We start from the raw sequence: 144,179 nt of genomic DNA, 5'->3' as shown, positions 1-144,179 counted from the left end.
CGGTACCAGCCCCGCTTCGTTTGAGATCTTCCACTTTTTTCAATTCTTTCCGAAACGAGCCACGGAAACTCTGAATTCGTTTCACAACGTAATCTCTATTGGCTTCAGGATTTATTGACTTACAAAAGTCCGCCAGTTTTTCGTAAGCCAAATTTTTCAAATTTCTGTTGGTATATTCTTTGGATTTTATTTTCCATAAACAAGGAAATGATCTATATAAATCGATGAATTTTGTCATAAAGTCCCTGCTCCATAAGCGCGAATCTCCCATGTTCCTTATAAATCAAAAACTTGTATGAATAATTAATCATTACTTAATACATAGGGTTGGCGGAGTGTCGTCTTACCTGTGGTTTCGGTTGGCCACTTGCACTCGCAAACTCCCAGAAAACAGAAAAAATATCCCCCAATAAAACAAAATTATACTCCGAATTGAAAAATGAAGAAAAAGAAAAGCAACTCTAAAGAAATCTCCCAAAAGGTTTTTACGGCAGACGGCACTAATTAATCGCAAATCGTGAAGTACGTGAACAGCCGGTAAATTAATCGTAAGTGAAGTGGCCTGCGGGGGGAACATCTGATTTTATACCCACAGGGGGGGTGCGGAAATCAGATGTGCCCCGACTGTCAAAATTCGGTAAAATTTGCGTCGATAAAGACGACTTAATTTCGACTTATCTGTGCTAGCGAACAAAAAACACGGTTATCTTCCAATTCAAGATGTTTTATACAGTGCCAAATTGTTTTTCAGAACTGAAAACGGAATAAAAACGGTGCGGTATGTTTACAATTCCGAACGATGTCGGAATCCTGAATTGGAAACTGAAAATATTTCTCTTCAAAATTAATTTAAAAAAAAACCCGCGCGAATACACAAACGCCCCGAATCCACACAAACTCAGTCAATCGGGCTAGTCGCTCGCGAATTTTTACACGTCCAAAAACCGAGTGAATGATTTGCCTTTACACTAGCATTCTTTCGCAAGCGATTGGCACGGGGCGTTCTAGTCGCGCGCGAAAGATCGTTAGTGTAAAGGTACCTAATGACAAATTACGTATAGGGGCAATGGCATGAGTTGAAAGGGAGAGGTCAGAATAGGATAAGGTTGTCTCACCTCTGAGACGGTTCCTCGGCGAAGTGCTCTAGAAAGTGTCCGTGAAGTTAGCACCCACTTTTTCGAAAATGAAGAAAATTTTTTTTCCATTCGTTAGTAACTCGATAGTAACTATTTGTAACAACAAAATTTTCGTTACCTCAAAGATACTGGTGAAAAAACACCGCATTCCGCTGGGTGCTAACTTCACGGGCACCCACTGTTCGATTTTTCGCGAAAAATGAAGTACAGTTAGCAAGTTCATCGTTAGTAACGACTCGTAACACACAAATTTTTGTTTGCAACCTCACCTATAACGGGAAAATGACACCCTCAAAATGCGAAGTTAGCACCCACATTTTCGAAAATAAAGATAATTTTTTTTGCATTCGTTTGTAATTCGTTAGTAACTATTTGTAACACAAAAATTTTCATTTGTAACCTAACCTACGATGGGAGAATGACAACTCCGAAATGCGAAGTTAACACCCACTTTTTCGAAAATTAAGAAAATTCGTTCTGCTTTCGTTCGTAACTCGTTAGTAACTATTTGTAACAAAAAAATTTGCGTTTGTACCTCAAAGATACTGGTAGGAAAACACCGCATTTCGCTAGGTGCTAACTTCAAGGCCATCCACTGTTCGATTTTTCACGAAAAATAAAGTACGATTTTTCACGAAAAATAAAGTACGGTTGAAAAGTTCATCGTAAGTTACTATAAATTTTTTTTGCATTCGTTTGTAACTCGTTAGTACCCTGTTACTAAATGTTCGACACATAATTTTTCATTAGTAACATACTCTTCAATTGACAACACCCCTAAAGTGGAAAATAGGCATATACACATTTTGGAGAATTCTGAATTAATGTATTGCTTCCGTAAAATGAGTACTTTCTCTGTAACTACTTATATATTTATTGAGAAATTCTGAAAGTTTTGAGAAACTGAATGTGTGATTTAACCTATGAATGAAATGATTATACCCGAAAGTTATATCTAAGATACATTACTTTAAAATTTGTTTCACGAATATTAACAGATGAAGTATTATCGAAAGCAATAAAGTAATTCAGTATTTTCCAAAATGTGTATGTGCTAACTTTGCATGTTATTGGTGCTTTTTTGTTTATTGCATATAAGGTTACAAATAAAATATTCTGTTTTACAAACAAGCTCCCAGCGGAATGCGTTGTTTTTCTAGCACTATCTTTGAGTTATAATACGAACATTTTTTTTTACAAATAGTTACTAACGAGTTACTAACGAATGTAAAAAAAAACATTATCTTCATTTTCGAAAGAGTGGGCGCTAACTTCGAATATTGGGGGGGTGTCAATTTCTCATCATAGGTGAGGTTACAAACGAAATTGTACAAATAAAAAAAGTTACTAACGACGTTCATCTATTGGAAACAAAGAGCAAATGGAGATTTTCCTAAAAATGTGTATTTGCTAACTTCGTATTTTGAGGGTGTCATTTTACCAATATATGTTAGGTTACAAACCTTGTTACAAATAGTTACTAACGATGGACTTCCAACTATATTCTAATAATTAAGTAAGCACCCAGTGGAATGCGATGTTTTTCTGGCATTATCTTTGAGGTACAAATGAAAATTTTCGTGTTACTAACGAGCTACGAAAGAATGCAAAAAAAATTGTCTTCATTTTCGAAAAAGTGGGTGCTAACTTCGCATTTTGGGGGTGTAATTTTTTCTTCATAGATTAGGTTACAAACTGAAATTTTCGTGTTACAAATAGTTACTAACGAGTTACAAACGAATGCAAAAAAAAATTATCTTCATTTTCAAAAATGTGGGTGCTAACTTCGCATTTTGGGGGTGTCATTCTTCATCATAGGTTAGGTTACAAACGAAAATTTTCCTGTTACAAATAGTTACTAAAGAGTTACAAACGAATGCAAAAAAAATTATCTTCATTTTCGAAAATGTGGGTGCTAACTTCGCATTTTGAGGGTGTCATTTTCCCGTTATAGGAGAGGTTACAAACAAAAATTTGTGTGTTACGAGTCGTTACTAACGATAAACTTTCCAACTGTACTTTATTTTTCGCAAAATTTTCGTCATTTTCGAAAAGTGGGTGCTAACTTCGCTTTTGGGGGTATCATTCTCTAATCATAGGTTAGGTTACAAATAGTTACTAACGAATGCAAAAAAAAATATCTTCATTTTCGAAAATGTGGGTGCTAACTTCGCATTTTGGAGGTGTCATTTTTCCCATCATAGGTTAGGTTACAAACGAAAATTTTCATGTTACAAATAGTTACTAACGATGGACTTCCCAAATGCATTTTATTTTTCGCGAAAAATCGAACAGTGGGTGCCCGTGAAGTTAGTACCCAGCGGAATGCGGTGTTTTTCCACCAGTATCTTTAAGGTACAAGCGGAAATTTTGGTGTTACAAATAGTTACTAACGAATGCAAAAAAAATTTTCTTCATTTTCGAAAAAGTGGGTGCTAAGTTTACGGACACCTCTAGAAAGTTTGGCGAAGTTCGAAGTGCGAACTTCACCACTTTTTTTTCAATTACATTACGCTGATGTTCTACAAATTCCTCGATACAATGGAGTATGGATGTAATGGAGGTGATTTCTAATGAACATGATGCTGGGAGCATCGAATCGTGGCTTCTGAAATTCTAATCTTTTTGTATTAGTCATCACGAGAAATGGCCAATTTGAAGAAAAATAGTTAACGATTTTAGTTTAGCCTTTTAAATGCCAAATCTGTATCTTATCTTTTAATAGTATGGATTTCAAAGACTAGGTACATCAATATGACCTTCGATTGTGTATATAATAAACAAATTCCTGTGAATAAAATTCAGTTACATATATTATGTTGATTCCATATGTTCAAATTAATGGCGGCTGATGTGGATAATTTTTATGATTACTTTGAGGTGAAAAGACATATAAAAGAAATTTTAGGCGCGGCGTATAATATTAATAATTGGGCGCATGGAAAGTTTTTACATCATTACAAACTCAAGTAGAAAAAGTGCGATTTGATTTAGTGAATTTAACTTATTATTAAAATTATGTTGTTATTAAAAGTTGGATGAGTGTCGGAATATGAAACACGACATCGAGTATCAAGCGAATTCAATCGGGACACACGAGTCTACTTCTTATTGTAAGTTCTTCAAACAATTTTGTTCAACCTTAAAAGCCCATTTGATATCTGAAGTAGGGGAAATGAATGAATATAGAAATGCTCAATTTTTCGAAAAGTTCCTTGAAGCATATATACCTTTTGTTTCCTTATGGAGTGGTATTTTATCAACGAATGAAGAACGTTTTAGTAATGCGCCTGTCGAAAAATGGTTGGATAGGAATAGTGAAGAACATTCTAGCAAAAAAAATTTTGCGCCAAAGGTGTTCCCACATTAGGAAACTGAGAAAACGTGTTCTTTTCGTTTTGGAAGAATTTACTCAGGATATTCATAGGAAACGATGTTGTAAGATTCAGCCTGAGGATAAAACCGGCAAAAGGCTTGCATACCAAGAAATTTGGGATAAAAAAAAGTTCATCATACCTATCAATCCATTGGAGGATCGCTCGATGGTGTAGTTGCTGATGACGGTCTAGTGGAAGTTAAATGTCCATACACCTGTCAAAATTTAAATCCGAATATTGCGTCCAAAAAAAGTTCGATACATTTTTTTAAGAAAACAACAGGAAATCTATCAAAGACGCATAATTATTATTATTATCAAATCCAGGGTCTTCTTGGAATCATAGATAGGGATTGGTGCGATCTCGTTATTTTCACTTTTAACTGGTTTGAAGTAGAATGAATTTATAGGGATATACTTTTCTGGAGAAAAATGCTACCTAAAATTGAAAATTTTTTCAGTTTTGTCCTTCTGTCAATCCTTGCTGGTGCCGTGACTGAGCCAACAAATCTTACATGGAAATCGGGAGGTCAATTACAAATTTCACCCAACGGATTAGTGTCGAATACCTCTTATTATGAAGATATCGGAAGTAGATATCACATAGCATATTTTTCTTTTTTCGATTGCGATGTCACCGAAAAAACTTCTTGTGATTTCAAAATTTTGTCAAGTAATGATTGGTTAACTAATTTTATAGTAGACATTTGTTCGAATATTTTCGAAGGTCGAACAAATTTATATCAGATTATAGGTTGCATATTGGCAACAAGAATTTTTTTATATGCTGACGAGAAGCACATCCTTCATTAAAGTCATTCAATATTCAAGATGATGTATTAGTTTTTCCCATTATTCAAAATTATTCCGAGAGAATACTCCTTAGTTACACCACTTTTGTTTCACTTGAGCTGATTCAAGAAATGGAAAATTCACATTTTTGAATCCATCTAGAAGTTCGTTATCAGAAACATAAAAGGACCTGTCAAAATTTTTAAAATTTGCGAAAAACTATTGTTTTGAAACTAACGGAAATTATATTGATTATTGATACCAGCAACTGGACCGTTGACGTAATTCTACATGATGATCAGGATGACACTTTCAACTTATTATTTATTATTTCGAAAAAACAGCTAGTGGTCAATCTTTAAGTAATGGAGTGAATAAATAATGCAGTACAGAAATAGCCTGAAAAAGACTATTATAAGATCATCAGATGACATGTCTCAAGAATGTTTATTTTGCGGAAATTGCAGTAGCGATAATAAGAATTACCGTTTTATTAGATGTACCTAATAATTGTTGGAGTTGTCACGTTAAGTGCATTTTAACCAACGGAAAAAATTCGCGTATTTTAGATTCGTTCGAATATCAATTTGGTATCTGCAAGTTATGCGAAAAAAACTAACATCAAAAAAATACGGGCGTAAGAAGACACTTTTTGTGTTGATTTTTCTAGATTCTCTGTGGACAGTATCATTCACAATTATTGCTGTCTATTAAAAACTATGTTTTTCTTAATGCTTGTTGTAATTATTCTGAATTTTTTGTTTTTGTTTTGTCATTATGCACAGCTATTTTCAGTCTTGTTTTGATTATCAAGGATAATTATAGTTTTTGTTTTTTTATTCTGAATTATTTTCATTATCGTTTCCATCATTCACAATATATTTTATTTTGTTGTTATTATCCAGAAATATTTCTAGCTTTGTTATTTTTCTGAAATATTTCATTCTGTTGTTATTCACTCTACTATTAGTAGTTATAATCAGAACTCCTTTGCGGCATTTCTGACGCAAAGGTGCATGACGTTCTGGAAAGATGGCAGAGCCGCAATGTGGGACAATGCGGCTCTTGGCGAACACCCACCATAAAAAAAGTAACGAACCTATGAAATAACTACTGAATGGTGTGGAAAATTTTAACTATCAATCAATTTTGGAAACAACTGATGAAACAGAAATTCAGAAATTTCAGAATATTTCTGAAAATCGGAAATGAATTAGAATTTATAATAATGGCTTTCACAGTCCTATAGAAATAGATAGATAAATTCTTTAATTGAGATTAATTAAATTTCATGATACAAAAAAATAACAAAATGAATGGTAGTTTTTCTCGTGCTTCTCGATATGTGGGTAGAGAAATCATAAACACGAGACCCCCTCCTCGATACAGCCTGAAATGTAAAAAGTTCCGATAATTTGGTTGCTCCTGACCCCCCTACGGTGGTACAAATTACGAAAGACCCAGAGCGCCATCCAACATGAAACGCTATCCGATTCAATCCCCTCCAGATAGAAACCAAGACGAAGACAATATAGCATATGTCCCATATTTTCCCTAATTCAGTACGCCGATTCTGCCGCGACCTGAGCGCGTCTCAGGCTTCTCATTTCATCATGCGTCCGACGTTCGCAAAAGCGAATCGGCGTACTGAATTAGGGAAAATATGGGACATAGGCTATTGTCTTCGTCTTGGTTTCTATCTGGAGGGGATTGAATCGGATACCGTTTCATGTTGGATGGCGCTCTGGGTAAATAATACCCAATAGAACATGATAACATTGAATAAAGTTCCATCAATTCCAAACGTTCTCCACCGTGGAAAAATGCTATGTTGCTCTGATGAGGCCGAAACCATGATCAGCATCTGCTTTTCTTCGGTGGAACATACTCCATTTGGGGCCTTGACGATGGCAAATTGGCTAGCTCAATTCAGATCGTAACACTTGTCGATATTCATATCGTCGGGTGGTAGGTATGCATCTGAATTTATCCTCAATAATTTATTCAGTGCCGTAAAGGCGATATCACTCTTCATTAATGTAAACAATGTCGATCAAGAGTAGCAAGTTTGAGGTTAGCTTTATGAATTTGTTGTTATTTCTTCAAATATTTCCATCCGATTTTCTCTATCCTGTTGAAAACACAAGCCGTTAACTATAGTGAATTGAACACATAAAAAATGAGTGGCAGAAAGTGTAATAAAAACTTTCACGAACTTAAGTTTGATTTAGTGAAATTGAACGGCAAACACGCTGCAAAATGCAGGCTTTGTGGAAGTGTTCTAAAGAATACTGGTGCAGGAAGATTGCAAGGCCACATGTGAGTGCCTAGAGTAAAATTCGGACCAAAGAAGGGAAGTAGGTGCATACAAGAAATATTCAAAATGTGAACGTCTTGCGCACTTATTCAAATTACATTCCGTATTATTCAACTTCCGCATCTGCGCGGTTAGTTCAGCGGTATTCAATTGAATTCAAAACGTTTATTTTCCTTTTTTTAGTTACAATTATGCATACAATACATTTATAATATTGGGTCGTGTTCATGATTCCTACTTTTTAAGTATTATCCACGTTTGTGGTTCTATATGTCTAGAAGTTATAAATAATTGGTAATTTCATTTTGCTTTGATATTTTACATTTTGTTTAGGCTCACAGGAAAAATAAAAAGAAAAAATCCTGTTTTTGTTAATGGGGGGGCGTTGGGGGCTATGTACAGTTATTTACATTATATACAGTATATACATTATTTACAGTCCGTATTTGTAAATTTTAATATTGGTTCAGCGATCCTAGTCCGCCCGGCCGCCATTGGCTAGACGCGCTTGACCCCTCCCTCCTCGCAATCCTGCTCTGGGTCTGATACCTTGTGGTTGGTCTGGTTTCGCTGGGGGAGTGGCCAGCGCGCGCCGTCTGTCATGGCGGTACCGTCGTTCCAGTTTCGTTGCCCAATGGTACAGTTCTTGTTTTGTAATTTGAAAGATATTATTTGAGAGATATTTTCAGGAAGGGGTTGGGGGAGGTGATTGGGCTGGGGGGTGGGGTTTGAGGAAGATGGGAAGGTTCTGATAGGGTAGGGGGTGTGAGCTGTTGGTATGGATGTTATTAACTCTTATTTTTGTTATGTTTTTTACGAGATCGCTCGAACGACAATGGAATTCGTAGAAATTATTTGATATCCGATCGAAATGGTCTCTGATTGTTGGGAGATCTGTAATTTCGTGGAGGTCAGAAATTCTCAGCCCTATTCGGGTTCGGCTTTCTAGGACTGCGCAAAACTGTTGCGCCCTAGTATTAAATCCTCTGCGCAGTTCTAGAACCATTCTCGGACCGTCCGAAAGCCGAACCCGAATACAGCTCATGTGTAGCTGTCCCTGTTCGAGATGAGACGAAGCATTTTGTTCTGGAAATTTTGAATGGGCCTGAGGGGAAACGGCCGGAGATGGCAAAATGCTGGGGCGGCGTACGTGACTAGGGGTCTAATTAGGGATGTGTAGAGGATTTTTTTATTCTTTTGATTTAATTTGCTGTTTTTGTTGAGCAGGGGGTAGAGGTTTTTCTTCGCCGTGTATGCTTTGTTAAGCGATTTTTGGATGTAGCTATGAAAGTTCAGCCTGCTATCCAGTTCGATGCCTAGATATCTAACGGAGTTTTTGGGGGTGATTGTGTGATTGTTGATTTTAAGTGGGGGGTTGATGATTTTGTCGTTGACCCTTCTGCTAAACACGATCTGTTCTGTCTTGCTTTCGTTGAGTTTAATTATCCATCTTTCAAAATATTTAAGTAGTATTTTGAGATGGGAATCGATATCATTGTTTGCTTCAGTTGCGCAGCGCGAATGTGCATATATTGCAGTATCGTCTGCGAACAGTGCAATTTTTGTGTTAGGATGTGTGGGAATGTCTTGGACATAGGTATTGAAGAGCCTAGGTCCAAGGACTGACCCTTGTACTATCCCTGCGGTGATGTTTTCTATGCTGGAGTTTTCTGTACCTATTCTAACTCTAAATTTTCTGTTAGTTAGGTACGCGTGAATGAGTTCGATCAAAAATGGTGGGTAGTTGAGCTTGATCATTTTATAGATTAAGCCCCCTATCCAGACTTTGTCGAAAGCTTATCGGTCGGTAGTTGTTAGGGGATGTTTTATCTTTCCCTGGTTTGGGGAAAGGTACTACTGTTGCCATTTTCCACTGTTTCGGCCAGTGCTGTAATGCAATGATGGCGTTAGTTATGTAGTTGAGTTGCACTATGGCTATGGTTCGTTGAGTTGCACTATGGGTTCGACTCTCGTCGGGGTTCTTATTTTGAAATTTTTATATGATATTCCTGTTTCTATTTTCAGTTCTTTCTGAGTTGGACAAAACTCAATTTATATTTACATAAGGGAGATTTAAATTTTGGTACCAGTGGAGCTATTGTTAGGACAAAGATCAATAATCTATCGTCTTATTCATGTATATATGTATGTTGTCTTCAGGATGGTAACTGATTAAAAAGTATATTACTGTTTAAATTAACGAGGAAAGCATTGAAAAAGCCTCTCACTCAGGATGACATCCATACTTTCTTTTAGTTTAGGCTTGTTTTTTGGTTTCGGAGAGAGGTCACTATTCTCTAAGTAGCAATTTGATTTCAGAAATATTTGCAAGCAACATCGTAATATAATGAGCAATGATGAAACAGTACTAACTCAAGAATGGGTTTCACACCATCAGTACCAGAATGTTCAGAGGCTAAGGTTGAATAATGTTATACTTCATGATAATCAGGGTGCAAAGTCGAAGAATACTGAATACCAAGGTGAAGACATCAATGACTACTTAGTTCTACAAGACGGTCATCTCGTTCCATTTCGTGCACACAGTATGAATAAGCAACATGAAAGCTTTTCTGCGTCAGAAAATATTTCAAATGGTTTGGAAAATAAAAATGAAACTAGATCAAGCACTATTCTGAATTCTCAAAAAAGGAGCTTGTTTTCGACTTTAATGTCTAATAAAAATACCTAATCTAGATAATCCTCAAACAGAATCTTTAAATTCATACGTAAATCATGCCAGGAATCTAGTCTTTCGTTTAAAAAATCTCGGAAAATTACGGATTACGTTGATATTTTAAAAGAGAAGGAAGAAGACAAAATTGATTTAGCACTGTCTAAATTTATATTTGGATGCAACCTACCATTCAGAGCAGTGGAATCACCCCTATTCAGAAATTTTATCAAAACAATACGTCCTGCGTATGTGGATAAAATACCTGGACGTAAAAAACTAAGCACAACACTTTTAGAAAAATGCTATCAAGAATGTATTGATGGTGCCCGCAGAAGGGTAAACTCAGATGCGGTTATTTTGTGTGATGGTTGGAAGAATTCATCAAGCAACACCAAGACCGTGGTTACTATGTTGCACTCAACAGATGGTGAAAGCGGTTTTATTGATGCGTGGGATTTAACGACTGAACCAGAAACTGCAGAAAAACTTGCAGAAATTATTATGGAATCTACAACAATTGTCAAAGAAAAATACAACGTTGACGTGTACGCTGTAGTTTCCGATAATGCTAGTGCAATGGTTAAAATGGGTTCTCTAATAAAACATCGTATGTGGCACAGTACATGCAATAGTCACACAGGTAATCTTTTAGCAAAGAACATCCTAGATAAAAAGTTAGTGGACAACGTTGTTCTTGTACTCAAGGAATTCAAACAATCTGATTTTGAAAAGATAATTGTATCCAAAGGAGGGCGTAGAATTAAGCTTCCTGTCGAGACGCGTTGGTGCTCTTATCGTGATTCATTTAAAAGTCTCATAGAGAACCTGCCTTATATAAAACAAATTCCAGCAGCTACAAGGAAAACAAATTAACACAAAAAAGAATTTTCTACTGTTAAAAATCGACAAAAACGTCAACTCACAAATTTAAAACTGTCTCAACTTCCTAATGACAAGGTAGATGATATTGGAAAACCTAACATAAATACAGGGTGGATCAGAAACCTCTCTGAAGTTCAAATTCCAGTTAATGTACAATATCTTTTGAGTCTTGGTGAGAAATTTAACTTACCTTATAATAAATATAAACCACCCCCATTACAACAACTGTTGATTGATACAGACACTACAGAAAAACGAAATAAATTCATTAATATCACCACGAATTATCTCAACCATTTACTAGTTAATCATAATTTTTGTAAGAAAATTAGACCTTCCCGTTTTTTCAATAAGTGCATAATAGAAACTAAGCAATTTTTGCGAGAACACAGTGAGTTGTTAATCCTCAAGGCCGATAAAGGTAATATAACAGTTATTATGCCTGTGGATCTATATAATGAAAAGGCTCAGACTCAACTCAATGAACAAGATACATATAAGAAATTATCGAAAGACCCAACCACCAGCTTACAAAACAAGCTAAACAAACTTGTTACTCTCCTACATAATATCGATGACGCAACGCTAAAGTTTTTGAATTGTAACAACGGTACTTGCCCCAAACTTTATTTCTTACCTAAGGTTCACAAAACCGACTGTCCCTTACGACCAATAGTAAGTTACGTGGGTTCTCCCCTTTATAATTTGAGCAAATTTTTGGCAGAACTTTTGACTAATGTGTTTGAGAAGGATGAAAAGTACGTTAAGGATTCTTTTCAGTTTGTTGAGGACTTGGCCAATGTCAGCATTCCGGAGAACTTTATTTTAGTCTCATTAGATGTCTTTTCATTGTTGTTCGCGCCACAGCGCTACCGTGATGAGCTGGACCTGCCATCTACCGCATCTTTTGCTTTCTTAGAGCTATGTAACATTTGCGCGGAAGGAATCTTCTCTTTACTTTAGTCTTAGTCATTTACGAACTTAATCACGAGTCAGTGTTTACATTTAATACATATACATTCACTCACTTACTCTCTCGATGTTAAAAGAGCAAGTCCAGATTGTAAAAAGCGTTCAGTTCGAAAAACAATAAAGTTACCCTTTAAGTGAAAAGAGTTGTTTTGTTTTTCATAATCGTCAAGTTAATACAGTCCACGAACACCAACAATTGTTCACTAACATCCCGATTGAACTTGCGGTTGAATTAATTAGGAGGCACTGGTCTAAAGTCGAACCACACACTCGTTTGACAATGGATGAATTCGTACAATTATTCGAATTTTGCGTTGACAACAGTTATTTCGTTTTCAACGATCAGTACTTTTGCCAGGTTTTTGGGCTTGGCATGGGTAACTGTTTGGCACCCATTGTATCGGACATAGTCATGTCAGATTTACAGAATTCCGCTTTATCTGCATTACCTTTCAGAGTACCGATTTATAAAAGGTACGTTGATGACATTTTCACCTCAATACCTTCAGACGGTGTTGGTGTCATTCCCAAACAACACACTTCCGTTTAAATGACATCTCATTTATGTCAAAAGGGATCTAAAATGATCTTGCTCTGAATTATGATCAAAATTAGATTATCTAAATGAGACGTTTTCTATGAATGATGTTTTTGAAACATCTCTTAGATGTCTAGTCTTATGCCTGGCAAAATTTTTATGTCCGTAGGATATCTGAAAATAGATTACTCTCCAAATATACATCTGAAAAACGTTTATCTAATATCTAATTGTATTAATCGCGAAAGAATCACTGGGCAGACGACTAATAGATATGATATACCATACCGATATTAGACATCAATATCTGACTTTATTTAGACATCTAGATTACATATAGAGAACATCTAACTAAAATGGTCGAAAACCAGTGACCAGATGAATTTCTTTCAGATATGTCATTTTTGTATCGTCTATGAACATTAGAATTCAAATTGTACCAAATATGTCGATAAATATATTCAAAGAAGACCATACATTGAAAAAACGTTTATTGGATATCTTAATTTTATAATCATGATGAAATTAATTTTCAGACGGGAAATAGATATCACACACTATATCAATATGACACATCAATATCTGACTCTGTTTAGACGCCTAGATTACATATATAAAACATCTAAGTAAAATGGTCGAAAAACAGTGAACAAATGAATTTCTTCTAGATTTGTCATTGCTAGATCGTCTTTTAACTTAACGATTCCAAGTGTCCCAAATATGTCGGATAAATATATGCAAAAAAAACACACATTGAAAAAACGTTAATTGGATATATTGAAGTTATAATCGTGATAATAAAAATTTCAGACGATTAATACATATGATATGCTATATCCTATATCGATATTAAACGTCAATACCCGACATCTAGATTGCATTTATAAAACATCTACTATCTGAAATGTTTTTTTTTTTCTATAAGCGTGCGCGTTCAACTCTTTTCCCGCACGCATTTCAAGTTGCAAAAGGAGTCACATTCCCAAAAGATGCGGAAAAAACTGCTTCTATTTCTTTTTCGCACGCGTTTGCGTGCTTGAACGGATTAGCAGGGGTTTTTTCCGCACGCAAATATTATAGAGTAAATTAAATTCTATCATGTCTCTATGCACCGAACGCCAACGATGAGAAACCCATGGTAACGACATGCAGAATTACGTCTGTCATTATAATAATATATGAAATAATCAAATGAGATATGATCGGTTTCGTGAAATGGATATATTTATATATATCAAGCGCATGTGGAAAAAATATTGTTCCTAACTCTGGCGGAAAGTGTCTTGCCCTCAGGAAACAGCCGCACTTTCCGCACTTGATAGGAAAATGACTATTTTTTAATGATTAATGAGTGATGAGTGACTCAACCTGAGATTATTTTGAGTGTCCCAAAGATGTACATAAATATTTTCCAAAAGGACCATATACATTCAAAAACGTTCATTAAAGAGAAGAAATTTTCGAATGACAAGAAGTTATGATATGCTGAAGTGAATAAGACGTCAATATCCGCCAATATTAAGTCGTCTAGATTACATAATATAAAACGTATCATTACAACGGTCAACAAAAAGTGATTTGGTGAATATATATTTTATATACCAGATTCCGAAAATTTTAACGCCGAACATAGGAAATGAAATGAATTGAAGTGATTAGACTTCTGAAATTAATTATTCATAAACCATATTTCTACGATAGTCAAAAAATTGTGGATCAATCAACATCTTCCTAGTGTATTTTTCAAATTCATATTGTGTTTTATCATCTAAGTATCAATGTTAAAAAGCACATGTAAGTATTCGTATTCTTACTGATTGGGATGTTTTTTTAGGAGACTTAGTATCAGGATATTGAAATTCGTGAAAATTATCATATGATAGAACTGATTGGACAATTTTTTTAATATAAATCGAGTATAATTATAGGTACCCTGTTTCAAAAACAATAATGGCGAAGAATGATTGACCCCTAAATTAAATATGTTAAATATGAACTTTCGAACGAAACTATTGATTATTGATTAACCAAGATACTCTTGAGAGTCTTGAGGAAAAAGGATATTTTTCCCAGTTTGCAGAAAATAGGTGTTTGGTTGAAGTTAATGAAGGTATCCGATCGAGAGATATGCGATGAGAAGGGCTAGACCGTTACCTCCGATATGAAAAGGCCTGGGCGCTGTCGTGTGACGTCAGCATAGCGAGGCCTAAGACGTGGAACGTTTTTGGCGCGGCATTCACGTCTACTGTCCAATTTTTTCGGTTTTCTGGGATGTTTATCATTCGGAAATTATTGTCAATAATTCTGCAATGGAAGGGCTTTCGGATTAAAGAGGATGCCAGTCGTTCTTTGTCTCCCATTCGATTTTATCATGGGAAAACGAATTTTCGAAACAAAAACCATTTTCTTATCAGTCTAAAGAATACTGCGGAAAAAAACGACAAGAATTTCATCATACAGTATCTGAGAATAGAATCATAGGTGAATGACAAAACTCATTGGAAACAAAATTTCGAATGTACCTAATCAAGCTACAAATTTTTTCAATTTTCTGCTGTTATATGTTTTACTTGAAGAGTCGTTTGTCTTTCCGCAATAATTTTTTAATAGTATGTTGGTGGTTCAGGTTATCACTATATTAGCAATGCGTTCACCAGTATGGATTTCACACTTATTATCCGGCAAAAGTTCGTGTTCAAAAAAGAATTTTAAAATGAATTGCGTTAAACATGCACGCTTATTATGAAGGCTCAGGAATGTTTCTTCAAATTCGAGAAGAATTTTGTTGAATATTATATAGGCATATAAAACTATTTGAACAATAGAATCTTTTGGATAGAGCAATTTTCCTCGACTCAAACTTTTTATAAAGGTGTAATTATCTTCGACAACTAACTCGTCATTATAAATTTAATCTAACCGATGAGGTCTCACCACTTTTCGAGTCCGTTGCTGAAGAAAACTTGACTATGTTTTCTTCTGAAAAATGCAACTCACAGAATCTGCTATGTACAGATGGGTTGAAATTTTTTCTAGGAATAGCAAGCATCCTCTTGCTTTGCTACACATTTTGGTGTCTGTAGGAAAACGGAATGCATGCACTTTTGGTCCATTTTTGTAGTTTCCTCTACAACTAGGAAAACAACAGGAGTACGGCATTATAAATTATGTCCTAATATCACTCACAACACAAATAGTATTGAAAAGTACTTTTCACTATTCATTAACTGAATTATTCGAAAAAGATTTAAACTTTCACCGTCACGCGCAATTCAGACTCGCCAAACTGAGTTGTCTATAAACGGCAGGCGGCAGGCCATTTTTTGGCGGGTTCTTGCATAGACCAATTAAGAGCATAGACGCTCTCACGTGATTTTCGCGTTCGAAGCTTTGATTCGATCCGCGTAAGGTGAGAGGGTTAAACGTTAGACCTCGCAGTGCTTACGTCACAGCGCTATACGTCACAAGCTCCTAGGCCTTTTCTTCTCGGAGGTAACGGCTAGACACGAACTACGATCGGGTTGGATCGCTTGGTGGCGAACTCTTATCGCAATTCGCAAGAAGGCGCGAACCGGCCAAGGGCCAATAGAGTTAAAGTTCATAGTGCATAGCCATTTGAACTTGAATTGAACATTCCGTTAGTATACAACCCTTCTTTGTGAGGTCAAGTCGGCTAGTGATTCTGTTAGTGATTTGATAAGTGATTGGTGCTGTAATAATTAAACAAGGTGAGTGCAATTTCTACTTAGGGTAGTTACAGCAGGTAATCCCTTCACACATTAATAAAATTGCTTGAACGTAGGAAAATACTATTTTTTCGATATTCTATTAGTTTGGATTTGTGCTCTCTGTTGAAAATGGTATCCAGTTATCGTTTCCAAATACTTACCGAATTTTTGGCTAAAATAAATTGAAATATAGGGAGATTTAAAATAGAAATATCTTTCATAGATCAATCGTCTAATAAAATCTATTGAATGATATTTTTTAGATAACCATTGACAAGTCAATACTATTTTGTTAGATAGGTACTATTAATGGTATAAATTATATCTAAAATGCGCTCCTCTGAGGAATATCAATCTGAAATTACATAATTGAATATACGCAGTTTGAAATCTTCGAGGAAATGTTTAGATGGTTTTTAGATCATTTAAGAATTCGGATGTTTTTTCGTATTTCGATGTTCGAATTGAAAATTTTGTATCAATTAATCCATAGGAGTTCATTATACAGCAGCGTTTTCTATTTCTATGTAGAATTTACTTGGTGAAGAGGGTTATCTGAAAAAGTCTATTGATAGACATCTTCTAGACATTGATTCAAAAGTGAATTTTGAATCACTTCACTCAGAAAACTCTTGCTGAATAATATGTAACCCTTATTATAAGTAGGTACTTACAAAACATGATTCAATCTGAAATTTGACGAATAATTGAATATACGGAGTTTGAAATCTTCGAGGAAATGTTTAGATGTTTTTAAGATCAAATTTGAGCAATTTTGAAATTACCAGATTTTTAACTCATCAAACTCATAGGTGCTTCGAGATTTGTAGACTGTTTCGAATATACATTATTATTCATCAGCTTCCCTTACCGGCTTCGCACGAGTGGCGTAGCTAATGAAAAAAAAAATTGACAACCCTTCCTCGATTTCTTTTTGACGGAATCTTTTTTTTCCCTTATCAAATTCCGTGAAACCTGGACAGACATGTCTTCTCACAATTGTCAAAATCCTCATAAAATATACTCTATGATTGCTCGATTTGTCGGAGGCAAAAAGGAAAGCCCTTTTCCTGTTTCTTTGCGACTTTTTCTCAAATATTCCGTTAGCTTAAGCTTGTCCTGACAATAGAGAACACAACAAAAAAAAATCCAATTTGGTGTAGTCCTTTGGACGTGATGCGATTACATAATATCGAGCATAATATCCATAGATTCCCTTTTATTTATAAAGATTTTGCTGTTGAATTGACTATTTTGGATAAGTCGTACAGCCTCACAAATTGAATTAAGTTTTCATAACAAGCAGAATTTTTAACCTTGAAAAAATACTACAGGGTATCAAAAGAGTACGGAAATTGAATCCTATTGATTTATAATTTGTATCTCCAGGTTTTGGTTCATCGCTTGACTGAAATGTCATCGCGGACTACGTCGAAACGACATATTCGAAGGAAAGCTCGAAGTAAAGTTGTTCGAATGATGAATGATTGTATCTATCAGACCCATTTACAATTATCTAATTCCATTACTGAAACTGAAAGTTCTTGCAGTTTCTCTAAATCTTCAGATCCACCAGAAAGCACAGCATCAATAATTCTTTCTGATACCAGAAAGCAGTCTGAAATCGATGAAAAAGTACAGAACACTGCACCTGCAAATTTAGGCTCTTTTTTTTCTGGAATATCGAATACTCGATATCCTGACACGGCGACTACTGAGAACAATTCTTCCAAGGCAAATTTAGGCTCTTTTTTTTCTGGAATATCGAATACTCGATATCCTGACACGGCGACTACTGAGAACAATTCTTCCAAGGCAAATTTAGGCTCTTTATTATCTGGAATATCGAATACTCGATATCCTGACACGGTGACTACTGAGCACAATAATTCTTCCAATGGCGGGATCAGTGAATCTGTTCTGTCATCTGTTGAAAGAAAAGAAACTGAAGACAAGCAGTTTTTGTCCGATTTAAAGAGTTGGGCATGTAAACATAAGGTGACTCGACACTGCCTCAAGGATCTTATTCATCTTATAAAGCCCAGATATAATTTCTTACCGTCAGATCCTCGAACAATTCTAGAAACTCCAAGAAGAATAGATACTATTTGTTTGAGTAATGGACAAATGATTTATTTCGGTATTAAAAGAGAGCTACTGAATCTTTTGAAAGATAGTAATCAAATGAACAGTATGAGTCTTCAATTCAATATCGATGGATTTTCTCCATTTAATTGCAGTACCCAGGAATTCTGGCCAATATTAGGTAAAGTGGATAGCTGTAACAGGAAACAAAAACCGTTCGTTGTAGCGCTTTTCTATGGCAGAGGCAAACCTGATCCCTTGGAAACTTATCTTTCCGAATTCCTAGATGAAATGGCAGATCTATTAAAAAATGGTCTGCAATTCGAGAATAAAAGAATTGGTGTGAAAATATCGTGTTTCACATGCGATGCTCCGGCGAGATCATATCTCAAAATGGTCAAGGGGCATACTAGCAAAAATGGCTGTGAAAGGTGTTTCGCCGTAGCAGAGTATGAAGATAAAAAACACTTCTATCCTGTAAATATAGTTTATGAAAAAAGAAAAAATCAAGATTTCATTACACAATCTGGTAGGGACAGTCACATCAAAGCGAAATCACCGTTGTTACTTCTTAATTTGGACTTAGTTGCAGATTTCGTATTGGATCCAATGCATCTAGTATACTTAGGTGTTGTTAAACGATTATTGAAATTATATCTTTTAGAAGGAAAAAAGAAACATAGATTAGGTAACTTAGTACTTCTAGATACAAAGATGAAAAGAATTAAGCTAACAAATGATTTTGGCAGGAAAATGAGTCCCTTCAGTAATGTTAAGCGGTGGAAAGCTGTGGAATTCAAAAATTTTATGTTATATTGCCCCTTTATTATAAAGAACCATGTTAAGACAGAGCAGTTCGATCACCTTCTAAAATTACACGTTGCGATAAGCATACTGAACTGCGACCATTTTGCTGAAAAATATTTTGCATTTGCGGAAGAATTATTGGGGGAATTTGTCAATGACAGTCCTCAAGTTTATGATAAGTATTTTGTAACTTACAATGTCCACAGTTTAAGCCATTTATGTGATGATGTTAGGAAATTTGGAATTTTGCCGAATTTCAGTTGTTTCCCTTATGAAAATTATTTGGGTCTGTTGGAAAGAACAATAAAAGGAACTAGAAATCCATTACAACAACTTCACAATAGAATAGAGGAAGCAAAAAAATGTTCTTCCTCAGATAATATTGAGCAGAGTGATTTCATTCCGAAAAATAAAACTTTATGTTCTTCATTTTACTTCGAATGTGAGTACCTTGAAATAAAAGGAATATTCAATATTTCAATCAAAAGTCCGAATGATATAGTCATAGTAAAAAAAAGGGTTTTTAGAATCAAAAAGATTTATTTTCTCCACAACCGGTACCTTTGCATGGGTACTCCATTTCGAAATATAGATGATTTGTATAAACGTCCGATTCCCTCATCTCATCTGAACATTTATTATGTCAGAGGGGAAGGCAATGTGGAAAATTTTGATGTAACTTGTAAATGTATTTGTCATAATTACAAAGATGGTTTTTCAGTGTTTCCAATATTGCATACCTACATATCTCTTCAATGAAGAAAAATTCAATAGAAAGTAATGTTACAATTTCTGCGAAATAAAACTCGAAAAAAAGGCTTCCTTTTAATTTCATCTTAGGTTCACCTTCCTCATATTCATAATAATAATAATAATAATAATAATTTATTGAATCCTTTGAGACATTGTACATGTATAGGAAGAGTCAACATAAATAGCTTTAGACATTAATTAATTATCCTCAGAGGAGACAGAAAAAGGAAATCAAAAAATTAAAGGAAAAAAAAAAAACAAAAATAACAATGATAACGGTTTACACCCAAGATACTACCTAGTGTGATATCACTCTACCACTGAATTTAAATATTCGCTTTTACTATAAAAGCACTGTTCTAAAAGAATTTTTTTTATTTCTTTCTTGAAGCTCGAAAACTTCAACGTTTTAAGTCTATCAGGCAGATGATTGTAGAATTTTATGCCACTATACATAGGAGAATACTAAAATTTGCTCGTCCTATGAGCTGGAATGCAAATGGTTTCTTTTTGCCTAGTATTATATTCATGAAATTGGCAACACTTTTTTGGAGAATGAATATTCTTCCTCGTGTAAAGCAGGCAGTTTAGAATATAAATACATGGAAAACTTAATATTTTATGTTTTATAAAAGATGGTCTACAGGACTCCAGGGGTTTCAGACCGAAGATAAGGCGAATTATTCTTTTCTGGGCAACAAAAACAGAACCACTCCCAGACGACGCACCCCACAAGACCGTGTTATAATTTAAATGAGAGTAGACAAGTGAATAGTATACACCCAGTATTGACTCGAGGGGGAGCAATGCTCTAAGTCGCTTCAAGGCATAAAATGCACTACTCAAACGCCTACAAACATAATCAATATGATTCATCCAGTTTAAATTTTTATCAACTTGTAGACCTAAAAATTTTACACAATCTGAGGGCTTTAGGCTTCCACGAGGAAGCTCGAGCATGAGCCGGTCGTTGGTGTCACGCAAGTGGAAGTGTACGAGATCAGTTTTATTCACGTTGAGTATGAGACCATTCCTGTAACACCAGTCCGAAAAATATTCAACCAGTATCTCGCATCGCGACTTAAGCTCTGACAAATTGGATGCTGTCACCAAGAATGACACATCGTCAGCAAAAAATACCATCATAATATCGATGAAAAAAATTATAAGATACGACCTAATATAATCCGGCAAATCATTAATAAACAGTAAAAACAACAGCGGACCCAATACCGATCCCTGAGGTACACCCATCTCCAAAGGATATTCTTCTGAGTCCCGCTGACTCACACTGACGTAAATATGACGATCAACCAGAAAACTGCGCACCCAGTCGAGGAACACTCCCCTGAAGCCAATATTATAGAGCTTGTCGAATAAAAAGTTGATATTAAGGCAGTCAAATGCACGCGACAGATCGAAAAACATCCCTGCCACACATACGCCGTCATCCAAGCGTCCATAAACGAATTCCCCAAACTGACACGCCGCAGTCTCCGTCGACCTGCCCACCCGAAATCCGTGTTGGCAATTCGTAATTGTTGAATATTTGTTAAAGTATCCCAACATTCTTTGATACACCAATTTCTCTATAACTTTCGAGAGAGAACTCAATATAGATATTGGTCGATAACTAGCCACCAACCGCACATCAGGTGCGCCTTTCTTTTTGGGAACTGGAATTATCTTAGCTGTCTTCAGAATAAGAGGAAACCTACCAGAAGTGACCGAGGCATTGATCAGATGTGCCAAAATATCTGATATTTGAGGGGCAATAGCTTTCAAGATTTTTACCGAGATCATATCTTTACCACAACTCTTCACATTCTTCAGATTTTTAATAATGTGTACGACTTCATCAGCAACAACTGGCAGAAAAAAAAAATTATTGTTGGAGAGGGGCTGCACCGTGCATGAAGAAGATCGCTTAACACCAAAATGTTCGGTAATGCTGGAAGCAGCGATGCTTGAGAAGTACCTTCCGAAAGTTTCAGCTACCTCTTCAGGATCAGAAAAAACCCGGCTGTCTACATTCAGAACAATTTTATTAGAGGAGACGCCACCTATTTCTCCCTTGACTAAATCCCAAATTGTTTTATTTTTATTGGTGGATCGAACAAGAGCAGATGCATAAAAATCATATTTACAAGCCTTTAAGAGTGCAGAATATTCCTTTTTAGCTGTTAAGTAACGAGTTCTCGATTCCTCGGTTTTCAGATTTCGAAATACCCAGTGGAGTTTTTTCAATTCTCCACTAGCCTGTCTAATCTCATTCGTGATCCAACCAGGACGTTGGCTTTTGGTAGAACGGATTCGCCTAACAGGGCATGTTGAATCAAGTAATGATGTTAATATACTAAAAAATGTATCAAAAGCTATGTCAACATCGGCGATGTCGTAGATGGTATCAAATTTCCTCCGGTCTAGACCAGTGTTCTGCTATACTTAAGATATCTGGATTTTCTTGTTGAGTGAAAACTTCAAGTTGATGGATTTTGTTAGACAATCCTTGGGCATTTACTTGTACTATCTTCAACATTTCATCCCTGCTAACTAATTTTCTAGGAACAACAAGCTTACCGTTCATTTCTTGTTGATCGTCTGGCCACGTTTTATAAAAAACCTATTTACAGCTACTCCTTCTGGCCAAAAGGAGGGATTCATTGCCTCTTCTAAAAACTCTGTGGGAATGCAGACTCTGAATGAGGAATATATGTCGGGTTTTCTTGATGTTAGTTTCTCATATGAAATAACAGGAATCCGCTGATCAAAGAAGTCCTGGAGCTCTTTAACTGTAGTTTCAGGGCTCAGCCTGGAGATATGTAAGTGTGAAAGTGGCTTCTTAGGAACCACATGAAGCGAATTTGATTTTAAAGTACCAACTATGGGTTTGAGTTTGGAGATTTTCCTGGTCGTGACAGTCTTCTTCGAAGGTGTATTGATCACTACTTCCGGATTTTCGTGACTAGTTATGCTTTTTAATTTATGTTTTTTTTTCGATGTAACGACAGTCCATTCAGATAACTCATTTTTAGTACCAATGTCTCTCTTCTGTTCGTCATTTGTTGCAACAATTTCCATTTCTGTATTTCCCGATTCAGAGTTAAATGAAACATCTGAACGAATTGGTATGCTTGATTTATCTGAGTCAGAGAGGGAATTCCGTACAGGTGGCATTCCGGAAATATTCATATCAGCTGGTGTCTTGATAACTTTCTTTAAATTATTGTTGGCACATATTTCATTTGATAGAATTTCAATTTGTTTACTTTGTGCTGTTATAATGTTTTTCAATGATTCGATTTCCTTAGTGAAATATAAGGTAATTTCATCAACAATTTCCTGTTTTAGAGCTAGGAAATCTTCCCTAGTAACTGGAAATTCAGCAGATCGGGATGTTATAATCATACTTTTGTCACTTATTTTGGCTGAAAAACATTTTTCACAGTTCCACTTAATTTTACCAGCATCTTCTCTAATTTTGTTGAATTCTTCAATGGATATATCAACACACTTGATATGAAAACTACTATCACAATTAGAACAATTTATCGAATCGTCATATCGATTAATCTTGTTTGAACATCGCGAGCAACAAATACCTCGTCCGCTCGACATGATGAAACAATTAAGAAATTCATAGTATTCAGTACTGAATTTCCTCAGAAATCTTTGATGTTTTCTTTTTATTTAATCCAAAATCGTTGTGAAGAAAGGTACTGACATCTAGGAAATATTAACTTCATTTTCAAATTCTTATACCAACTGCTGTAATTTTTTTAATGTGAAAAATGCTTACTAAGCCAAAAATTCGTTTTCATTTTAATGTTTGTTCACAAGGGAATCAGGAAGTAATCAATTATATTATGGCCGAATTAAGTAACAGTTCCTCTCTATTTCCTAAATAACTTAACCAAAAAAATGTTTTAGTTCTTCAAGACTGAAATGTTCGCAGTAGTGGAATTCACCACGAAGGAGGTATTTGTTGTACCCCTAATATGGATAAAGGACAGCGAGAACTGCCTGTGGCCACCAAAATGTACAAATCTATCAATAAATAAAATGGTGCAAGCTTTAGAAATACCAAAGCCAGAGTGGACACCACACCCAATCCGAAAAATTCATTTCACATCTGGTTAGTATTTTGTCATAATATATTGAATATATTTCTCATAATAGATTAAAGAGTTGAAGACAAGGAATATTCCTTGTCTTCGACTGGTCAATCTGACTTCGAGAGTCTCTTCAATTCATTTTTTATGTAATGATTTTATATTATAGAAAATATCACCGATGCAAGAAGGAAAATGGATATAATCGGTACAGTTTCCACAGATAGCGGGGCTGTTGAAAATATCAAGGAATCAGCGCAAATATTTGCGACTGAGTAAGATGATGACCCTGGAAATATGGAAGTTATAGCTTATAATGTTTCAATCTATTCCAGAAATGAAGGTGCTGATGAAACGTTTCAAAATACAATTCTTGTAGATATGACATCGTGAGTTGATTGATATATGTTTTAAATTATTTACTGCTTGCCATCAATACATCAATCTCAAATAATCTAAGCTGAATTTAATGAATTCAACTTCTTCACAAACCTTCCAAACAATTAAAAAAAAAAAACTTTCAAATTATATAATAGGAAACATGAAAAATAGTTCATCGACGGTATAGATATAAATAATTTCTTCTCTTACTTGAGCAATTTTTCATTTTTTCAGTTTATCGAACACTGGATCGAGATCGTCCAGCGTTATAAGCTGTTCGAGTCCAAGAGCATTTGGACCATCGAGATTTTACGAGAAAATCATGATCCGATTAGAAAGTATTTCTGAAGAAGTAGCGCAGAATACTTATCGCACTCAAGAAATTCTCAGAATCTTGAGCAATAATCAGATTAATCAAATGGCGAAGCCCCCGGAGTTTCCCAATATGCCTCTTAAGAAGACTCGTGATCTGAAGGCTTTGGAAGAAAAGCTCGATGAACCACTTTATGCCGATTATTTAGTAAGTACTAACTTATCGTCTCCTCAAATAGTTTTCTTTCTCACACAGAGATGTTCTTTAGAGAAAAAGACTGGCGACATTGGGTGGCAATACTATAAAACACGCCACAACGAATATGATAAGATACCTCCTGACAAATAGATGTGCCAGAAAATTCAGTTGGGCTGGCCAAAAATCGAAACAATCGTTTCAATCTTTAAAATGCTGCAGAATATTGATTGGTAATATTAATAGTATTTGCATCCATGTTCATCAAACTGAAGAAAGATAGCAGGAATTTGGACACTTATTATTCAAAAATTTTTATTCAAAATTTGCCGACGTTTCGGAGAAGCATTTCTCCTTTCTCAAGGGGATGGCACAGCGATGGGCGCACCGGAGAGCCCATCATTTGCTGATATAATCATGCACGCTCTATTCCGTTATGTATTATCTAGGTTGAATTTCGTAATTCCGTTAATAAAGTTGTATGTGGACGATACACTTCTTCTTGTACCGAAATCACAGATAGAGACAACATTAAGTGTGTTCAATTCCTATCATCAGAAAATAAGATTCACCCTTGAAATGGAAAAAGATTGCAGCATTCCGTTTTTGGACCTACTTATTGTTAGGGAAAACAATAAACTCATCACCAACTGGTATACTAAGCCCACACATTCGGGCAGATGTATTAACTACTTGTCCAACCACAGTTATAGCCAAAAGAGAAATGTGGCGTTCAATCTGGTCAACAGGGCTGTATCACTCAGCAATGAGAGGTTCATACCACAAAATTTAGATAAGGTCACGAAAATATTACGGAGGAACAACTTTCCACTTCACTACATCAAGACCATAATTAACGAGTACAAAAGAAAACAACAACGGGAGTATGTCACACCGGGATTGGAAGAGCCTTCAGCCAGTAATGATAACAGTGTTAGGAGATTCACTAGACTGGTTATGTATCCAGGGCTGTCATACCAGATAAACAGGGTGTTTCGTGAGTACAATGTGACAGCTGCCTTTTACAATAAGATCAATGTAAAGAAGAGATTCTTCACTAGGCTCAAAGACGACACCCCCATCCTGAAACAATCAGAGGTGGTATATAGGATTCCGTGTGGTGACTGCGAGAGATGTTATGTGGGCCAGACCAAGCAGTTGCTCCAGGACAGGATCAGACAACACCAAAATGACGTAAATAAGAGGAATAAAAGTACACAGAGGACGGCACTGGCCACACATGCAATAGTGAATTCACATAGTTTTGACTTCTCAAATGTTTCCATATTGGACAAAGAATCAGGCTATAATAGAAGACTGATTAGTGAAATGATACACATACAAAGACAGTGCACGGTGAATGTTAGAGAGGACACGCAAGACTTAAGCTCGGTATACCATAGCCTTATAGCTAACATGTAGTTTTGCTCGGTTTGTTAACATCTTTGTGTAATGTACTGTTTGTTTCATCTTAGTGTAGATGGCGTTGACAGCTGTGACACACCACTAACCCGGAAAAAAGAAAAAGAAAATGTATTCTGTGTTAGTCCCCCTTTTTAACCTCAACTCTTATGATAGTCTTCCAATTTACCCATGCAGACAGAACTCAACAAAAAATCTTTCTAGAACAACAATTTTGCGATAATATCTGGCGAATGTCCAACTTATTTTTCTCATGTTTGACGATTCGAAAATTTCTTCTTTAAAGTAGAAAAAAATAAGGTGAGTGCTTTGTCATGGCTTTCGTCTCCTATGTTAACGTTAATTTTTACTTTTTTCCCACAGCCTTGAGAAAGGAGAAATGCTTCTCCGAAACGTCGGCAAATTTTGAATAATAAGTGTCCAAATTCCTGCTATCTTTCTTCAGATTGATTGGTAAGTTGAAAATTGCAATAACCTTCGGAACTATTCGTACACTGAGCTCTTTTCCTGAAAAATGCCAGATTCGAATATCCACAAAAACGGACGAATATTTTTTCCTTCATACAGTTTCAAATTCTTTTAAATATAGAAAAAAAAACTCAATCTTAAAATGTATATATCGTTTTAAAGATTATGCATTATTTTCTATAGAATTTTGAAATTATTCTTTTCCTGAAAAGATTATTTTTTATGCATATTTTCTCGACTTGTAATTGATATTGAATCAAAAAACATTTAGCTAATTGTACTTTGTGTTGCTTCCAGAGGCTGTATATGTTCTTTTTGAACGCGAAGCGCAAGCAGACTTGAATGATGCCGTCATAAAACGGACCATTCAAGACTGGTTGAGACTAGCAAATCAACGCTATGAATATGAAAGGAATAAAACCAAATAAGTGATAATTCCACCTATTTTTATTATGTTTTTTTTTTAATTTTATGAATTTTTGTTATGTTTTTGAATTATATTTATTTTTGTTTTTTTTTATTATAAATATATTTATTCATCAGAACCTGTTTTTTCTCTTCCAACTCCCATACGATCTGTCAACCATTCCGTATAAATATAAACTCACCCATCACTAATCTATTGATTTTCAAGTGGTCAGATTTTATAGATATGATAGAAGATGTGGATCTTGAATCTATGGAACGTCCATTTTCTTTCAAATGTGAAATGAATATGTCTAGTTAAGAGGTCATTAATATCACGTTTTTTAAATTATATATATATATTTGGAATATAATTCCAAAGTTGACAACAATTAGAGGACAAAAACTATATATACAATACAAGGTTATTCTAGAAATATCTAACAAACGTTCATCTTTGATCATCTAAAATAGGTGAATACTCAAACCATCTTTTTCAATAAATAATAATCTTTCCTCTAATAGAAATCCGATTTCTTCAACGATAAAGACAATGCTCCAAAGTCTAAAGAAGATCTTTGGTGCTACATGATTTAGATGTCCTGATTGTCCATGTTTTTCAGATCATCTATATATTATCAGATTGTTGATCAAAGAAAAATGTCAAAAATCTAATGATATATAAACGTTATCGAATGATTTTAATGAAGTACATCCTCAGACGTCTATTATATATCAAACAAAATACCAAATCAGGATAATCTCGAGAATATCAGAAAACGTACTTGTTATAACAAGATATGATAATTAGAATTACGTCGAATAGACGTCTAAAGAAGTGATACTTTTCAACGTAAATCTCGCGGACATTTTTCCGTCGAATCTAGGTTAAAAGTTCGATACTTTCTGATGTTTTATAGATCATCTAAAAATCTATAAGCTATGGTCTATAAGATGTTTTAAATATGTGTGTGTGTTGTTTGGGTTCTTGATGCCTTCAATTCCTTCCATCCACGTTTACAGTTTACTTTGGAGACGGAAAGGAATAATTCATTGCCTTTTCTTGATGTTCGTGTCCTCAGGTCATCGTGTTGTTTAAGAACTGATTGGTACCATAAACCAACCTTCTCTGAGAGATTTTTGAATTTCAACTCTCAGCATCCTTTCACTCAAAAGATTGATCTCATAGAAAATCTGAAGTTTAGAGCTACTCATTTAGCCAGCACAGAGTTTCACGTTGATAATATGAACAAAATTAAAAGTTTTTTGATTAAGAATAATTATCCGGTATCATTGATTCGAAGAATCCTAAACAAAAATGATTCAACACACCTAAAACCACTACTAACCACAGCTAAAGATATTTTAAGATTCCCTATATACAGGGTTTATCTGAAAGGGTGAGTCAACTCTTAAGAGATCAAATCGTTGAAATTGCCTTCAAACCAGCCAATACCGTCGGGGGATTTTATTCCAAGTTGAAGTCGAAAACTGCTCTTGACTTAAAATCTGGTGTTATCTATAGTAGCCCTTGCAGAGAGTGTAACAAAGTATATATAGGACAAACTAACAGGTATCTGAGAACAAGATTGACTGAACACAAAAGATACTGTGTTAATATACACAATCCAGCTAAAATGAAAGATAACAACACTGCATTAGCTGAACATTCTTTCAATGAATTACACTCGTTCGATTTCGATAGTGTTAAGATACTTGATTGCCAAACTAATTTGAGTAAAAGGTTGTTTTGTGAAATGCTGGAAATAAAAATGAAGTAAATTCTCTCAATAAGAGGAGTGACATTGAGAATTTGAACACGGCCTATTTCAATATAATGCAAAGAATAAGAAATCTCACATCTTAACGTAACATTAGTCATATTCATGTGTCTACATATTGTTTCCTTCCCTTCTTGACATATGATTATTCACGTTGAATATATTTCATTTTCATTTCTGATTCGAGTCAAATTCCGTAGTATGCCTGTTATCATAACATCCCTCAATTATTTATTACTGAAGACAATAGAGACCAACTGACAATGTGAGTAGCTTCAATTTATTTCATTGAAGGGACAATAATAAATACTCTTTTTATATTTGTTTATATGTAACCAAGTCGTTAATTTGTTCGATCTTTTTTTTTCCCTAACCCTTCATTAATGTTTGCTTGCTTTAGTTGTTTGTTCGTATACAAAACTTTCTATATATGTTTCCTTCCTAATTGTTCTGATATTTTTCTTGTTGATTTGTAATGCTACCTTCTTTAAATAGCGACTTAATGTGTACCATCTATTGTAGAGCCCTGAAGACGATTTTAAATAAATCGAAACGTCGGCATTTTGTTAAATTGAGTCTCTTTAACCCAGACCAACAAGGACCCTCTCAACAGTTATCAAATTAAAATAAGGTCTTTAAAAATACGTCAAAAAAAAAAATTAAGCCTAAAGTAATCGAATTGATATTCAATGACGACTTTATTGATGAAGTCCAAAAAAATTTTGATATACAAAATCCAATTTGCAATCTCATCAATACCTGTCAGAGCGCTGAAACGTCCCTAGCAGATGCTGTGAATCTTTGGTTGACATTGAAGGTACCAGAAATTTTCGTAGAAAAACTGAAAAACAGGCAAGAGATGGCGCTTAACGTGTATGCATTAACAGCGTACTTTCTTCATCCGACATATGACAATTCGAAGCTAACATCTGCTTATACTATAAAAATAAACGCTTTCCTATTCAAACAACTCGACCAAAAAGGCATAGAAGAATGGGACAAATTTAACACAAGATCAGGTATGTTGCATAAGTAATCAAAACTATTTTTAGGTTCATTAGAAGCTATATGGAAAAATTGTTGAAATAAAGTACTTAGCACTCCTAATCAGTAGTGCTACTTAAACTTCTTCATTTTCCCTTCTTATATTATATTTTTTCAGGCATATTCGGAATTCTTTTTGAAAAAAAGGTAAACAAGCCTTTAGTATTTTGGAGGATGGCCCAAATGGAATGCCCGGTCCTGGGCAGCTTGGCGCTCAAGTTGCTCAAAATTCCTGCTTCTTCTGCTCAAAAAAACGATTGTTCTCTAACTGGGGATACTTACACACCCCTCTACGAAATAGATTATTTATCATTCGAACATTCTGAAATGTTGGTTCACTTATATTTCACCCTGCAGCGTGATAATACTGAAGAAAATTTGGATCCTGATTCAGCATCCAGTTTAAACAGTGACGTAGAAGATTAAATAAACATTATATTTTATGTTCATAGCTGTGAATATTAATTTTTTGTTCGTGTTGAATTTTTTTTTTCAAAGTTTTATTAAAATATTAATAACGTTCGACTTTGAATGCAGCAATAGTTTTTGTGCTGAACTGCTGTCTACTTTGTTGACATTGTCGACGTCACTTTGGAAGTCGACGTCGACACCGTTGTTGACGCGTCAACAATTAATTGTCGACATGACATTCTCGACGTCGCCCAACCCTGCCCCGACCTCACTTTCAATTTTAGAAGTGGTACAACGTATATCATCTTGTTGTTCGCTGTAATGCTGGTGCGAGGTCTGTGGTCATGGCTCTCATTTTCAACACGATCACGACCCTCCACGAATTGTTTATGCCATGCAAACACTCTGGCTCGCGACAGTGTCTCTTCCTCGAACTGGGCAGTCAATCTCCCCAAGATTTCGGCCATATTTAACCTCTCTTTTCCTTCCGACCTCTTTATATTGTTTGTTTGTGTTTAAGTGTCTGTACCAAAGATTGAGTAACTGAGTTTTCCCATTTTGAAAAATTGAAGAATTAATTGAAATAAACCAAAATGGCAAAAGAGTTGGCTCTTCAAATTTTTCTAAAGAAGAGGAACTCTTGCTAGCAAAAGAAGTGCTCAAGTAAAAGAACATAATTGAATGCAAGACAACGAATAAAACTTCGAAGTAAGAATTAAATATCCTATATAAAATCGAATTCGAGCAATGATTTTTCCTTCGGGAAGAAGCATGGAAGAAAGTCGAAGATGGCTTCAATACTAAAAATTTCCACTTTAGAAGTTTACAGCAGTTGAAGGCCAAATTCGACAATTTGAAGACAAGGGCCCGAAAAGAGGTGGCTCAGCAAAAAAGTTATTTATATGGGACTGGTGGAGGCCATTCCGTTAAAGTTTTAGACCCTATAACCGAAATTATATTAGAAATAATAAATTTCAAAACTGTTGTGGGCTTCCCAGCCCTAACAAACAGTGACGCAGCAATATGCGAGCCAATATGGGTAAAGCATCCCTTAATAATGACATTACTTATTTGTAATGCCATTACTTGCTTTGTTCCCATAATTTTAGATCATCGTAACATTCAAAATCTTATACAAATGTTTTTATTTTCATTACTTGTATAGGTACATATGTTATGGACAAGATTGAATTTGACCACAAATTCTTCATCAGTGAGTCCAACTCAACCGTTTGAGGCCATTTTTGGTCAATATGGAAGAATCCGTTGGGCATTAGAGTGGCACTCAGTTCAAAATTTTAATTTCTATATAATTTACATTTCAGATACCAATTTCAGACAAGGAGGAGAATCAATTGCTGGATTCAAAAGACATAGTAATTTGTACATAACAATCATTTCTTCCTTATATATTTACATGTTATTTCAGAACCAGACAGAGGAAATCAAAATTCTAAGCGTATGCATTAAGCAAGCTTCCTCACATGTAAGGATAACATGGACCTGAAAATATATATCACCACGTCTATGAGGGATAATGACTTGTAAGTATGTAATATTGAAGTAACAAATATGCATGATATTTGCGGAATGAACGAATAGCAGAAAAGTAGTGCCACCTATGAATCCCCTTCTCCCGATATAGTGGTAAGCTCAATACTCTTGATTTTATGCATACCTAACAAATTTTTTTCCACCAGTTGAATGAGCCAGAAAAAAGAAAATGGACTTCATATACACCAAAAAATTTAAGAGACAAAACCTGTTCAAAATTAAAGGAAGGTAAGAGTAACCAAAACAGGAATGAGGAGAGTGCTGGGGAGAAATATTATGAGAAAAAGTTGGAACTTCTCATCGAGGCAGAGGAAAGGGCAATGAAGAACATCGGCGCAAGTTGCTTAAACAGTTCACTCTGGCTTTGTAGGAAAATAACACACTTCAACACATATATCTATTGCTGTCAACGTCAATATTTTATTTCTTCTGAAAACACCTCTGCAAGTCTCACTGTATTTCATTCTACACATAACTCTGATTGCACACTTTTGTGTTTGAAATATTTTGTTCAAAGATGTACAATTTCGCCAGTAAACAATGCCATATGATAGGGTTGACTGAAAGTTGGAATTGTATAGGAGCTTCAGTGTATCTTGATGAATGTGGTATTTCATTACATTGAGGGTATATATTATGGTGTTGAGTTTTCTATTTGGACGTTCCACTTCCTATTTGAGTCCAGCCAGATTCCTAGAAATTTCACTTTTTCTGTAGTGTTTACGGTAGCGTTATTCAGGGATATGTGTTCAGGTATAGTATATCTACTTCTGTCAGTATGGAATATGGCAAACTCCGTTTTGTTGATATTAAGTTTGAGTTTGTTTGAGATGCACCATTTCTCCACTTCTTTCATAATGGATTCACAATTATGTGTCACGCTTTTAAGGCTTCTTGCGATTGTAATAGCACTTATATCATCAGCATAAATAGTAGTGTTAAAATTGATGTGGTGGTTATTTGTTTTTATCTCATCTGGTAGATCGTTGATATAGGCAATGAAGAGCAATGGACCCAATATGCTTCCCTGTATAACTCCCATTACGATTTGTTCCTCTTCAGATAAGTATGTGTGATTCTCAGTTGATATAATTACTTTCTGTGCTCTATTTTTCAGGTAGCTCTCTATCAATTTCAATTGGTTGTTGCGAATTCCACATTGTTCTAGCTTTTTGAGCAGTTTGGTATGGTCTACACAGTCGAAAGCTTTTGACATGTCCAGAAACAGTGCAGCTGGTATATTTCCACGATCTAGTCCATCAAATATCATTTGCGTCAGTTCGTACATTGCTGTTTCAGTACCTACTTTTACCGTTTACAAAACCGTGTTGATGCCTTAAATGATGCTTCTTAAAGAACGAGATTAATCGATTTGCTAATACTTTCTCGAATAGTTTTGCCGAGGATGACAGCATGCTTATCGGACGATAGTTATTTAGATCTTCTTTGCAACCTTTTTTGTATATAGGTTTCACCACTGCCATCTTGAGTGTCTCTGGGAAAATTCCTTCTGTAAAAGCTTTATTCATGATGTTTGCTATTATGGGTGCAATTGGAGATATAGTTCTTCTTATTATACTCATCGGGATGTCATCGTAGCCTCTAGAGGATTGGTTTTTTATTTGTTTAATAGTTTTCACTATTTCTTCTGGAGTCACATCAAAGATGAACAATGATTTCTCGACTCTCTTCGTGTTAATGTTACTATCACTATTGGGGTACTTATTGTTTATGCTTGGAGCCTCACTGAGAAAATGTTTATTGAAATCGTTTGCAAGCTGTTTGGGATTAATCGATGATGAGGTGAGAGAGAGTTGAGGCATTATTTGTGTCTTTGCTGAGTTCCTTGATAAGTTGCCAGGTTGTTTTGGATTTATTATGAGATTTTTCGATTCTGGCTGCAAAATGCTTGTGTTTGAACTTGGAGATGGTTTCATCATATTCCTCCTTAACTTTCTTGTACTCTCTCAGTAGTTCTGGTCGATTTAAGGAAGCTGTGTACAGAATGTCCAACTTCCTTTTTATACTCTGAATACTGGGATCAAATGCATATATTTTACGTGATTTATTAATTTTTTCTTCAACATAGGAAAAGTGCTTTTCGAATAGTTCAGAGTATATTTCTGAGAACAAATTCCACATACCGTTGATATCCTTGTCGTCAAATTCAAATATTGCATTCCAGTCTACACAGTTTAGATCTTCAATGAATTTCACAATTTTGTTTTCGCTGAATTTCCGCATCTTCTTGATCTTACGCCTTTGTACTTGATTGTCTTGATGTTTAAATTCATACTGTATTGCACGGTGGTCATATAAGTGTATGTGTGATAAGTTTGTCCTACATTGATGTTGGTAAGGATGTTGTCTATACATGATTCGGAAAATGATGTTATTCTTGTTGGTTCTTGCACTAGTGGGTTTATGTTGTATGTTAGCAATATAGACGTTAAAGTGTGTGTATTCTTATCTGATTCATTTAGTGTATCTATATTGTAATCACCTACCATAAGGAAATCCGTACTATTATCCTTATTCAGAAATTCAAGAATCTTCGTAAGCTGTTCAAATAAAATTTCAAAATTCTCATAAGGTGGTGTATTCGATCTGTATATGCATATAATGATCAATTTTTTGTAGAGACATTTCATATTCTGGAGCTGAGCATTCAATTACACGGGGAACACTCAGTGCATTGATGTCTTTTCTTTTCTTGCATTGATTTCTGAGGTTATTTTTTACATATATGGCACTCCCTCCAAGCTCATTTATATTTCTGCAGAAACTTAAGACTAGTTGATATCCGTATAGTTTTTAAGCTGCTAGTTGCTCATATGTTTGCCAGTGCTCAGTTAGTAGGGGAGAGTTCCTTTGAATCGGACGGCCCATGAGCCGGACGCTACAGTTTTCTACTACACTCGATGGTAATTTAGCACCCTTTACGTAAATCCCATTTTTGCAACAAGGCGCGAGCCACAGGGGCGGCCATTTTTCAAGAGATATCGATCGATGTTGCAAAAATAGGATTTACGTAAAGGATGCTAAATTACTATCGAGTGTAGTAGAAAACTGTAGCGTCCGGTTCATGGGCCGTCCGATTCGAAGGAACTCTCCCCTACAATAAGATCGAATGCTGTGTTGTTTACAAGTTCTTCTAGACCGTTGTAGGATGTGGATAATGATTGAATATTTAAGTACAATTGTTGAATTTTGCGTTTTGTGTATTTTGCAACTGTTTACTCGTTGATTCTTTTTGTAGTGCTTCTGATTTTTCGAAATAAGTTTCGGAAGGAGAATTCCCTTATAACAACTCCCTCTGGCCAGATTTCAGGACTACAGATCGAGTTATACGATTCCTCTGTGCTTTTTCATTTTCATTTACTTCACCAAGGTATTCTTCGATTCGTTGTTCCGTTATGTCCTTTCCTTATATTTATTCTGCCCACGTATATCCATCTACGTTTGGCTGCTCCTTTTATCATTGAGTTATTTGTTTTATTTGTACCCGTGCAGATTACGCTATTTTTCGTTTTGTTCTTATTCTTGTATTGGATTGATTTCTATCCCATGTTAACCTGTGTTGATGTTCGTTCCTTGTTTTGAATGATTTGACGTTCGACGTCTGCGTGACCTATTTGACTGTTAGCTGATTTATGACTTGTGTAGTCAACTTAAGATGTTGGTAGTTCCAATGTTCCTAGGGCTGTCATTTCTGCGTACGATATTTTACTGTCAGCTCTATGTTCTATCCTTGTGTTCTGTCCTTGTTTAGGTTGTTTATTATCTTCTCTTTGTTCTTGACCTCTGCTTCTTTCTCCTTTGTTTACGTTTTTACCTTAGCTTAAATTTTCGATTTCGACATCCTGACTTTTTATTTTATCCATCAGTAGAGCGTTATTTTCCATCATCATTTTGTTCTTTTCTTGGGATTCTTTGAGCAACTCTTTGAGGTATGTTATTTCGATGTTAATGATTTTATTCTCGTTTTGGAGTTCACTAATTTCTTTCGCCATTTTGATTACATTGGCTTCTTCATGTCTGCAAATTGGAGATTTTTGATTTGCAGCCTGTTCCATACACTTTCGGTGGAAAATATCCCAACACCTATAGCACTTCACAGGTTCCACGTCTTTTTTCTTGCATTGGGTCCATTTATATTCAGTTCCTCTGTAATTTTTAACAGACTCGTTTTCACTCGCGTCTTCTTCGCCCGCCATCTTTTCCGAATAACCCTGATTATTATAGCAGCCTTCCGAATTGACGAGTCTATGTCTTTTCGAGACAAATAGATATTGATTTCTCTATTCGCGAATTACTTTTCTTAGATTTCAGCAGCTTAGAGGTACCAAATTACATGAGTAGCTCTGTTATCGACCATTGTCTCTCGATTTGTACAATAAATTGGCTGGAAATAAATTCCAAATCATATCAGTAGAGAAGTCATCCGTAATTATATTCATAGATTAAACTTCAATGAACAATATTGGACTATTGAAGGAAGAAATAATACTTCCAGTTTTCATAGATACGATGGGGAAATGATAAAACATTTCGTCGAGAATGTCGAGGGACTGAAAATTGGTTTTAATAATCAACTGAAGGAATGTGAGAATATGAAATCAGTTATTCCCAAACATATCATTCAGAGAGATACTTTCAACTGTGGAGTGTATTTGTTAAAAATTGTATTAATTTTTAACCCGTCTCAACTCGGTGCCCAACTCTATCAACTCTGTGCACAACTCTATCAACTCGGTGACTGCGTTTATCGTTACATGCTTCTGTGAACGTAACCTTAGAATCGCTGTCAATCAGCTGTTCATAAAAAACCAGTGAAATCTGTTGAATCTGTTCAATTCATTCTCATTCTATTCTAGATTCTTCGTTCGCTCAAGTGTATTGTAACTTGGTGTGAATTGTTAACGTAGTTTTTAGTGCACTCTCAACTTTCTCAGTCAACTCTGTAACGAGAGGGTAGTTTTCAAACCTACCCCCTCATTTTAGAATAATTATTTTAGTTTTCATTTTTAAATAATTTTGTTTTGAATTAATTTTCCGAGAAATATTTTCAATTTCCAATTCAGGATTCCGACATCGTTCGGAATTGTAAACATACCGTACCGTTTTTATTCCGTTTTTATTTCCTAAAAACGATGTCGCACCGTATAAAACATCCTGAATTGGAAGATAACCGAGTTTTTTTGTTCGCTAGCACAGAAAAGTCGAAATTAAAACGTCTTCGTCGACGCAAATTTACCGAATTTCGACTGTCGGGCACATCTGATTTCCGCACCCCCCCCTCCCTGTGGGTATAAAATCAGATGTCCCCCCGCAGTTCACTCACTTCCAAATTAATTGCCGTCTGAAATTCCGAGTGACTATCCGCCGTGATCATTTGCTGTCAATTTGATTTTTTGGGCCTCTTGAGAATTGCTTTTTTTTTTGTTTTACTTTGGGGAATTTTAGAATACGCGTTAGTTTTTTTTTATTATTATTGCCGTTGTGAGTGAACTACCCATTAGAACCAGAGGTAAGACGACACTCCGTCCTTTTTTTTTATAATATTGGAACTTCAGCCTCCATTTCTAACCTTTTTATACCAGAGTTTGAGTTCCACCCCTACTGTCAATAACGTACCCAGCTGGTGTGGATACCCGGGGGGTACCGAAGGCACTTTGGGGTGGCTCACGCTTTCCTGAAATTTCTCGTCTTACTTAGTTCCACCCCTACTGTCGTTAAAGTCCCTGCTGGTGTGGATACCCGGGGGGTACCGAGGACACTTTGGGGTGGCGCACCCTTTCCTCAGGTCCCGTTTTTTAACACGTTCCTGTGTTCACCTCTACGGTTAGGGAGGCATTCTGCTGGTGTGGATACCCGGGGAGTGCCGAACGAGCCTAAGGGTGAGCCGTCGTAGTTCTGTGGTTTCATCCCCTAACCTGGCTGAAGTCCGATATCTGTCCGTCAAGTGTACGTCTCAGGTTCTGGCTGGCGAACTAGTCCGTATACCCCCGTATAACTGTTGAGATCGGATCCCGTGTCATTCCGTCCGTTTTGCCCTGTGAATCTCACTGATTTCGAGTCACTGTAAGAATTTTGTAATAGTGCCATTTGTGTCCCCCTTTTACGAGTCGACAAATAAAAGTTGTATACGTTGATTTTGACTATCATTGGGCGTCGCTAACACCCTAGACACCAGGGAACCCTGTCTCCGGCTAGTAGCTGCCAGGGTAGATTTGCTATTCTCCCTTAAAGAATAGCTGGCGCTCGAGTACACCGAGGAAAACCCGTTTCAACTCAAATTCAATAATATCATTTTATAAGAATCACTCGATTAACATCTCGAAGGTACAATACTTTAGCCATTGTTCTTTCAGTTTAGGAGTGTTTTCCTTCCCTCTTTCCATTTACTTTCCGCTACCTAAGAAAACAACAATATTTAGGAGTCCAATTTTAATATTTCCTTTTATTAAATATATAAAAGGTGGTCCTTCAAATACACACATAAACACAATCTCCAATAGAAGAAACATTTCGCAAACTACCATTCCCGTCGTTCCATCGTCGTCTTCTTCTCCAATTTCCAATGCACAATAAGTGTCAATGTAGAAAGGTTTCCTTTAGTGAAACAAACAACGGTTTTACTTAACAATGAAGAAACACCATTACCATGGAGCGAAAGAATTATGAGTGATATTACGAAATAATTTTTGAGATGTTTTGGTACAAAGAAGAGAAAACACTAACAGAGCAGATATACCCACTGTTTCAAATGTAACCGTTACCAATGATCAATGATGAACGAACAATTTCACCATTATCTGAAGAAATTAAAGAATCAACAGTTCGTTTGGAATATAATATATTTCTCCAGATATAGCGATATTCTCAAAAATTAAATCGACAGTTATGAGAAATGCAAGTGTTCGGAATCCCTGAAGGTTCTCGAATATTTGATGAAATTTTAGTTTTCCTTTTAATTCGTTTCATTTAGAATATTTAAATTGTATCATCGACCCCTTGTAGCTAGTTTATACAAGTGCGCATTTATTCATTCTCGCAGAGAAAACACATGGAAAATGACATGAGAATTCCATTCCTGAGTTTGAAGCTTCTGTGTGCATATAATATATCGACATAAGATATACCATTGCCCTCGTCACATTAATTTCGGCTTTAATCGCCAACCATAGTGGTTTCACCCCCTTTGTCGGGAGTAAACTATATTGTTCGTCTTCTGCGAGTGATAAGACACTTCTTAGACACTTTTCGACTGATTACGTTCTGGTGAACGGAATAGGCCGCCGAAGAATTACCCCGTGCTGGATAACGGCAAAGAGCCCTTTGACCATCTTCGACGACACCATCAATATCAGAAAGACCTTTGGTAAGTCGTTGATGCAATTTCGCGGTTTTTCATTTCTACTACGCATTACGCTCTACCTTTGGAAAACTAAAAGAGAACTCACATCATTTTACAACCAATTCTAGAGCTATCGCACACATAACATTTGGTCCTTCGGAGTGCCGAATAGACGGAGTTTGACTTTGTGTTTAATTGGGGTGGTTTTTTTGTATTAAGTACGAAAAACCGACTGAAAAGATCTCGAAATCTTCACTGCCTCATATTTGCTGCCAGACAGCATCAGATTCAATCAATATACATCAGTTCGGTCAGTTTCATAACATTTCCGCAAAAATTTATGTGAAATTGACCCGATTTCCAACTTGAAAATTCATATCATATTGTTCCGGAAATTCATTGCTCCATTTCACCATTTTGAAAATTTAATACGCAGAAAATCGTTACGACTGTAGGTGCGCAGATTGGTTTTCTGTCAGTTTCAAATAAATCTCGTTAGTCATCTGTTGAATTTCAATGTCGGATTGTTTAGACTTGGTTGGAACGTTTAAATAGTTTTTATCTGTCATACAATGGACAAACTTAAGAAATATTAAACTCTCAGAAAGGCCTGTTTATCTGATATAAGTATAATCCACTCTCAAGCAGTTAGCGCCAAAACTGATACAACGATTTGCACTTTGTTCGAAGTACGTTGTTCAGAATTGGATAGTATTCGTGGGGAGTTTTTGAAACTACACAATAATATCATCGGAACACTTTTAACAGAAGCAAATTCCGATTTAGAAGCACAAAATGCCATCCGTGAAGGAGTTTTGAACGAATTCTTTTTCATTAAAAGTGTTTATAGCGATATTTTCGAAGGTCATTCCAATAATACGTCGTAGGTTGGAATGAACTCCACTATGAATGTTTCAAATCTCTCGACGTCGCATATACAACCCCCAAAAATTGAATTGACTAAATTTCATGAGGATTATAAATCGTTTCCTTCTTATATGGATTTGTTCAATGCTTTGGTTCATAATAATCCTGCTCTTGCTGAAATAGAAAAGTTCAATTATTTGATTTCCTCATTGCATGGTGCACCGCTGTCTTTAGTACGAACCCTCTCTTTAAGTTCTGATAATTACATAATTGCATATGAGAGCTTGTTGAAACGATATTAGAATACTCGATTACGTGCTCAAGCTCTCTGGCACGAATTAGATAATTCACCTAAAGTAAATTCTGATAATGTAATGCAACTTAGAAAATTGCTTGATACATTTTCCGAAAACGGCATTGAAACAATTGAAATTTCTCACCGAAAGTTGGGATTTTTTACTATTTATGATGCTACCTACTTAAACGTTCAGATCATGCCATTGTAACTCGATTTGAACTGGAGAACCCAACTACGGACATACCTAAATTTGAAGAATTGGTAACTTTTTTACATCGTCATTGTTCAACTCTAGAGACTCTCAGGTTCTCTGCGACCTTGATCAAAATGAATATAATTTGAATGACAACAATAAAGTTACAAAATCTCATGCAACTTATAACAATTCTCGGTCTAGAACCACGAAAACATCGGCAATCCTAGCCAGCAGATCAGATCCTAAAATTTGTTTATATTGCAAAATAACTCATTCAATTTACCGTTGTAATTCTTTTATTTCCAAATCACCCTTCGAAAAATATAATTTTTGCCATTCGTCGCATCTTTGTTTTGATTGTTTGAGTACTTCGCACGATGTTCGCTCTTGCAATTCTCCCTATAAATGTAAAAAATGAAGCTGAATAACTCGCTCATTTGAACTCGTATTCGAAATCTGTTGTTACATTCTACAGGCACTTTTTAAAGAGGAATTCGAAAATGATATTATTAAATTTTTTGATACAGCGATTTTCGAGATACGACAGGGGTTTCTGATTCTTCAAATGTAAACTATTGTTGAAAGTTCTTTCATCTTGCTGCAATTTTTTCGCTGATTTCAAAAATGTATTATATGTCGCTATTCACATGAATGTTACACGAGAAAAAAATTCAATATTTTTCCTACTTTCCGATTCTCTGTTGAGAGAATCTGGCTCTGGCTTACCATAGCAACCGTTAAATATGCATTATATTTTGTGAATCGGAGCCTACAGGATTGCTTATCTTACGATGGTTCACAATTCGAATACTACCGTTCACAGAAGTACCTATTTTTTATCATCTTACTTTTGTAAAAATTATAATTATAGATAGCTATCGTATTTCATTTATATAACTTACTCTTTAAGTTTCTTTCATGAATAGAAAAACGATAATTGAATAAATTTTCTTCTTTAATAATCAGACGAAACTCTTTTACTCTCTTTCAAAGGATATCGATCTCGATATCGATATATAAAAGAAATAATTATTTGTCAGTCGGTGATTCCTATCACAGCAGGTTGAGTTCACATAGGATTATGTAGAGTTCACGAACCATAATGCATTTTCATCGGTCGCTATGGTTACGCCAGTTTACTGAAAATTCAAAAGTGAATCGAAAAGTAGGAAAAAGTATTGAATTTTTTTCTTATGTTATATTCATGTGAATAGCGACATATGATACATTTTTGAAATCAGCAAAAAAATTGTAGTAAGATTAAAGAACTTCCAACTATAGTTTACATTTGTAAAATCCGAAATACCTGTCGTATCTCAAAAATGACTGGATCAAAAAATTTACTAATACAGTGGAACTCTCCTAACTCGAACTTCCCTATGTCGAAAAATTCTACAAGTCGAATTTTCTACAGAAACAAAAACGTTTTTGCAACATCACCACGTATTTTTTTCTCTATAAGTCGAATTTCCATAACTCGAATATTTCTAAAACTCGAACTGAAATTTGGCAGTAAACGAGGCGGCAACCAAGCATAACTCGAACTCCTGAGAATTACCGAGCGGAAAACCGTGGACAGGTCCAAACTTGTTTTTATGTTTTTCTTAGTTTCCTTACATACGTCGCACGGCGCACGCGCTCTATCAGTTCTAATTCGCCAACTTTTTGAAATTTGAGAAAGGCTTTGTATTGGGTGATATCAGTGGTGAACAAAAATAGCATTGAAGCCGAAATTTACTGTTTAACGCTAAAGGAAACCTCGAAATTGTAATACATCTTCAATACATATACATTTATGTATACGTACGTATTATGTTTAATTCAAAAACCAATTCAATGAATTTTTCCGTAATTCGAATTTTCCATAACTCGAAGTCAAAGTACTGGCCCTTGGAGATCGAGTTAGGGAAGTTCCACTGTATCATATTCGAATTCCTCATAAAAAAGTGCCTGTAGAATGTAACAACGTTTTTCGAATACGAGTTCAAACAAGCGAGTTAGTTATTCAGGTTAATTGAAAATGACAATTTCACAATTTTCGTTCATAACTCAAAATCTATAAACGTTAGGCTGGATCTGGTTTCAGTTTTGGATTAGTCAAGAAAAAAGAGCTCAAGGATGTGTCGTCCGTTTTCTTCTAGCTGCTTTAGTTCTCGAGATCCCTTCAGTAGACAACGAATTTTGCCTACCCTGTACAGGGTGTTTCATCATAAACCGGACAAACATATATGGTCGGTAAATGACATCGGGAGAATCATTTTTGCCTTATGACATATACCCCGTTTTCGACGCATAAGCGGGATACAGGGTGTTCAAAGTCGTATGTGAGCAATATTCTAATGAGTGTGGTTAGTTATGTATAAACCTCAAAGTAACGGTTTCTGGTCACATCGGAGTATTTTTGAGTACTCAATTAAAAATAGACGAAGAACTTAATATGTATTTTTCAAAATGGCTAAAAACCTTCAAAGTTCGTGATTTTTTTTTCGGTTCCCGAATTGAATTTCATTTTCTGAATGAAGATTATTTTCGAACATTTTCCGTGAAGAAATTTTTTCATAAATCGAACAAAACTGCTTTTTTACATGTCTACAGCGAAAAAAAAATAACTGACCACACTCATTTGAATATTGCTCAAATACCACGTTGAACACCATTTCGCTTCTGCGTCGAAAACGGGTTATATGTCATAAGGCAAAAGTGATTCTCCCGGTATCATTTACCCACCATATATGTTTGTCCAGTTTATGATGAAACACCATGTATAGTTTAACTGCACCGTCTGGTAATCCAGCAAAAAAATTGGTTTAGCCATTTGAAAATAGTTATTTGTGCAACCAGTTGGAAAAAACAATATTTTTCGAAATGTTTCTGCGCAACGAGCGAAGAGAGTTGTGCAAAAGAACGCGAAATACGAAAAATAGTGTTTCCCAACGTGTTTCACACAATATATGTTTTATTTGCGAATAGGATTATGAAATCAAATTAAACGTACCAAAAACGTCTTCAAAAGCTTCTCTAGGAGATTTTTTCTAAATCGTCTAGTGACGGAAATTATGTAATGTTTTACTACGTTACTAAGAAAGCAAGTATCGTTTCATCATCAGTTGCAAAATATTTTACTTTGCGTAATTGGTTGCGAAAAAATGTACAATTTTATGCCATAAGATGGTTAATTAAAAACTGAAATTGACATGTCGGAGCATTCCGCTTGAAATAACGCAGTTATTGATTTTATCCTTGTTTAACCACACACTATATACAACTACTGCAAGGAGCTATAAAGATAAAAGACAAGAGGCCTAGCTCTCTTATGGGTCTTCTTAGTATTATTCTTCTTCTTCTTTCTCCCGATACTAAATTCTGTTAATTAGCGATGTCGAGATTGAAATATAGCCTAGCTCTCTGTTTTCGTGCAAGCAGTAAAATTCAAGAAGCTGAAAAATCTAGAATACTGTTTTATACCCACAAACTTCATGGCTTATTGACAGGAAATTAAACTGAATGTTTCAGACACAGAAATACAAGCTTCTCCATCAGAAAGAAGAGACAGTTCAGAAGGAACCACATTACCAGATGATCATGTTACTGATCATAACTCAGAAGTATCGAGAAAAGAGGATGCTGATGAGCAAAAGAATTCAGCAATTACTGGTAGGCTACAAATATATTTTCATAGTGGAATTTTGAATAAGGCTTACATTGCTCTGAATTCTTACTCTACTTCTATCTTTTTCTAGAAATATCTGGTTCAGATGAGAATAGGAATGGTCAAGTAACCGAATCTTCAGATGATTCATTTGACAATTCATCATTCACTGGTATAATATTATTTATTGTTCTTATCGTAAATCTTCGAATAAGGAATACTTAGCCGAGTTTCTAATTAGTGGAGCAAACTTTATGTTTCAGAAACAGAAGTGTATGGAAAAAAAAGTCCTGAAATTACTGGTTTTTTAGACGATTCAGTCGAAGATCCAAACTTTGAATTCGCCAATTTCTGGTAAGATATGATTATTTTTCAAAGAATTTCTTTGAGCAATGGTGTTATTGAATAAGTGCGAAAGTTTTAGAGGGCGATTCCTTGGCTGAAATTCAAGCTCTTAGACCCAGTCTTAAGTAGTTACATGCTGTCATGTTCTATTCTGAATTTGTACAAACATGACTTCATGTTTCAGAATTTGAACTGTTGGTTTCACGTTCAACAATTACAGAAGATAATCCGAAGCCCCAGCAAACAGGATACACTAGTTCAACACAAGAAGTAGAGGAATCCCAAGCATTACCTGGTAAAATACGGCTTGATGTTATAATGCCCATTCAAGAATGATTGACATCCCAGTAAGCCAGCTTAATATCTGGTCACAAGAAATAATAATTTCTGTAGTTTCAATTACAACAGAAATACATAAATATAACCTAAAAAAGTATTTGAAAAAAAAAAAGAAATATCTCAATTCAGTGCTTATTAGTCAACATTCGAAATTGATACAATTATATATTTTCAGTTTGTTCAATCAAATTAAGAACATGAAAAGCAGTACAAAATTCAAATCATCTTCGGTCAGTGCAAAGATTCACATACAATCCGTCTATAGATCACTGCTGATTGTCAAAACCATTTTGAATTCCGCAACAAAAAATCCTTACTTATGGGCTATTACCAACTTGAATTAGATTTTTCATAGCAACCCGAGATGTCAATCATCCTTGAATGGATTATTCTAAGACTTAAATTATCCATATACTGAATTTCGGCTCTTACTGTTGCGTAAGGGAAAGCGCCCACCAAAGTAGCGTAACACTGATATGGCACATACCTGACAAAAGTGATGCATAATAATAACTGGCACTTCACTCAGATATGCGATATCTAAAAATCATGAATCATCTGTATGTACCATGTCAATGCTATGCTACTTTGATGGGCGCTCCCACTAAGACACAAAACTTTAGTTCACATAAAAGACAACATGGAATCACTTTCTCAATCTTTTGCACGTATTTGGCAACACCCTGTACATTGCTCTTTTCTGAATTCGTAAATAATTAACAAAACTTTATGTTTTAGAGATTGAAATGCTGTTTTCACGTTCAACAATTGCAGAAGATAATCCTAAGTCCCAGCAAACTGGATGTACTGATGATTCAATGATCAGCATGAAAACTGGTCCAACAAAAGTGATAGAAGATGCCAAACACCTGGTAAAATGAATTTTATATTAAGGCTTATAAAATTTTAGCTCTTTTTGTTGTGTGAAGCCCACTCCTAACAGCCGAAAATTCTCTCAAGAATTATCTACAGAATTTAGGCAAGAAAACGGCAGAAATCATTTTGTATGCAACTTAACCCATTCAGTCCTAGTGGTTTCACTATGAAACCACCTCTAATAATATATATTCCATGCGTCCCTATGGTTACATCTCAAAACAGCTGCAACAGTGGTAAGTCAAAGGCTTCCTCTCGGATTGGGTTGCAATAGTTCTGCAAACTGGCGCTGTACAGCGTGTAAAGTTGGTCTTTGGTGACAAAAAAAAACTGTTTTCTTGCCTTCCACAAGAAATAATAATATTACTTGTATTATTAGTTGAATCCTGGTCGTTACATGTAGAAAACACTATTTAAAAAAATTGCAAATAGATATTCAATGAAATATATTGAATTTCATGTATTCTCGACCTCAAAATATGAGTTTATTTTGAATGAGATTTTTTAATTTGGGCCTGAAAAGGGTTAACATTGAATTGTATGTACTGAAAGTACATATGTAACTTCATGTTGTATGAGAACATCTTCGGCTGTTGCAAACGGGCTTAAGATTCTGATTCATAAAAAGTATAAAAGTGACCTAAGAAAGAGGGTAGAGACCTTTCTATTATCCCTTATCAACTCTAACTTTGCTAGTGAGTATCTTGAATAAAAAAATAATCATGCAGGAAAATTTGGTTGCATTTTATATCATTATTTCTAAGAAACTGATTTGTAAAAGCCTTTTATCGTGTAATATCTGTAACGGTTTTATTTCCGTATTTAAATATATCTTTTAAATAACGAGACTGCTGGATGTATTAATTTAATTTATTATGGAACACAACTGGGTAACTTTATTACAGGCAGGTTCAACGATGACTGAACGTTGACTTCGATACAGAACAATCACATACATACAACATGTGTATAACAAGAAGTTTTATACTATAATCAAATGGCCTCAGCCTTAACAATATCCTTACATCCCCCCTTTTCAGTTCAAAAATATTAAATTCCTAAAATTAACAACACAAATTAATATCAACTACTAACAATTGAAAAAATTAACCAAAATTTTACAAATCAAATATCTAAACCTAATTTGGAAATCTATCTGGTTTTCTCAACAAATTTCTATCCCTCAAACAATAAGGTGAAACTTTATTACAATCAGTATTTGCATAATTATTACAGTCACTATTGTTTTCATCAGAGTCAGAATCACTTGAAATATTTCGATATATAAAGTGTTCCCTATTCCTTCTGAATAATCTATTATTTTCATCTGAAACCAAGAAAGACCTAGGTTCATTACACTTAGAGACAATTCTACCTTTATTCCATGAATTATTTTTTCTAAAAAAGATATTTTTATTCTTCTTTTCCTTCAAAGGTCGACTGTTACGATCATAATAAAATTTTTGTTTAGTTTGACGGTTAATGATATTTTGTCGAAAGTTTCTAGAATTAATCAATTTTGGTTTAAGTAAGGAATCTTTTGTTGGAATTGTATCCTTGAGACGTCTACTTAAAAACAACTGTGCAGGCGACAAACCAAGATCGGGTATAGGAGTGTTACGATATTTGAGCAAATATAAATTAATGTTACCATTATCAACACTTTATTTATTTAAAATACCTTTACATATATTTACAGCTTTCTCAGCCATTCCGTTGCTTCTGGGGTAATGTGGACTAGCAAAAATTAGTCTGACATTATAGTCTTCAGCAAACTTTTTAAAAATGAACGAATTAAAGGGATTATTATCAGACATTATTTTGTTTGGAAATCCAAAAATAGCAAACACTTCCATAAGGCAGTTTATTACGTCTCTAATATTTTTCGATTTTATAAATTTAAAGTCAATCCATTTGGAATAGTAATCGATAATCGCAAGGTAAGATTTATTTTTGAAATCGAAAATATCAATGCCTATTTTATCCCAAGGCCTATTTGGTAACTCATGGGGTAACAATGGCTGTTTTGCATTTTTATTTTGGAAATATTTACAAGTTTCACATTTAAGAATATATTCTTGAATTTCTTTTGACATACCCGGCCAAAATAAGCATTCACGAGCTCTAGCTCTACATTTATTAATACCAAGATGACCCTCATGTAGTTTCCTCAACATTTCAGTTCTCATGCATTTAGGTATAATTAATCTATCTCCATAAAATAACAAATCCTCACACTCAGAAATTTGATCTCTAATGCTTTGATAAATTCTCAATTCATCAGGTAATTTTCTATAATTCTTCCATCCATTCCTAAGACATTGCTTTAATTTAACAAGAGTTTCATCATTATTAGTCAATAACGTTAGTTCAGATAATTTTTTATCAGATATAGGCAATAACTCTTTCAAACTGTGAACATGAATTTCTTCATGATCTCTAAATGTAGGATCTACCAAACTAGCACGAGATAGAGCATCAGCAATGAACATCTGTTTTCCTGGTAAATATTCTACTTTTAAATCATATTTCATTAATCTATATAATAATCTCTGTAACCGAGAAGATACTTTATTAATATCTTTTCTGAAAATATTGACTAGCGGTTTCTGATCAGTATGAATTCTTACTTGCCGACCATATACAAAATAGTTGAACTTTTCAACAGCAAAGACAATAGAACTCAACTCCCGTTCAATATTTGCATATCTCTTTTCTGTATCAGACAAAGTTCTAGAGGCAAATGCCACTGGCTTTCCATCTTGCATAAGGCAAGCACCGAAACCATCCATAGACGCATCACACTGTATGATAACCTCTTTATTGACATCAAAATGTGCCAGAGTTGGAGCTTGTATAATCAAATTTTTAATTTTATTTACTGTTTCCGTGTGTGTTGGTTCCCATTGAAATAAGACATTCTCACATGTAAGCTGTCTCAAGGGCGCTGATACCGCTGATAAATTTGGACAAAACTTTCCTAAATATTTTATAATATCTAAAAATCTGAGCAATTCTTTCTTATTAGTGGGAATTTTCATTTTTTCTATAGCCTCAGTTCGCTGTGGGTCTACCTTAATGCCTTTCTCCGATATGATAAAGCCTAAAATTTTTAACTCTAACTTTTTATACTGAAATTTATCTTTATTGAAAGTTATACCATATTTTTTTGCAATCTCTAAAACTTTATGTAATTTTTCATCATGCTCCTCTTCTGTCGAACCTGAGATAATTAAATCATCTATATATATACCATCATCCAAAACATTACCGAATATTTCAACATTCTTGCGTTGGAAAATTTCCGCGGAAGTATTTATTCCGAAGGGCAAACGAAGAAACCTATATCTACCATATGGAGTAGCAAACGTACACAATTTTGACGATTCTTCATCTAACGGTATTTGGTAAAAAGAATCTCTTAAATCTAATACCGAAAAATATTTCTTATTATTCAAACTAGCCAATATTTGATCGGGAGATGGAATTTGATAATGCTCGCGTTTCAAACATTTATTCAAATCGGATGGATCAAGGCAAATCCTTAAATTTTTGTCTTTCTTTTCTGTGATAACTATATTGTTAACCCAATCAGTTGGCTCGATTTGCCGACATATAACACCGTTTTGTTCTAAATTATCCAATGACTCTTTTAATTTGGGCATTAGTTTTTGTGGAATTCTCCGAGAACTGTGTATAACAGGAATTGCTTTATCATCCAGAATTAATTTGCAAGGTTTTCCAGGAAAACATCCTAAATTATTAAAAACTCCATTATATTCCAATACTATATCATTTTTTGATTTTAAATTAGTCTTTGTTAATGAACTTATATGCTTAATCAAGTTAAAATCTAAGCAAGCCTTCAAACCCAATATTGGTTTATCTGCACCATCAACAATATAAAAAGATAAATCTGATTTTCTGTCTCTAATGATACAACTCAACCTTACCAATCCTCTTACTTGCACCATTTTTCTTCCAAATGCCATCAAGTTAACGTTAGCAGGGGCAATTCCATCCAGTGAGCAAATTTTTGTACAGTAGACCTTCGTGGGAAGTACATTACACTCTGCTCCAGTATCCAACTTAAAACATACAATTGCATTATTAATCATTATATTTTCAGCTAACATTTCTTCATTAGAACAATCGCTTAATTTGGATTTCAACTGATTAATATGTATTGTATCAATAAACAAATTGTCAACCTCTTCACATAATGAAATAGTTTCCACTGGAGATGTTTCTGGTTTCTTTTTCTTTTTATTTTTATCATTTGAATTTTTTAATAAGCAACATGCAGAAAAATGATTGTGTTTTTTACAATATGAGCAAGTTTTACCAAAAGCAGGACATTTACGATTGTCATGTTTATATCCACATCTTTGACATTTTATGAATGATTTATTGTAACTATTTCTATTACTTAACTTATTTAATCTCTTCTGAGTAACAGCATCAACGGCATAATCCGGCTTTGGCTGATTACCAGTGATCACACTTGCTTGCTGCCGGCTAATCTCCATGATGTTGCAAATTTCCTCAGTTTTCTTCAGTGACAAGCTCTCATTCTGCAGCAGCTTCTCTCGCAGGTTATCGTCCTTCATTCCCATTATTATGGAGAGTAGAGAGAAGGAGAACGATCGCCGTACTAAAAATGTGTCTCCAAAAACGGGGAAAATAGGTGTCGCTGCGATTACAGCGGGTATCGATAAGGAGTGGGGATTCAAGCGTCAATTTGAAATGAACAGCCTTCATTTTATTTAAGGTTATGTGTCATCGTGGTTTTTCTCATGATTTTTCAAATACCTTTCTTCAAATCTATATTGAATATGAGTTCTCTGAATTATATGCAATAAAATGCAAGTCGAAATCAATGAAATTCGAAAGAAATCACTGATCAAAAAAATTGTACCTACTTTTGTTTATCATTGTTTATTGAAAGCAGCTATGTTAGTTGGTTTACTAATCTTCAAAATTATATAAATCCGTAGTGAGGAGCAGTACACATCAAGACAACAAAAGGTAGCAGTCTCAGATTTATCACTTAGGTATTAGAGTAGATTCTTTTGCCAATACTCAGCTGAGAACCGATATAAACCATATATTATGTTATGCCAACAAAATTCTTCAAGAATATTTACTTCTGAACCATGTAGTTTTATTGGTTAAATATTCTTATTCAGAAGAGTCAACGTCTCACGAGGGATGACAATTTCGATTTCGTTTATAATGAATCCATCATCTTTTTGATATCTTCATCGCAAAAGTGCTCTTGACACACAAATTGATTGGGAGTTGATTCTTGAGATAAGGTTTTTTCCAATTTTCTCTCAAAAATGCTCTCGGAAATTTTATCTCTTCTCCTTTTCTTTCCGATGCCAAAACACTCTTATACTTGCGCACGCTTCAACATTTCACCATGGTCATATGTTGTTCTCTTATCAAAAATCGACAATAATAATATTCCTATCATCTGTCACCAGGGAAACAGTTCACTCAGCCAACGAGCCAACTACAATTTGATTTGTGTAAACAAAATTTCGCACTCTCGTGATGGCCAGCGCGACTGTTGGCAAAAACATGAACTACTACTATTGGTACATATTTTAGGGGACAAAAAATCTGTGGTCTCAAAGCAGCGATCGTTCTCCTTCTCTCTACTCTCCATACCCATTATGATCTTGTCCCTGACCATCTCATCTTCATTGGTGTACTCGCAGTTTTTCACCAGAGTTTTTATTTCCGTAATGAAACTCGTTATCGACTGGCCATCCTTCTGAGTGCAGCTCAAAAATTTAAAACGGTCGAACACCACATTCTTCTTTGGTTCGCAATACTTCTTGAATGCCGCCTTTACATCCTCCAGTTTTGTAGAAGAAATTTTTAACTTCAAGGTATTAAAAATTTCCAAACCTGCATCTCCGATTAAATTCAGGAATATTGCCACCTTTTTTTCTTCAGAAGCATTCGTATCCACGGCAGCTAACATATATAATTCGAATTTTTGAATCCATGTGGCCCAATTTTGTCCCATGTTTCCCGAAAATTCCATAGCAGGTGGGATTCTGAATCCTTCCATATTTATATAATCCTTGAATAATTATCGGAAAAATCACAACACCTGACACCATGTAACGGTTTTATTTCCGTATTTAAATATATCTTTTAAATAACGAGACTGCTGGATGTATTAATTTAATTTATTATGGAACACAACTGGGTAACTTTATTACAGGCAGGTTCAACGATGACTGAACGTTGACTTCGATACAGAACAATCACATACATACAACATGTGTATAACAAGAAGTTTTATACTATAATCAAATGGCCTCAGCCTTAACAATATCCTTACAATATCTAATTATATACAGGGTGTTACTAAAAGTTTTTCTCTTATAGTATTACTCACTTCCACAAGACATTCAACTGAAACTTGGTATAAATATTATAACTTATAGTTCACACCGAGTGACACTGTCCCCTGTTTTCTGTTTTCCTCCAGCATGTTAATCCATTGATTTCACGAATGAATACATTCAAGTATTCCATTTTCTGTACCTTCATTTCTTGTACGGATTCTTCCGCTTGTGCTCTGCCACAAATATCTGGTTTGTCTGAATCATCTTGCTTTCCACTCTTTTAAAGATATGTTCAAATTATGTGATTCCTTTAATAACAAATTTGTATTACCCTTAAGAACTTGAATTTGATCTTCTATATAATGCTCATGAAAGAATTACCTTCTTGGAATGGGAGGTAGTTCATAAAATTCTATCCAATTTCACAATCCAATCTCCTTGTTGAGGCTCCAGAAATTTGCAAATTAACGAATTTTGCCTGTAACTCGGATTTAATAAATTACGACGTTCAGTATGCCTTGTCTCTTTCTAGCTCTTCTTCTTACGAAGAATTCAGCTCTTTTTGCTCAATGTCCAGCTATGTTTATGGATGCATTTCATCATTCATTAAAGAGGTCATCTAATCTAATACTTCGATTTATGCCCCACCTCAGATCTTGATGATATTTTTTATAGATAGAATTTTTTATGCGGATTCGAATGGCCGTACTCTCAATAGCTATAATTTTTTGAAATGTTCGTTAAATGCTCTCAATTATGACATTTGTATTATTGTTCACTGTAATTCTGAATTAATTCGGGGACATTCCAAGGATTGTAAAATGATGAAAGCAACCGAAAGGCACAAATATAATTTAAAAAAATACGTTTCCATTGAAAGAGTTTTTTCTATTACTCACAAGGTTGGCAAACGTTCCTGAACTCGTCCAGGTACGGTAAATCTTCGGAAGCAATTTAACGTATGACAGCTAGTTTCATGCCTGTTTTAATATACCATAATATACTACTTGCCATTCTGAATTGAATGGTGTGTCTAATGGCCTTATGCACCGTCTGATCGAACGAAGCTCCAAAACGACGTTTAAGCATAGAATCTCTATGAAAAAAAAGGATGTTTAAGGAATAAATCTCGTTTAATGAAACGGCATATGGCCATAATTCATTTTCTGACAAATATTGACATTAATGGTTTTTTCCATAGATTAAATAGATGGAACATAAGCTATTTTCCAGACTGTTCATTTTTCCAATAATTCCCACTCCATGCAACCACCAATGAAATGAATTTTCGCTTGTATTCCCCTCCTGATCGCTTCAAAATTTCTAAGACGGCGTGTGTATTTGTAATTGTCAAAATATTATTTCAATCATTCACGTCGTAATATTTTGGAAAATATGCAACGATCTGCCGTAAAAAAGTGTGTTTGAAGTAAAAGTGCATTTATACATGGAAGAGGAAAGCGATTCACTTATTCCGGTAAGTTTTTGATATTTTATTCTTGTTTGCGTACACGACTTTATGAAATCAGGGGAGGGAGTTAGGGGACGCCAGGGTCGAATTCTGTTTGAATACGATCTAATGATTTGTGCTTACATTGAAATGTTGAGTTTGTACATTAAAATAATTGATTTAAATTTTAGTTTTCCAAGAAATAAAACCAGACGACCAGACCAGACTGGGTCTTGAAAACAATTTACACTTCTCTTGTAATTTACACTTCAGACTTCAGTATAATGAGAGAAATCGACTTTTACTGTTAATTTGATAAAGATGCCATCCCGAGTGAGGTAAGATAGGTACATTACCACTTTTTTAACTCGCTTTCTTGTCTGAATATCACTTTGTTTGGAATTTTGCAAGTGATTTCTGACAACTTCTAGTTTTGAGGTGAACTTGAAATTTGGTAGATTCTCTTTCTCCTATAATAAATCATGCTTTTTTATGTAAACATCCTTCCTGGTTTGAAGATGAACAATAGAACGAGATATTAATTGCTTTAACAATGCTTTAGTTATAGCCAATACTGTGCCTGTCGTCAGTACTTGAGTTTTTGAAGAAAATGGAAGGAAAATGGGATCAAAATCATCAAACATGAATGCCAGTTCAGGATTTGCAGAAATGAAAGTGTCTTGTAGTTCAAGAATAAAACAAGTAAGATACATACCCACCCAGGGTGGTACAAAAAATTCTCTAAACTACTATGGTTAATAGAACTTGTCTTAGGAATGAAAATCCATAAAAATGAGTAAAGGTCATGTTTTGAGGCACACGGCGTTGAATCTTTTTTGATAATCAAAAAAGTTTTCTTCATTTGTAACATGTATTTCAATGGCAATGTAAAAATTATGCTACTACTGTAATTATGAACACAATATTATGACCATTCAAATGGAGCTCGGATATTCCCATTATTTTTATGAGTTATTGAATGAAAATGTCTGTTATCAGGATATTTCGAAGTGAAATTTCAGTTGAAAAATTTTTGCAGGAATAAACACGCGGAGAACAGAAATTGAAAAACAGCTAATTGAAGTCGAAACCGATTTGAGACGACGACTGTGTCGTCAGTACTTCAAGAAATAATTTGCTACCCTACATACCGTTGACAATTCATTGGCAGGAAAAATTGAAGATGAAAGCTTGAAAAGCCGAGGCAAATACCTTAAGAAAAATTTCTTTGAAGAAAGTTGCATGCATAAAAAACATAAATGACCTCAAACAATTTGCTTTAAAGTAACATTATTATTCAGTTAAAGCTTACAGTTTCGTTAAAATTGCTCTTAATTATGATGCACTTCAACACCCAGAAGCACTTTTGAGGTGGTATGAAAATTTGAAGGGGGAAGCAGGTTGTTGAAGTATTTGAGTTGCTGAAAATGAAAGTTTGAAACACTGCTTATTAGTTGATATGCAATATAACTTAATTGAATTTATAACTGCCCATAAAAGAAAAAAAATGATGCTTTATCACGAATTTAGGGATTCTTTCATGGCTAACTCTATGCAGAAAGAAATAATTTCTTTTTGATTTCACAATCATTGGTAGATGTTTATAGTATAACATTACATTTTCATTCCGCCTAATCTGTTCAAAAGACTTGAGAATTTCTTCAATGAACAAACTCTTTCAGATTCTCATTATACAAATTCCATAAAATTCAGCTGCTTCCACTTCTATTGATCTGAGAATTAACCATTTTGAAGAGAATTAATTTGATGAAAGTAATTTTTAGTTTTTAGTATATACTTAGTGAATAAAATTTCAAATAATCTGTATGTAGGTTAAGGTCATATTGACCATTAGTGTATGGTAACATTGTATTCAAAATGAATTCTTTTTCACACAAAGTGTTTTGGTATTACTAGTTCTATATCCCTTTGAATAGTTGTCATAAAAAAAATACTCGAAATCTTTGCATTAAAACATACTTATTTTCCATTCGATATAAAATTATTGCCGACTATCTGAAATATTCAGTGCAAGTAGTTCTGAATCAGCCCCTGTCCAGTTCCCCCACCCAAAGAATCCAAATTCATATTTATGGCAGTATTTTGTGAATGCGTTTTTGTCGAAATGCTCTATCTCCTGTTTTATTAATCTATGGTTTTTTCCCTGTACCCTTCAGTTTAGGTTTCTAATAGCTATTTATGTAACAAGTACATAAATTAGGCCTTCATGGACCAGTCCAAAAGTTTATGGCAGAGCGAGCAAAGCGAGCGAGGCCAATAACTTGGGCAAGTACATAAAGCCCAATTATGTACGAATTGCATACAAAGCTTTATGTTCGACTGCAATGCAGAAATGTTAGTTTCTAAAATGGCTTATTACTGAAAAACTTTAAGTGTGCTTCTGATTTTCTTACCTTAGTAACCAGCGATCTTAGCAACCTTATTAAACACAGTTGTTTACTTCCTTAATTTTGTGACAAACGTCATAATAATCCAAAAAATAGATCGTGCTGGAGAAGAAAGCGTAGAAAATTTAGCTGTAAGCGCCAAAGAATCTCTCTTAACCACTAAATCTAAAAGTGCTTATGAAAATAGGTATGCGGCCTATAACGAATGGTGTAAAAGAAGAAAATTGGAAAATCGACTTCTGGCTTACTTCAATAGTGAATTGAAAGCTCACAAAAGTTTTTCGCTATGGACTACGTAGATGAATCGGAAAGTACTAAAATAAGTGTTGCCACCAGAATAATGGGCCAGGAAGTAGTTGATTCTAGCATTAACAGTATTGCAGATCGAAAACTGTGTTTCCACTTCGAGCTCGACCCTCAGGCATGCATTTTTATAATAACAAAGAATGTGTTTTTAATACTCACTACCACACTAATGCTGAGAATACTAATTCATAATTTTGTTTTTAAGTCGAAGTTCAATTCTTCTTCCTTAAATAAAGTTTTGTTTGCATCTAGTATATTTACTCGACAGAATGATAGTGACAGTTGAGTCCAATAAAGTGGTGTCCAATAAAGTAGTCAATTATGGACACTAAACAAATTCATAAATAAAGTGTTTATGATGCAGTCGAACATAAAGTTATGTTTGAACTACGACGCCCGTAAAGCAAACATTATGTTACGCATTATGAACATTTGAAAACATTCATTTTTGAAAATTGATTAGATGTCACTAGTAGGATTTCAGACACTTTTCCTAGAAAATTGAATTTTTTTTTTTTTTAGATAAGAATGTCCTGCTGGAAAAAATACAATCCTACCGTCCTCCATCGAATTCTTCAAGCTTAATAATGAAAGAAATAACTACAGCAAACTCCAGATCGAAAAAATATTTTTGTATCTATTGCAAGGAAATGTTTTCCAAATTGGTTGTCCACCTTGAGAGGAAGCATGGAGAAGAACCTGAAGTTCAAAAATTTTCTCTGCTACCTAAAAGTTGCGAGGAAAGGATAATAATTGATGTACTGAGGAAGGAAGGATCTTACCAGTAAAACACTGACGAGAATCTAAATTCGGGGGATCTTATCGTCACACGGAGGCCAATGAAAAATTTGAAAAAAACTATGAATTATTATAAAATATGCCCCTCTTGTAAGGGTTCTCCAACTATACGATACGGAAACACTACCCTAAATGCTTACCATCTTATAAAAAAGGGGACAGATTCCCGACAATATTAAGTAACAGGTTAAAATCTGATATACATAAAATCGCAAGCCCTGTATTGGGGGATATAGTTTTCCCGGTCCTCCGGGATGATGAGGTCACCCGAATAATAAAATATGATAAGTTGGCGATTGCATTTGGCAATTCTTTGTGCACAAAATATCGACTGCCACATCTCCATAAGATGATTAGATCAAAACTACGATAAATCGGGAGATTTTTAATCGAATTGAAAAAAATTGACCCCCAAATTCATGACTATTCAATAATTTACTGCCCCGATTATTTCGATAGTGTTGGAGGCAGTAAATAAAACTGCAAAATTGGACACTCTGCAGCAGGAATATAAGGCTCCTGCAACAGCCTCGGAATTGGGTACCACACTAAAAAAATGTGGAAAACTACTAGTGATCATGTCACTAGTGAGGATGCTGATCATCAATTCAATATAATATAAGTAATAATCTCCAATCTCCAATGAAGATACTGTATCTGGTCAGGCTAGCAATGCAACAATTGTCTATATATACTAAAAGAATTTCGGGTTATGTAGACTAAAATCAAGGAACAGTTTACTCGGCCGTGTTGGGTGCTAGAGATTTGGGGTTTTCGCGAGAAGAAAGTAGAGATTCCGAATTATTTTCTTTATACTATTTGCATTTCACAATACATTCAACTGAAAGTTAGCAATAGTTCATGAATTTCAGATGGTAATACTCAGATAACAGCTCAAATCTCTTGTTTCATTGTCTGCTTTTCCTAATTTTATTTTTCAGTACATAATTTTTTAGGAACCTCGCTCAATTTGAATTAAAAATCAGTGTATTGTAGATTTATGATGTGATTCTTCTGTTCAACAAGGGATTCCAGAGTGGAATATTATTTCAAATTTTCTATATTTTTAATTACAGTTTTATTTTCAGAATATTCTGATGCTGGATTGGATCATAATGAAGAAAACAGTACATATGAAAACGATGAAGAAATTGCACAAAGCGAAAATAATAATGATGACTCCAATGAAGATAATGTATCTGGTAAGGCTAGCAATGAAACAATTGTTCGCATTTCATAATACATTCAACTGAGAGTTCGCAATAGTTCATGAATTTCAGATGGTAATACTTAGATAACAGCTCAAGTCATTATGCCCAAAATCTCTTGTTTTATTGTGTGCTTTTCCTAATTTTATTTTTTCAGTACATAATATTTTAGAGGCCACGCTCAATTTGACCTAATAAAAATTAGTGTTTTGTAGAATTATCATGTGATTCTTCTGTTCAGCAAAGGATTCCAGAGTAGAATGTTATTTCAAATTCTCTATATTTTTGATTACAGTTTTATTTTCAGAATATTATGATGAAAATGTGAATAAGGCGAGAAGGAATGACACTTCTTTGGAAAGTGCGATATAAAAGAAATCCAAAATCCGAAAAATAAGAGTAAGAGATATTTCTGCATATATTGCAAGAAGTTGGTCACAAAGATCGCCAGACATATCGAGACGGTTCATAAAGATTGCATCGAAGTGAAGAAGTTGCTGCTTTTACCAAAAGGTAACTTTTTTTTAACATAGTTGTACTGGCATTAGTGTCAAGAAATGCTAAGACTTCCACATTGCACAATGTACATAAGCACATGTTGGGAGGGTGATGATGTAGTCAGGCTGAACTGACAGAACTGGGTTCATTGCCTAGCATTGTAGTACAATAGGATGTCAAGTTGCAATTATCGTAAAAATAACTATATTTACAGTACGGTTAGCAAAGTTGCTAGGCATATTGTAGTTCTCTCTTTGTCTACTATGTACCTTCACTACAAAGCCAATAATTTTAGTCTCGTTTCGTTCAATTACGTCGTTCCTCTACTGGTTTATACACTTGATCCAAGAACATATTGAAAATGTTCCTATTTTATTCATTACTCCTAATTTTAGGTTACAAAGAACGTCAGGAAGAAATTTCTTCACTTAGGAAGAAAGGCAACTTTGAGTTCAATACAAAAAACGCCTACAATAATGGCCCACTTCTTGTCACCAGAAGACCTCAAATTAAATTGAAAAAAAATTTCAACGATTATCAGGTTTGTCCGCATTGCAGGGGGTTTTATTATAGAACTGGCATCAGAAGACATTACCTGAAATGCAAAAAAGATGCAGTTGTAGGTGAAAAGACCTTGCCATCGACATCTCGTCGTGTTCATGGACAAGTGCACAAAAAAGCAGATACTGTTTTGAAAAACATCATCATTCTTAAACTGAGGGATGATGATGTATCGCCAATAATAAGGTATGATGAATTGGCCATAATTTAAGGTAATTCTTTATGCAGAAAATACCGAAAACTTCATCTAAATTACTTTATACGATCAAAATTGAGACTGATCGGTCGCCTTATGATTGAGGTAAAAAAAATCAATAGAGCCATCACGGATTTTGCATCCATTTATGAACCATTCTATTATAATGATGTAGTTAGAGGTGTGAATAAGGTAGCACTACTCGATGAAAGCCTCAACTACAAATCGCCTGCCACGGCTTTCAGCTATGGAAAATTATTGGAAAAATGTGGACAAATCCTGATAAATGAGCACATCAAAGGGGATAATGAAATAGCTCAGAGAAAAGTAAAGATTTTTTTTTGCTATGCGACCCAGAGTACATACCTGACAGAAGAAACATCGACTTCTCTTGGAAAAAAATGCAAGACGAGAATGAAAACATTGCTGTGGATCCAGCGGGGGAAAATAAGTCTCAACATATTATGAGAAATCATGATACAGTGCTGAACCAGAAAAGGAAAAGAAATAGAAATCCGGAAACATGGAAAAGAAACATAATGAAAAAAAATATAAATTTAGGACAATCCTTTGAAAATGCAAACAAAAAAGTCGTTCCAGCTCGAAAGAGCCATGTAAAGAAACTTGCTGCTTTTTACTGTAGTAAAAAGATATCTAAAGACCGACGAGTTGAAATTTACAAGGCTTTAGGAAATGTTGATCGTCAACCTGATTCCATTTCACGTTTTATGGACTTCAAAAATAAAAAACGACAGCGACTCCGCCATCAGAAAAAATCTCGAAACGAGTCCGATTATAACCTCGATGGAGATAATATAGAAAAAGAAAGCCGTAGAAGAATGTTCTCTTTTATCATCTCAGTTCAGAAGAAGGTGATAGAGAGAAAGTTTGTCAGACATTCTTTTTGAATACATTGGGTATAAGTCATCAAGTAGTGAAGACTGTTGCGAAAAAATTTGTTGAAAATAATAGATTGATAGTAGATGAAGATCAACGAGGTAGACAGATAGCAAAGAGTTGCATTGACGATAAACGAAAGGAGTTGGTAAACAATCATATCAACTCCTCTGATGCAGTGGAAAGTCATTACACCAGAAAAGATTCTTCGAAAAAATATTTGTCTGGTTCCTTGAACATTTCAAAAATGTACAGTTTATATATCGATTATTGCAAAGAAGAAGAAGGTGAACAACCTGTTCGTGAATCTATGTATCGCTGGATCCTTGTGAATGAATTCAATCTAGGATTTCATATTCCCAAAAAGGATCAGTGTGATTTGTGCATAAATTTTATCATAACGCGAATGCCACTGAGAAATATCAACTGCAAGAACAGATGAATTGTCATTTACAAAACAAGGAGTTCATGCGGAAGATAAAAGAAAACGAAAAATAAAAAGCATTAATGATGAAAGTTTCTGTTTGGCCATCTTTGATTTGCAGAATTTCTGCAGTGTCCAAAAGTAGAAGTTGGCCAAGCTTACTATGAATCCAAATTAGCAACATACAATTTAACAGTATATAAGGCTGGAAAAAAACAAGGATATCGTAAAAGAAATGAATCGAGTCGACTTTTTCGATTTGAAAGATCCATTGCTTAAAACTACAATGAAAATAGATAAAAATGATTGTGGAAATGCCGTAAAATGGTCTGGGATCAGTTGCGTTCAAGTTGATTACCAAAATCCAAATATTTTAAAACTCGAATACAGGCTTCAAGAGGAGTTTTTTGAAATTAACGTAACAGAACGCTCAAGGAAGAAGCTAATAAGCTTTTTACACATGAAGAACAATAATGATAACCAGAAAAATAGAAGTATAAACCTTTGGCGGCGATTTTCTAGACTTCCCGCGAAATTGACTCAGGATATTATTGCACCAAGCCAGCGATATTATATATTTTATATATACAGAGTGTTCCAAAACTAGTGATTCAAACGTCACACCACGATAGAGTAGATCAAATAGGTATTATCGAATGAAACCAAAATTAGTTCAGCGAAACTGTACCGTTTCTGAAAAAGCCTAATCTAAAATTGCCGATTGTCGAACTATTTTTTCAATCACAAGGCCAATTTGTGATTGAGGATAGCGTTTTTCACCGGGATAAGAAAATTCTCCATGAAAAAGACTGAAATACCCGGCCAAGGAAATAAACATATGTTACAGGTGCAGCTAGATCGGACACCTCCAGACAACATGTAAGAGAGAGAGATCAAATGCAGAAGATGCGGAGGAAAACACAATAGAAAAGACTGCAGGGGGAAACTCAACTGCCCCAACTGTCAGGCGGAAAGAATCAGGCCAAGGAAACACGAAGGTGACAGCAAGGAATGCCCGGTCCTACTAAGAGCCCGAAGGGAGAGTACTGAATGCACCAAGAAACTGCAGGAAATACCAGAAGCGCACGAAAGCGAAGACAGCGAAGAGGAAGAACAAACCGTAGAAAAGAGAATATCTGTCCTCCAGAATAATCTACAGAGATGCAAGAAAGCACACGACGTCCTGTGGGGTAAGATAACCATCCCACCGGGAGAGATTTAGCTCTGTTGCAGGAACCAAACGAAAGAATAGCCAAACAAAAGAAGATACTGACAGATGAGCAAGCCGTAAGTGCCATTGTAGCAGGGGGCGACCTGAGAAGAGGAAGAAATGGAAGAGGCCAGGGCTTCTGCTGGATCGAAGTTGAAGGAATTAGGATAATCATCTGCTACTTCTCCCCGAACGATAAGAGTAAGAAGAATCTGAAGAAATGGCTGAATGGCATGGAAGCAGCCATACAGGATGGGAAGACAGCCATCATCGCAGGAGATTTTAACGCGAAATCCGAACAATGGGGATCGGAGTACCAGAGGCAAGGCGGTAATGGAATGGATAGAGAGGCTCAGTCTGGTAATACACAATGAGGGAAAAGAACCGACCTTTATCAGAGGAACGCAGCGATGCAGAATAGATCTGACCCTATCCACGGATGACTTGGCAGACATAATTGAGAATTGGAGAGTCACATGGCAAGAGACGCTCTCCGACCACGCCGACATCCGATTCACCGTCCGTACCAAAGACACCTTCTTGATCAATTCTACTGTTGTCGAATTGACAAAAACTACTTTACTTCAATAAAGGCATTCTACATCACAAACATTTGCGTATTCGAATATTTACTAAGTTTCGAAGGGTGTATTTCTGAAAGTTCTTAATTCTGAAGCGAATCTTTTTCGTGTTGGTTAACTAATGCGAAATAGTTTCCATGAATAATCTTAAATTCGATTTTGGAGTTTTAGGAAACTTGCCTATTGCTCACCATTGGCTAACGAAAAAATTCTAAATTATGATATAATTTTTTCGATTGGGCCACCGTCTTACGAAGAAATATAGAGTTTTTGTTGATTTTTTTAATTAGGCCATGAGTAAACATGTGCCTGCAATTGCTATCATTGGCTAATGAAAAAAATATCAAATTATGATATAACTTTTTCAATTGGGCCACCGACTTCTGGAGAACATGTTTCTGCAATTGCTATCATTGGCTAACGAAAAATAATTTTTCGATTGGGCCATCGACTTACGGAAAAATATGAACTAATGTTCAAAACAATATAAATTAGCATAATTTTTCCGGTTGGGCTTAAAAAACTGCTTTATATATTACTGGCTAGCAGAAAATTATCGATTCATATAATAATATCATATAATCTATTCAAGAATTATTGATATCTGGGCCCGAGAAATATCCTATTATTTCTGTAATTTCAATCACGTAACTAAAATATAAAAAAGTTCAATATAACTTCGGTCAGTACATAAATTGTATGTGAGTGACCCATATGGGTGAGCTTACCTCATGGGTACTACTAATGCAAATTCCTGAGATGTTAATAATTCTTGAACGGATGAGTATATACTCGAAATTCGATAAATCGAATGAAATTCAACAATGTCATTAACAAAGCATTGTTTTTTATATTGAAAAATTGAAAATTTTTATAATTTTCTTTTTCTTCAAATTACAATTCAAATTATCATAGTTCCACATTTGATTTTATGACAAAATCATCTATACTGAATTTATTATTTTCAACCAGAACGAGAATTATAGGGTTCTTTCCATAACTTTTTTGATTATTTTGTATTTTTTACTGTTATAGATGATTTTGAAATAATCTCACTAATACAATTTTACGAAATCATGAAAAATTTATATGCAAAAATGTATACTTCTTTCTAATAATTTTTAATTTCATAAAATAGAAAAAATTAGTTTTGGCTATAAATTTTTTATAATTTCTACCTATATATAACCTTATCAATAATATTGTTTCCCTTAAATATAATATTTCGTCTTTTATTTCTTAGAAAGACACGTGTATGATTCCGAGAAAAATATTATTAAAAGAAATATGTAGGTACATAATTCTTATAACCGGACAACAATATTATTGAGTATTGCTTTACTAATAGAATAAATTAAAATGTAATTCAATTAAATCGATCTGATGAAAAATAACCAAATTATTCATCGCATGATGAATATGATCTTCTAAAATCTGAAATTACAACTTAAATTCATCAGTTCCATTTGAAACATTTATTTATACTTATATTGATCATTATCAATGAATACTCTACTTTACTTCATCAACATAATAAATTCAAATAAAAAATTTTTATTTTACATTCAAATTGGAGTGATAAAAAAAATTGTTCTTCTCAAAATTATGATTATAATTGAGAATTTAAATGCAGCTAGAATTCATCAGTTATATTTCACAAAAAAAAATTTATTGGGAAAAAATTATTATTTCCTTTCTTGAAGGTCATTTTCAATCCATTCAGGAAAACTTAAAGATAAAAATACATGTAAAAAATATCTTTATTCATTATTATGTATTATAAATAACAATTGTCCTTGAAAAATTTAAAAATCCATAAACTGAAAGAAGACGATTCCATTTTGGAAAGATATTTTTCACTCTCTGAATGTAGAAGTACAGAAGATATATATTACTCAAGAAATATGTGAAAAATGGTGAGCTTGAATATTTTCATTCAACTATTTTATTTATATTCAACTTTTTCCAGATCAGTTCGAATAATTATAATATTTTATAACTAAACATAAAAAAAGTGATTGAGCTGGAAGAAAAAAATAAAAAAAGATTACCAATTATTATCGTCAGTTCTTTTATGGACTAGGAAAGCTATATCAATATTGCTTATCACTTCAGTAAAGGCAGAATACAATCATATAACCTTGCAAAGAAGGACAAAGGATTAGAACTAAATTTCAGCTGGGATGACATCCATTTCGAAACGAATTCTTCGATAGATTGTTGTCAAGAATGAACCAGACCTACTACAAATCAAGGTGACTCAATTACATCAGTTACAGTCTCCGAAATACTTTGTTTTACATCAATTCTCATAATTTCGAATGAAAAAATAAAAACAGATCATTTTGCAGGTCAAATCTCTTGGATTCTTCTGTGGGATCCTATATTGATGAACAGAATCCTTTTTATTGGAAACTTCATATCATATCAGAGTTTCTCCACTCTGACAATCCAGATAGAAAACAGAGAAATCATCTACTGAATTGAAATCCACCTAGAAAATCTATTATACTTCAATGGAATGTTGTCACGAATAAATCACACCAACTACAAACCAAGGTGACTCAATTACATTAGTTACAGTTTCTGAAATACTTTGTTTTACATCAATTCTCATAATTTCGAATGAAAACATAAAAACAGATCATTTTGCAGGTCAAATCTCTTGGATTCTTCTGTGGGATCCTATATTGATGAACAGAATCCTTTTTATTGGAAAATTCATATCATATCAAAGTTTCTCCACTCTGACAATCCAGATAGAAAACAGAGAAATCCTCTACTGAATTGAAATCCACCTAGAAAATCTATTATACTTCAATGGAATGTTGTCAAGAATAAATCACACCCACTACAAACCAAGGTGACTCAATTACATTAGTTACAGTCTTCGAAATACTTTGTTTTACATCAATTCTCATAATTTCGAATGAAAAAATAAAAACAGATCATTTTGCAGGTCAAATCTCTTGAATTCTTCTGTGGGATCCTATATTGATGAACAGAATCCTTTTTATTGGAAACTTTATATCATATCAAAGTTTCTCCACTCTGACAATCCAGATAGAAAAAGAAGAAATCCTCTACTGAATTGAAATCCACCTAGAAAATCTATTATACTTCAATGGAATGTTGTCAAGAATAAATCACACCCACTACAAACAAAGGTGACTCAATTACATTAGTTACAGTCTCCGAAATACTTTGTTTTACATCAATTCTCATAATTTCGAATGAAAACATAAAAACAGATCACTTTGCAGGTCAAATCTCTTGGATTCCTCTGTGGGATCCTATATTGATGATCAGAATCCTTTTTATTGGAAACTTCATATCATATCAAAGTTTCTCCACTCTGACAATCCAGATAGAAAAAGAAGAAATCCTCTACTGAATTGAAATCCACCTAGAAAATCTATTATACTTCAATGGAATGTTGTCAAGAATAAATCATACCCACTACAAACCAAGGTGACTCAATTACATTAGTTACAGTCTCCGAAATACTTTGTTTTACATCAATTCTCATAATTTCGAATGAAAACATAAAAACAGATCATTTTACAGGTCAAATCTCTTGGATTCTTCTGTGGGATCCTATATTGATGAACAGAATCCTTTTTATTGGAAACTTCATATCATATCAAAGTTTCTCCACTCTGACAATCCAGATAGAAAAAAAAGAAATCCTCTACTGAATTGAAATCCACCTAGAAAATCTATTATATTTCAATGGAATGTTGTCAAGAATAAATCACACCCACTACAAACCAAGGTGACTTAATTACATTAGTTACAGTCTCAGAAATACTTTGTTTTACATCAATTCTCATAATTTCGAATGAAAACATAAAAACAGATCACTTTGCAGGTCAAATCTCTTGGATTCTTCTGTGGGATCCTATATTGATGAACAGAATCCTTTTTATTGGAAACTTCATATCATATCAAAGTTTCTCCACTCTGACAATCCAGATAGAAAAAGAAGAAATCCTCTATTGAATTGAAATCCACCTAGAAAATCTATTATACTTCAATGGAATGTTGTCAAGAATAAATCACACCCACTACAAACCAAGGTGACTCAATTACATTAGTTATAGTCTCCGAAATACTTTGTTTTACATCAATTCTCATAATTTCGAATGAAAAAATAAAAACAGATCACTTTGCAGGTCAAATCTCATGGATTCTTCTGTGGGATCCTATATTGATGAACAGAATCCTTTTTATTGGAAACTTCATATCATATCAAAGTTTCTCCACTCTGATAATCCAGATAGAAAACAGAGAAATCCTCTACTGAATTGAAATCCACCTAGAAAATCTATTATACTTCAATGGAATGTTGTCAAGAATAAATCACACCCACTACAAACCAAGGTGACTCAATTACATTAGTTACAGTCTCCGAAATACTTTGTTTTACATCAATACTCATAATTTCGAATAAAAAAATAAAAACAGATCATTTTGCAGGTCAAATCTCTTGGATTCTTCTGTGGGATCCTATATTGATGAACAGAATCCTTTTTATTGGAAACTTCATATCATATCAAAGTTTCTCCACTCTGACAATCCAGATAGAAAAAGAAGAAATCCTCTACTGAATTGAAATCCACCTAGAAAATCTATTATACTTCAATGGAATGTTGTCAAGAATAAATCACACCCACTACAAACCAAGGTGACTCAATTACATTAGTTACAGTCTCCGAAATACTTTGTTTTACATCAATTCTCATAATTTCGAATGAAAACATAAAAACAGACCCTTTTGTAGTATGTCTTTCCAAAGAGTCTCTGCAAGTTCACATGGTCACCGTGGCTATGGAAAGAGTTTTATCTATGGGTTTTCTCCAGTTGAGTTGGCTATCCAGAATAACATCTAGATATTTGCACTCACTGTAAAATTTCAGAGACTAGCCATTTAGGACCAGCGCTCTGAAGTCAATATTCCTCTTTCTTTTGAAAGGAATTAGTGTTGTCTTCGAAGGATTGACAGTTAGCCTTCCCTCCACGCATCATTTTTCCATAATCCTGAGAGCGGTTTGCATTAACCTGCTCAGTAGACCTTCAAGCTTGCCCCTAAAAAATCACCTCTTTGTCATCGGCGTACCTATGTCTATAATATATTGTCAGAAAACATTCATCGATTGGTTAAAAAACTTTAAATCAAACATCAACCCTGCGATTTATTCTTCTATAAATTTTCATTAAATGATAATCTGCACAAATTTTGAAAAAACATCTAAGGTATCATCAATCGTGGCCGATTCTGTATGGATCATAAGCATAAATAAATATCGTGCAAAAAATTCAAGTCAAAAAATTTATATGCATTTTTATTCGGAAAAGAAACTGTCGACTTAACTAATTCAGAATGTAGGAAGAAATACTCAATAAAGAAATCTAACTGAAACCAAAGAGGATACTTCTCACCCGATATTTCTTCCTACATTTTGTATTTTTATTCATTTGCATACACCATACAATTTGGTGTATGATACAAGAAATTAGGGAAAAACCTTAATAAAAAACACTTTCTATCCATAAATGTAGTGAATTGTAAAAAATGAAATTGTTTACGAAATAAGCTGAACTATTTTATATTAAAGGCCATATCACAAAGAGGACGCCCTAACAGAAGAGGACGAAACAAAAATTTCCGCAATAGGAAAAATAGGAGAGAAAAAAAAATGAAGGAAGAAAAAAAAAAAGAGGAAAAAAAACAGGAAAAAGAAATGGAAGAAGAGGAAAAAGGAATGGAAGAAGAGGAAAAAGGAATGGAAGAAGAGGAAAAAGGAATGGAAGAAGAGGAAAAAGGAATGGAAGAAGAGGAAAAAAGAATGGAAGAAGAGGAAAAAGGAATGGAAGAAGAGGAAAAAGAAAAAAAAAATAAATAAAGAAGATTAAATTAAAAAATGTATTTATTTAATTCCATTCATACAGAACAATGAAAAAGCTATGAAATAAGTTCGATCGTCAGAATAATATGCTAAGATTAATTTAAACTATTAAGTTAATTTATAACATGATGTTGAGTGTCCATTAGGAGGGCCGAGTCGGATCTCGGATTGCATCGCAACGGATAAATCCACCTGCTTGCCTGCTAACATTTGTAACTACGTCCAGTAGAAACGCATCGAGCAGCAACGGAATCCGTCAACGGATTGCCAGGCGAGCGTATTTTCTATTTTCCCGTCGATGCTATATTGATGAACAGAATCCTTTTTATTGGAAACTTCATATCATATCAAAGTTTCTCCACTCTGACAATCCAGATAGAAAACAGAGAAATCCTCTACTGAATTGAAATCCACCTAGAAAATCTATTATACTTCGATGGAATGTTGTTAAGAATAAATCACACCCACTACAAACCAAGGTGACTCAATTACATTAGTTACAGTCTCCGAAATACTTTGTTTTACATCAATTCTCATAATTTCGAATGAAAAAATAAAAACAGATCATTTGGCAGGTCAAATCTCTTGAATTCTTCTGTGGGATCCTATATTGATGAACAGAATCTTTTTTATTGGAAACTTCATATCATATCAAAGTTTCTCCACTCTGACAATCCAGATAGAAAACAGAGAAATCCTCTACTGAATTGAAATCCACCTAGAAAATCTATTATACTTCGATGGAATGTTGTTAAGAATAAATCACACCCACTACAAACCAAGGTGACTCAATTACATTAGTTACAGTCTCCGAAATACTTTGTTTTACATCAATTCTCATAATTTCGAATGAAAAAATAAAAACAGATCATTTTGCAGGTCAAATCTCTTGAATTCTTCTGTGGGATCCTATATTGATGAACAGAATCCTTTTTATTGGAAACTTCATATCATATCAGAGTTTCTCCACTCTGACAATCCAGATAGAAAAAGAAGAAATCCTCTACTGAATTGAAATCCACCTAGAAAATCTATTATTCTTCGATGGAATGTTATCAAGAATAAATCACACCCACTACAAACCAAGGTGACTCAATTACATTAGTTACAGTCTCCGAAATACTTTGTTTTACATCAATTCTCATAATTTCGAATGAAAACATAAAAACAGATCATTTTACAGGTCAAATCTCTTGGATTCTTCTGTGGGATCCTATATTGATGAACAGAATCCTTTTTATTGGAAACTTCATATCATATCAAAGTTTCTCCACTCTGACAATCCAGATAGAAAAAAAAGAAATCCTCTACTGAATTGAAATCCACCTAGAAAATCTATTATATTTCAATGGAATGTTGTCAAGAATAAATCACACCCACTACAAACCAAGGTGACTTAATTACATTAGTTACAGTCTCAGAAATACTTTGTTTTACATCAATTCTCATAATTTCGAATGAAAACATAAAAACAGATCACTTTGCAGGTCAAATCTCTTGGATTCTTCTGTGGGATCCTATATTGATGAACAGAATCCTTTTTATTGGAAACTTCATATCATATCAAAGTTTCTCCACTCTGACAATCCAGATAGAAAAAGAAGAAATCCTCTATTGAATTGAAATCCACCTAGAAAATCTATTATACTTCAATGGAATGTTGTCAAGAATAAATCACACCCACTACAAACCAAGGTGACTCAATTACATTAGTTATAGTCTCCGAAATACTTTGTTTTACATCAATTCTCATAATTTCGAATGAAAAAATAAAAACAGATCACTTTGCAGGTCAAATCTCATGGATTCTTCTGTGGGATCCTATATTGATGAACAGAATCCTTTTTATTGGAAACTTCATATCATATCAAAGTTTCTCCACTCTGACAATCCAGATAGAAAAAGAAGAAATCCTCTACTGAATTGAAATCCACCTAGAAAATCTATTATACTTCAATGGAATGTTGTCAAGAATAAATCACACCCACTACAAACCAAGGTGACTCAATTACATTAGTTACAGTCTCCGAAATACTTTGTTTTACATCAATTCTCATAATTTCGAATGAAAACATAAAAACAGATCCTTTTGTAGTATGTCTTTCCAAAGAGTCTCTGCAAGTTCACATGGTCACCGTGGCTATGGAAAGAGTTTTATCTATGGGTTTTCTCCAGTTGAGTTGGCTATCCAGAATAACATCTAGATATTTGCACTCACTGTAAAATTTCAGAGACTAGCCATTTAGGACCAGCGCTCTGAAGTCAATATTCCTCTTTCTTTTGAAAGGAATTAGTGTTGTCTTCGAAGGATTGACAGTTAGCCTTCCCTCCACGCATCATTTTTCCATAATCCTGAGAGCGGTTTGCATTAACCTGCTCAGTAGACCTTCAAGCTTGCCCCTAAAAAATCACCTCTTTGTCATCGGCGTACCTATGTCTATAATATATTGTCAGAAAACATTCATCGATTGGTTAAAAAACTTTAAATCAAACATCAACCCTGCGATTTATTCTTCTATAAATTTTCATTAAATGATAATCTGCACAAATTTTGAAAAAACATCTAAGGTATCATCAATCGTGGCCGATTCTGTATGGATCATAAGCATAAATAAATATCGTGCAAAAAATTCAAGTCAAAAAATTTATATGCATTTTTATTCGGAAAAGAAACTGTCGACTTAACTAATTCAGAATGTAGGAAGAAATACTCAATAAAGAAATCTAACTGAAACCAAAGAGGATACTTCTCACCCGATATTTCTTCCTACATTTTGTATTTTTATTCATTTGCATACACCATACAATTTGGTGTATGATACAAGAAATTAGGGAAAAACCTTAATAAAAAACACTTTCTATCCATAAATGTAGTGAATTGTAAAAAATGAAATTGTTTACGAAATAAGCTGAACTATTTTATATTAAAGGCCATATCACAAAGAGGACGCCCTAACAGAAGAGGACGAAACAAAAATTTCCGCAATAGGAAAAATAGGAGAGAAAAAAAAATGAAGGAAGAAAAAAAAAAAGAGGAAAAAAAACAGGAAAAAGAAATGGAAGAAGAGGAAAAAGGAATGGAAGAAGAGGAAAAAGGAATGGAAGAAGAGGAAAAAGGAATGGAAGAAGAGGAAAAAGGAATGGAAGAAGAGGAAAAAAGAATGGAAGAAGAGGAAAAAGGAATGGAAGAAGAGGAAAAAGAAAAAAAATAAATAAAGAAGATTAAATTAAAAAATGTATTTATTTAATTCCATTCATACAGAACAATGAAAAAGCTATGAAATAAGTTCGATCGTCAGAATAATATGCTAAGATTAATTTAAACTATTAAGTTAATTTATAACATGATGTTGAGTGTCCATTAGGAGGGCCGAGTCGGATCTCGGATTGCATCGCAACGGATAAATCCACCTGCTTGCCTGCTAACATTTGTAACTACGTCCAGTAGAAACGCATCGAGCAGCAACGGAATCCGTCAACGGATTGCCAGGCGAGCGTATTTTCTATTTTCCCGTCGATGCTATATTGATGAACAGAATCCTTTTTATTGGAAACTTCATATCATATCAAAGTTTCTCCACTCTGACAATCCAGATAGAAAACAGAGAAATCCTCTACTGAATTGAAATCCACCTAGAAAATCTATTATACTTCGATGGAATGTTGTTAAGAATAAATCACACCCACTACAAACCAAGGTGACTCAATTACATTAGTTACAGTCTCCGAAATACTTTGTTTTACATCAATTCTCATAATTTCGAATGAAAAAATAAAAACAGATCATTTGGCAGGTCAAATCTCTTGAATTCTTCTGTGGGATCCTATATTGATGAACAGAATCTTTTTTATTGGAAACTTCATATCATATCAAAGTTTCTCCACTCTGACAATCCAGATAGAAAACAGAGAAATCCTCTACTGAATTGAAATCCACCTAGAAAATCTATTATACTTCGATGGAATGTTGTTAAGAATAAATCACACCCACTACAAACCAAGGTGACTCAATTACATTAGTTACAGTCTCCGAAATACTTTGTTTTACATCAATTCTCATAATTTCGAATGAAAAAATAAAAACAGATCATTTGGCAGGTCAAATCTCTTGAATTCTTCTGTGGGATCCTATATTGATGAACAGAATCTTTTTTATTGGAAACTTCATATCATATCAAAGTTTCTCCACTCTGACAATCCAGATAGAAAACAGAGAAATCCTCTACTGAATTGAAATCCACCTAGAAAATCTATTATACTTCGATGGAATGTTGTTAAGAATAAATCACACCCACTACAAACCAAGGTGACTCAATTACATTAGTTACAGTCTCCGAAATACTTTGTTTTACATCAATTCTCATAATTTCGAATGAAAAAATAAAAACAGATCATTTTGCAGGTCAAATCTCTTGAATTCTTCTGTGGGATCCTATATTGATGAACAGAATCCTTTTTATTGGAAACTTCATATCATATCAGAGTTTCTCCACTCTGACAATCCAGATAGAAAAAGAAGAAATCCTCTACTGAATTGAAATCCACCTAGAAAATCTATTATTCTTCGATGGAATGTTATCAAGAATAAATCACACCCACTACAAACCAAGGTGACACAATTACATTAGTTACAGTATCCGAAATACTTTGTTTTACATCAATTCTCATAATTTCGAATGAAAAAATAAAAACAGATCATTTTGCAGGTCAAATCTCTTGGATTCTTCTGTGGGATCCTATATTGATGAACAGAATCCTTTTTATTGGAAACTTCATATCATATCAGAGTTTCTCCACTCTGACAATCCAGATAGAAAACAGAGAAATCCTCTACTGAATTGAAATCCACCTAGAAAATCTATTATACTTCAATGGAATGTTGTCAAGAATAAATCACACCCACTACAAACCAAGGTGACTCAATTACATTAGTTACAGTCTCCGAAATACTTTGTTTTACATCAATTCTCATAATTTCGAATGAAAACATAAAAACAGATCATTTTGCAGGTCAAATCTCTTGGATTCTTCTGTGGGATCCTATATTGATGAACAGAATCCTTTTTATTGGAAACTTCATATCATATCAAAGTTTCTCCACTCTGACAATCCAGATAGAAAACAGAGAAATCCTCTACTGAATTGAAATCCACCTAGAAAATCTATTATACTTCAATGGAATCCTTGAATTTGTCCGTTTTATAGGAAACTTCATATCATATCAAAGTTTCTCCATTCTGACAATCTAGATGAAAAAATAAGAAATCTTCGACTGAATTAACATGCACCTCAAAAAACCTATTATACTTCAATGAAATGTTGTCAACGATAAATCACACATCTCATTATTTTTTAATGGAATATTTCTAAAAATTTGAATTCATATGTGTTTTGATATTACCCATTAGTTACCTGATAAAGAGATCTGATTTTTTTAATAAATAAATGTAATCATCATTGAATTGATACTGTATTATCTTTTATTTTTATAAATAAAACAAATACAAAGTGCTTGATATTTATTATTATTAAATTTCAAATCGACATTTGAGATAGTACGGACTAAAGCTTCATATATCAAGATAATACCAACTTTATTTCAATTTCCCCAGAGATCAAGAATAAATAAAAAAAAAATAATAGGTTATAATTAATTCATTGTTTCTTACATCTTCAATCAACGCTTCGAATATAAAGAACATCGAAATAGAAATTGAACAGATAAATGAAAAATATTCTTTAATCACGGAAAAATGATCTACACGTTGTATATCATAATTCATTTACAACAGTAACAAAACACGAATTTAATTAATGTATATTGAATATTATGTGATATTATTCCCTAAAAAATACAAATTTAAAGCGCAATCTGTCAAATATCGTATGTTCAAACATGAAATAGGAATTTGGTTGTTGACCGAGGGGATTTCTGCGAATTTAAAACTTATATGGTAAGAATAAAAAATAATTGTTCAGCTTCGAAACCAAAGCTCACAACGAGCGCCCTAAGTTTAGCAATGTGAACACATATTAGTGTTATGTGGTGAACACTTTCATATAAAGCCCTACACTTCAACATTGTGAATAGGTCTTAATACTCTTAAGTGTAAACATGGCCTTACGAATAGAAATATTCTCTATGCGCCTTTTCCTACGCACCTAAAAGTAAATCCACTATGCTATTGGACATTTTACATGGAATATGATTGAATAATGTACTTGCAAGTTGAGACTTTCAATTCTCTTTAAAATTAAATATGAAAACGAATATAAATATAAATTATTCTCAAATTATAATGAATTTCTATTTTGATAACCTAATCAACATCATAGAAGCAAGTCTCTGATTGACATGCTCACACTAATAATTATTTGATTGGTCGCAATGAAATCTTACGAGTTCCCATAAAGTTCAATGATTGGTCCATGGTCCAATATCCCTACGCGAATTCGAAATTTAACACGGCAACGGGCAAATCGACCATTTTCATTTCATTTCGTGATTGCTAACTTTCGAGTGCAAAGGACGCCGTTGAAAAAGTTATAAAAGAGGTAACTAATTTGATATTTTTAAGAAATTATTAGATATAAATTTTTAATGAAAATATCTTCGCATGTGTTAAAGCATATTTTTCGAAAACATACAAATATTTCGTATTTACTTTGATGGGTTTTGAAGAGTTTTCATTTTTTTATTGAATGGAAGGATAGCCATATTAATTTTTTAATTGTGCTTCATTCAAATCGTTGTTATATTTTACGAAAAGAACGAAATCGACAATTTCCAAACATTAAATATTACTCTTCAAAAATTATTAAACATCTAATAAAAAAATTTCGAGCTGAGACCTGAATCAAATTTACATCAATTTTAAAAAAACATTATCTATAAATATTTATATATATTTATTTCTCTTTACAGATTCGCAGTTTTAATAAAATGGATAATGTAAGTTTCATTTTTGATCCTATATTAATTATTACTGTCTAATAAATAGACACTTATTAATAGATAAATGAAATGCCAATTAATGTGAAGAAATGCAATAAATGATATATTCAATTCTTTCAGGTGAACCCACAACAACATAAATCACTTGAAAACTTATTCTTAGGATACAGAGGTGGATGGTTGGAATATAAATATATATACATATCTTTTTCCCTTCTTCAGCCAAAATCTCTAATTAGTACTCTTTTCCAACCTCCTCCTTTTTAGCTTTATCCTGTGTATCCATCAATAATCAGTCCTATAACCTTCTTAACCTTCTCTCATTTACCTATGCATTTGTTGTGAGAAATCCATTTTTTACTATCTTCCTTCCTTCTTATTTCTTCATTCATTATCCTGCTTTTTATTTATCAAGTCACATTATATTTCCAATACTACGTTTCCATAATTAAGATATTTCTCCGATTTCCTTCACTTATCACTGTGGCCCCTTTTCCTTATATATCATAATACTAACTATGAACTATTGTTCATTTCAAAAATTCTTCATTAAGATATGTGATTGTTCGAATACTTCGAATGGAATTTTACAGTTCAATAAATCTTCGATTAATTGACAAGATGACAATATTGCAATTGTATTACCCTCTTCAACCACTCTCCTATAAATATTCCCAAATAGAAAAAATAAAGCTAAAACAAAAAAATTGTCAACATTCTTATCTAAATCAATGCGGAATTTATAATAATTGCTCATAAATTATTTTATATATATATATACAGTCCCTGGCCATATTATTAGAAGCATTGATTCGATGCAAAATCTCAATATTGAATTATTAAATTGAATGTATATGTTACATATACTTCATCTGTAAATGGTTTCCACATATAATATATCATATTCAATTAAAAATATCGATTTAATGATGATTAAACATGAAATTCTAATATTTTGCTGAACCACCCTGTGTAGCTATGAGAGCTTCATACTATCAATGCAGAATTGTTCGGTTTGTTGCATTCGAGGATAATGATTTCATATGTGGATTATCGAAATAACGTCCGAACCTGCAGAATGCAAGACGTCCACTGGAAGACATAGTACTGATTCATACTTAAGTACTAATACTACAACATCAAAAATAAATGCCAAATAGAACAATTTAATAAGAGTCGTAGATAAAACTGACATTTAGTGGAAATGAAATTCAAATATTCTGCTTTTTCCTTGGGCAATACCAGTAGAAATAAAAAAAATCCTCAGTGCGTCTAATAAACTGGCTAGGGACTATATATATATTGATAAATGTTTTAAGTATTCTCATATCTCTTTTATAATCCCATAATCATATTCATTTGCAATTGAATATCTTTCAAATTCAGTTTTTGCTTTAACCTGAACTGTGCAGTCAGACCTAAAAATTAATAAATCATTAAAAACACTTAATATTTCAAAACCTTTACTTCAGTAGATCGATACACCATAAATGATAACTTTTAAACTGATATTTCATAAATTAATCAATAATTGAGTTGTAAGTTAAAATTATAAGAATCTGGTTGAAGATTATTGGGAGAAGATGAAATTTAACAATTTCATCTTCTCAATTCAATATCAGTAAGATTCCGAATAAGATAGACGTAACAATATTTATATTCAATGCCCTACAGAATTTTTGGAAAAATTTAAATTAATTGGAATATTCATTGATGTCCAGTTACACAGTTTAGGTTCAAGATAAGTTTCAAGTTAATCTGAAATTAATATCGTTAATATTCATTGTTCTGTTAGGTTGAACAAAGATTAATGTTACAATTGACTTAGTCTTGGACCGAACAACCACAAGTAAAGAATGAAACTTGAAATTTATTAGAATTTAAATGAATGTAGTTATTTCCAGAAATTTAACGTAATATCTAGGAAAAGTTTTATCATTTATTACTCAGATTCCTAGAATCACTTAAACCTGACCATGAGAATTGCTCTCTACATAAATGAAAACTATTAATAATATTGAAGATCGGTCTGATGTTACAGATGCTCTTCCAAATTTTATAACTTTTGAGATTTTCTGGAAACTTTATAAACATTGAATTCTTAAAAACTGGTAATATTGCTAAGCAATTAATTTTTGCACTCAATTGTTAATTTTACAATTAGATAGAGTAAATTTTTACCTATACTTTTATTAGAATTATATCTGAAATAAATAAATAAGTATATTGTCTTATAAAATATTAGTCTCATAATAATTAACAACACCAATTAAACCATGCTAATAGGGTACTCTGTTGATTTGTCAAAATAAGCTGACCGTTCATTGTCGTGGGGCACACAAGCTGTTCTCTTGATTGATTTATATAAGTTTTAGTGACATTTTAGTGAATTTATTATATTTCATGAATATTTTTGGAAAAAAAATTGTTTCCGACGTCAGATCTCCTAATCATAAACAATTCGTTTAATAGAAATTCGAAACGGCGGATGTTCTTCAAACATTTCCATCGTCCCTATCATTTTTACTTCTACCCTTAAATACACAATAAAAAGCAGGCATCTTCTCATTAGCTGCGAAAGTATAAAAATTTAAAAAAATTAACACACACCGGTTCAAGAAAAAAAAATGCTTTATGTGCCCCACGGCAACGAACGGTCAGCTAATTTTGAAAAATCAGTTCGTACAGTGGTCCACAACGGTTGTGAACTGAACAGAGCATCAGAGCAAAGATTAACTTCCTCTTTGATCAGAGCAAGCACAATTCCATTTTTAGGAGGACGAAAATCCATTTGCGCTTGCTCTATACAGTTCACAACCGTTGTGAACCACTCTACGAACAAACCTATTGTCAAAAAACCGTATAATTTTTAGATTGCTACAGAGTTGTGTTCATAAATTTACTCCTGGAGAAGAGTATGAGTATACATACTCTAAGGTATGTATACTCTAAAATATGTTTGTGAACGCTTCAAGTAAGCAGTGTTCGGTAAACGGAGCTTACTCCGTAGCTTACTTAGAGTCATTGAATTCTAAAAGAACTATTAGAGTTTCATGCTCAGAGTGCATTTGTGAATCCAACCACAGCCCTCTTAAACACAGAGCCATGAACACTATGTCACAACACCGCAAATAGCTTGGTGCGGAAGGCCGCAGTTAGTGCGCTATAGGAGCGCGATTTTCGAATACATTTCAATTAGTACTCTAAAAATCGACATGGGATGTCTCAAATTTAATAAAATATCTATAAGACACTATCCTAAGCCATACTTGGTCAAAGAATTGGATTGACTGATCATATTATGATTCGAGAACCAGTTAATGAAAATAATTTGATCTTTATAATAGCACCAAGAATGAATGAAAAATACAATTATTGTGGCAATATTCCATATTTTAAACCCTATTTATCGTTCATCAAGAACCAACAAAAAGGTGTGGTGTCATCTCTTCCCACAAAATTGCGTAAATGAACTCATGAGTCCAAATATTATAAATGAGTTAACAGTTAAGGAGGTTTGAGCAAAAACTGAGAAGAACTGTACGTTGAATAAATTTTCTCACAAAAAAAAAACAAAACTGAAATAGAATTGTCCATACCAATATTTGACTCAAAATATAAATATGAAATTCAAATTCCTACATAAATAATCACAATCGACAGAGGTGAATCTTGAAGAACTATCGTATTCCCATTTTATCCAATTCTCTATTTTTTAGGTAATCTCAATAAATTATCCCGATCGAGAACTGTTGCTTTCTTTTTTCTAGAGAGTTGGAAAGGATTTGATAGTTTATATTTTTCACATGATTATTCAATTGAATATGTAAACAAAAGTTGAGCGAAGTGGATACAAAACACTTTTTCAAATCACTTTCACAACTGCAAGTCCGTGAAAAATCACCAATATTAAATTCTAATTCAATACTACGACTTTTAATTCTACCAAGTCTGTTTTTGATATGTAGCAAGAAAAATTTGGATACATTTGATGACTTTTTCAAAAACTCCACATTCTTTCAATTGTGGACATTTCTTTGGCATAGATAAATGTTTCAGTGGTGACTGTCTCGAAATGCTATCAGCTTATAATATTAAATTTGATAAAATTTCACAATTCACAATATCGTTAGTACGTTAGTATCAAAATGATTTTCGCAAACTGCACTGTATGTATGTATTTATTTATTTTGGAATTTTTGGAGAAGGAAAATATACTAACATAATCATTTTCTGAAGATTTATTATAGCCTTGCTGCTAGATTTACAACATTTATTAGGTATGATACGAAATAGATCCTACAAGCAAACGACAGTTCACTTCATTTCTTTTCAATCTTTTTATCAAACAATTCACTTCACTCATAGAATTTTTTACTCAGCATACAATTCACTTCACTCATAGCCTTTTTTTCTCCTTCAGCACACAATTCACAGCACTTTCAAGCACTAAAAACAAAAAACCAAAAACTACACATAACCTACAGACAACACGACGCCGGCAAGCACGATACGAGAACTAAAAATTCTAGGCCTTTCCCTGTGTTGCCAAACTTCCCCTCATCACGGCTATGTGTTAAGAGGGCTGTGATCCAACCCAGAAGTAATTTATGATATATATTGTCTACATTTGATGTTCAAACAAAAATTATTGGGATACACTGTCAGGTTCAAATTAGAAGACTCTTTTCAATTCATTCGAGTTTAGAGTAACTGTTTTATTAGCATCTTCAGAAATCTACAAATTTACTCAGTGAATTAAAAAAAGTTTTCTAATTTGAACGTGACTGTGTATCCCAATAATTTTTTTTGACTCAATCAACAGTAAATAACTTTTCTCTACTCTATTTGATGTTCTGTAAATTATCTCATATCCCCAACTACTTTACCTTTTCAAGCACACGTATGGTCCGTCATTTGGAAACCGAAAGTTACCAGAGTGGTAACTCTGGTGATAGATATCAAACCGAATTGTCAGGAATTCTACATATACGGACAACCTACTTACTAACCAGAAGAAACCAAAGTGTATATACGGATCATAAGAAATCATGGATAACTTAAGTTTCACTCTTGATATTATATGAATAAGTATTATCCAAAAAAAAAGATAGCGAAGTATCAGGAATTACTTATTTGTAAACGTAATCCTGCTGGCTATTATGGTTGTATTCATAAATTTACTCTGAGTAATCTTTGATTAATCGAAGCGCTCTGAAACAAAATAATTTAAAAAATTTAAATAATCGATTGGCTCCTGCGTAAATTCTTAAAATACCTAATTTGTCAAGAGCGAATCAATTGGAAAAAAATGTTACTTGACAATGAAAGGAAAATGGAATTCCAAAATGATAAAACTTCGCTACTTTTCGGAGTCTGTATCAGTCTCCATCGGACGAATTCATAAAAATCTTCATAATTTTAGATTTTCAGTTTGTCAATTGGCATTTGTCAATTTATCATTTCAAAGTTTCATTTTTCGTTTATTTTCTAGCAATATTTTTTTTTCGTCTGATTTGCTCCTTCAAAAGATGCAGGAGATTAAATTTCAATCGATATTATACTCTATAATCTCGGAGTAAGTTTGTAAACGCAACCTTATTAAAAACATTTCCTATTACGATTTACATTTTTTCAATCTATATAATACTAAATTATAATTTTTGTTTGTTACATTTTTTCTTACATCCCCTGTCTGATAATAACAATACCATAATTCTGATAATAAATCGAAATAATTCAAAAATTGATCTTCTTGCTTACAGAATATAGTCAGAAACTATTCATTTTTCATGATGGAGTATGCGAGAGCGTGCAATTACGTAAGTAAATTATTTTTTCTTACAATTAATTTAAAACTCGCAATTACAAAATATAAAGAAAATTCATTTATTTTGTTCTGAAATAATAAAATAGTATTGTTAATAAAGAAAATTTCAAACGGTTAACTATGGCCCCAACAAAACAATTATACGAAACAAATTAATGAAATAAAAGAACATGTAGAAATTTCCTATTCGATAAATAACGAGGTAACTGAACAACTGCTTCCAACGATTTTAAAGATAGGTAATTGAAATACCCAATAGCCTTATGTCTATAATTATTTATTATTATTATTATTATTATTTGAACTGGCTCCTTGTAGCTCGATTAGCCTTTCGGGAACTGCGACCATGTAAATTTTTTTTCTCTACTCTACTCATTCATCGGAACCCACGGAGGTCGTTAATGGTATTGATAAAACCGATAACATCTTTAAGGATCTTAGCTGTTATCTCATGAGTATCCACAGAACCAGTTTCCCCATATGTTTAGTTCTTAAATCCGCCAGCTCAAGACACTTACGTACCAGGTGTTCAGCTGTTTCTGTTCCTGATCCATAGAGCCTACAAAACTCATCCGCTGACTTTCCCAAATATCATTTGTACCGACAGTGCCCTGCAAACAGTCCCACCATCACCCAAAGCTCAGCTCGTGACAGCGGTTTTCTGGTGTAGGTTGGTGAAATCGTCACGAATTTCTTTGACTGAGTAAGCCCAGGAATGTTTCTCCAGAAGGTTATTCTATTGTTCAACTCCCATTGTTGGACCGTTGGTTTTTTTCAAGCCCACAAAAAAGTTCAGGTCCAGGAGGTGTTAACCTTGGTGCTCTTTCTGCAAGTTCATCGGCTTTCTCACACCACAATGCCCTGGTAACCAGAGTAGAGTTATTTTATTGTTTCCGGCCAGTTGCATTATGATATTACAGCACTCCTACGTCAACAGAGATCCCTGGCAATGTAGTTCCAGGGATCTCAGCATGGCCTGGCTACCCCTGGTGATATAGATATGCGTCCCTTTGAAGTTCATTTTAAGGCATTCCTGAGCGCATAAGTAAACAGCCAGTATCTCGGTCTGTAAAATAGAGGGTTCACTTTCCAGATCTTCAAAGATCCTTCGTTTAAGTCCATATACGCCAATGCCTGCCTGTACCCCTTTCTGATTTTAATCTATCAGTAAACCATGTGAATGACTTTTTGTCCAAATGATTTACAAAACTTATTGCACTAAGACTTTTAACTATGACCGTTCCGAAATCGAAAATAATTGGCATAACATCCGATGGTTTTGCCAAGAGGTAGAGTTCAATTGATTCAAGATCTTCATATGTCCAACCCAGTTGCTCCCGTAACACCAACACAAGCCAGGCTTTACATTTTCTGCAGCCGGCTGCGTGTGGTGATCTATACAGCTTTTGTCCACCATGCTAGAAACGCATAAGTGACAATAGGGAGTACTACCGCTGTGTATAGCTACAATATCATTTTCGGTTTTATGCCCCATGTCTTTCCAAAGAGTCTTTGCAAGTTCACATGGTCACCGTGGCTATGGAAAGAGTTTTATCTATGTGTTTTCTCCAGTTGAGTTGGCTATCCAGAATAACATCTAGATATTTGCACTCACTGTAAAATTTCAGAGACTAGCCATTTAGGACCAGCGCTCTGAAGTCAATATTCCTCTTTCTTTTGAAAGGAATTAGTGTTGTCTTCGAAGGATTGACAGTTAGCCTTCCCTCCACGCATCATTTTTCCATAATCCTGAGAGCGGTTTGCATTAACCTGCTCAGTAGACCTTCAAGCTTGCCTCTAAAAAATCACCTCTTTGTCATCGGCGTACCTATGTCTATAATATATTGTCAGAAAACATTCATCGATTGGTTAAAAAACTTTAAATCAAACATCAACCCTGCGATTTATTCTTCTATAAATTTTCATTAAATGATAATCTGCACAAATTTTGAAAAAACATCTAAGATATCATCAATCGTGGCCGATTCTGTATGGATCATAAGCATAAATAAATATCGTGCAAAAAATTCAAGTCAAAAAATTTATATGCATTTTTATTCGGAAAAGAAACTGTCGACTTAACTAATTCAGAATGTAGGAAGAAATACTCAATACTCAATAAAGAAATCTAACTGAAACCAAAGAGGAGACTTCTCACCCGATATTTCTTCCTACATTTCGTATTTTTATTCATTTGCATACACCATACAATTTGGTGTATGATACAAGAAATTAGGGAAAAACCTTAATAAAAAACACTTTCTATCCATAAATGTAGTGAATTGTAAAAAATGAAATTGTTTACGAAATAAGCTGAACTATTTTATATTAAAGGCCATATCACAAAGAGGACGTCCCAACCATAAAAGAAGAGGACGAAACAACAATTTTCGAAATAGGAAAAATAGGAGAGAAAAAAAAATGAACGAAGAAAAAAAAAAGAAGAGGAAAAAAAACAAAAGCAACAAGAAAAACAGCAACAGGAAAAAGAAAAGGAAGAACAGGAAAAAGGAATAGAAGAAAGGGAAAAAGGAATGGGAGAAGAGGAAAAAGAAAAAATAAATAAATAAAGAAGATCAAATTAAAAAATTTATTTATTTAATTCCATTCATACAGAACAATGAAAAAGCTATGAAATAAGTTCGATCGTCGGATAATATGCTAAGATTAATTTAAACTATTAAGTTAATTTATAACACGATGTTGAGTGTCCATTAGGAGGGCCGAGTCGGATCTCGGATTGCATCGCAACGGATAAATCCACCTGCTTGCCTGCTAACATTTGTAACTACGTCCAGTAGAAACGCATCGAGCAGCAACGGAATCCGTCAACGGATTGCCAGGCGAGCGTATTTTCTATTTTTCCGTCGATGCAATGCTCTCACCTCTCACGCCCGTACAGTCCCAGTAGACGCTGGACAAAAGCAATAATGCATTGACGAATTATTTATGAATATAAAAGTACGTGTCCGTAGATGAAAAGTTGAAAATAAGGTTGATTCCATTTGCTATTCCTGTTGAGATTAGTACTCACCTCTAATTTTAACATCGATTTTTTCTTAGATAAAGTATTGTATGAAAAATCGATTGGTACATGTCTCAACTTCGGGAGACTTTTGTAATTTGGGAGATATGATTTTTTAAAGTTCTTATAAAAATTGACAATATTCGTATTATATCAGTCTAATTTTAATATATTTTCTGTTCAGCGCTTAAATAACTAAATCCAATCGTTAATTCGTTTAATTTATATCTCGAAAAAATGGTATTTTCACTGTCCCAACTAAAATTAAACCAACTTAACCTCAAAACCATTATTTATATTCTCACATCGTAGATAGAGGAAGGGGAAGATAACGTAAACAACAAGAAAAGTGTGTCCAACATCTCTATGTTTTTGTTGACATTTACTGTGCATCTACTCCATGTTTGTTTACGTTTACCCCAATATTCGAATGTTTATTATCGTATTTGTGTTCGATTTAATAGTGTTTCGTGCGTTTTAAGACTTGAGTATCAAGAATTTCGGTGTTAACATGCCAGGAAATTGTGTAATTTGTGGAAAATATGCCGAAAAACATAAATTCGGATTGGGGTAAACGTAAACAAAAACAAGTTGATGTTGGACACAGAAAGCTCTCCTTCGTAGCTGCGCAATGCGGTATCTTCTCTTTCCTCTATCTACGTCTCACATAGACGTATAGACATGGACTGTGCCTTCCCTTTCTATCTATGCATGAAATATCGTAAAAAAAAGTGACAGAGAAAAACGCACGTCGGGAATACAGTTGTCTCTTTCTAGAATTTTGAATGGTCTACACCGTAGATAGAGGAAAGAGACAGGTAAATTCCCGATATTGAACTCTATGGGTTCCCATAGAGTTCAATGATTCCCGACGATCATTTCTCTCTTTCTATAAAAAAAGCCAATTTCATGCATGGACCTATAATACCAGTATTATACATCTATGATTTCATGTTGACATTGCTCAGTCCATGTGTCTATGTCTATGTATTCTCATTGAAAATTGAAAAATTCCCCAAATTTTTTGAAATAAACTAACTCAAAACGTTAACGCACCGAGTTCTCTTAAAACTAACATTTGAATTCACTGAAATTAATGAAAAAATCGAAGACAGAAATCCAAGGTGGGTAAACATGAGTCGGAAGTTCTGTGGTTGAAACATTCAATAAAGCTACATTCACAATCAATTCACGGGCCGAAGTGCACTTCGCGAAGCTCGCGACCGCCCCTACGAGAAACGAGGATTCCGAAACTGTATAAAACGTCCCGATCGAAGCCCGGGAAGTCTTCGAAAATAATTTCCGAAAATGTTCGATTTCGACGATTTTTGCCGTCGACGGCGAATATGGCCAAACGTTGGGGGCTTGGGAAAACGAACGGAAACTTTTCGGCGTCCGGGAACGGGCTATGTCGTATCCCGAAGGACCGTAATTTCTTCAGTTGACACTCTCGCCCACCTTTACGGCCCCCAAATAACCGAAAATTGCGTAAGAAAAAAGGGTAATTTTGACGTTTCTCAATTTCGCATTTTTTCGTTTTCGTAGAAGGAAAACCACAGAGACGTCATTATCGATAGTTGTCACGTATGAATAATTCACGCGATTTTCATTCCAAACATTGGAAAAATGGATAAAAATGAGTGAAAATCGTTCAAATCACGTATCTAGAGTCCCAAATATTACGATTCGGGATTCCGAGACGATAATTTCTATCTAAATATGCACGGGAATGACAAGCATCGAACTCTCATATAAATTCTGCCGTTGAGGGAAGAGTGGAAAATTGTTTGGATAACGGTAATCGTAGAAGGCATATACGAGACCGGGGACGGTCTATGTTTTATCAGCAAGGACCGAATCATAAGTTTCAACCAATTTGAGCTCCTAAAACGATCCAGAAATACCCCAAAAATGCATAGGAAAAAGGTAGAAAGGTGCAAAACTCTTTGTGATAGGGAAATCTCACGAAGTCATTTATCGTACCGGAGAGGGGCTATGTTTTGTCAGGAAGGACTGAATTTTACTAATTAATCATTTTGAGCTCCTAAAACGACCCAGAAATACCCCCAAAATGCATAAGAAAAAGGTAGAATTTTTGACATTTCTCGAATTCATTTTTCATTCGAAGGAATAACACCAAACTGAAGAAATTTGATCGTTTTCAAGAAAACTCGAGCACTAAGGGGTAAGTACGTGGGAATTCAATTCATTCCTCCTATAAATAATTTCTTTTTCAGGAGCATTTATATCATTTCAAACATGTATTGATTCATTAGAAGTACAAACTGTCGTAAAAGTATGAGATGGTATCGAGGCATGTATGGGCTTTTAGGGCGACCGTTGGATTAAAGCAAATAGAGCGTTCGTCCCTTTAAGAAATGCCCTTTACGTTATTGTATAGAAGGCCAAGATCGAAGGCCTGAAAGTCTCCCAAAATAATTTCTGAAATACGTCGTTTTCGACGAAAGGTGCAAAACTCTTTGGAATAAGAAAGTCGCACCAAGTCATTTATCGTGCCGGAGACGGGCTATGTTTTGTCAGGAAGGACTGAATTTTACTTATTAATCATTTTGAGCTGCTAAAATGACCCAGAAATACCAGAAAAATGCATAAGAGAAAGGTAGAATTTTTGACATTTCTCAAGTTCATGTTGAGGTTAGTTTTTTGTGCTCATTGTAGAGAAGGGAATTTGTTGGTTTCTATTAAAGGAAACTGAATTGAATATTATAATGCATGAATAAATAATCATTTTGCTCCATGTCAACTGCATACAATAGATTTTTAGCAATTTTCAAGCAGTTGGGCAGTGTCCGGTGATGTTTTCTTTTTACTCATTCGAGGTCAAAGGAAAAATGTGTTTTCGATTGATTTATTCAATAGAAATGATATAATGATTATTGGAATACATTATCCGGGTGAGTTTTTGCATTAAAATTTTACATTTATAGACTTTTAGCAAGTTATTCCAATTTTAAGGCTAGATTTTTTTTTTCATCGTAGAGGAAGGAATGTTGTGAGTTCCTTTTCAAAATGAACTGAATGAAATCTTGAAAAGCAGGGAATCCCTTTTATAATGTGTCTTCTCAACTGCATATAACTGATTTTTGCTAATATCATCAACTATATTTGGTTTTTTTGTTTCATTCCTAATTCCAGTATGCAGTTCATTCATCATCGATGTAAATTTCCTGAAATTATTCATGGATTATACTGAGTGAATCAGAATATATGATTTGATTATTATTATTTCGAATAAATCTCTACATAATTCTCTGTACTTCAAATATTCTTATAGCCACATCCCCATTAGAAAATACACCTCTTTGAAATAAGGAAGTTGCATGAAGTAATTTATTGGTTCAGAGACAGCCTATGTTTTGTCAGGAAAGTCTAAATTTTACTTATTGATCATTTTGAGCTCCTAAAATGACCCAGAAATACCAGAAAAATGCATAAGAAAAAGGTAGAATTTTTGACATTTTTAAATTCATATTGCGGTTAGATTTTTTATGCTCATTGTAGAGAAAGGAATTCTTCGGTTTCTATTGAAGGAAACTGAATTGAATCTTATAATGCATGAATCAATAATCATTTTGCTTCATTCCAACTGCATACAATAGATTTTTAGCAATTTTCAAGCAGTTGGGCAGTGTCCGGTGATGTTTTCTTTTTACTCAATCGAGGTCCAAGGAAAAATATGTTTTCGATTAATTTATTCAATGGAAATAATATAATGATTATTGGAATACATTATCCAGGTGAGTTTTTGCATTAGAATTCTCTATTTATAGACTTTTGGCAAGTTAATCCCATTTTTTTTTTCATCGTAGAGAAGGAAGAAGTTTCTTTTCAAAATAAAATTAACTGAATGAAATCTTGAAAAGCAGGGAATCTCTTTTAAAATGCTCCCTTCTAACTGCATAAAACTGATTTTTGCTAATATCATCAACTGTTTTGGGTTTTTTGTTTCATTCCCAATTCTAGTATGCAGTTTTTTCATCATCTATATAATTTTCCTGAAACAATTCATGGATTATACTGAGTAAATTTGAATATATGATTTGATTATTATATATTTCGAATAAATCTTTACATAATTCCCTGTATTTTAAGTATTATTCTTATAGACACATCCCCAGTAGAAAATATACATTTGCTAAAGATAACAAAAGTAAGAGTCGGAAAATGTGAGATTTAGAAGATTAGGTGACAGTATCACATAAGGTTTTTGATTCATTGAGAAAAGGAAAAGCATTTCTCATTCATTTTCATTTATATAACAACAGAATGATAGGTTAGGTTAGAAAATTTGGACCACAGAGCACTACTATAAGTTTTGATTATGTTTCATAGAAAAACAACAACAACTATGGGCTTACTAGCCCATATCCCATTTTCATATTTCTTCGTTTTCGTAGAAGGAAAACCACAGAGACTTCACCACTGAGAGTTGTCATGTATAATTAGAGCAATTTTCATTCAAAACCTTAGAGAAATTAATAAAAATAAGTGAAAATCCTTCGAAACACGTATTTATAGTCCCAAGTATGATGAATCGGGCTTTCCTTCAAGACGATAATTCCTATTCAAATATGTATGGGTATAATTGCCTTTCCGTTATTGTATGGGGAACATCAAGATCGAAGCCCTGGAAGTCTCCTAAAATAATTTCTGAAAAAGGTCCATTCTACCGTTTACCGAGAAAGATGCAAGTGCTTACTTATTCAAGGTGGAAAAAGAAAAGGTTGATTCTATTTGCTGTTCCTAAATTACAATTTGTCAGCAAATGTTATCCTTTTTATCAAGGTGACTAGCATTTCGAACTACCGGAGAAAGGAATTTACTTCTTTTTTCACTTCAGATGCAATATTCTTCAAAAAATTAATTGTAACTAAATTGGCTGGTGGGAAATCTAATAGAATGTAGGTATTTCCGATTTTATCCAAAAAATATCTAACAATTTTGAGCAAATCAAAATAAATATTATTTTTTTAGGTTATTTTCTGCAGGAAGAACCAGGTATGGTTGGATGTGGTGGCTTCCAGAAGTGTCCCAAAATATTTTCTGATAAAGGTCGTTTTCGACAAAATATGCAAAACTCTTTGGAATAAGGAGGACGCACGAAATCATTTATCGTACCGGAGACGGGCTATGTTTTGTCAGGAAGGACTAAATTTTACTAATTTATCATTTTGAGCCCCCAAAACGACCCAGAAGTATCCGAAAAATGCATGAGAAAAAGGTAGAATTTTGACATTTCTCGAGTTCATGTTGAGGTTCTATTGGAGGAAACTGAATTGAATCTTATAATGCATGAATCAATAATCATTTTGCTTCATTTCAACTGCATACAATAGATTTTTAGCAATTCCCAAGCAGTTGGGCAGCGTCCGGTGATGTTTCCTTTTTACTCATTCGAGGTCCAAAGAAAAATATGTTTTCGATTAATTTATTCAATGGAAATAATATTATGATTATTGGAATACATTATCCGGGTGAGTTTTTGCATTAGAATTATTTATTCATAGAATTTTGGCAAGTTATTCTCATTTTTGTTTTCATCGTAGCGGAAGGAATTTTGTGAGTTCCTTTTCAAAATGAACTGAATGAAATCTTGAAAAGCATGGAATCTCTTTTATAAGGTTTTTTTCCAACTGCATATTTCTGATTTATGCTGATATTCAAGCTCAATATGAAGATAATTGTATTGACAAGAATTCTTTCAGAAAAACTGTGACAATGTCTGTTGAAATTGTTACACTGAAATACGGATTTCCTACTGCCTTTGAAAATTCATAGTTTGTTTTAATTGAGGAATTATTCTTATCCATCCATTGCATAACTGTTATATTGAAAGTTGAAATATTCAATAAATAGAATGAAACAAATGATAATGACACCGTTCTTTATTGTCCCAAATAGTCATCCATCAAAACCACAATGAAATATTAAACTCAACAATTCAAAATGAAGTTTTAACTTTAAACTTGATAATTTACATGTTACCCATCCAAGTTTATGATAGGTTAGAGAATTTGAACCACAGAGCACTTTTCTTATATCACAGAAAAAATTTATACAAATAGTTCCTCTTTGATAAATGACAGTGACTGTCGTCCATAGACCTAACAATAAACATAGGCGTAACATGAAAAATTTATTATACATGGACGTAAAAATTTCCGATATCATTTGGATGATAGAATTTTTCTTCGGATAAACCGATATGAACAAGGAGAACATTATATGAGATCATTCGCATCACTCTTCTGGAAAGAACATAATTTGGTGAATATATGAGTAAATATTTCGGAAATTTCTGCGCGAAAAACTATCTCAGAAAGATGAGCGATTTTTCTATGACTAACAAGTAAAGAACAATCGGAAAAATTGATTTGATATATAATAAATAGTAACCGCTCGACAATTTAACCGACGACGTGAATGAGAATGAATATGTCATTATAGCTGGATCTCCTGGCCATGCGAATATATTAACATAGGCGGATCTATCAGCATACGCGTATCTACCTAAAAGGTGGATCTCCTGGCTATACTAATCTATGGGCTTATACTAATCTACCAATTAAGGTAGATCTCCTGGCTATACTGATCTACCAATTAAGGTAGATCTACGGGTTTATACTAATCTACCAATTAAGGTAGATCTACGGGCTTACTAGTTCCTATTCTAAGCGGAGTTGAGGAAAACCAAATTCATATACCACCACGTTGTGAAGTAATTAGGCAAATACCATCTCTTAAAAATATTTCGGAAAGTGTATTAGTGTTGAATAAAGAACAGTTTTCATTGCACGAACGGTCGTGTCTCCAGGAGAAGGTTTGGTAAAAATCATGAACACTACTTTCGAAAGTGTTATTTTGAAAAACATTCAGCTAGAAGTAATAAGTCTAGATAAGTTCAACATCTATAACATTAATGCTGATCATAATGATAGGCATGAAAAACCAATGAATCAACTAAATAAGGAAATGCCGGATTTCATTCGATCAGAAGTTATTAGTTTATGTAAAGATTATTCAGATATTTTTGCATTGAAAGATGATATTTTGACAGTAAATAATTTTTACAAACAAAAATTAAAATTATCGGATCCGAAACCAGTATACACAAAAAATTATAGGCTACCAATGGCACAAAAGGAAGACATTAAAAATCATGTGCAAAAGTTGCTTCAACACAAAATCATAGAACCTTCAGTGTCAAAATACAATAACCCCATTTTATTAGTACCAAAAAAAGGACCAAATGGCCAAAAATCCTCAAGGCTTGTTTTAGACTTTCGAAACGTAAATAAAAAACTAATTGCTGATAAATTTCCTCTTCTACGTATAGACGACATTTTGGATCAGTTAGGTCGAGCAAAATGGTTTTCTGTTATTGATTTATATTCAGGATTTCATCAAATTGAACTGGACGTAGACTCCCGTGACATAACTTCATTCAGTACGGAATCAGGTTCCTACAGGTTTACACGCCTACCCTTTGGTTTATCTGTAAGTCCTAATAGTTTTCAAAGGATGATGACAATCGCTTTTGCAGGTCTAACCCCAGAAAAAGCTTTCCTCTACATGGACGATCTCATTGTAATAGGATGCTCTGAGAATCATCATTTGAAAAACTTGAAAGAAGTTTTTGAAACTTGTAGAAAATTCAATTTAAAGTTGAATCCAGAAAAATGCAATTTTTTCAGGAACGAAGTAACTTTTTTAGGCCACAAAATCACAGACAAAGGCATTCTGCCGGACGACTCAAAGTTCGAGGTAATTAACAAATATCCAACTCCAACTAATGCAGATGAAGTTAAAAGATTTGTTGCGTTTTGCAATTATTATAGAAGGTTTATTCCTCGTTTCGCGGAAATAACTCAACCATTAAATCAATTAACAAGAAAAGGTAGTAAATTCATCTGGTCCAAATCATGTCAAGATTCTTTTGTTGAACTAAAAAAAGCTCTCATCAACCCACAAATATTGAAATATCCAGATTTTTCCAAACGATTCATTTTGACCACAGATAGCTCAAATTTAGCATGCGGAGCCGTTCTTTCTCAAATTATTGGCGGACAAGAGTTTCCAATTTCTTACGGATCCAAAGCCTTTACTAAAGGAGAATCACATAAACCGACGATTCTGAAAGAGCTCATAGCAATTCATTGGGCTGTCAAACATTTTCGTTGCTATTTGTATGGACAAAAATTTTTGATAAAAACTGACCATAAACCGTTAGTCTATTTGTTTTCGATGAAAGACCCAAGTTCTAAATTAACACGTATGAGATTAGATTTGGAAGAGTTCAACTTTGAAATTGAATATATCAAAGGCAGGCAGAACGTTTGTGCAGACGCATTGTCTAGGATAAACATGGATGACCTTAAAGAAATTAATCATAACACTTCTCAAATTCTTGCGGTGACTAGGTCAAGGTCGAAGTCATCGAACAATACACCAAGCGAAAAAGATGCTGAAGCGGCTCAAATAACAAACCAAGTAAAAGTTTATAATTCAATAAATAATTATGATTCATTGAACTTGCCCTATTTAAGATTCAAGGTTGAAAATATAGGAAAAAGCACTCTCGAAAATTATGAAATTGATATGTTAATATATGATAAGAGAAAAGTGAGTACTCATGTAAAAATTTCAATCACTAATGGCGATAACCTCGCTTTAGAGCAGGTATTGTCTAAGCTTGATCAGTTGGCTGGTGAAAGAGATTATAAAACATTAACTCAGATATGCCTATTGTCCTTTTAGAAGGACATTTGATAGTTCACTGTATATCAGATGGTTATGAAATACTAAGAAGTAATCCATAGATGTCGCCACTGTAGGAATCCTGACTATAGTATTCTTTAATGTTATCAAGACGTTGCAGTCACTTAACTTGTTTTGTTTACAAATAACAGAGTGTTTTTGTAATGTCTCACATTGATATGCCGTATGCCCAAGGCCTAAAATTGGCAAGGTGAGTTTTATTTTTTATTTCATGATAATATTCATAAGATCCATGTTAATTTGCATCAACAAAGCTTCGAAGAGTATGAACAAACTAACTTGCAAACATTATCACCTATAAGCATTCAGAAATTCATGTTTGAACATGACTGTCCTTTTGAAAGGACGATAGGAATATTGATACTGAATTTCGATTTCTTGGATTTCCAGTGGCGTAACACTTCATGATGTTCTATCGGCTCTCGAAGATATTGACGATGGAGAAATTCCGCAGGAATGTCAAATTAACATACTTCCCCCTCTGAATTGCAATAACGACCTCACCGATGAAGATTCTGGCGAAGAGAATCTAGTTTCAATTGACAACCTTCCAGGTAGTCAGCTTTTGGCTGAAGCGGAATTAAAAGCTATAAATTCAGATTCGGATGATGAGGAAGATAACATTCCATTGAAATTTTTACAAATTAGTTCCAAGAAATATCAGAAAAATCGAGAATGGCAAAACGTGGATCTTACAACTGAAACTGTTGAATGGGCAGAAATGACTTCAGCAGTAAACAATTCAACACCACTTGAATTATTTGAATACTTTTTTGATAAAGAATTGGTTGACATGTTTGTTGGGTACACTAACATTTACTCGGCCAAAAGGAATAGAATTGGCAGCGTTTCTCAGAGTGAAATGAAATCATTTTTCGGAATTCTTCTCTTGAGTGGATATATTCCTCTACCCAGACGTAGAATGTATTGGGAAAATTCAAAAGATTCTCATAACAACCTGGTAGTAAATGCTTTATCCAGAGATAAATTTGAATTCATTATGAGTAACTTACACTGTTGTGATAATGATTTATTGGATAAAGATGATCGTTTCGCGAAAATCAGACCTCTCCTCAATCTTGTGAATCAAAATTCTTTAAAACATGCACCGCATTCCGAAAATCATAGCGTTGATGAGTCTATGGTTCCGTACTTTGGAAAACATGGATGTAAACAATGTATTCTCAATAAACCCATCAGATTTGGGTTCAAAATGTGGTTAGGTTGTTCCAGTAAAGGATATGTGAATTGGATTGAGCCATATCAGGGAGCAAAATCAGTCATAAAATCACATTATAAAGAGTTTGGCCTAGGACCTTCTGTCGTTTTAGAATATTCAGATGTTTTGCGCAAGCTGGGTCCTCATCCCTATCATATATTCTGCGATAATTTTTTCACTACAATTCCACTCCTAGAAGCACTATCCATGAAAAATCTCCGTTGTACAGGTACAATACGTGAGAACCGATTATGTGGATGTCCACTCACAGAGAAGAAAGCCATGAAAAAAAAAAGAACGGGGATATTTTGAATATATGTCCTCGGACAATAAAATAATTGTGACGAAATGGAATGACAATAATGTGGTTTGTATTGCATCGAATTGCGATTCTACCCATCCTGTGCAAATGGTTTCACGATTCAGCAAAATACACAACAAGAAAGTTGCAGTGACACAGCCACAAATTATCAAAAATTATAATCAATACATGGGTGGTGTGGATCGATGTGACCAAAACATTAGTTTATACAGAACCAACATCCGCGGCAAAAAGTGGTATTTCACTATTATTTGCTACTGTTTGGACATCATAGTACAAAATGCATGGCAACTACACAGGTTGCAAAATGGTAAATTGGACCAACTGACTTTTCGCAGAAGGATTGTACTAGCTCTTCTGGAATCAAACACGGAATCCAGAAAACGGGGTAGGCCTTCCAGTCTTGAGAACGTCGATTCACGATTTGATAGGATCGATCATCTCGTGAGTTCCCAAGAGAAGCAGACACGATGTCGAGTGTGCCATAAAAAAGTAAAAACAAAATGTGTCAAATGTGATGTAGCACTTCATATTGATTGTTTTATATCATATCACAAGCAATGATTAAATATTCATTTAATGTGAAATATTTCATAGCATTTTTCTCGAAATTTATTTTATTTTGGTTTGAATAAAAATTGTGCAATATGTGATCATATTTATATTCTATTTTCCTATTGTCCTCTTAAAAGGACACCCTATCTAATCTATATTTTGCTATTTTTGACAAAAGTTGTAGAACTAAATCATCAGACTGATATATTTGAAACAAGTTTCCATTGAAAAAGTAATCTGATTTTGAAAAAAAATAATTCAGGCATATCTGGGTTAAGAATGAATGTGAATGATCCCATATTTACGAGATTTAACATAAATGAATTCAAGAGAGTGGGGCAAAACATTTTACGAAACAAATGCATAGTTTTACTTGAACCACGAATAGTAATTGTTGATAAAGATGAAAGACTAAAATTAGTTGAAAAGTATCACAATGATCCTATGTATGGTGGTCATTGTGGACAAAAGCGGTTGCTAAAGAAATTAAAATCGTTCTACTATTGGAAAGGAATGTCGAGGGATGTTGCTCAATACACTAGGCAATGTCATAAATGTCAAATTAATAAAATTAACAAAAGGCATAATCAACCCCTCGTGATAACACCAACTCCTCAGAATGCTTTCGATATAGTATGCATCGATACCGTTGGACCATTTCCTAAAACATCGCGAGGAAATCGATATGCGGTAACTATACAGTGCGAATTGTCAAAATATGTAGTCATATCGCCAATGAACAATAAAGAATCTCCTACGGTAGCGAAAGCAATCTTAGAGGATTTCATTCTTATATATGGACCCATGAAAGAAATTAGAACGGATATGGGTACAGAATACAAGAATGAAGTTTTCTCGAATCTTGCGGAACTGCTCAAGATACAACAAAAAATTTCAACAGCGTATCACAGTCAGACTATAGGAGGATGTGAAAGGAATCATAGGGTCTTAAATGATTTCATTAAAATGTATATCAATGAAAGTCAGTCTGACTGGGATACGTGGACTAAATATTTTACATTTTGTTACAATACAACCCCAATGACGTATCACAATTATACACCTTATGAGTTAGTTTTTGCAAGAAGGGCTAACCTTAGCTCGGATATATTCTGTGATAATCGAGTAGATCCTCTTTATAGTATTGAAGCATATGACCAAGAAATACGTTTTAGGTTACAATTCGCGCAGAACAGAGCTAGAAATTATCTTGAAAGTGCTAAAATAAAGCGTAAGGAGTTACATGATAAAGATGCTTCTCAATTGCACATTGAAGAAGGAGACCTTGTTCTCATAACGAATGAAACCAGACAAAAATTTGACCCTTGGTGGAAAGGTCCCTATACAGTTGTCTCTGTCTGCAAGTGGGCCTAATTGCATAATTGTCGACAAAGATGGAAGACGCAGTACTGTGCACAAAAATAGAATTAAGAGATATATGAGATAGTGTATCTGTATAGTAGTTTGTAATAATTTTCATTCATTTATACCTAGGATTATTACCAGTAGGATGGTAGCTACCTGTAGGTAAGAAAACATGTAACTTAGCAGTAAGACTTTTATATCTTCGCTTATTCTATCCCGATGTAAATATATGGTAATTTTGGGTTCAAGTAGATATTTCGAATAAAAGTAACAATTTCAGAATTGTTAAGAATCTTCTCATTCTTAGGGATCGATCTTCATAAGTGGCCATAGTGAAGATCGTTCCTCAGGAAGGGAAGGTGTAGAGATGTTTTGTATTATTGATCTGATTTCGGCAATCAACCTGATTACCTGAATACCAATCATTGTTATTGATTTCAAACACCTTGCATTAATAGTTATTATTACAACACTTGCTGTAATCGCAAACTTACTCAATTGATATAAATTGTTATTGTTGTTATGAATAGGGGGATTCAATTAAAGAAAGCTGAAGATTAGACATCTCATCATTTCCACCGGTTTCCCATTACACTTTCTGGAGGTCGCGCTCCTCGAGCGCAGCCGACTAGAGAAGGCTCTTGCCAACTCTGGCCCGCCCTCCTCCCCACCTACCCTCCCTCAACCTTCCCAAAACCCTTCCTCTAACCACGCTCGCTCCTACGCAAGCGCCCCCCTCATCCAACAATAAACCAAAACCAAAACCCTCTTCCTCTGTCAAGGTCTTTGTCAAATCCAAAGGCAAAGATCACGACAGCGTCCGCAAATCGGTCACCGAGGCCCTCCGAAAGGAGGTTCACTCAGCCAAAATCCGCTCCGCCGTCAAGCTCAAATCCGGCGACCTACTCCCTGACATCCCTACCCCGGGCGATGCAGAACGCATCAAGGAAGATCTTATCAAGAGCGACCTAGAATGCAGCTCGCCCAAACAAATCTTCCCCAGGATCCTCCTCCACGATGTTCCTTCCAGGAACATCTCCCAAGACGGCAATTTCCTCAAGGAAATTGTCGACAAGAATCTACCCGACTCCGCCAAAACCGACCCCCGTCTTATCCTAAGACACACAAACATCATTTACCGATACCCATCTAAGACCGGCAGCCACAAGGTGATCATAAGCACCCCGGCATGTCTGGCGAACGCCATCCTCCGTCAGGGGAGAGCCTACGCTGACATGACTTCCTTCAAAACTCAGGAGCATTACAGCGTCCGCCGTTGTTATAAGAGCCAATCCTTCGGCCATTCCACCTCGCGGTGCACTTCGAAAGAAATGTACTGCAGCCACTGCTCTGAGTCCGGGCATGACCACCAAAGCTGCCCCAACAAAACTTCAGCCCCATCCTGTATTAATTGTAAACTGAAAAAGTTTACCGACATCGGCCAATAGCAACCTGTGCCAAATTTACCTTCGCCAAGTGGAGAACTTCAGGTCGAGGATAGACTCCTCGATTCCGAAGTAAATTCAATCTCCGCATTGTTCAGTTCAACACGCAGCGATCTTCAACGGTCGCTGCCGAAATCACAAATCTAGCCCGCCCGAAGAAAATCGACATATTCTGTATCCAAGAACCGTACCACGCCTTCAGCGAGGTAAGAGGTCTTGGCTTATCCACCCGCACCATTAATTCTAGGGAAAACACCTCCTCAGTCATCAGCATCTTCAACCCCACATTAAACATCCTCCAGCTCAATCACCTTTCTGACCCTCACATCTCAGTTGCATGTATCACCTCCGATAACATGTAACTGTACCTTATTCACGTCTACTGCCAGTTCAGCTCCAGCCTCGCACCATTCCTCACCCGCCTAGACGAAATCATAACCCAACTACACCCTTCCAGCAAGATCCTCGTCACCCTCGACGCCAACTCAAAGTCCCCGCTCTGGTTCTCCTCTTCAAGGGACCAGCGCGGCTCCCAGTTGGAAGACTTCATCGACCAACACAAACTCATCATCCTCAACGAACCCGATAACCCGGCGGCGTACAACAAACCCACCAATAAATTCTCGACGAACTGCATTAGAAACCTCCTCAGGGGAAATTCTTGCCTTCTTATCGGAGACCTTAATGCTAGACACGAAAACTGGAACTGTGAAACCCCAAACACAAACGGTAACAGATCAATTCAATTCCTTGAAGCCAATATTGATTATACATTGCATGTCCCAAATAATCCCACGCACTATCCCAGAAATAACACCACCCCCTCAACCATAGATTTAGTTATAACCAAAAACATTAGCAACATATCGGATTTAGATTCGAGGAGCGAACTCTTCACGGATCATAATCCGGTAGTATTCACTATCACCGTAGGAAACATCGAAAAAGTACCCGAAAAATTAGTGTTTGACTACTCAAACACTGACTGGCGTACATTTCGTAAAATATAAGATTCTAAAATAGAAATGAATAATAACATAAACAATGCCCACACCCTCGAGTTGGAAGTAGAGAATTTCACGAAAGCCCCCATTTACGCCCGCGATAAAACTACATCTAAAACTCCCCCCCCAGGACAAACTTCCCCAGCATATCATCTCCCTGATCAAATTTAGAAACAAAGTGCGAAAACGCTGGCAATCCCACAGATTAACCGCAGATAAAACTCTCCTCAATCACACTACGAAAGGAATCTGTTGCTCTTGAAATCGGGTTCGCAGAGCACTTCTGTAGAATATGACACTGTCATGAGTTGAACCTGGATGTCTTACAACAATAGCCAAAATTTCCGAGTGAGGCCCACATAAAAAAGGGAAGCAGGAAAAGAGGAACCATATAATTGCATTAATAATTATTAATATTACCTAATTAATATATCACATTACATAAACAATTATTTGTAATAAATGATACATTACAGAAAAGTTTACATGAAATACCTGTACATTCAACGAAAACCAGCCCTTTCTATTTCGAAAAACTTCACTGCGATCATCTCCTGGATTTTCAATTTTAATATACAATCAATGGCACCCATCACCTTTGGAAAATTAGCAATTCGGTAAAAGTCAGCAGTTTCCTTCTGAATTCATTAACATTCAACAGAAAATATATGTGGTTCTTCAGCTGTTCTGCTAAGCATACCGAAATATTTTTCACAGCTCTAGATATACTAGATCGACTTAAACAACGAAGAACTCCATGATCAAGCTATAAAGATATATAATTACATAGTTGATGAACTTGAAAATTACATATACAAAAACTCTCATCTGAAGGAAGAAAATGAAAGCAGAAAAATGTTAAATAATAAAATTAAATTCAATATGTCTGATTGATCTAAAATTCATAACCCAATTCAAAAATGACTCGGAAACTGCATGTATAGCCCCAAAAGCATCCTGAAATTTATAAATGGGACAATGATTAACCAGCTGATATTTCTTATTTCCCCCACTCACAAATAGGGCTTTCAACTGAATTCCACCTGAAAAGTATACTATTGCTGCGTCTGTGACCTGTTCTTATACGATTCAGAATACACCATATTTTCCTGGAAATCTCAAAACCAGGAATTCTATTCGGAGGATCATTATATAACTTTGTTGAAAATAGTGCATATATTCGATTCAGACTATCATTTCATATTTTTGCCTTCACCTGAAAACTGTTACTCGCATAGAAACGAAGTGCTACCAAAAGCTGTATCATGGGAGATATTGGTAAACCACGATTGGAGTCTTTTTGTAATTTATCCTGCACCAAAGGAAATAAAACATTTGACACACAATTTTTTGTGAATCTGTATCTCCTTTTAAATTCAGAATCATCGTGAATTTCCATCGGGTTTTCCATATCTAGGATGTATCTTTTCCGGATACGATTCACGACGACATTCTGATTTTCACTGTCGGAGTCAGATTCGAATACTTCATCGAATTGTCCCATTTCACACAATAAGAATAAACCTCCAAACTTAGTTTATGTCAAGATAATAATGAACATAACCAAAAAATATTCCGAAACGACAAAAAACAGTCTGTCAGAATGAGATATACTCATTTCGAGGGCGCTTGCGTCTTCCTTTGAATTGAGGGCGGTTGAATTAGCACTCAACTCAGTGAGTATGTTCTATGAAATGGCACCCATCATTTTAAATCTCCTTGTACAGCTAGTACATCTGGAACATTGATGGAAAAAATTGCCAATGTATATACTGCTGAATTGATAAAGAAGAAAGATGTCAACACCGAAATTATAGTCGAAAATTTCATCAAACTTATGGAAGTTGACTTTGGAACAAGCGTCAATAAAACGGTGATAGAAACACAAATAAAAAAAAATAAAAGATCTAAGAATGTTATCCTCCCTACATTTTACATATATACATACATATTTCTCAAGAATGGGAGAGAAAAATATTACAAATTACTCAAAGACACATTTGATTTGCATAATTATATAGAATTATAGAAATATGTAATGACTTCAATTCAAGTTTTTAATAGAAGGAGGGCAGAGGAGGTTCAGAAAATAGAGCTAACAGATTTTAGCAATTTGCAAACTCTGGAGGACCAAATTGATCAGGACATAGTTTTACATGGTGAGGCCGCATTCAATGGAAAAACATACTCGGGATTCACAGTGAGAGGAAAATTAGGCAGAGAACTTCCCGTACTTCCATACAATGAGCTGGTGGATTGCATTGAATTATTAAAAAGGAAATAGGCTAATTTGGAGAGAAACCAATTTATATTTGGGGTCACAGGAACAGTGAACTGCTCTAAGGATGCCTGTTCTTTGATTAGAGAGTTTTCAAGAGCATATGGGGCGAAAAACTTGAGGATACAACTCTGAGAAAACAGGTAGCAACCCAGTCTATTTTGTTTAATTCGAATGAGTTTCAGAATTGGCCAATTTCATGGGACACGCTGATAAAATTCGTAGAGAACATTACAGAATTCCTATAGCCACAAGAGCAATAACCAGAATGTCAAGATTACTTGAAATTGCTCAGGGAGGTAATTATGAAGTTCAATATTTTTTATTAATAAATTATTAAATTTTTAAAGGAAAATTTAAATCGATTCAACTGGCCCAAAAAAGATGACATAGATTTAGTAGATAAAAATAAAAGAGAAAAAATATACTTTTCATGGTCCTATAAACCTAATTTGCATCAATTCAATTCGCTATAAGTGAAAGTGATAGAAAAAATATTAAGTCAAAATTCAAAAGTTTCAAGAGGAATAATTAATCGTCCCATTGATCTATCTTTTTTATTTTGTTATATCTTGGACTTATTCGTTGAATTATATTGTTCATATTGTGAGTTTGTGCCCAAAATGTATAAGTAGCTCCATCTATGAATAGTCATGTGAACTACATGTGTATTACCGGTTGCATATATAATTGCTGTAGTACTGTGGTAGTTTCTAGAATAAAGTTAGTCGAGCCATAGCAGTAGACGAAGACGGTGTTTCATTTTTCCTCTACTCTGCGTAATAGGTTATCGGCCCAGATTACCAAGCTTGAATTGGTGAAAAACGTGGTGTAACTGTGTAGTTCATTTTTTTATGAGGAACAAAGTGATCGATCATCAGGAAATTCGTGGCGGAAAATGGCGAGTAGTTTTCTAGTAAACGTACCTAAGTTGAAGGGACGAGAAAATTACGAAGACTGGTCGTTTGCGGTTCAGAACGTATTAGTGTTGGAAGGACTTGAAAAGTGTATCTCGGAAGTTTCGGCAAATGATGATACTAAAGCGAGAGCAAAAATCATTTTGACTATAGACAGTTCGTTATATGTACACGTGCGTGATTCAAAAACGACGGTTGAACTATGGAACGCATTGAAAACTCTTTACGATGATTCGGGTTATACACGCAAAATCGGTTTGTTGCGTAGTCTCATAAATACAAGACTGGAAAATTGTGAATCCATGCAGGCATATGTAGATCAGGTCGTCGGTATTTCATACAAGCTTAGAGGAACCGGATTTAACATAGATGAGGAATGGATTGGGTCACTTTTATTGGCGGGCTTAAGTGACAGATACGCGCCAATGATCATGGCCATAGAACATTCGGGTTTGAAAGTGACAAGTGACAGCATAAAACAGAAGTTACTTGAAATGGATGTCGATGGTTCAAGTAGTTCGAGTGCATTCTTGGTTGAAAAACAGTCACAGAAAAAGAAGAAAAGTGCACAAAACGTCAGGAATGACGTGAAATGTTTCAAATGTCAGAAGCAAGGACACTTTCAAAACAAATGTCCTGAATGGCAGAAAGAAAAGGAAATAAAAGAGAAGAAACTTGTGAATAACAACGCATTCAGTGCGGTATTCTTCAGTGAAAAATTCCAGAAAGATGAATGGTTTATCGATAGTGGTGCAAGTATTCATTTAACTGCGTGATACATATTGCATCTTTATCTTGTTTCATTAATCCTCGAGTATTACAAAACCTATTTCCATCAAACCTTTTGCAATTTCCCGCAGAATTTCTTTAATAGTACCGGAGCTTTTTGAGCAAAGACAGCTTCATAATCCTAGAAGTCTTTCGGAATTCCTAGAAATCCTTTGGAAACCTCGGAAGTCTTTTCTGAATTGAACTAGCCAATTTGCTATCGTCAAAGCCCCAAATGGAGTACGACCCATCGAAGAAAAGCAGATGCTGACCATGGTTTCGGTCTCCTTTGACCTCATCAGAGCAACATAGCTTTTTTCTACGATGGAGAACGTTTGGAATTGATGGACCCTTATTCAATACTGGCAAGCGCTACTGAGTAATATCCAGTAACACAGCTACTACTGAGTACTATACCCAGAGCGCCACCCAGTTTGAAACGGTGTCCGATTCAATCCCCTCCAGATAGAAGCCAACACAAAGACAATAGCATATGTCCCATTGTCCCATATTTCCCCTAATTCAGTACCTACGCCGATTCGCTTTGCGAGCAATAGACCTGTGATATATTGAGAAGTACGGGAACACGTTCAGATCCCGGCAGAAATGATGCCAGGCAGCGGTACAATAATAATAAGAAGGATCACGCCTAAACGGTGAGGCAAATTGGCTAGTTCAATTCAGATCGTAACACTTGTTGATATTCATATCAGCGGGTGGTATTCATTTGAATTTATCCTTTTTAATAATCGATAACGTTAGTGAGTGTATAAACTAGAAGTGCAGAGAAGACTATTGAAAGTTGGTTGTACTATATAAATGAATTTGTCAATGAAAAAATTTGAATGTTCTGTATACATTCAATGTTTTTTGCAGATCTTTATTCGAAATTCGCTCGATGGAATTCAAGATGATGTGCAATATTTTTCAGGTATACACTACAAAAATATTTCAGAATTCAAAGGTTCATTTAGATATTTTGAACGAAAAATTCCTACTGACAGATATAGACAAGGGGAAAAATATCAAAAAAGGCCTGGTGACAAATAATTATTATTATTATTTTTTCAAAAGATGCAGAGTTGAGTCTAATACTATATATGAAAATAAAAATAAAATTGATTGTCCGAAATATTTACTGTTGTTTTCTGAATTTGATGATCTCGAACATTAACGAAAACGTTAAAATATCTCAATCATTGATCGCTGTCAATAATAACCTAGTTGATTAAATAACTATTAAGAAGCAATAATTCACAGAAAATTCAGCAACTCTAGGCAACGTTAGATATACCGATGTGGTATATCTATAATGAAAACATAGGAGTTTCAGAGTTGAATTCGAATATGCTCGGAGTCTAGTGTAACAGTAAAAAATACGAACTCAGCGATATCGAATAAACGGCTGGTCTAGTTTAAATGCCGTTTGTAGTGGCCATTGATGGAGATGCGGAGCCAGAGCGCAACGATCTACCATCTACAAAAGATTATAGAGTTAGGAAGATAGGAAACGAAGCATCTACACTCGACAATTTGACTTTTGTACATTGAACTCTATGGGAACTGGAATGGTTTCGTAGGTAGCAAAATTCGACGAAAAGTGTGTCCGACTGAGAGGGAAGATGTAGAGCAACCTTTCTCTCTCTAGCGAGTTTAGAAGCCATATACTTCCGATTTACATTCCTAAGAAACTCGAAAAATGTCTATATATCAAGTCAAGTTAGCTGTTGAACAGAATAAATATAGTTTTTTGATGAGTGTTTTTAAAGTCTATGTGTTTCCTAGAGTGACAAAAGTGGTTTTTGCAGTAACAAAAAATATTTTGAATAAGAAGAATTTCATAACAACAATGGTCCAGTATTGTGTTGGAAACGGATGCCATAATGCAGGGGACATAAATATAATATAATATAATATAATATTTTTTCTGTGAAGTGTTGGTATCACATAAACCAATCCATCCTGATCAGTTTTACGGAACTGAGAATCCACAAAAGGAGAGAAGCAGTAAATAATTAGGAATTATTGCCTCATGTTTTTCATTGTTTTAGGATCCCTTTCCGCAAACCTTTTACTTTACAACTTTGGACCAAAGCTAGAGGAAGAAAAAATTGGTATCCGTAAAAATACGTTTGCAGAAAAAAATTTGCAGTCCCCCACAGGAAACATTTCTTGGAAAGGAATTAGAAAAAGTTCAAAGGGAGGAAGGTCTAAGGATGGCTAATTCCCTCTCATCTCATCTCAGCATATCAATTATAAAAATAGAATTATGAATGTCAGATTAGCTACTCAAACAATGAGTAATGGGGTAGCGGATGCTATTGAATTTCTTGATGAAAAATGTGAGAACTTACAATTCAAAGATAGTGCCGCTACCGTTGAATTCATTACAAAAATTGATAGAGTGTTTGACATTCTTAATTCTAGAAATCCGTTCCAGAGAGTGTTTAAAGCTCCAATTAGATCTTCTTCCCTGAGGTATGTTGAGGAAATTTTCAGTGAAACTATAGAATATTTAGAATCATTGGAAATTGATGATACCAACATTCTTTTTCACTGTCGAAAGACATTCGCTTTAGGATTTATTTTGACCATGAAGAGTGCACTAGGGCTAGCCAGGGACCTTTTATTATCAGATGATCCTTTGAAATACTTCCTCACATATAAGTTTTCACAGGATCATCTGGAATTGTATTTCTGCTGCATCAGGTCAAGGGGGGCTGGAATAATAATACAAATTCACAGCAGTTGAAATGGTCACTTACGCAATTATTATTTAGAAATTCAATAAAGGAGTCTGTTGAAGCCAATTGCTGTGAATTTAGAGAGTATTGCAGCCCTGAATTTGAATTTAAAAATCAAAAGAGTGGTCAAAATAACTTCGAAATGGAAAGTATTGAATGTTTCTCCAGATACTTCGAGCAGAAAAATCTGTCGGAGTATCAGGAAAATGTTGTATATTATATTTCCGGCTACATAGTGCGCATTCTGTCAAAAAAAAAAACAGAATGCAGCCACTGTGTAGATATTCTACAAGATAGGAGCTCTAATGATGGTGACCATACTTACAGTGCACTTCCTGAGAGATTCAAAAGCTTTACAAGTTTTGTTAGTAGAGGTGGATTGGTTCTTGCTTCAAACATTGTATTTTTAATTGTATCATTTTTGGAAAAGGAAATGAGAAAACTTTTTGATGATAAAAAAATTTCAATAAAAGAGGTGAATATTAAAAAAATTTTGGTGAATAGAAGTATTCAGTATTTCTCCCAAAAGATTCATCTATTTCAACCATCTCACCCAGTCACTAATGAATTCATTTCAGAGGAACTCCATGAAATTCAAATAATTCGAAAAAATTTCAAATATATTTATAAAGTGTAGAATGTTTCATCAATCAAAATTAATGAATGATGAACTTCATGGGGGATCCTCTACTATTCGTCAGAAAATGACAAAATTAATTTTATTCAATAATTGTTAAGCAAATGTAACATTTTTGTCCCAATTATGTTGAATAAAAATATTTCAGCAATTTTGTTCTTTACTTTTTGATATGGTTCCTTTTATATATTGAACTATTTGGAACATTTAAAATCTCTCGCACTGACACCAGAGACGACTCTGTCTCTGCTCCAGAGACAACTCTGTCTCTGCTGACACTGCTTTTCATATGATTCCAAAGCTTTATCCCAGGCTTTTCAGAAGATCATTTCCTATATTCTTGCCTCACGATTATAATTAATATTTATATTCAAATAACTCTAAAGCTTCAATTTTATTAATTCATCAAGGCTGCAAGGGTGATTATTAAAAATTTCGTTCTCGAAATTCAGGAAATTATTATTAACATCATGAATCACTAAAAAAAGTGCATATTCGTGAAAATTTTTAGAAATTTCGATCAGAATGTCAAACTAACGATTAATTATTTTTAGAACGAACCGACTCGTTGAAAGATTTGAACAATTTCGGAAATGGAGGAAGAAGTGAATTTATCCAATAAGAATCAACCCTTCAAATATTTTCAGTTCGAATAGTTCATTCTTTCATCCCGCACATTGAAATGTTTACGTTGCTAATAGCAACGACGTGCGAGAGAGAAAGGTTGCTCTACATCTTCCCTTTCACTCTTCCTCCCTTTGCCTGTATCGCGATTCCATTCCAGTTTCCATAGAGTTCAATGCTTTTGTAAGATTCGAAGAATCATGGCCGTTTTGTTTTGATTCTCTTAACGCTCGTCGTTTATCTAGCTCGTTCTAGTCGTTTATTATTAAAGTTTTTTGTGTATTTTCTTAGTGAAAACTTCAAAATCAAAGCAAAATATCTTTGCTCAAAATGTCGTATGGAAACTTTTGTATGGTGAGGAACTGTGGAAACTGTAGTACAAAAGATTCTCCGAATTTGAGTTTTTTTGAGTTAACCGTAAAAATGGAAACGTAAGTATTGAAACTAGTACAATGTGACTCTGATATTGATTGATTTTAATTTTCAACACTATGAAGTGAATAGTAAGTATGTCAATACTCTGATTTGGTGAACTGCAGTGAAAAAAATTTTCCTGGAATAGAATCTTTGAGGTTGCATCTCTCAAATACTGAGCAGAAAGAAGAACTTTGTTCTCAGGTGTTCGATGGAATTAGTCTATGTGAAGAGTTGCACTTTGACGATCACCACGTTGTCTATGAGTAAGTGGTGGGACAAGCTGAGGACGGTATGAAAGAGTCCAAAAGTCCAAAACTTCAAGTGAAAAAGATAAAGCAATGCAAAGCACTTGACAAACCAACAGTTCGAATATGGAAATAATTTTCAACTTTAAATCTGATTTTCTCAAAACCAAATAAAATGAACTCGTTCTCCTAGGCATATATACACCGTTTTGTGAAAAATAAACCCTCTTTTATATTTTGTAATTCAGACTGCTGATTAATTGTGGTCATGCTGTAACTAATATGTGAAGGAATTCTTGAAATATGTTTTATAGAATATTTCTTCATATTAATTTCTGATACAAATTGTACAAATTCAACTGACTTTATTATTGGAAAAAAATTTATTGTTTAGAAATAACACCTTTGATATATAACATTTCACCATGTTCTGTTGTGTCCTATATTCAAAGCTCTATTATTCGTGTACAGGGTGTTTACAAAGGTGCATTATTATCACCAGTTGTTCCTTTCGTTAAAAAAAAAGCCTGACCTTTGAATACACCCTGTATAATCTTCAATTCTGTCATTTTTTTTTAATATATTTCAAATAAAAAGTATAGCAAATCTAACACAGTGTTTTTCAATATTAATTGATTCACAACAATGTTACGATGAAAAAACATCCTGATCACAAACAAAGCCTTATTTTTGTTTTGTCGCTCAGGATGTTTTCTCTGGTTTCGACCAAGTCTACATTCGAATTCAATAAAAGGAATAGAATTCGAATTTCGCGCCCTTCAATTATGAAATAGAATACTGTTATTCAACAGTTTGTCAATACGATTTCAGTGCCATCTGATTGTCAATTGTGTGAAACAGACCAGAATGTAGTCGGTTTTTAGTACTAGCTATATGAGGGCGTTTCCTATCTCTATATCTCTGCTATAATCTTTGCTATAATTTCTGCAATTTACGATCATATCAGTCACAATCCAAACTTGGGATGTGGCAGAACATACTGGTTGGAAATAAAGTAGATTCCGCGTAAATCAAAATGTTCACCGTCGAAGAGAAAATTCAGATCATTAAATGGTACTTTGATGGTCAATCTATTGCGGAGACAATAAATCCATTTATTGTTGCCTTTGAAGGTAGGCCGATACTTTCAGCTTCAGCTATTTCCAAAATAGTCAAGAAATTCGAGCAATGTTGGATAGACCACCAAAGACCATCAGTGAAAATCGGCTAGCAAGAGAAGTGAATGTGGGTGCAGCTGTCGAAACCAGTGCACCTTGTTCTAGTAGAAAAATTGCCGAACAAGTCGATTTGGGCGATAGAACTGTTCGGAATATGTATGTTGAAAAGAAATGGTTACCGATGCTTTAAGGTGCAAATCTCTCAAGAGATTTTTTCAAAAGACCATTTCCAAAGAATGGAATTTTGTGAAAGAATAATGGAAAAAGAGGATGAGAGTAGTTCATTTCTGAGCAATATCTTATTCACTGATGAGTTCATCGTTTTCCTTGAATAGAAAACATAACCCATCCGTAGTAAGGTATTGGTCTAGGAATAATAAGCACCTGAGTATTCCTGTGCGTACCCAGTATCCTGAAAAACTTAATGTTTGGACAGGAATACTGGGGAATTACATAATAGGGCCAGTTTACATCGATGGTAACCTGAACGCTCCAAAATATTAGGAGCTTTTACAGAACCAAATCATTCCTACAGCTACCAATTAACTTCGATGTCTGGTTTCAACAGGATGGCTCTCCGAGTCACACAGTATCTAAGGACGACTTTTTCTGACCGTGTTATTTCTACAAATGGCAAGATCAAATGGCCTTCTGATCTCCAGATTTATCTCTCAATAATTTCTTTCTTTGGCGTTATCTGAAAAATATGGTGTATGGGCAAGAAATTGAAAGAGCGACGCATGTTAGTGAATCAAGGTCCAAAATAATTCAACTCTGTAGCAAATACGTCGAATCTTCTCAGAGATATGAGATTATCTATTTATAAATGATTTCGCTACTGTTTGGCACAGTAAGGTGGATTATTTGAACATTTGATTTGAATTTGTCGTCTTCATTTTTCCATATTTTAGAATTTGTTTTTGTTTTCTCAGAATCATTTTTTTCCTGTTTCAATTTTTTTCCGTAGGATTTATTTTATTTTTTAAGTATACATATATTATGATTTTCTTAGATCAGACTTGATATCTTTTAGTAGATGAGAAGAGACTTTTACCGATCTCGTCGAGCCTCGTATTGTCGTGAATATGATAGAGAATCATTAAATCTCAACTGAAATCATTTCGAAATGAATGTTCAAAGAATGTAAAACGATTAAAGGCAAATTTCACCAAGGATATAAACCAAGATTCACTGACATTAAGGAAAGTAAGTGGCCGATCTATGTCGATCACGCATTTTAACTTCAGTTAAAATGGAGTGTCAATGTGATTTGTGGTTTCTGTACTCTCCTTACTTCACTGCATAGACAAAGCAGATATCAATGATAGAAAGAGTTTGTTTGAATTTTAATCTGAGTTTAAGTTAAGCTTAGTTAATCACGGTTTGGTGAAATTGGCCCTTAGTATTACATCTTATTGACTGATCAGTGGAATTATGTCATTGGTCTTAGGTCTTATTTAATTTTTTTCGATAATAAACAGTTCGAAGGCAGATTCTGTTTTTCCTGAAATTTCTATAGTTTTTATTTGCACAGGTCAAGTGATAAATCCGTCTACACACACTGACAGATATTAAATTAATTGAAAAAATTAGTCCCAGGTCCTTTAACCTCAGCTATATTTATGAAGCCTGGGACAGCAGGTACACTTTTACCCTATTATATTAATTACATTAACTATTTGATCAGGTCCACAAATAAAAAAATTCAAATTGCTCCTGCAACTTGCACTTTTTCAGTTTTGTAGAAGTGAATGTCGGATAACGATTAGACAAGATTTCTTCCATACGCAAACCAAGCTTTTTCTTAGAAACCATAGATATACTCGAAATTTAATGGAAAAATCTAGTTAGAGGGTTCAACCAACAATCGATTATCATCAACAGAATTGTTTTGAATCTCTCCATTGTATGATGATGTATAAGGAATGAGTCGGGTTCGAGACTGGCTCGGATCTGAATTTTTTCATTAATCTTAATTTGAAATGGTGGGATATGGGAATAATGATCTGTGTGAAATTTACAGCTTTTTTGTTCGGGGGCAATGAATGACCGAATATCGTATAACAGGATGCATCAGGAGAACTCACTTTTCAGAAGCAAAGATTCAGGCTTCCAAGAGTTATTTTTTTTACGTGCATATGGCATATAAATTCGTCACTTGTCATGGGTCACGGAAACGACGCCGGTATTTCGCATTAATTGAAATGTGCACCCTTTTTTTATCGATGATTTGGTGGTCAGCCTATGTCTTCAATCTTTGCGGAGAAAGGTGCAGGCAGGAATGTGACACATTCAGCACATGCGTGAAATACTACGGCGGTTTCTTTGAGACATTGCATAAATATCCGCAGTCTTTGACTGAAAAAACACAAAGAAACCAATACCAAACATCAATCGGTGAGCGACACCTTCTTTGAGACGACTTTGTCGCCTTTCAATAAATAACTGAGTTCGCTCTCCTGAAAAGTAGAGAGTTTGTGTATTCTCTATTTATTCGAAAAAAAAAGCAGACTGATGTGAAGCTGGCCCAATAACGTCACAAGCAGTTAGTGGACACTCAATATTATACGGACACGAAAAAAAAATCCTGTAAATTCCACACATTAATCTATAAGTCACCCCATCAAATTGTTTTCTTTTACCGCTAGAAGGCAAATAGTCATTTGTGCAACCAGTTGAAAAAAACATTATTTTTCGTAATGAGCGCTTCGCTCGTTGAGCAAAAAAAGAGATATGAAAAATAGTGTTTCCCATCGTGTCTCACACAATATTTTTTCTAAATTTGAATAGGATATGACTATTTGAATTGAAATGTGAAATATCAGAAACTTTCATACAAGCATCCTTTATAGATTCCTTTCAAATCGAGTAGTGAGATTCGTTACTATGAAAACAAGTATCGTTTCCTCAAAAATTGCGAAATATTTCACTTTTCGTAGCTACCAGTTACGAGTTACGAGAAGTAAAACGTTTCAAAACATCACTAAGGTTCAAAAATTGTCAAAATTAGAAAAAAATTATTATGATCCGAACCAAACCAGTACCTACTTGCTGGGAATATTCGTGATGAGGTTTATAAACACTTTAAAACGTGTTTCAAACCTACATATTCCGAATTAAAGCCAAATATATATAATGCAAAGAATTCAGTTGAGTTACAAATGAATAACTATTTAGTTATTTAACTAATATAATAATTCTAATTATACTATGTTTTCAAAATCACAAAATTTTTTGCTTGGTTCATATTCGGCATTTCAAATTAGACGAAAATCTTTGTTGGAAAGATCATTTTGTTTACAAATTGAATAATTTGTATATCCATTTTTTTCCAAGAATGTGTATGAGCTGAGTATGGTTAGTGTATGGACATTTTTTCTTCCATTATTTTCTACATATCAACTAAAATTTATTTTTTTCGAATATCTGCATATACAATTTACATTATTGAAATCAGACAAGATCAAATGTTAACCGTCATAAAAAACGCGCCTAGGCGTGGGTCGAAACATTTAATAACAATCAATTCTATAGATATTTCAGGAGTGGTTATAAATGTTCTGCCTTATTTCAATGTTTTATCATTGGAAAAAATGGAACAAAACAGAAAATAGGTAATGAGTTGATATGACCAATGTGAAGTGGGGGTAAGTGTGTAGAAGAGTTGAACAACCTTGTTTCTAGTTATGGGGACAATTGAACTACATGTTCAATTACATACTTTATTCGAAATTGTGGAGTAAGTGTAATTTTAATCGCCATGTATGACGAGAAATGCTGAATAAGCTCCAAAGAACTACATGAAAAATTAAAATTTTCTCAGTTCTAACAAAACCATAAATATGGTTACTCACTAGATTTTACTGAGCACTTACCCCACTCCACTTACTTCCTTCTCATGAAGATCATAAACGACGAGACTCCGAGGCTAGACTTAATGAAAGGTATCGTAAGCTTATGTCGAAACTTAATCTTATTTATCTTTTACGTGAATATTTTCACATGTCCAATATTATAAAATATGCCATTGAAGTATAGGTGAATCCCTCCACTCAATCCATTTCTAGAAAAGACACTAAAATTGTTTTTCATATTTGTAATATAGACGCTCAAACAAATTTTGTTATAAGATGTTCTGATACTGATATTGCGATAATTATGTTAGGACATATGCATAATTTGAAAAATGAGGATTCAAATGTATGGTTGTACGCTCGCACCGGGAATAATCAAAGATGTATAAATTTAAATAAAGGTTTACGAGCACTTGGGACCACCTTTGTGTAAAAGTTTGCCAGGATTCCATGCATTCACTGGATGCGACTTGAATCCCGCATTTTTTAAAAAGAGTAAACAAAGACCATTTAATATATTGATGAGGAAATATGAGTATCAGCAAGCTTTAATTCAGTTTGGAGATTCAGAGTTGTTTACCAATAGGACAACACAAATAGATATTTTCAACAATATACAAAAATTAATTGCGAAATTTATAGTGTTCCTGGTATACCTGATATTAATGCTGCCCGGCACCAGTTATTTTAAAATAATTACAGCGTATCTGATATTCACGAATAATTCAATCCAAAGATTCAAAAAATTTTGATGCTAGCATTTTACCATCATGCGAAACTGTGTTATTTCAACAATTTCTCAGAGCTAATTACATTGCTAGCATATGGAATAATGCAAATGAGAAAAAACCATCAATTTTTACTCCTGAAAACAATGGGTGGACGTTTGAAGAAAACCAGTACCACTTTCATTGGTTTGATGGTGACCAATTACCAGGAGACGTCAGTGAATCTCTCCAAAAATCAGGTACTGTACTTCGACTTCTACTTCAAATGTTATTACATTCCTAATTTTATGTTTTAGAATTATTTGATCTGTTTTTCGCAGAAGAAGCTGCTAGCGACGACAACATGATTGATGATGTTGAAGACGATGATAGTAAATAAATACTTCCTTTCATTAATCATAGTTGATTTTCTTCAACTGAAATGATTCTTCTTAAAATTGTTTCCACTGGTACTTTATTTATAAAAAAATCAAAATAATTGTTTATAAAACAATAAATTGATTTACTGTCATATTTATCAATTATAACCTTATTGTTGAAGTTCATCTTATTCGAATAGAGATGTGAAAATATTGAATCGAAAGAGGTAAGTATTTTTTAAATATTTTATACTATCTCCCGTCTAAATAATTTTTATGTTCAGGGGATGTTTGGTCACTACTATTTGTCTAACTGATGAAATATAACTTTTTGATAGTTACTTCAATGGCATATTTCAATATCAGGCATGTGAAAATACGTGAATTTCATTTATTTTTTGTGCATCTCCAAAGCGTCTGGCAGAAGTTTTGGCCCATGGGAAATGTCTGACACTTCTATATTAATAAAAGAGGATCTATGGTTTACTTCAAAATGCTTTACTGTTCAAACGATCGCACCAAATTGGACAATTCTTTTTTTGTTGTGTTTATTATTGTTAGGGCAAGGTTTATATAACAAAATATTCCCAAAAAAAATTGTACAGAAGAGAAAAAAAGGCATTCCTCTTTCTAACGACCAATCGAGCAATCATACAGTACTTATAGGTTTTCGACATTTGGACAAAAAGTTATTATTATCTACCCTAGAAATAATTTAAATGGCAAAACTAGGTTTGCCGGGTCAGCTAGTATAATATAACTTCAGAATAATATTCTTCAAAACATACATAAAAATCGTACATGTGAAAATAAGTTAAGTTCATTTATTTTTTGTGCATCTCCAAAGCGTCTGGCAGAAGTTTTGGCCCATGGGAAGTGTTTGGCACTCATAATATAAGTTCAGAATGATATTCTTTAAAACATATATAAAAATCAACCATGTGAAAATAAGTTAAGTAACACTTATTTTTAGTCGCCTTTGCCACCTGGTATCTACCTAGGTGTCAATAGGCAAGCTCCACAAGTTCGCAGGTATTCAAATCGCATGAGACTCTACTGAGATCCTAATGTTTCATCTGTGTGAAAATAAGTTATGTCTGGTCGCTCTGGGATGTTACTCTATTAGATCCCATATTGCAGATATCGTATATTACGATTATTAAGCAAAGGAAAAAGCGCGGACAGGTTCGAATCATGGCAGTATCCGATCTGCCTCGGACATGGAAAATAGTGAATGGATCACGCCTTCAGAGTAAGGCAGGTGAATAATAAACGAATTAATTCCGATGCATAACATCCACAGATAATTGAATCAACAATAACATTAAATAATAATAATAATAATAATGAAGTTTATTGGTTCAAAAATACAAGTAAACTCTAGAAACTGTGGAGTTATTCATGCTAACTGTGTACAGCTATTTCAACTAAAAATTCAATTTATAAAACTAAACTAAACAATCGATCTTATCTACTCTTAATCCTAATCCAAAAACATAATTATTGTTTTCTATGTCATTATCGGTGGTATTTCTCTTCATCGGGTCTAGATTGTCTTCATCGGTGGAATTTTACATATTCGGGTAGTATATGTCATGTCTTGATTTTTTACTTTCATAGCCTTAATTAGAATTGATGATCCTGTGGATTGCGGATCGATCCCCTTCAATAAGCCATTTTTTAATTTCTTTTTTGAACTTATTTTCGTTTCTTATTTCCTTTATTATGGTTGGTACAATCGGGTATATTCTAGATGCTATATATGTACAACAACGTTGGCCAATTTTTCTCTCTGCTCTTATTCTTTGGTAATTATCCAGCTTAGCTCTAGTATTATGTTTGTGTTCTTTCAGTATGATCGATATTTTATTCTAGTAGATATTTATGGTGATTTTTTGAGTTGTCTTATATCGAGTACCTTGGAAATTTCGTATATTCTATAACTCGGAAATGTCATTTTTTTCCATACATTACTTTTAAAATACATTTTTGTAGAACATCCAAGCTTCTCTTGTGAACGTCCAAAATACCTCCCCATCCTATTATCCCATATGAAAGTTGTGATTGTACCAATGCGCTGTACAGGGTGGGCAAAATTCGTTGTCTACTGAGGGGATCTCGAGAACTATAAGAGCTAGAAGAAAACGGACGACACATTCTCGAGCTCTTTTTTCCTGACTAATCCAAAACTGAAAACGGATCCAGCCTAACGTTCATAGATTTTGAGTTATGAACGAAAATTGATAAATTGTCATTTTCAATGAAGCTGAATAACTCGTTTATTTGAAATCGTGTTCGAAATCCGTTGTTACATTCTACAGGCACTTTTATATGAAGAATTCGAATATGATATCATTAAATTTTTTGATCCAGTCATTTTCGAGATACGACAGGGATTTCCGATTTTTCAAATGTAAACTATAGTTGAAACTTCTCTCATTCTGCTGCAATTTTTTTGCTGATTTCAAAAATGTATCATGTGTTCATATTAATATAACATAAGAAAAAAAATTCAATACTTTTTCCTGCTTTTCTATTCACCGTTGAATTTTTAGTAGGCTGGCCTAACCATAGCAACCGTTGAATATGCATTATATTTTGTGAACCTGAGCCTCTTTGATTGAAATCACGGATTGCTGAATAAATATTTCGATGATTAATTTGCCATCGTTTGTTCTCGCGATGTTTGGCATGCTTATCTTACGATGGTTCTCAATTCGAATACTACCGTGGACAGACGTACCCATTTTTCATCATCTTACTTTTGTAAAAATCATAATTATAGATAGCTTTCGTATTTTACTTATATTACTGACTCTTTAAGTTTCTTTCATGAATTGAAAAACGATAATTGAATAAATTTTCTTCATCAATAATTAGACGAAAGTCTTTTACTCTCTTTAAAAGGATATCGATCTCGATATATAAAAGAAATAATTATTCGACAGTCTGTGATTCCTATCACACAAGGTTGAGTTCACATAGGATTATGTGGAGTTTACAAACCATAATGCATTTTCAACGGTCGCTATGGTTACGCTAGCCTACTAAAAATTCAACAGTGAATCGAAAAGCTGGAAAAAGTATTGAATTTTTTTTCTTATGTTATATTCATGTGAATAGCGACAAATGATACATTTTTGAAATCAGCAAAAAAATTGCAGCAGAATGAAAGGACTTTCAACTATAGTTTACATTTGAAAAATCAGAAATCCCTGTCGTATCTCGAAAATGACTGGATCAAAAAATTTGACAATATCATATTCGAATTCCTCATAAAAAAGTGCCTGTAGAATGTAACAACGGATTTCGAATACGATTTCACATAAAAGAGTTATTCAGCTTCATTGAAAATGACAATTTCTCAATTTTCGTTCATAACTCAAAATCTATGAACGTTAGGCTGGATCTGTTTTCAGTTTTGGATTAGTCAAGAAAAAAGAGCTCGAGAATGTGTCGTCCGTTTTCTTCTAGCTGCTATAGCTAGCCCTGTACAGTACGTGCATGTGTGTTTCTGAATTTATGCTTTTTTTTATATACCTAAATTTACACAGGATACCTCTAAGTTTTCTTGTTAGATCTCCTAATCTTGGTTGTCCTAATTTGTTAGACGAAAAAGTCAAGTATTTTGTCTTTCCGTAGTTCAAGGTAAGTTTATTCGACTGAAACCATTTCGTCAGTATCCCCATATCCTCTTTTGCTTTCTGTTTCAGATCTTCCCATGTTTCATCGTTGTATATAACTATGGTATCATCTGCGAAACCTATAATTTCACCTCTACTGCCCATTTCGAGTATGCCGTTAATATATATATTGAACAATATGGGTTCGAGAACAGTGCCCTGTGGTATTCCATAGGTAAGTTGCCTTTTTTTGCTGTAAATTCCGTTTAAAGTAACAATTTGGACATGTGGGGCGGTAGAAAAACGTCTTCGCGCACATTGTTTACTTGAATGGCCGGTCTTTGATACAGCGAAAAATGGAAAATTCGTTATGTTCAATCTGCCATAACTTTTGAACGGCTGAACCGACTTCACTCAAATTTCGCACAGAACTTGTCACTACATTTGCGCTTCTGATGACACAAAGATCACCCCGGTGGGGACATGTAAATACGAGCGGGTAAACGGCGGTAGTAGAATTCACTCACTTAATATGGGACATGTAAATACGAGCGGGTAAACGGCGGTAGTAGAAATCACTCACTTAATATGGGACATGTAAATACGAGCGGGTAAACGGCGGTAGTAGAAATCACTCACTTAATATAAGACATGTAAATACGAGCGGGTAAACGGCGGTAGTCGAATTCACTCCCTTAATATAGGACATTACATTGATGGCATCGATTCTTCCCGCTTTGCAAAGATTCCTCTGGAAAAACTTGAATTTCTGCTGAATATGATGTTGTACTCTAAATATGTCCCGAAACCCCTAAGAGTCAGCCGTACCATCTTGATACCGAAGAAGAAGGAAGAACTCCATCGTACTTGTTCGAAATTCGAACATTATTCTAAAAAATAATCAAGTTCAATAATATGGAAAATTCCTTCTGAATTATTCACAAAACTGGGTCACGCCGAGCGAGCCGTCGATCTACCGAATTCTGCTGACTGGCTAGAAACTATTGATGCAACCGGGGACTCCGTCAGTGCAGTAATACCAAATATGGCAATGTTATTTCTATCGTCATTGTTCGATTTAGTATATAAGCTTAGATTGTAATTAATAAAATCATCATTCATCTTTAGTTTGATCAATATACCTCTTCGGCAACTGTGGAGTTAAGACATTCCCTTGAACGTTCTGAGTCTGGTCGTTCAGTTGTTACGTTATAATGAATAACGAAAACGAAAACCAAGCCGACTGGCAGGAGGAATACAACCCTCCAGGCCGAGGTCGAGGGCGCGGTAGGGGCCGTGGCCGCGGACGCGGAGCCGGCAGACCAACCTTCCGGAAAGAGCCCTCCCAGGCTGGACCCCAGGAGGCACAAGACCAAGCAAAACCAAGACCCCACGCTAGGAATACAAATCCTAAAAAGGATTTCAAACCCATGGAAGTAAAACCGGACTTGAAACCCAAGAATAAGTCCCAGAGTGTATCAGAAGATAAGAATGACCCTTTGATCAATGACTTTATGATGATAGAGGGCATCAATGGTTTTGTTGAAGCGCGGTTCGAGAGAACTTTCCAGGTAGACTCGACTCAGTACATAGAACTTGTGAGAGCGTCTTATGAGAGTGCAACAACGTTTGACCGATCCATGAAGAAGTATGTTGCCTTCTCACAGTACCAATATTATTGCGTCATACTACTCTGGAAGAGGTATTCTGACATATTAGCGTCGAGAGGTGTCGACACGGCAGAAGCTTTGGCTATGTCCAACACGTTAAACTTCGATCTCCCAGTTCCCACGGACATATGCCAGTACCTCCAAGGATTAGGAGACCTCAAAGATCCGTCATCTCGTGATTTCCAATTAGCGAGGCAAGGACGATTGTCTGATATCGACGTCAATGGAGTGCGAGGTTTCTACGGTAGGGTTGATGTTAACACACACGTCATATATGAAACACTTCCCTCGCCGGGAATAGCGGTCTTAAAGATGCAGGCAGATATGCGTTACGACCAGTTAGATGATGCTAATTGGGATCTCCCTGATAACCTGCGGCCGTTAGAACACGGAGCCGGGTTACCCAACAGAAATTTTCTGGGATGGTGGCGCGCTGTCAAGTTAACCAACGACCAGACAAGACCAATGGACCTCTAGAATTGTTAACAAAATTTTCATCCTGGAAGAAGACAAAACGAGTGATGGCCTATTGCAAAAGGTTCATAGACAATTGCAGATCCAGGAATGCGACCGAGTTACCAAAAAAGCGAGTACCACCATTCATCACACCGACCGAACTTCAATGGGCGAAAACAACACTCATAAAATTGGTCCAGAATGAACATTTTCAAGAGGAATTAACCAGAGTAAACAACAATCTAAATATCAAAAGGACTGATCACCTTAAAAACTTGGACCCCTACATAGACGAAGAGGGAGTGCTTCGTGTTGGAGGTAGACTACAAAACTCATCACTGAGCTTCAACCAAAGACACCCAATAATTCTACCAACAAAATGCCATCTGACTGACATAATTATCCGAAACGCACACTACGAAACCCTGCATGGAAGAACACAACTGACATTAAGTCAAGTTAGACAAGAATACTGGATACCACATGGAAAAAATAAAATCAAACACATAATAAGGAGTTGTGTTATATGCACACGATATCGTTCCACTCCATGTGTCCAGAAAATGGGAAATCTACCGAGAGAAAGAGTTAATCCCTCCCACCCATTCACTAATGTTGGGATAGACTATGCCGGCCCGATACAAATGAGATTATCCAGAGGTAAAGGATCCAAATCCTTCAAGGGATACATCTCCATTTTCGTCTGTCTCGCAACAAAGGCAATACATCTGGAAGCAGTAAGTGACCTTTCTACAGAAGCATTCATGGCTGCCTTCAGAAGATTCACCTCGCGACGTGGGTCATGCTCTGCAATATTCAGTGACAATGGAACCAATTTCATCGGAGCTACACGTATACTTGACAAAGAAAGAGCCCATTTTCCAACCCCTTGTGACCAAATTCTAAGTTTGAAATTTTTTTTTTTGACCCGGCGCATCCGCCAATCCAAAAATCGGGGGTCAGAAGGAATAAAAATGTACCCCCGAAACCCGATAACTTACGGTGGTTTTTTCACTCGTAGATGGTCCGCTGGTTCATTGCGCACATTTTGAGTCCAAGGCGCCATCTCCAGGACTGCTCTGCTGGCTGGAATCGGCTCGGGACTGGATCAAGTCAGGATCAACCATAAAAATGTGTGCAGTCTAGAATATGCGTCCTGGATCTTGCATCTCGGGTGGGTTAACATGCAGCCGGGTAGCCGGGCTGCGGTGCATCGGAAAAGCTCCGGTCGCAAAGCTCGAAAGCTCGGAAGCTCAAAGTTTCCCAATTATGAAAAAGCTCAAAAGCTCTAAAGTTCAAAAGCTCAAAAGCTCGAATTTGATGTCCGGCAAAAAGCTCACCTTACCATTTTGTGCGACTTCGGTCCCGAAGGGTTTCTATTTCTTGAAAGACGGAGACCTCCTCTTCCATCTCATTGGCGGAATACATTTGGAAGCAAGTAGGGGGCCAGTCGCCTTTATAACTACGTCAATGAAGTCAATTTAAAACGTAGAATTGACGAATTCCTTTCCGCTCGATATGTTGGAATAAAATGAGACGGAGGGGAATGCGGCGATTGTCCATGTTGTTGTGGACATGTGGGGCGGTAGAAAAACGTCTTCGCGCACATTGTTTACTTGAATGGCCGGTCTTTGATACAGCGAAAAATGGAAAATTCGTTATGTTCAACCTGCCATAACTTTTGAACGGCTGAACCGACTTCACTCAAATTTCGCACAGAACTTGTCCACATTCCTGCGATTCAACTTTATTTAAAACATGGACGTGAATATTACAGAATCTTGTCACTACATTTGCGCTTCTGATGACACAAAGATCACCCCGGTGGGGACATGTAAATACGAGCGGGTAAACGGCGGTAGTAGAATTCACTCACTTAATATGGGACATGATTCGCTTACTGGAAAATATGCTGTCAGATAGAAGGTTTCGTGTTTTTGTAGATGATAACAGTAGTAATTTCAAAACTTTGAATAACGGTCTTCCACAAGGATCAGTTTTAGCACCTCTTCTTTTCAATTTATATTTGTGTGATATCCCTACGACTTCTTCTGAGAAATTTATTTACGCTGATGATATTGCCCTCGCTTTCCGTCATTCTGATTTTAGATGCATAGAAAATAATTGAGGCTATGAGCGGCAAAACGGACCAACCCTCTAAAATTGTATTTTGGGTTGCTTACCTAGTTTAAATCGTGATATTTAAACGAATTTATTACAAAATGGGCTAAACCACCTTGTACTTCTGTTCACTAGATAGCGCCACATATGCACTTTTGGTATTTAGAATTACTGTAATATGTACGGGAGCAAAGTGGACCAAGCCAGGTTGGTCCAGTTTGCCATTGAAGAGTTTTTACTGTTTACTGAAAGCGTTGTAGTTCTAACCTATCCTATCTTCGTTGGTACTTTGTGTGTATTAAAATAACGTAACAAAGTAACAAACACTATAGTGTTTATAAGCAGCGATATGGATAACGTAAGTGGTAAGTACTATTTTCGTAAGATAATAACATTGCTTTAAGTTTAGTTCAAATTTAGAGGTTAGAAAAAAACAATAACATAAGAATAAAGTTCTTTTTTGTATCTTTAATGGAAAACAGTCATTTGATTAGGTAGAATTAAAAAAAAAATGTTTTATTTTAATCGTTAGCAACACTTTACTAATGACCAACTCATTTTACTCGTTGGCAACATCTTTTCGTTAGCAACACAATCGTTTTTCTGTTTGTTTGTGTTGTTATCATGGAAGTTTTATGTGGTTTCTATGCTTTGTATATAACAGACAACTATGATAGTTATAACAAAAATTAAATTTTTAACATTTTTATTTCAATTTTCTACGTTTTCCATTAAGGATACAGTAAAATAGCATGTTTTACTCGTAAGAAAAGTGGGTTTCTATCTCGTGAAGACTTAATTTACTTGCTGATCGCTCGTAAATCAATCTGTTTTCACTCGATAGTAAACCACCACTTTTCTTTACTTGTATAACAATCTACTATTATATTTTTTATTTTATTAAAAATTGTCATTACCGAGTTAAGGATATTTTTGTTCAAGATATACTTCTTTCTTTCAGACGTTTTGTCGGATCTAGAACCATATCAAGATTCAGGATCTGAATATGTGCCTTCCGATGAAGACGACCCAAGAATGGCTGTTGAAACAAACAGTGCTATTGATGATGGTGGAAAAGACGATACAGGAAAACAACAGTTCAAACCGAAGAAGCATATTCGCAATATGGAGAATTGGAAACGAAATTTAAATAAGAAAAAACGATGTGCTGGAGAGCAGTATACAACGCAATTAGGAAAAGTTGTTCCTGCAAAAGTATTCAAACATTTTGAATGTATGTGTCCAAATAAGTGTCATCTCAGAATTCCAGCAGCACGTCAAGCAGAGTTGCATAAAAATTATTATTCTTTAGAAAGCCGTGACTTGCAGACTTCTTATTTATTTGGTTTAATTAAAGTAGTGAATAAATTACGCACTTATACACAAAATCAGGTTTCTAAAAGAAACAACACTAGAATGTATTACTTACCTGATTCAAATGGAATTGAACAAAAAGTGTGCAAAATTTTTTTCCAATCTGTTTTTCAAGTTTCATCCGGTAGACTAGATAGATTGCTGAAACACAAATCAACTGGTTCCCCAGCACCATGTGACAAGCGTGGAAGACACCCACCATCCAATAAAACAACTATCGAAAGAAAGAATGAAGTAAAGCAATTTATTGAGAGGTTTCCAAGCTATGAATCTCATTATTGTAGACCAAAAAGCAGTAATCGAAAATATCTTTCACCAGATCTAAGTCTTGGTAAAATGTACGAGCTATACAAAAACGATTCAAATAATCCGGTTTCTTTCTATATTTTTCGAAATGTGTTCAACACGGAATTTAATTTGACTCTCCACTCTCCAATCACAGACTCATGTAAAAAATGTGATCTTTATAATATGCAAATAAAGTCAACAGCTGATGAACTCCTAAAGCATCGTTTAGAAATTGAACGGGAGCTTCATCAAAGGAAGGCCGAAAGTGCTAGGGAAGGTCTAAAGAAAGACACTGAGCTTGCAAAACAAGGAGAAGTTGCTGTTATTTGCTTTGATTTGATGAAGACTTTGCCTACACCGGTTCTAACTACAACTGTGGACGTACTGCTTTGGTGTTCATGATATGGCTACTAATGATTCATACATGTTTGTATGGGACGAAGCAGTAGCTTCTAGAGGCCCACAGGAAATAGGGTCATGCCTTATGTATTACATAAAAAATTTTGTTACTTCAAAGCGAATCATCATGTATTCTGATCAATGCGGAGGACAAAACCGTAATATCAAACTATCGATTTTGTGCAACCACATGGTTACCTCCCCGGATTTTGTAGTAGAACAAATTGATCATAAATTTTTAGTTAGTGGACATTCATATTTACCGTGTGATCAAGATTTCGGTATAAACGAAAAAGAAAAAAAATTTCATCCCAATATTTTTGTACCAAGTGACTGGTACGTAGTTATTAGAAACGCTAGAAAAAGGAATCCATTTAAAGTAATTGAAATGAAGAGCAATAATTTCATTTCTACAGTGGTGCTTGAAAACAACATCACAAACCGAAAAATTGCACAATCTAAAATGAAAGTTGAATGGCTAAAAATTCAGTGGCTGCAATTCCAAAAGCAAGCTCCTTATTCAATTAATTTCAAATATTCCAACCAGAATGACGTACCGTTTGAAACTGTTGATATAAGTAAAAGAAAATCAAGTGGAGGAGTAACAGAACTGCAAATGCTTTACCCAAACGGAAACGTAATAAACGATCTAAAAAAGAAAGATCTTCTCCTGCTAATAAAATTTATTCCTCCAGTCTTTCATGAATTTTATCAAAGTCTTCGATCTTCTGCACAGGGAAGAGGAGGGGATTTAGGTGTAGATTCCGATAATGAAGAAAATTAAGATGAATATTTTTTATCGAGTTTTGTACCGTTTGTTTACTTTTTAATATAGGAACAATTTTTGTATTGCATTGAGTTTTTTGTTCAAATAAATTGTTTTTTGTCATATTAGTTTTATTACATTGTTAACTATCCCACAAAATACAACAATTGCAAAATGGACTAACCCACAACAAAAAAACAAAAAAAAAAACAATTTTTTAAATTTTTTTCTACTTCTATTAAATCTACAAAATTTTATTCTATTTAAACCAAGTTGCAATTTGTGAAAAGCAAAAAATAAACGGTATAGGCGATTTTCAATTTACAGTACATCTTTCATTCTAATTTTCGGCGTTCACTCGTAAATGGCTTGGTCCATTTTGCCACTCATAGCCTCAATTTATCTACGGATTTAGAAATTTTGAGGAATTACTTTTTCGAGTGGCGTTTGTGTCCTAACCCAAATAAAACCGAGGTTTCGTGTTTCCATTTGAATAATCATCAAAAACATAGAAAATTGAGTGTAGTTTTCGGTAATTCTTTTTTGGAACATAACTTCAATCCGAAATATCTAGGTGCTAAGCTGGATTCCTCGCTGAATTTCAAAGCCCATTTGGAAAGTCTGCGTCTAAAGTTAAAAACCAGGAATAATATTCTCCATAAACTAGCTGGCACTTCATGGGGTGCTGATGCAGCCACTCTTCGAACGGCAGCTCTAGCTTTGGTTTTTTCGGCTGCTGAATATTGTTGCCCCGTTTGGATTAATAGTGCTCATGTGCAGAAAATTGATGCACAACTGAATCTTTCCATGAGAACCATAACTGGAACTATTAGATCTTCACCTATTCAATGGTTACCAGTTCTTTCAAACATTTTACCGCCTCATATTCGTAGACAGACTGCGGTTATGAATTCCTGGAAAAAATTCCAATCCTATCCAGACTCGTTCCCAATTCTATCCTATATTCCCGAAAATACCATTCCAAGACTGAAGTCGCGTAAACCTTTATGGTCCAACTCTTTTCTTAATTCGAATATAAGGGACAAAGACCTTTGGCAGTCTGAATGGAATAGGTTGTGCACTATTTTCAACAAAGAATTAGTAACTGATCCTTCGAATAGAGTTCCTGGTTTTGATCTTCCCAGGAAAATATGGTGTATTCTGAATCGTATAAGAACAGGTCACGGACGTTGCAATAGCATGCTTTTCAGGTGGAATTCAGTTGAAAGCCCTAGTTGTTAATGCGGGGAACCAGAAGAAACCATAAATCATCTAGTTAATCATTGTCCAATTTATAAATATCAGGATGGTTTTAGAGCTATACATGCAGTTTCCGAATCTTTTTTGAATTGGGTTGTCAATTTTAGGTCAATCTGACATATTGAATCTAATTTTATTATTTTACGTTTTTCTGCTTTTGTTTTCTCTTTATTTCAGATAGAAGTTTCTGGTATCTTGGAGAAGACCTTCTGGATTTTCCTTTTTGTTGGAGAAAGAATCAATTTTTGCAGTGCGAGATGCCCTTCAATATGGAATATTTCAGCTTATTTCGTGAACAATTACAATCCACTACACTCACGGGGAGAAAGGGTTTTTTAACTGAGGTTTTTCCCTAAGCTCTTGTATCATACACCAATTTGTATGGTACCCCGTTACGCTAACCTCTGCTAAAACTGTATCTCATACACATGCTATAATTATTGTTTGGTGTTCAAGATTGTAATGCTCTATATAATATATATATATATATATATATATATATATATATATATATATATATATATATATATATATATATATATATATATATATATATATATATATATATATATATATATATATATATATGACTAACGTCTAGTTCCGAGACATTTTCGACCAGCTAACCGCTAGTTCCAAGACATTTGTATAGTTCCGGGACGGTCTTGGAATCAACATTATGTCTAAAGTTGACTTCCAGGACCGAAATGTTAGTTCCAAGACAGTCTTGGAATTGATATTATGACTAAAGTTCACTTTCAGGACCCTACTTATAGTGATATACTGCTTACATCCAGGACGGTCTCGGTATTGTAGTTTTCGAATATAGTAATATTTTTCACGTTTAGTTAATCCCAATTGGGTTTCTTTAAATTCCACTATATTCGAATGTCCTGCAAATCAGAAATAATACCTATGAAAAGGATTGAATACGTTTTCTTTTATCTCATTTCGTTTTATAGATCTTTGTATTGTACGATATTCTTTCCCCAGTATTCTCAAAAGAAATATCTTTGTAACCTCAGCATTTCCATTTACACAAGGAATGAAAATGGTTTTCTCATATATGTAAAAGTCTCGGTGAAAGCAATAGAGACGAAATTTTGCCAGCAAAGTTTATCTAGGGTAATATAAAAGCTGGGTGCATGGCAATTTTGAGAATGCAAATAATCACGAGACTTGAGGCAAATGATTTTGGAAAAAATGTCATGAGCGAAATTGCCGTTCTTTATTCTTAAAGAACTTGAATATTATAAGCCTGAATTTTTATGTCGATTAGTCTTCGACATGACTATTTCAAGAGAAAATATGTTGAAAAGTAATAGTGGCTAAAGTTTGGAACGAATGAAAGATAAAAACTTAAAAGACTCTGTCTTCAATTTACTGATATATGCTAAATATTTTTCCCAAGCTATCGTGAATTCGAGAAATGTCAAAACTTCATCATACAGTGTAGTTCATTGGGAAATGCGCATACAATGAGGGTAGATGGAGGACACAGCTCTTCTAAATAAACCATGATTCTGGCTGGTTTACTGATTTTCTCAAAGGATTTCAACTTATGAACCACCCCGTACATTTTTGTGATATTTGATTAGTATGTTCATTGTCGATTACCATAATGAAAAAACGCCTCATTCCAGGTATGGCTCAAAAAAATTTAATGAGTAGGTTTCGAGTCGAAACAACACCCTGTATATGAATATTTCGAAATTGTGTTCACAAATCTGGAGAGAGTAAACAAAACTTATTAAGATTAAATGTAAGCATTTGATGTTTCCGCATAAAACTTTACCGGTTAGTTTGGGCCAAATCTAGATGTTTCGAAAAGTAGGTGGCACAAAATTTGAAAAAATTATTTGTTTTCCCCAAATGGTACTTTTCCAACTCAAATCATCAACTATTCATTATTCTTACGATTTCTAGATCGCAACCTTATTGAGAGGCCATGTCCGTATTTTGGACAAATTTCATAATCAAAGACTAACTTTCAACACCTTGTGTTTTGTGAAACCCGCTGTAATTGTGATAATTTTTTTAAGTGTGCCAGTGGATTCTACGCAAAAAAAGTACAGTAGATATTTCGAGTCTCAGATCTCTAAAAAAGTTTTGTGAATTTATCGATATCGTCGAAATCAAAATTTTTGCTTACTCAAAAGCGAAGCATCCTAGGAGGCTATGGTTTTCGGTTTTCACCATTCTTTGTTTCTCTGAAAAAGAGCTAAGAAAGGTGCCATCTGTTTTGCACTAGCTCTTCTGGTTTCCAATAACCCTTCACTGGACATTGAATTTGGGACATCCTGTACATAATTAAGTGTGTAATAGCATTTTGTAATGGTGATATTCGAAGCCGTGGAGGAGAAAGAATGAATTATTTTCGATTCCAAAAAAAATGGAATGGATGAATGCCAACAGAAGAAATAACAAATTCAATTAGACTTCTTCAATAGTATGTTAGAAACATTTTTCTTGCTTTTTTTGATAATTCATAAAGTTCAATATCAAAGGTGCGTTCGGCCAGTAGACTCTATCAGCACTTTTTGTTCCGAGTCGTTCGGGCAAGCAGTTTCAGAACAAAAAGTGTCAATAGTTGTCGCTCGTTCCAGACGGAGTAGAGTTTTCGGAATCAACTCTATGAGTCCCAGCTCCGAAGTGGGGCGAAAGGAGGTTCTGTAAAAGTAGGGTTATGAAACGAGACAAACCAAAAAAAAAACAACTTATAAACAAACTATTCATGAAACTGTAGAATTTCCGGTTAATAGACAGTGAGAATGATCTATTCATATAAATTTTCGAACAAATCGCATTCAAATTCTATATTTCCACGATTTTGTGGTTGGCACTTATCATTCGTTCATTCAGAAATTGACAATTTTTGCAGGTTCCACTGACACCAGCTGATCTGTGATGAAATTTTAGTTCGACTCGCTCAGTACCGGTGTTTATAGGCCGAACGTGGCATAAGAATGACACATTTTATACGTCCTGAAAATAACATTAAATGGAGAGGAAAACTGTTCATTATGCGGTTACATGGGTTTCGTCGGGTGAAAAGAGGCCTATTTTCAATATTTTTTTTCTATGTAAAAAATTATTTATTCAATTCATTCTTTGTCTGTCTTATAGATACATATTTAAAGAATAATTTCTGAAATTTTCAAAATAAAAAAATTAAAACTTCTCCATTGTGATGTCATTTCCGGTGACCCCTCGGAAAAAAGGTGCGTCCGCGTTGTCAGCTTAACTCCTGACAAAATCATCTAAAATGAAAAAACAAAAATAATCTTTTCTACGAGCTCCAAGGGTTAACTGTTTTCTTGAAATTTTGTGCATTGTGTATCAACTTCACAAATGACACTAGATAACCACAAATAATACCACGTTATCAATAAATTATATGATAGAAACTTGGGATAACCTCAAATGAACCTCGTGCTTCAAGAAGTAATCACTAAATAAAATATTTCAAACTAGTTTTCCTTAGGAAATGAAAGTAATATACAACAATGACAGACAAACAATAGACTTGGAGCGCACACCTTCCAAAAGCTGTATCTCCAAAACTATTATTCGGATCGACTTGAAAATTTAGGACAATATTTTTGAGATGTTTTAGAAAGTAACTAGCCAGAAAAAATTCTATTTTTTGAACCCACGACACCCATGTAACCCCTTAAGCGAGAAAAATTACACATTATTTTGAAATCGAGTAACTGTCAAATCTTTGATCAGGCAATAAAAGTTTTAAGAAACCCGCTGTAAGTGTATATACTCAGGACCGGCAAACCGGCACCTTGCCGAGGCGGCACGTTCTGGCGGCGGCAAATCAGTTGATAAAACGATACCAATTTTTCCCCACAAAAATTTTTTTCTTCAAAATCGAAAAGACGAACATTATTAATTATGAGAGTGAAATCGAAAAGGCGGCTTCTCGGGCGGCTTTTTGCTCTTGGTCGCCAAACAATTCACATACGTTCTCAAAGTACCTAATGAAAACGCATTTAAACCAGAAACGAGGGGAATACCGCCAAATGGAAGAAGATCGAAGATACCGCATTCTATTCATAAATAAGTATTACAGTCAGCCTGCAAATATCTCCACCCCAGCGGCCCCACACTGTCCCTTTTTTTGAGTAAATGCTCTCTAGCCTGTCAGTCTCTTTGATAAACGTCACTCACTTTTTGGGACGGCTTTCAAGATAATTCAGAAATAATTTTTATATTCTGCTTGCAAATCTGAATTCGAAATATTCATTTCTGGGAGGAATTCAAAATACTTGAGAAGCAAGAACCCTTTACAATAGTACATAAATACGAATTGAGACTGTTGTAGATTTTCAAATATCTCTTTATCTATGAACGTTTCACTGTATGTATTTAACTGTATGATACCGGCGCCGGCATAGTTAGTAGATATACTGGGCTGTTTCATGAGTCGTTGGCCATAGCCCAATGGTGAATGCAGGTCATCCAGGCCTTTCAGAAAACTTGCTTATTTTGTATCCTTAGGCTATTAGTTTCGGAGATACGGGGTGATTCATGAATATTGGTCTAAATTTGCGTTAGCCATAACTCTGGACTGTAAGGTCCGATTTCTATCAAATTTTATGAGTTTGTTCACTTCAGGAAGCTTTTTCAAACAGCTCATGAAAAATCATTATTTTTGGGGCAGTCCTTAGAATATCATGTTTTTCTTTCAAGTTCCAAAATCTATATTTTTCACATCCCTCACAGAAATTTCGTTATTGCCATGAAAAACTTCATCATTTATACTAAGGAATTCAATTTTTACTTTGCATGGCACACGTGTCACAAGGGAATAGCAACCGGACGAATTCATATTTGATGTCATTTTTTCGAAATGCCGTAGTGTTTTTATTCCTTCGGTCATTTTATTCATTGTCCTTTGCCGAGATTCTGAATTATTTTAAATTCTGTTCGATTCTTCTTCATTTTAAACCCTCAGCACATACTGAGTGTTCCTAAAAAAGTATTTAAAAGTATGAAAGTATACATAGTCGAGCCGTGAATTCTTTCGAAATTACATATGATTTACAAATGAAGTAAATCCTGTTGGAAAATGTAATCCGTAAGTGTATTTGCTTCATGATACACATAACTGTTGAAATTTATTCTTCCGAAAAATCGTAACCTTTTTATTTCCCTTCATAAGACAACAACTAGGGAACCGAAAGAATTCATGTTTCATGTCATTTATTCGAAATGCGGTACTGGTTTTATTCCTTTGGTGATATTATTCATTGTTATCAAGCGAGAATTCAATTTTTTTTTTTAATTCTGTTCAGCTCTTTTTCATTTTAAATCCTCAGTTCCCACTGAAAAAGTGACACACTTCTGACTTCAAGGGAGTATTTGCTTCAGAGGATAGGAGAAGCCTGTGCAGAACTTAAACAAAATCCCGATTTGATAAAAGGGCAATAAATGATCTGATTTCAAGCGCAAGGAAATGTGTCGACATGGAAGAACTCCATTTCGAACATCTCTTATGTTATGATAGTAAATTCTCATTGCTGAAGAATAAATTTTATGTGTGTTATGAAGCAAATACACTTAAGGATTATATTTTCCAAGATGGTTTACATCATTTTAATCTAAATTCAATATGTAATTTCAAAAAAATTCACAGCTCGACTCTGCATACTTTTTCACACTTTTTTACGAACACTCATGTGCTGAGGGTTTGAAATGAAGAAGAATTAAAGAGAATTTGAAATAATTCTAAGTCGCGGCAAAGAACAATAAATATTATCACCAAAAGCATAAAATCAGGACCGCATTTCAAAAAAATGACATAAAATATTAATTCGACCGGTTCCTTTTCCCTTGTGACAAGTGTGCCACTCAAAGTGAAAAATGAATTGCTTAGAATAAATTTTGCATGGCAATAACGAAATTTCTGTAAGGGATGTAAAAAATATGGATTTTGGGGCTTGACTGAAAAATCATGATATTCTGAGTACTGCCCTGAAAATAATGATATTTCATGAGCCGTTTGAACGAGCATCCTGAAATAAACAAACCCATAAAATTTGATCGAAATCGGACCTTGCAATCAAGAGTTATGGCTATCGCAAATTTAGGCCAATGTTTATGAATCCCTGTATCTTCGAAACTAATAAGCCTTAGGATACAAAACAAGCTGCATTCACCAGTAGGCTATGGCCAACGACTTATGAAACACTCTGTATAACCCACTCTATTGTATTCCTTTTTTTCCTATCGTTTTTTTAGATTCAACATTTACTCAAATTATAAAAAATACTTATCTCTAAATATCTATTTTTGAACTGGTTGTACGTTATTCAATAAAGAATGATGTACTTGAACTCAATATAGTCACAGCAACATGACAAAATATCATTTTGCGTGGGCGGCAAAATGTCTGCATATACTGCCCTGCATATACTGTTAACTTTGCGAGACCCACCTATTAATGAATTTCAAGGAATTCTTGCATTCTTTCGGTGATATGACAGTATCTAAATGAGGGGTTCAGAGCTGAAGTGAACCAAGTCCATTCAGCCTAATTTTGAGATGAATGGCTTAGAAGTTGTTCATCACCAATTAATTCAAAAGTGACTTCTTTATTTATTATTATTTTTATGTGAGCATATGCTTACATTCTAACCTTTTGAAATCTGAAGAAGTCACTTTTGAATTAATGGGTGATAAACAACTTCTAAGCCATTCATCTCGAAACTAGGCTGAATGGACTTGGTTCACTTCAGCTCTGAACCCCTCAAATGTCGAGTGGTTATATTTCATTCACTTAAAAAGTAGACGGCTGGCAAAATCAATTTAAAAATTGAAATAATCGATTTTCTCCTACTTAAATACTTGCACTAATATGACAGGAGCAACTCAGATGGAAAAATGTGCCTGACCATGAACGAAAAATGGAACTTTAAATTACAATACTTCGAAACGTATTTCGGAGTCTGATATTGCCCCCTCAAATATAAGCATGTCGTTAAGGAACACCCTGTATAGAGTGTTTCTTCACTGTGGCCAAAGAGGTCATACCAAAAAAAAAGGTGATCTCTCATATAACTTTTTGTTTTAATCTCGTTAATGGTAGTTCAATCCTTCGAGATTGAGGAAAAATGGTTTTCAATGAATGAAGAGCTGCTACACACATATTATGAAACATTATTTCACAGCTACCTCCTAGGATATTTCATCAAATTATAAAATCTCTGAATCTTAGTGAGAATGATACAATGGCAACACTGTGTAATATTTTCTGAATTTCTTGAGTAATTTGTGTACAGGAGCTTATGCCATTTAATCATTGAATAATACAGATCTGCTTATAACTTAAGAAAAAAATAATCAATCATAGGTAAGTACATAACTTGTTCTCATATTGCACTGTGAAGAAAATAATCTCTGCGTCAAAAAATCTTCTGTTGGTTTTGGCGAGGGTTTTGGTGAATGATCACTCTCGCCGTCGTTAGAAATCCTTTCAGTACTGAAATCAATACTATTCCAAATCTCGCTTTTGACAGGAAAGTTCTTTCGACAAGGTTCGGTCTCCAAAGTGATGATTCTTCTGTTCTTCAGTTGTTTGAGGAACGTTACAAGACCGAATAAAACGATATTCTGAGGTTTTCGCCAGGAAATTAGACAAAAATTTCAATAATCAGCAACTAGAACGGGCTTGAAAAACAAAAGGCGATACGAGGTTGTCTATGGATACGAGAATCAAATCATTCAAAACCTGTTTGATCAAAATGGCCATATGACTCTGACATCTCGCAAAATTTCATATGTCCCTCGAATTAAAATTTTAACCAGTCTTAGGGCCTTAAAAACACATTTGAAACAAAGATGTCGCTCACATCACTTTAGTCGCTTCGTTTCCTATCTTTCTACTCTATAATCTTTGCTCCCATAGATATGTCAATGGTTGTTGATTAGAAAATAGGAAAAAACGGGAAAGAAATCAAAAAAACTTCTGACATTTTATTGACAATGTCAAGTTCGACGAAAAGTGATTCCATTAAGGTCTTCCATGAATTCTTCTTGAATTTTTCTCAGTACTCAAAAACATTACTGATTGTTATGAAAGAATTCAACAATTTCTGAACGTTATTGAAGCATGTATCTTTCCGTGATTGAATTGCATAAGGTACTTAATTACTTGAGAAATACGAAAAATATTACACCGAGTTGCCATGGTAACCATTTCAAACTGTATCATTTCTACCGGAAAACCCTTCAATCCATTTTTGTTGCGATTGAACTAAGAATTTTAAATAAAGAATGAATATATGCTTATCAAGTTCTCTCCTCAAATCATATTGGAAAATATCGAAACATAAAAACTGCCTAAAGAAAGTAAAATTTATATTTTATTCTTGATCAGAGATATGGAATACTGAGTACTCGATTCAGAACCCCTCACTAATAATAAGTCAGCAACATGCGAACATCACACTATAAAATAAATGCATATCTATCGAATGTTGAATTTCGGGAATAAGTTTCCCGCCAAATATAAGATTACGTCTGCATGGGAGGGAAGAAGTTCAGAAATCCAGAACTGTGTACATATAAAAAACGTTCATTTCCAAGACAATCCCCCTCTTACCACATTTGCCTGCAGGTGCCCTATTCGCACTTCGAAAAACTCCTCTCATCGTTATTAGATCTATTTTGAATCTCTCCAAGTGAATATTTGCTCTTAGAAAAATAGACGAGTTCATAAGTTCAGTTGGTTGTTTTGTGAATCTTTACGAGTGCTCAAAAATTTCGAAGTATTGTTGAGGTAAGTTCTATTGATTTAAAATCCTAATTGAAATAGTAAGATAAAAAATTGTGTTCTATAGGAAATCCAAAATGTTTGGTTTAGTTCGTTTTCCGGACCAGACTTACGGAATATATTCAATGAAATGTATTATAAAGAAGGACGGAGATGAGGCCTGCATTGTTAAACACAAAGGTGCCAAATATGAAGCAATATTGATATCAGAAAAAGGTGAGTTGTTCGTTTATATCATAATGATGATGGAATGCTAGAAATGATTTTTTTGTTGAGAATTTTACATTTATTATCTGATGAAGAATGTTCGGTGTTGACCAAAATGCAGAAAAATTCGATAACACTTTCTGTACAGGGTGGTCAAAATTCGATGGGTTGAATGGCAGCTCTGTAACCGTGGGATCTAGGGAAAAATGATGGATAGAGGCCAAAACCGCATATTTCTATTTCGTTTGTTTTCAAGTCATAAGTAAAAACTTATTTTCTGGCTTTTTGAATTGATGCATGTATTTCATAAAATTTCATTAATAGGTATCGAAAAACTAATGTAACATTCTTATGTAGAATTCAGTGGCAAAGATTTTTTCAGTGCACCATTACAGGGATATAATGGTAACTTCTGTTTCCTCCAAATATAAATATTTTCTTACATCTTCCAGTATCCTAATTTTTTGATTCAGAATATAGAATATACGTCGTGTCACTAATTTTTGCTCCAATAAAAAACTATAAAACTAGTTGTGTCAAGTTGTCAGGTTATTTTCAATGCTAATAATGACTATATTTAATTTTATGCTTTCATATTGTGTCAGGTTATCGAAGATTTTACGTCTCTAGATTGTAGACTATATTTATTTACGGCAGTTTTCAATAAACCTATCTATCCATTGCTTTAGTTACTGAATATATAAAAACTATTAGATTTCGTTTTTATGATCTCTCTGTAGATATGTTTTGGAATGGCTTTCAATCGTCAGTAAGTGAAACGATGGATAGAGAGGTTTATTGAGAACGGCTGTTAGTGGGTTGTTTACCATATTAGGTAAACGTTTCGGGATAAGGAAAATGAAATTTTTTTTGACTAACGGCCGTTTTCAATAAACAACCTATATATCCATCGTTTCAGTTACTAACGATAGAAATTTTTTTTTTGAAACATATCTAAAGATACATCATAGAATCGAAATCAGGTGGTTTTTTGCTTCAGTAATTGAAACGATGGATAGATCTGTTAATTGCAAACGGCCTTCAGAAATGTTTGAATCCATTATATTTGATCTGGTACGAAATGAATGAAAAAATTTTTATACGAGTCGAGAAATCCCATTCAATCTCATACAATGTTGCTAACCCTGTATAGTTTGATTTTTCTGAGTGATTTATTGCATCAAAATTCTCATTCATATTAATTTCAGAGCAAAAAGAAGAACTGAGGATCCTTCAAGATGAAATGCTCGAACAACGAATATCAGTAGAAAAATCTGTAGGCGAAAATTATTTCGCTGATTCAAAAATTGGAAAGGAATATGTGAATTTGCGCAGACTATCTAATTCTTTTATAAACCATGATTCTGTTTCCTCCTTTGTTAGTGGAGATAGACAAAGTAGTGATGGAGCTCTTCAAGGTACCTACTCACTTATTATTGTTTTCAACCTCGTTTTCAACTTATGTATTTCTAATAACACGGTCAATATATTGCCAGCTCAAACCATATTTTGGCTGAAATTCGGTAGAAATGCGAAAAAAAAGTTTTGAGAAAATTGGAGATTTCTCTATTTGTAAAACCAAGTATCTGCTCACCTACGTTCACAAAAGTTCCATTATTGCTTTCACTTAATCACTTTTTTCCGTTTCTACTTATATTCAGGAAAACCTTTTTGTTACTTAATGGCTAATAGTTTTCAAAGATTCATATCGAATATTTACTCATTTGCAGAGAACAGAAAAGAGGTGAGGATTATTCGGGATATACTGATTAATCCAAGGAAATCTCCTGAAACATCTGTAGATAATGAGATCTTCAATGATTTTTCAATTGGAGCAGAATATTTGGAAATAAACAGATCATCGACTTCGTTTGTAAACACCTTCGATGATGATATCTTCTCCACTGTTTGTGGAGAAAAAGAAGATACTCATGCGCAATTTCAAGGTACTTTTCTTCCAAATTTCTCCATAGTTTTCCTATCCGTCACAAGATAGTTCTTTTCTATATTTTCTTCAATATTCTAATCATTTAAATCTTATATTGCCTGTAAGCTCATGTGAAAATACTGTTTTTATCCCAAAATCACTGATTTGTTTATACCTGGTTTGGAAAATTGAATGACAGCATGGATTGCTATGAGTTGCTGATAGATTTATAATGATCATTGGTTTTCCAAAGCAAAGAAGACGGCAAAACTTTCAAATTTATTAATGATATTTTTTCGGTAAAACTATGATGAAACACCTCGTGAAATACCCTGTATATATTTATGTGTAACCATTATCGCCATTCCATTGAAGTAAAACGGTATTATTTCATGCTTCAGATAATAATAGTACCACGGAAGATTCAGATAAAATTTCTGACAAATACAAACACAATATCATACAACAACATGGAACACTAGCTCGAGAGGAACTTTCTGAAAATGATAGAGAATTAACAGGTAAGCTTTACCACCCTTCTCAGAAAAAAAGCATACATTTCGTCAGTCCTATAATCGATAAATTTCATGAAATTCTTCTGCACAATCTTTACTTCAGAAGAAAAAAAGATATTGGTATTTATATTATTATCGCATTACACTCATTACTGAAACATATGGCTTATACTACTTAAGTCAAACCGTCTTTCGAAATTTTTAAGAATATTTTTCAGTAACTCCTAAGAATAAGTCCTGCTATGTCCCATATCTCTTAAAAAATTTATTGCTGGCTAAACTCAATGAAAATAAAAATATGGATCTTATTAATATTTCAGAGAAAATGGTTAATATTAAATCAAAAAAAGTAGGTGTTTTTGGCATAAGAAATGCTCGAGGAAATGTTTCACAAAATAAGACTGCAATAAATGATACAGCCTATTTCAGACAAAACAAATGTATATATACAGGGGGATTCACCGGAATGACCTATTAGAAGTAAAGATTACTAATAAGAATTCTGTGCTGACAATTTGCATGTTGGGATTTTCAACAATGAACTTTCTTCCTGAAGTATTTTCAGAACTTTGCACCTTCAGGATATACCGAAAACAACCTACTACTTCTTATGGCAAATGGCACACCCAGTGTATCTTCACATCTTAAGATAGCTGAGTTGATGGCAATTTCAACAGTACCTACGCCTTACACTAGCGGAAAACTCACTGGTTTATAAGTTGTTTGATATCGGGTTAATTCCCTAGTGAGTGGGCTGTATATTCTAAGGTTCGCACCGGTTCATGAGACGAAGACAATTTTACATACATAGATACAATTAAAAGACGGTAACATCAAACTACCCAAAATAAGCGCTATTTTGACTCACCCGATATTATGCAGTAACACGGGCCTCAGCTATGGGTCGTGCGGTGCATACTTCAACAGTATAGACACCAAGGTGTCTATACTGTAGTACTACTCGAAGGGATTCGTCATTGAACTGATAACTTCCAGCTTTCCAGTCAGGTGCGCGAACCCCGGGGCTTGACGCACTGGAGCTTCACGTTCTTGGTATGACAGGAATGCCTAATATAAACAAATTAACCACTCTTCGCGTACTGAAACGGTCAAAATTCGGAGCGGTACGCGCACCCTGGGCGAACACGGTACGCCCCAGCTAATAACTGAAAAGACCTTTCTTATAGTCTGAGCTTGTTCTGCCCTTACGGTTTGAACCCCGTCATGGGGGGAGAAGAAACGCACTTATTTCTCCGGCATTGGCCATTGTCAAAATATAGCCATGCTTCGACTTACCCTTGCGCACCAAGAGACCACAATACATATAGCCAATTCGACATTATAATTATTTACATACATACAAAAAAATATCAGATGTAGATGTTATTTCATCCACAATTCATAAAATATCAAAATTATCTATCAGAACATCCAGTTTAAGTTAAGTTTTCTCTATGATTTCCGGAACTGTTTTCACAATTTTTTTCAAGGTTTCTAATAACTCATAAACCATTGAGTTTTTACGCAATGTATTGCACACCGTTGAAATCGCCATCAAATCAGCGGTGTAACAAAGAACAGACAAAAACAAAGTAGTAGGGTGTTTCTGGTCACCTATATATACCGGGTGGTCCACCCCAGACGCGGCGCTCATTTTGAGGGAGTAAATGAAGATATTTTGAAAACCTTTTTTTGTGGTGTATGTAGAGTGTTCAAAAGCACAATTTAAAATTATTGTCATATATACAGGATCTTCGAAAACAAAGATATAGGCCACATTTTTACACTTACACTTTTTTAAACGTATGACTCTGTATTTGAGCTCAAAAATGGAATGGCAACCTCAAATTATGATGATTTTCTTCAGATCACTCTATACCTTAGAACGACCATTTACGAGATAATGGCGAAAGTGGTTATTGGTTTTGAATCAAAAATAGAAAACTGCTCAAAAACTATCAGGTTTGGATGTAGAAAAATTGTATGAATATAGTTTCGAATTTTCACGTTCAACGAGATATAGAAATACCGGGTGTGTCATTTGAAATAAGAAAGTTTTCGACGATTATATCTAGTTGATATTTGAGAATTAATTATTATTACTCTGTATGTTACAGAGTTGAAATTTTCTTTTATATGTAAGAGTAGCCAACTTGTCTACTAGAAAAAATTATGTCTGTATCGCTGGCGTAACTAGTTCCTTCATAAATGCTATTTAAAAAAACTCCATATTTTCGATTTTTCGTCATTATATCGTAAAGGGCGCTTCTGAGCTATAAATTAATTCGAAGAAACTCATCATTATTTGAACTTGCCATTCCATTTTTGAGGTCAAATATAGGGTGTTACATTCAAAAAAGTGTAACTTTGGTCTATATCTTTCTTTTCGAACACCCTGCATATATGACAATAATTTTAAATTGTGCTTTGGGACATCCTACACACACCACAAGAAAATATTTTCATAAAATCTTCATTTACTTCCTCAAAATGAGCGCCGTGTCTTGGGTGGACTACCTGGTATGTATATTCATATATGTATTTATCATTCATTCATACTATATTTATATTTATGTATGGTTATTCAGGTTTCTCAGAGTGAAGGATTTATCCTGAAATCTCATAACTATTTCTATAGAAACAGATAAAAGTGTAGCAGAAATCGTAATTTGGAAGTGTATGACACCACCTCAAGAAATGATTTTATTTCAAATCATCTAGCTAGATCTCTGCTTTTTGAACCAGAAAAATCGTAAAAAAACATGCGGAAACAACTGAGCCCTCTGTTCAGAGAATATTTTCATTTTGTAGAGCTTCGGCGATAGACATTTGTTTCCTAATTCAAGAGATATGAAATATCGCGCTGTCGCTATTATGTGGTCCTGCATAACTTCTCAATTTTCTCTGAATTATATTATTAATTTCAGTTTATGGGGACGATTCAGATGATGATCCGGATTATGACTTCATAGAAACGGACACCGATAACTCACAAGATGGTAATCGGAACTCACCATCATGTTCTATTTTATCTGCAATGGATCTGAATGTTGAAAAAGTAAATGAACTGAATGAGTCCACTAATTCTCCTTCGAAAGTAATTCAAATTCATTTATCTGCCTCGTTAACCGAACCAGGGTGCGATGACAAAAATATGAAAATAGCAGAGTCTCGCGGCAGAAAAGGAGACAAGAAGCCGAATTTCTGTTACTACTGCCACACGAAGCAGCAAAAAATATCTAGGCATTTGGAAAATAGGCACAGCGGTGAGGACGAGGTGAAAAAATTCATGATGTTACCAAAGGGTAACATCGAAAGGGCCAAAATCATTGGAGAAATTAGGAAAAGGGGAAACTTTCTCTTCAACACAAATGAGAATTTCAATGATGGCGAACTCATTGTTTCGAGACGGCCTAAGAACAGCACACATAAGAGTGGGAAGGATTTCAGTGCATGTGCTAACTGCAAAGGATTTTTCTCGAAAAATACCCTCCGGGTCCATTTCAAATCCTGCGCAAACATCGACTCCAATAATAAAAGATTGGCCAATTTACTCAGTAAAAAAATTACAGGGAGATTACACCCTAAGGCATCATCAACGGTTAAAAATCATTTATTTCCACCACTGAGGGATGATGACGTGAGTAGAATAATCCGATATGATGAACTCGTCATTATTTATGCGAATAAAATGGTAGAGAAATATAGAGAAGCCAGACATTTCCAAATGATAAGACAGAGATTGCGATGTATCGGAAATTTTCTCATAAATATTAGGAAACTCAATAATGAAATCAATGATTTGACCTCTATTTATGACCCCAAGTTTGTGGACATGGTTTTGACCGCTATAAACATGTGTGCCCGGTACACTGAAACAACCAACTCCTATGAAGCTCCTTCGGTAGCGTTCAGTTTGGGCACACTACTGAAGCAGATTGGCGAAATATTGATTATTGAATGTATTAAAAATCATAACGATGTTATGAAAAAAAATGCAAAAGATTTTTTAAAAGTTTTCACGCAAGAAGTCAACATTAATGTCAATAAAACCGTCGCTGAAACTCAACTCAAAATGAGCAGGTCAAAAACTATTATGCTGCCCACAATGGGAGACATAAAAAAACTGTGCGACTTTTTGGCAAAAAAAAGAAAAGACGCCCTCGAAACCTTGAAAATCAGCTTTTCGTCTTTGGCCTGGATGGACCTAGCAGAGGCAACTTTAACGTCTATCCAGGTTTTCAATAGACGGCGCGCAGGAGAGGTGGAAAGAATAAGTATTTCAGAATTTGAAAAATATGAAACGGTTGAAAACAGTAATAACGACCTATTTCAATCGCTTTCGGAAGAATCAAAAAAACTCGCAAAAAAATACGTTCGCTTTACTATAAGAGGCAAATTGAATCGGACAGTTCCCGTGCTTTTGGACACTCATTTGTGTGAGTGCATCCAAATGATACTAAACAATAGAAAAAATATGGGAGTCCACAAAAATAATCCCTATATATTCGGTACACCAGGATCTGATACAAAAAAGCATCCACATCTGAGTGCCTGCAATTTAATAAGAAAATTCTCCGAAGCCTGTGGTGCCGACCATCCGACCAGATTACGGGGCACCAACTTGAGGAAACATATCGCAACCACTTGCATAACCTTAAATTTAGAAAACCAAGACGTAGTGGATTTGTCGAATTTTATGGGTCATTCGGAGAAGATCCACAAGGGAATATATCGTCAGCCCATAATAAGTAGGGATATTTTGGGAATTTCCAAATTACTGGAAACAGCTCAAGGAAATGATTGTGCAAGCAGTGATGACTCAGAATATGAAGGTCTAAATGAAGGTGATGAAGTGATGCCATCAAATGAACTGAGTTCAACAGAAGTAACTCCAAATAATACACTAAATGAGAAGAAATCAAGGAAGGGTGAGATTATTACTTTCTTTTGAATTGTTACTTGTAGTAATTTTGCTAACCACTGTAATAGTTTTTTTTTTCACAAACATTTATGTTGACTTTGCTCATGTCAGTTTCCGGAGTAATTTCATTTTACTCTTATTTTCACCATGCTACTGTGATACCAAGACACTTATCGTGGTTTAGAAACTCATGTTAGTGAAGATCATGTAATTCTGTTCTTAGTTAGGCAAAAGAATTTCGAGATTGGCCAATGTACCCACGTCTTGTGTGGTATCAGTTTTTTTTTTACCTTAGGTTCCGAAATATCTCAAAGAATTTCTACATTGATTTGAAAAATTCGAGAACGTCATTCTTAGGCATTATCAATTGATACATTTTCCTCAAAGCAGGAAATGCATTCACATCCTGTCGTTTTTAGCAAGCATTACATTCTGGAATATTTCACATACTTCATTTGAATGTCATATCAGACTAGTTAGTGAATATATTCAGTATAAAAGTAGTGGAATTAAAAATGTTACTTATTTTTTTGTACACAAAAGGACAGAAAAAAGTGTAATGTGGCAGAAATACGTATTAATTGAAGGGAACTTTATTGACCACAATAATTGGAACTTTGAATTCAATTTTATCTCGACAGGTGATTCTCATGCAGATAGTGAAACGCACTTAACAAAATTTTTCTATATATCTGTTACGACTTGACCAGCACAAAATCAATTAACAAGGCAATGGGTAGTTTTAAAATTTTGAAATTTTGTCAGCTTCTTTACCGTTTTAATTTTTTTTTGCATTATTATAGCCAATACCATGTCTGGCATAACCAGAAAGGTGAGGTGGAATCAGGACGAGAAGGATGCCATTTTCCGTATATTCGGAGATTATATGAAGAGAAAAGTGCTACCTCCTCTGAAGGTGATACAAAAAGTTATTAAAGAAACTCCTGTTCTTCAGAATCGAACATCACCCCAAATAAAAACATGGATTCACAATCAGTTCAGGAGCTCCAAGAAGAAACTGTCTTTTTCTGAAACTGTGTTAAATCCATAGTTTTTCTATTTCATTTATATCTATTTGTTTTCTCTTATATTTATTTATTCTTCTAGAAATTTGTTTATGTTTATTTGTATTTATTAATTTTTATATACTATCCATTTTTTTATTTATTTATTTTCATATATATTTGTGTCCCTGAGTAAAACTTGTGATAAATATATTTATTCGTAGTTTTTCGTGTTCCTTCATATTTATTTCTTTTTCTAGAATCTTGTTTATGTATATTTGTATCTATCATTTCAATACACACTCATTATTTACAATTCATTTATTTTCCTATATATTCGTTCATTTTCTTCCGGAATTTATTGATGACCATCAATATTCATTTTTATTCTTCATATTTTATCAAGATGATGTTTCTTTCAAATAACTTCGTTCATAATTAAGATTTATTTGTTTTTTAAAGAGAAACCTCGAAAATTTCACGATTCCATCGTTTTCCTTATTTTTATTTCCTTTTACCGTTTTCAAATGCCGCAAAGATATATAAGGGAAGCCCGGTCGACTTGAAATTTGAAAATTGAGACTAAGATACTTTTGCCACCAGGCTATTTCGATAATACAGAGGATTAAAATAGAGTTCAAATTTGAAAATCGAATATTATGACCAATTTCGTTTACAATTTTCTACCAACTGTACGAA

General features: G+C 34.5%; 2 protein-coding genes and 7 long non-coding RNA genes across 45 annotated transcripts; 5 read left to right on the top strand and 4 right to left on the bottom strand.

Annotated features, from left to right (window-relative positions):
• The first annotated feature begins 24,796 nt into the window (after positions 1–24,796).
• On the top strand, positions 24,797–27,389 carry LOC123318584. Its single transcript, XM_044905257.1, has 3 exons — positions 24,797–25,076; positions 25,138–25,297; positions 27,252–27,389. Exons 1-3 carry the CDS (start codon positions 24,879–24,881, stop codon positions 27,380–27,382), a joined length of 489 nt encoding a protein of 162 aa, XP_044761192.1. The 5' UTR covers positions 24,797–24,878; the 3' UTR covers positions 27,383–27,389.
• A 17,333-nt stretch (positions 27,390–44,722) lies between these two features.
• Positions 44,723–47,731, top strand: LOC123318598. The gene is made up of 3 exons (XR_006538378.1): positions 44,723–44,873; positions 45,049–45,159; positions 45,942–47,731. It is a non-coding gene; the product is annotated as an uncharacterized LOC123318598 (long non-coding RNA).
• Positions 47,732–49,944: 2,213 nt separating this feature from the next.
• LOC123319199 lies at positions 49,945–52,426 on the bottom strand. Its single transcript, XM_044906063.1, has 3 exons — positions 51,756–52,426; positions 50,033–50,691; positions 49,945–49,965 (listed from the first exon to the last, which is right to left on the bottom strand). Exons 1-3 carry the CDS (start codon positions 52,162–52,164, stop codon positions 49,945–49,947), a joined length of 1,089 nt encoding a protein of 362 aa, XP_044761998.1. The 5' UTR covers positions 52,165–52,426.
• An 11,315-nt stretch (positions 52,427–63,741) lies between these two features.
• On the top strand, positions 63,742–74,010 carry LOC123318588. 26 transcript variants are annotated; one of them, XR_006538334.1, is made up of 20 exons: positions 63,742–64,900; positions 64,954–65,239; positions 65,336–65,543; positions 65,640–65,847; positions 65,944–66,151; positions 66,248–66,455; positions 66,552–66,759; positions 66,856–67,063; positions 67,160–67,367; positions 67,464–67,671; positions 69,469–69,676; positions 69,773–69,980; positions 70,077–70,284; positions 70,381–70,588; positions 70,685–70,892; positions 72,688–72,895; positions 72,992–73,199; positions 73,296–73,503; positions 73,600–73,807; positions 73,904–74,010. It is a non-coding gene; the product is annotated as an uncharacterized LOC123318588 (long non-coding RNA). The 26 variants fall into 26 exon arrangements; XR_006538359.1 differs by having other exon boundaries at positions 73,892–74,010; XR_006538343.1 differs by having other exon boundaries at positions 73,588–73,807.
• Positions 73,943–74,373, bottom strand: LOC123318592. The gene is made up of 2 exons (XR_006538373.1): positions 74,192–74,373; positions 73,943–74,055 (listed from the first exon to the last, which is right to left on the bottom strand). It is a non-coding gene; the product is annotated as an uncharacterized LOC123318592 (long non-coding RNA).
• Positions 74,374–75,410: 1,037 nt separating this feature from the next.
• LOC123318591 lies at positions 75,411–76,465 on the top strand. The gene is made up of 3 exons (XR_006538372.1): positions 75,411–75,448; positions 75,819–75,845; positions 75,969–76,465. It is a non-coding gene; the product is annotated as an uncharacterized LOC123318591 (long non-coding RNA).
• Positions 76,466–84,254: 7,789 nt separating this feature from the next.
• On the bottom strand, positions 84,255–85,001 carry LOC123318595. Its single transcript, XR_006538375.1, has 2 exons — positions 84,713–85,001; positions 84,255–84,592 (listed from the first exon to the last, which is right to left on the bottom strand). It is a non-coding gene; the product is annotated as an uncharacterized LOC123318595 (long non-coding RNA).
• Positions 85,002–85,919: 918 nt separating this feature from the next.
• On the top strand, positions 85,920–90,600 carry LOC123318590. Of its 12 annotated transcripts, XR_006538362.1 has the most exons (6): positions 85,920–86,888; positions 86,941–88,461; positions 89,173–89,509; positions 89,565–89,625; positions 89,699–89,945; positions 90,061–90,600. It is a non-coding gene; the product is annotated as an uncharacterized LOC123318590 (long non-coding RNA). The 12 variants fall into 12 exon arrangements; XR_006538369.1 differs by having other exon boundaries at positions 86,941–87,358; positions 87,489–88,461; positions 89,173–89,945; XR_006538368.1 differs by having other exon boundaries at positions 86,941–87,358; positions 87,481–88,461; positions 89,173–89,945.
• On the bottom strand, positions 88,402–88,928 carry LOC123318596. The gene is made up of 2 exons (XR_006538376.1): positions 88,797–88,928; positions 88,402–88,719 (listed from the first exon to the last, which is right to left on the bottom strand). It is a non-coding gene; the product is annotated as an uncharacterized LOC123318596 (long non-coding RNA).
• Positions 90,601–144,179: the final 53,579 nt, after the last annotated feature.

Source organism: Coccinella septempunctata, chromosome 8 (assembly GCF_907165205.1).
Source record: "Coccinella septempunctata chromosome 8, icCocSept1.1, whole genome shotgun sequence".
NCBI lineage: Eukaryota > Metazoa > Arthropoda > Insecta > Coleoptera > Coccinellidae > Coccinella > Coccinella septempunctata.
The sequence above is the reverse complement of the archived record's forward strand: the minus strand, read 5'-3'. Positions and strand labels throughout refer to the sequence as shown.

Coding starts and splice junctions, on each gene's coding strand:
- LOC123318584 (XM_044905257.1), top strand. CDS start 24,879: ATGATCCGATTAGAAAGTATTTCTGAAGAAGTAGCGCAGAATACTTAT. Junction 25,077..25,137: donor CACTTTATGCCGATTATTTA/GTAAGTACTAAC, acceptor GATGTTCTTTAG/AGAAAAAGACTGGCGACATT. Junction 25,298..27,251: donor ATGCTGCAGAATATTGATTG/GTAATATTAATA, acceptor TGTTGCTTCCAG/AGGCTGTATATGTTCTTTTT.
- LOC123319199 (XM_044906063.1), bottom strand. CDS start 52,164: ATGGAAGGATTCAGAATCCCACCTGCTATGGAATTTTCGGGAAACATG. Junction 50,692..51,755: donor CAGGGACAAGATCATAATGG/GTATGGAGAGTA, acceptor CCATAATAATGG/GAATGAAGGACGATAACCTG. Junction 49,966..50,032: donor TGGTGCAAGTAAGAGGATTG/GTAAGGTTGAGT, acceptor TTGATGGTGCAG/ATAAACCAATATTGGGTTTG.